This window comes from Zingiber officinale, chromosome 9A (genome assembly GCF_018446385.1).
Source record: "Zingiber officinale cultivar Zhangliang chromosome 9A, Zo_v1.1, whole genome shotgun sequence".
Classification (NCBI taxonomy): Eukaryota; Viridiplantae; Streptophyta; class Magnoliopsida; order Zingiberales; family Zingiberaceae; genus Zingiber; species Zingiber officinale.
Genome location: NC_056002.1, coordinates 28114385 through 28258563, shown reverse-complemented (window position 1 = coordinate 28258563; position 144179 = coordinate 28114385). Strand labels below are relative to the sequence as shown.

The window sequence follows — 144179 nt, the reverse complement described above, 5'->3', positions numbered from 1 at the left end:
TGTTCGCCCCGAACACATAACTTAATTTCATCAATAATAATTCATTCCACTAAAGAACTATTATTGAACTACCGCACCAATCCCAAATTACATTTTGGGCTCCTTCTTATTATGAGTGTGTTAGTCTCCCTGTATTTAAGATGTCGAATGTCCACTAATTAAATGAGTTACTGACAACTCAATTAATTAATATCTTAGTCCAAGAGTAGTACCACTCAACCTCATCGTCATGTCAGACTAAGTCCACCTGCAGGGTTTAACATGACAATCCTTATGAGCTCCTCTTAGGGTCATTCTCAACCTAGATTACTAGGACACAGTTTCCTTCTATAATCAACAACACACACTATAAGTAATATCATTTCCCAACTTATCGGGCTTATTGATTTATCGAGCTAAATCTCACCCATTGATAAGTCAAGAAATAAATACTAAATATATGTGTTTGTTATTATATTAAGATTAAGAGCACACACTTCCATAATAACTAAGGTCTAGTTCTTTTATCAAGTCAGTATAAAAAGAACTTATCTAAATTGGTCCTACTCAATACACTTAGAGTGTACTAGTGTAATTTATTAGTCAAGATAAACTAATACCTAATTACACTACGACTATTCTGATGGTTTGTTCCTTTCCATCTTAGTCGTGAGCAACTGTTTATAATTTATAAAGAACTGATAACATGATCTTCTGTGTGTCACACCACACACTATGTTATCTACAATATAAATTAATTGAACATCTACATTTGGTATATATAAATGTAGACACTTGACCAATGTGATTCTTATAAATGTTTATACAAAAGCTAGGCTTTTAGTATACACTCCAACAGATAGTCTGATCAGTTTCAATATCGACTGAGCGATGATGGCTTCATCACTTCTATCTGCCAGCTGGTCAAAGAGTCGGGTCGATCGAGAAATCAAACGTAAAAGCAATGCTCCTTACAGTTCTTATTGGAGATTGGCATCTTATCAAAGAAGACGGAGTTGACTCGGGCTTGAAACAAAAAGGTCCTTGGATCAGACAACTTGGGATAATAAAAATAATGGAATACCTGAGGTGTTAAGGGAATGTCGTGTAGAAGAAACAACACAACTACCCCGCATAGTAACCTAAAGGAGTTCGGCACCAGTTAGTGCAGGGAAATATGAAAGTATTTACACACAACTGAGAAAAAATGATGAACAGGGAATCGAAGGCCAGCACAAAATTAGTCCTTAAAAAAGGGTAGGAAGTCGGCGTTGGGGGGGGGGGGGGGGGGGGGCAGGGGGGAGGTCATAGGTGGAAGGGATGATGATTTGATAATCAGGGGGAAACGATAAGTAAGTTTCATTTGATCGATTTCGTTGCCATTAAATTTGGACCCAGTGGAAGTGTACCAGAGCCTGAGAATGGACGGAGGGGGTTGAGGGGAGATAGCCATAAGAATTTGAGAAAGAAATGAAGTGAAAAGAACGGAGAAGCTTACTTAGAAAGATCGTCGGTGATGATGAGGAGGAGAAGAAGTTTCATAGAGCGTGCTCAGAATTGAAAATGCGAGAAGGAATGAAGAAGATGGCGAGTGAGTAACGGATTATAAAGCCTAGTTGTTGGTACAGGTTGCACCAGAATCAAACCTAAGTTTTGATGTTGTCAAAGGTTCAAGTTAAGTCTTAATAAGTTGACTAAGTGTGCAGGTTGTTTTCTCAACCAGAAAAGACCTAACTGGAGGCTAGGCAGGAGAAGTCTTAGCAGATCGTGGAACCCGGGTGAAAGTCCAAGTGGGTTGAGAGGACCCGACGCTTAGCAGTGTGATCGAGAGGTCTGGAGGACCGAAGATCGGAAGAAAAGTCTTGGCGAGCCGATCAAGGCTAAGTGAAAAGTCCAAACAAGATCTGGAGGATCAATGTTTGGTAGGTAGGTTGAGGTAAATAACTAGAGGAGTGACAGTGAGGTCAGATTCCTGAAGAGAACAACCTAAGGTCGCTGATCCAATTGAAGAAACTGGGAAGGTTTCCAAGTTGAGATCAAGACAGTTGAACTGTCTATTATTACTACTCATGTATTTTATATAACTTTGCTAACATCTGTTTTGTAATCGACCAAACGCAGGAATCGGTCGACCGAACCAGGTTGACTCGGCACAGATCAATTCAATCAGCAACGATTAGAAGCAGAAGGAAACTACACTGATCGGTTGACCAAACTAGAGGATCGGTCGACCAAACTATCAAACATTAAAGACACAGTAAATGCAAATCTCGACAAATCTCGATGAACAGGGAAGGAGCCCGTTCGGTCGATCGAACAAAGGGATCGGTCGATCGAACCCTTAATGGTCATTAATTGTTGAAGATCGAATCAGCATCGGATCTCAGCCAGGAAGGAAGGGAGCTGGTTCGGTCGACCGAACCCAGGGATCGATTGACCGAACATCGATGATTCTTATAAAAGAGAGCTCGAGGTCCGAGGTTATGTAATGGATTCTGATTGATTTGAAGTTCATCTCTACACAAGCTACTCGTGCTACAAGTCTTCTGCACATCTTCAAGCAAGCAACTTCATCCAGCCACCGAGCTTCATCTTCTACTCTTGTCGGTATAATTATTCAAAGCTTGCATTGTATTTGATTTAAAAGAAGATAGTAGTCTGTTACTATCTTCTATTTGCATTTGTACGATCTGCTTCTTTCCGAGGATTTCGAAGAGAAAGGTTTTAGTGGATTGCCCATCGGTGCAGTCAAGGATCGCGGGTCTTGGAGTAGAAGTCGACCTAGGCTTCGAACCAAGTAACCGAACTGTTCTTTATTTTTCCACTGCACGACTTTATTTTTAACGAGTAAAAGAAAAGTTTTAAAAGCGCGATATTCACCCCCTCCCCCCCTCCCCCTCTATCGTACTCATTCGATCCAATAATTGATATCAGAGCCTCGTAGCTCTGAAATTACTTAACTATTTTTCAAAGCACTTTCAAAACTTTAACTTTTCACATATTTCTTTTCTTTTCTTTTAGAATATTCTTTATTTTTCTTATTTCTATTTTTTTAGCACTATTAATTCCAAGACGAAAGTCTTAGAAATTTGTATTTTATTTTCTTTTATTCAAGGATGTCAAACTCCTACCAAGAAGGATACAGCACCGTCCGACCTCCTCTTTTCAAAGGGGAGAACTTCAGCTATTGGAAGAACATAATGGAATGCTACCTTAAGTCCGACATCGAGCTTTGGTTCATAATGCTGAAAGACTACACACCTCCTACAAAAGATGGGACGCCACTAGAACTTGAAGAGTGGACTCCTCCAATGATCAAGAAGGCACAACTAAACTACAAGGCGATCAACACCATTCAATGTGGGCTCACAATGGAGGAGTTAAATCGAGTCAGCCCCTACGACAACTCTAAGGAACTATGGGACTGCCTAGTAAAACTACACGAAGGGACTGATGAGTCTAAGGTAAATAAAAGGAACTTACTTTTAAACAATTTATTCAATATTAAAATGCTCCTCGGAGAGACGGCTTCGCAACTACACGCTCGACTAAAGGATATTCTCAACGGCCTCCATATGATTGGACACAACCTGGAGAACCGCAACATAATAAGGTACACACTAAATACTTTTTCGTGGAATGCTTTGTGGGCATCAATTGTAAATGCTTATAAAGTTTCTAAGGATCTTTCAATTCTTAAGTTAGATGAGTTATTTTGTGAATTAGAATTACACGAACAATCTAACGTGAGCCATGTCGAGAAAGGAGTCGCTTTTTATGCAGGTCTAAGCAAGGAGACCAAATCAAGAACAAAGATCGAGTTAGAAAGTGAGTCAGACTCTTACTCAACAAATGAAGAAGAACTAGTCAACATGGTCCGGAGATTGCTGACGAAGAAGAAATTCAGAAGAAGTGCCAAGAAGACATCATTCAACCAGATGCAAAATAAATCAGAAATGATTTGTTATGGATGCAACAAGAAGGGCCATTTCAAAAATGAATACCAAAATCAGAAGGAAGAAAGGTCCAAGTCGACAAGAAGAAAGAAAGCCCTCCATGCGACATGGGACGAGTCATCCTCCGAGGAATCCGATGCGGAAGAACCGAAGCATTCCATCTATCTTGCCTTTATGGCAAGAAACGAATAATCCGATTCCGAGGAAGAGTACAAGTCCGGAAACTGCAGCGATTCCGAGGTCGACATCGAGTTCGAGAAAAGCCATGGATCTGCATCCGTTTTCGACAGTCCAAATATGGTAATGATTTATTCGAAATCAAATTTACTTAAAGTTGTTAAATGCTTATTTAAAAAATTATCAAAATTCGAAAAACAAAATAACTTGCTACTTAAGGAAATAGACCACCTTAAGAATAACTTGAGTGACTCGATTAACCAAGTTCAAGTCAAAACTTTAACTCAAGTTGCAAAACTTGAGGAATAAAATTCCAAATTGAAAGGTCAAATCGAGCGACTCAAGAAAACGTTGGAAAAGTTTGAACTGGGATCCAAGTGTCTAAATATGGTACTTGGATCGCAATGAGCCGTGTACAACAAATCAGGACTTGGCTATAAACCAAATCAAACAAACAAATCATATTTGTCATTAATTAGTCAAAATGTTAGAAGTCAAGTCCAAGCATGGGTCCAAATAAAATATTTAACCAAACCAATTAAACTAAATCTCTACTTGATAGACCATATCTAAGCTATGACTCAGGGGGAGCAAGTAGAAAAATGGTTCAACTAACTTGATCAATCTACCTTCCATGATTAGGAGTAGGTTTAGTTTACTTAGCTTAGAATGGTTAGTTAAAAAGGTTTACCAAACCCTATAACATAGCACCGGAATGGATTGGGATGATAGTACGTCAAGGAAGCTTTGTCGAAGACATGTCTAGGTTGAATCTTGTGTATTCTACCTAGTGTACTACACTTAATGAATCTGACCGAAGCTACCCCAGTCAAATATGTGCTAGTTAGACCAAAATTTAGTATTAAGTTTTTTGGACAGGACTATTTTGAAAAGTATTCAGCAAATGGTCCACCGTTGATACATAAGGTCATATGCCTCGACATTGAACTGAAAACTTATCCTTAGGAAGCCTACTTGATTAACCCAAAGCTAAGTTTGAATTTAACATGGGTTCAATAACTTTTTCTAAAATTTAACAAATATTAATTAAAAAAACTAAATTAAAAATTATTTTAAACTTAATTAAAAATTATTTTAAACCTAATTAAAAACTAAAAATTATTTTAAAATTAATTAAAAACAAAATTAAAAATTATTTTAAACTTAATTTAAAACTTACTTAAAAAATATTTTAAATGTGATTAAAAATTATTTTAAACCTAATTAAAAATTATTTTAAACTTAATTAAAACAAATTTTAAAATTATTTTAAACTTAATTAAAAATTAAAAATTATTTTAAACCTAATTAAAAATTAAAAATTATTTTAAACTTAATTAAAAACATAATTAAAAATTATTTTAAACTTAATTATAACTTATTTAAAACTTAATCATTTAAAAACTTAATTAAAAAAACTTAATCATTTTAAAACTTAATTAAAAACTTAATTAAAAATTATTTTGATTAAAAATTATTTTAAACTTAATTTCAAACTTAATAATTTCAAACTTAAATAAATTATTTTTCAAATTAAAGTTATTTTAAAACTTAATTAAAATTCTTTTAAAAACTTAATTAAAAATTCTTTTAAAACTTAACTAATTTAATTTTAAAAACTTAATTAAAATTATTTTAAAAATTTAATGTTTAATTCTAAAACTTAATATTATTTTAAACACTAAATAATATTCAAACTTAATTAAACTAATGCAACACAAGTAGTATATTAATACAACTAAATCAACAATATAACTAAAATTCTAAAAGTTTACCCGCTTAATTAAATTCATCCTTTAACCAAACTTTGATTTAAATCCTACGTTTTGTGTAGGAATCCAAAGCTCTGGATCAATGGATCTTGGACAGCGGCTGCTCCAGACATATGACTGGGGATCAACACAAATTTACCAATGTCAAGTTCAAAAACCTAGGATCAATTGCCTTTGGAAACAATGACAAACTAAAAGTAATTGGTACAGGTGAAATTCAATTACAATCTAATATATCAATTAAAAAGGTTTAACTTGTTGAACACTTTCATTATAATTTGCTTAGTATAAGTCAATTATATGATTCAGGATTTAAAGTCAAATTTCTTTCTTTTGAATGTCTAATAAGTTAAAATGATTCAACTAATATATTGCTAATAGGATTTAGAGATAAAAATATATACTCAATTAATCTACCTAAAACATTATCCAAGTGTTTGTTAACACATCATGAAGATACATGGTTGTAGCATAGGAGATTAGCTCACACCCATATTAGGAATTTACTAAAATTAAACAAAAATAGATTAGTTAAGGGTCTACCAAAATTAGGAAATCCTGAAAATAAGTTTTGTAATTCTTGTCAGCAAGAAAACAAATTAAATCAACTCATAAAATAACTAATCAAAATAGAACTAATAAAATACTTGAACTCTTACATTTAGATTTATTTTACTCTCATGGTATAAAATCACTAAATGGAAGCCTTTACTACTTAGTAATTATAGATGACTACTCGAAATACACTTGGGTTAAATTCTCATCTAATAAAATTGAAACTTTTGAGACATTTAGAAATTTCTGTAAACAAATAGAAAATGAAAAAGAAATTAAAATTAAGAAAACTAGAAGTGATAATGGAGGGGAATTCAAAAATCAATATTTTACTAATTTTACTTAAAAAATGGTTATCACCATGAATTTTCATGCCCAAAAACTCCACAACAAAATGGTCTAGTAGAACGCAAAAATTGAACTTTACAGGAAGTTGCAAGAACAATGTTAAATGAATATAATTTATTTAAATTTTTTTGGGCTGAAGCTATTAATACAGCTTGTTATGTCCAAAATAGAATTATAATTAACAAAAGTTAAAATAAAACATTTTATGAAATTTATTTTAATAAAATTCCTAACATAAAATATTTTAAAGTATTTGGATGTAATGTGCATATTTTAAACCTTAAAGATTACTTAGGGAAATTCACTTCAAGGACTCAAAAAGGAATTTTTCTTGGTTATTCATCTACAAGCAGAACCTATATGGTTTATAACAAGACCACTTTGAAAATTGAAGAAACCACCAATGTAACTTTTGATGAAAATAATATCATAACTATTACTCAACAAAGTTCAACTAATCAAGAGGAAGAGGAACAATTAACACAAATCAAACAGCTTGAAAATTCTAATCCATGTATATTAAAATCAAACCCTAATCATTCGATTGAGCAAATCATAGGTTCCTGAATTAAGGGTTCGAACAAGATCCACCTTTAGGAACTTAAGTCAAATAGCACTAATATCCAAAATTGAACCTAAAACCATTAATGATGCATTGTCAGCGCCCGATTGGATAATTGCGATGCAAGAAGAGTTAGGTCAATTTGAAAGAAATTAAGTTTGGGATCTAGTCCCTCCACCAAAAGGAAAGACAGTCATTGACATCAAATGGGTGTTTCAAAATAAATTAGATGATCAACGAGAAATCATAAGGAATAAAGTCCGACTAGTTGCCAAAGGATTTAGTTAAGTCGAAGGACTAGATTACGACGAGACTTATACTCCGGTAGCTAGACTTGAATCAATTAGAATGTTGCTAGCCTACGCAGCATATAAAGGATTCAAATTATACCAAATGAATGTTAAATCCGCTTTCTTAAATGGGCAAATTAAAGAAGTTTATGTAAGTCAACCGCCTGAATTTGAAGATCTCGAAAACCCAAACTATGTTTTTAAACTAAAAAAGGCATTATATGGTTCGAAACAAGCACCTTGGGCTTGGTATGAAAGATTGTCTAGCTTTCTAAATTCGAAAGGATTTAAAGAAGGTCAAATTGACCTTACACTTTTCATTAAAACCCTTAATTATGATATTTTCTTAACCCGGGTCTATGTAGATGATATAATATTTGGTTCAACAAACTCAAAATTCTTAAAAGAATTTATAACCTTAATGGAAAATGAATTTGAAATGAGTTTAATTGGAGATTTAAATTATTTTTTGGGCCTTCAAATCAAACAAACTAAAGATGGTAACTATGTACATCAAATTAAATACATAAAGGACCTACTTAGGAAATTTGGTATGGAAAACTCAAAAGAAATTAGAACACCTATGGCAAGTAACATTAATCTAGATAGTGATAAAAATGGTAAATCAGTTGACTTAAAATATTATCGAAGCATGATAGGTAGCCTACTCTACTTAACTGCAAGCAGACCTGACATTTTATTTGCAGTAAGTATGTGTGCTCGCTATCAAACTTGTGCAAAAGAGTCTCATTTATCTTTGGTTAAAAGAATTATTAAATATTTAAAAGGAACCATTAATGTAGGAATGTGGTATCCTAGAACGTCACAATTTGACTTAGTTGGCTATTCTGATTCGGATTATGCCGGGTGTAAGTTAGACCGAAAGAGTACTAGTGGAGGATGTCAATTGCTAGGATCATCTTTAGTTAGTTGGTTTAGTCGTAAGCAACATTGTGTTGCCTTATCTACCACTGAAGCCGAATACATGACAATGGGCGAATGCGTAGCTCAATTGCTATGGATGTCCCATACCTTAAAAGACTTTAATCCTGAATATAAGAATGTGAAAACTTACATTGATAATATAAGTTCTATAAATCTAACTAAAAATCAAGTACATCACTCTAGAACTAAATATATAGAAGTTAAACATCATTTCATAAGGGATCATGTCTCCATAGGGAATATTGTACTTAACTATATTGAATCAAAATCAAACTTAGCTGATATTTTTACTAAACCATTACAAGCTGAATTTAGTAACTTAAGAAGACAATTAAGGATGTGTTTTATAGAGTAGACTTCTTAACATGTTTTTGAAAATATTACTTAGTATTTTTTCAAAATTAATTTTGTAAACTTTCCCCTTTCAAAATTTTGTTTTCCAAAATTCTTTCAAATTATTTTATCTTTCTAGAGTAGCCTAGATCCTACCGTAGAACTACATGATCCTATAGTTTTAGGAGTCAACATCTCACAAGCACAGTAGGATCCCTTGCTTATACAACCTAGAATGGGTGGGGTGCTTAGGACTTAACCTAAGATTTCAGATGCTTAAGTCAGTGCATCGCTATAAATCTGGGCTTTTAAAGTATAAACATTGATCAGTTTGAGTTTATAAGCTAGTAACAACCTAATTAATTAATTCTAAATACTCAAATTGACCAACCTGAGTTAATAGCTACTATCATGTGGTAGTTAGCATTGTAGTAAGGTTGGACATTTCATCATAAGGAAATTTTTTTTTTTAGTTTTTCAACCATCCTTGGACTTTTAGGAATTATCAATTTTAGGAGGAGCTTATGAATTTAGAAAAGTTTTTATTCTTCTATTTATTCCAATTTATTTCCTTAGTAATTTTTCAAATTTTATCTTTACTAAAAATTTTATTCTAGCTAAAGATTTATTAAAATTTTACTTTACCAAATTTTCAAAATTTTAACTTTGTTAAAATTTTAAATTTAAACTTTGCACTCAAATGTTCAAATTATTTTCTTTACAATAACTATAACTTTGCTATATTTTAAGAAAATTTATACTCTTCAAAATCTTTCACACTTTTACTTTACGATTTTTTTTCAAAAATTTGGCTTCACTTTTCAAATTCAATGCCTTAAACTTTTTAAACCTTACAGAGTGTTCAAATTTCTCATTTTACTCTTAGATATTTTTTAACCTATAACTTCTCAAAATTTTATATTTCCCCCTATGTTTTTTTAAAGATAATTAGCTTATGCTTTCCTTTCTGAAGCTATTTGAAAGCTTTCCCTATTTTTGATGTGTGTCAAAGGAGGAGAGATAGTTATTTCAGGGGAAGTTGTTTAACTCAAGGGGAGAGTTAAAATTAAAAAATGCCTGTTTATTTAATTTGTGCATATTTTAACTTAACTTTGAACCTTAGTTTCCAAACATAAAAAAAATGGGGAGATTGTTGATGCAGGTTGCACCAGAATCAACCCTGAGTTTTGATGTTGTCAAAGGTTCAAGTTAAGTCTTGTTGTGATCTAACAAGTTGACTAAGTATGCAGGTTATTTTCTCAACCGGAAAAGACCTAGCTGGACGCTAGGCAGGAGAAGTCTTAGCAGATCGTGGAACCCGGGAAAAAGTCCAAGTGGGTCGAGAGGACCCGACGCTTGGCAATGTGATCGAGAGGTCTGGAGGACCAAAGATCGAAAGAAAAGTCCTGGTGAGTCGATCAAGGCTAAGTGAAAAGTCCAAACAAGAACTGGAGGATCAATGTTTGGTAGGTAGGTTGAGGTAAATAACTGGAGGAGCGACAGTGAGGTCGGGTTCCTGAAGGAAATAACCTAAGTTCACTGATCCAACTGAAGAAACCGGGAAGGTTTCCAAGTTGAGATCAAGACAGTAAAACTGTCTATTATTACTATTCATGTATTTTATATAACTGTGCTAACATTTATTTTGTAGGATTATATTATCTAACACTATTTTACAGGTTATGTCTTGATCGATCGACCGAATGCAGGGATCGGTCGACCGAACCAGGTTGACTCAGCACAGATCAATTCAATCAGCAACGATCAGAAGTAGAAGGAAACTATACTGATCGGTCGACCGAACCAAAAGATCTTGGTAAATCTCGACGAATGATCAAACATTAAAGACACAGTAAATGTGAATCTTGGTAAATCTCGACGAACAAGGAAGGAGCCCGTTCGGTCGACCGAACAAAGGGATCGGTTTATCGAACCCTTAATGGTCATTAATTGTCGAAGATCAAATCAACATCGGATCTCAGCCAGGAAGGGAGTTGGTTCTGTCAACCAAACCCAGGGATCGGTCGACCGAACATCGACGATTCTTGTAACGACCCACCTCCTACTGACTAGGCTGCGAGGCCGGACCGTTACGTTATGCTGTGCTAAACTACTATTGCGGAAATCTGGATCTATTAAAATTTTGCTAAGCTGATTACTGTACAATCTAAACTTAACATTCTAGGTGTACCTAGGAGTTGTACACATGCTAGGGAAGAGAACCTATGCCTTTCGGATGACCTGCTAGCTGTAATCAGGCATTTCAATCGATCCATGGATCGATTGGCCTGTCGGATCGATCCAGCTTGATACTGGCACGGAAACAACCCTCTGGATCGGTCGGCTGACCGATCCATAAGCTGTCGCTTCTGTACGTGGCTGCATCGATCTACCGACCGATCCATCCATAAACTCTCTGTTCGCGACTTGATCGGTCAGCTGACCGATCCAGTGGCACAACTCGACTCTGATCGAGCCGTAGATCGATCGGCGTTTCTGATTTCGCACTGAAACTCTGATTTCAGCACTCTGGCGTGCCAAAACCTCACACAACAATTCTAAAATCAATTGGAATATATTCTAGCAACTATTAACCAGCATTCTAACATAATTACTAACAAACTAAATAAATCTCCCATGGTCTAAACATTCTAAGGTCTAAAAACTGCATGAAAGAAGAAATACTAAGAATTCAACTATTTAAGCTTGCTAAAACCCCTGAGGATCTTTTATTCCAGTTCCTGCCACACACACCATCTTTGCATTGAACTCCAGCTTCCTCTGCTAGTCCATTTTCCCCTTTACCTTTATCTGCAGTATAAGGAAAATAGAATCTGTAAGCTTAAAGCTTAGTAAGAAACCAACTACCTCACTAAAACATGCAACGATGCAAACATGCTTTTAAAGAATGCTATTTGAAAACATGTACTGGCATGGCATACTATGGTTGCAAGCATAAACTGAAATAACTGAACATGTAAGCTGAAACATGGCATAGCAAGCTGATCACATAGAACAATAATAGAGAACTAAGCTAACTGAAGCTAACCTGAAGCTGAAATCAAACTCAACTATCATAACTGATTTTATGAGTTTTGAAAACTAATAGCATAGTAGATCAAAATAATAATCATGTGCTGTTGGGCCCGGCAACTGTACTTACTATGCGCGCATCCCTAACTAAACCCGGGTTTGCAAGTCCCAAATTTAGTAGGGTTTACTAGGTTATCTGAACCTAGGGACGACTGTGGGAGTCCAACCCAATGGATATCTAATCCGGTACAGTGCCAACTGGAAAGTAAAATACTGAATATAGCTAAACTGTGCTAAATTGCTGTTTCTAGGTTATCTGAACCTAGAGCTAGATTGTCTGAACCCAGAGGCGACTGTGGGAGCCCACCCATTGGACCGTAGTCCCATATAAGCTAGAATAAACTGATTTAGATGCTTCTAATGCATTCAACTGAGCTGTTAAAATGCCTAATTTGCATTTTCACTTAACTAGCTATTTTATCGAACACTTAGTATGCCCCAACTCTCCTCTCTATTAGGGAGACCACTTCTAGGCACCCGACAACGTCTAGAAACCCCTCACTGAAGAGGGATTACGTGTCCGGCCCATCTAGAAGTGCTCACTAAATCCCTAAACCTGCGAGGAGGGTCAATTTCACGCTATGCGTCGATAAAAATCTGCATATAGCTAAACTAATGCGTAGAAAACGCAAACGGAGCTACTTATACTGCAGGTGAGGGGTTTCTTACCTCGTACGCTAATTTCCTTACAATTCTATTCGCTAGAATTCTGGTGGAGACGACTTCTCGACGATCTTCTCGCGTTTAAGCGTTCCCCTCGCGAAGGAGAGCGTCCTCGTGCCGGAGTTATCACCGGAAGATGTCCTTGGGGCCCTAGGGAGAGAACCCTAGGGTGTTCTTGTGGTTGGCGCCGAGAGAAGGAGAGGGGCGACGTGTAAGGTGAGGTCTCGCTGGAGAAATCCCGAACCAAAGAAAAATAAACCAAACCCACTCAAGTTTTCTATTTATATTAAGTGGGTATTTCGGCCCAACTCTAATATAAATATTATTGATTTCCTTTCCTTTTAGCACGGCCCTGCTGGGTTCAACTGGTTACTAGCATTATCCCTAAGCCATAGGTCTCGGGTTCAATCCCCGCTTAGGCTATTTTGCTTTTCTAATTATTTTTGCTACTTCCGCTACTCTAAAAATTCCGAAAAAATATCTAAAAATTCCAGAACAATTATAGAATATTTCTAAAATAGTTTTGAGAATTTTCGGGCATTACAATTCTTATAAAAGAGAGCTCGAGGTCCGAGGCTGTGTAACGAATTCTGATTGATTTGAAGTTCATCTCTGCACAAGCTACTCGTGCTACAAGTCTTCTGCACATCTTCAAGCAAGCAACTTCATCCGGTTGACCGAGCTTCATCTTCTACTCTTGTCAGTATAATTATTTAAAGCTTGCATTGTATTTGATTTAAAAGAAGATAGTAGTCTATTATTATCTTCTATTTGCATTTGTATGATCTGCTTCTTTCCGAGGATTTCAGAAAGAAGAGTTTTAGTGGAGTGCCCATCGGTGCAGTCAAGGATCGCGGGCCTTGGAGTAGGAGTCGACCTAGGCTTCGAACCAAGTAACCAAACTGTTCTTTATTTTTCCGCTGCACGACTTTGTTTTTAACGAGTAAAAGAAAAGTTTTAAAGGTGCGATATTCACCCCCCCCCCTATATCGCATTCATTCAATCCAACACTAGCGAGCGATCGCTTCGAGCCGTCCGATCAAGGGTTACAAAAAACAAGGACGAGATCTGGCCGTGGAATTTCAAAAGGCGTCTGCCACATCATCAGTAGATATCCACCTGTCATGTTAAACGTGTGGTGGAAGAAGGTGGCACACGTGATAGTCGGCTAGCGGAAGACATTAATGGGACTTAATTAAAAGGCAAGGTCGCGTACTCGGCCATAATGATCAGAGATTTGCATAGTCTTCCAGAAAGTTAGATGACGTCATCCACTAGAAAGGGCACTTATTCGAGAAAGCACAGAGAAATAGAAATGGCACAGATATCTGACTATGTGAAAGCCGATCAGCGGATCCACCCCCAAAATTATGAAGTAGGATCCGAGCGGTAGCTACACATACAGGTTAGCAAAATGAAGCAGAATGAAAAGTATTTTGTCATCTGATCCGAAGCTTGAGAATAAAGAAGGTTCGAACGGACGTGAAAGTCACCAAAGATGCTACTCGTGTAGTCTATCAGACTTGGAGCCTCCTTCGACTAGACTTGAGGGGAATGCTTGTGATGTGGTGATAAAGGGTGACACACCAAGTGCAGGTCATAGGACGGAGATAACAGCTAACGTGGAGGTTAAAGTCAAGGAGGTCAAATTGAAATTAAACCCTAATCATTCGATTGACCAAATCATAGGTAATCCTGAATTAAGGGTTCGAACAAGATCCACCTTTAGGAACTTAAGTCAAATAGCACTAATATCCAAAATTGAACCTAAACTCATTAATGATACATTGCCAGTGCCCGATTGGGTAATTGCGATGCAAGAAGAGTTAGGTCAATTTGAAAGAAATTAAGTTTGGGATCTAGTCCCTCCACCAAAAGGAAAGACAGTCATTGACATCAAATGGGTGTTTCAAAATAAATTAGATGATCAACGAGAAATAATAAGGAATAAAGTCCGACTAGTTGCCAAAGGATTTAGTCAAGTCGAAGGACTAGATTACGATGAGACATATGTCCCGGTAGCTAGACTTGAATCAATTAGAATGTTGCTAACCTACGCAGCATATAAAGGATTCAAATTATACCAAATGAATGTTAAATCCGCTTTCTTAAATGGGCAAATTAAAGAAGTTTATGTAAGTCAACCGCCTGGTTTTGAAGATCTCGAAAACCCAAACTATGTTTTTAAACTAAAAAAGGCATTATATGATTTGTAATAAGCACCTAGGGCTTGGTATGAAAGATTGTCTAGCTTTCTAAATTCAAAAGGGTTTAAAGAAGGTCAAATTGACCTTATACTTTTCATTAAAACCCTTAATTATGATATTTTCATAGTCCAGGTCTATGTAGATGATATAGTATTTGGTTCAAAAAACTCAAAATTCTTAAAAGAATTTATAACCTTAATGGAAAATGAATTTGAAATGAGTTTAGTTGGAGAATTAAATTATTTTTTTGGCCTTCAAATCAAACAAACTAAAGATGGTAACTATGTACATCAAATTAAATACACAAAGGACCTACTTAGGAAATTTGGTATGGAAAACTCAAAAGGAAATAGAACACCTATGACAAGTAACATTAATCTAGATAATGATGAAAATGGTAAATCAATTGACTTAAAATATTATCGAAGCATGATAGGTAGCCTACTCTACTTAACTGCAAGCAGACCTGACATTTTATTTGCAGTAAGTATGTGTGCTCGCTATCAAACTTATGCAAAAGAGTCCCATTTATCTTTGGTTAAAAGAATTATTAAATATTTAAAAGGAACCATTAATGTAGGAATGTGGTATCCTAGAACGTCACAATTTGACTTAGTTGGCTATTCTGATTCGGATTATGCCGGGTGTAAGTTAGACCGAAAGAGTACTAATGGAGGATGTCAATTGCTAGGATCATCTTTAGTTAGTTGGTTTAGTCGTAAGCAACATTGTATTGCCTTATCTACCACTGAAGCCGAATACATGACAATGGGCGAATGCGTAGCTCAATTGCTATGGATGTCCCATACCTTAAAAGACTTTAATCCTGAATATAAGAATGTGAAAACTTACATTGATAATATAAGCTCTATAAATCTAACTAAAAATCAAGTACATCACTCTAGAACTAAATATATAGAAGTTAAACATCATTTCATAAGGGATCATGTCTCCATAGGGAATATTGTACTTAACTATATTGAATCAAAATCAAACTTAGCTGATATTTTTACTAAACCATTACAAGCTGAATTTAGTAACTTAAGAAGACAATTAAGGATGTGTTTTATAGAGTAGACTTCTTAACATGTTTTTGAAAATATTACTTAGTAGTTTTTCAAAATTAATTTTGTAAACTTTCCCCTTTCAAAATTTTGTTTTCCAAAATTCTTTCAAATTATTTTATCTTTCTAGAGTAGCCTAGATCCTACCGTAGAATTAAATGATCCTATAGTTTTAGGAGTCAACATCTCACAAGCACAGTAGGATCCCTTGCTTGTACAACCTAGAATGGGTGGGATGCTTAGGATTTAGCCTAAGATTTCAGATGCTTAAGTCAGTGCATCGCTATAAATCTGGGCTTTTAAACTATAAACATTGATCAGTTTGAGTTTACAAGCTAGTAACAACCTAATCAATTAATTCTAAATGCTCAAATTGACCAATCTGAGTTAATAGCTACTATCTTGTGGTAGTTAGTATTGTACTAAGGTTGGACATTTCATTATAAGGAAATTTTTTTTTTAGTTTTTCAACCATCCTTGGACTTTTAGGAATTATCAATTTTAGGAGGAGCTTATGAATTTAGAAAAGTTTTTATTCTTCTATTTATTCCAATTTATTTCCTTAGTAATTTTTCAAATTTTATCTTTACTAAAATTTTCTAAAAATTTTATTCTAGCTAAAGATTTATTAAAATTTTACTTTACCAAATTTTCAAAATTTTAACTTTGTTAAAATTTTAAATTTAAACTTTGCACTCAAATGTTCAAATTATTTTCTTTACAATAACTATAACTTTGCTATATTTTAAGAAAATTTATACTCTTCAAAATCTTTCACACTTTTACTTTACTATTTTTTTTTTCAAAAATTTGGCTTCACTTTTCAAATTCAATGCCTTAAACTTTTTAAACCTTACAGAGTGCTCAAAATTCTCATTTTACTCTTAGATATTTTTTAACCTATAACTTCTCAAAATTTTCTATTTCCCTCTATTTTTTTTTAAAGATAATTAGCTTATGCTTTCCTTTTTGAAGCTATTTGTAAGCTTTCCCTATTTTTGATGTGTATCAGAGGGGGAGAGATAGTTATTTCAAGGGAAGTTGTTTAACTCAAGGGGAGAGTTGAAATTAAAAATGCTTGTTTATTTAATTTGTGCATATTTTAACTTAACTTTGAACCTTAGTTGTCAAACATCAAAAATGAGGAGATTGTTGATGCAGGTTGCACCAGAATCAACCCTGAGTTTTGATATTGTCAGAGGTTCAAGTTAAGTTTTGTTGTGATGTAACAAGTTGACTAAGTGTGCAGGTTATTTTCTCAATCGGAAAAGACCTAGCTGGAGCCTAGGCAGGAGAAATTTTAGCAGATCGTGGAACCCGGGTAAAAGTCCAAGTGGGTCAAGAGGACCCGACGCTTGGCAATGTGATCGAGAGGTCTGGAGGACCGAAGATCAAAAGAAAAGTCCTGATGAGCTGATCAAGGCTAAGTGAAAAGTCCAAACAAGAATTGGAGGATCAATGTTTGGTAGGTAGGTTGAGGTAAATAACTGGAGGAGCGACAGTGAGGTCGGGTTCCTGAAGGGAACAACCTAAGTTCACTGATCCAACAGAAGAAACCGGGAAGATTTCCAAGTTGAGATCAAGACAGTAAACTGTCTATTATTACTATTCATGTATTTTATATAACTGTGCTAACATTTATTTTGCAGAATTATATTATCTAACACTATTTTGCAGGTTATGTCCTGATCGATTAACCGAATGCAGGGATCGGTCGACCGAACCAGGTTGACTCAGAACTGATCAATTCAATCAGCAACGATTAGAAGTAGAAGGAAACTATACTGATCGGTAGATCGAACCAGAGGATCTTGGTAAATCTCGACGAACGATCAAACATTAAAGACACAGTAAATGTGAATCTTGGTAAATCTCGACGAACAGGGAAGGAGCCCGTTCGGTCGACCGAACAAAGGGATCGGTCAATTGAACCCTTAATGGTCATTAATTGCTGAAGATCGAATCAACATCGGATCTTAGCCAGGAAGGAAGGGAGCTGGTTCTGTCGACCGAACCCAGGGATCGGTCGACCGAACATCAACGATTCTTATAAAAGAGAACTCGAGGTCCGAGGCTGTATAATGAATTCTGGTTGATTTGAAGTTCATCTCTGCACAAGCTACTCATGCTACAAGTCTTCTGCACATCTTCAAGCAAGCAACTTCATCCGGTCGACCGAGCTTCATCTTCTACTCTTGTTGGTATAATTATTTAAAGCTTGCATTATATTTGATTTAAAAGAAGATAGTAGTCTGTTACTATCTTCTATTTGCATTTGTACGATCTGCTTCTTTCCGAGGATTTCCGAAAGAAGGGTTTTAGTGGAGTGCCCATTGGTGCAGTCAAGGATCGCGGGCCTTGGAGTAGGAGTCGACCTAGGCATCGAACCAAGTAACCGAACTGTTCTTTATTTTTCCGCTGCACGACTTTGTTTTTAACGAGTAAAAGAAAAGTTTTAAAGGCGCGATATTCACCCCCCCCCCCTCTATCGCACTCATTCAATCCAACACTAGCGAGCGATCACTTCGAGCCGTCTGATCAAGGGTTACAAAAAACAAGGACGAGATCTCGCCATGGAATTTGAAAAGGCGTCTGCCACATCATCAGCAAATATCCACCTGTCATGTTAAACGTGTGGTGGAAGAAGGTGGCACACGTGATAGTCGGCTAGCGGAAGACATTAATGAGACTTAATTAAAAGGCAAGGTCGCGTGCTCGGCCATAATGATCAGAGATTTGCACAGTCTTCCAGAAAGTTAGATGACATCAGCCACTAGAAAGGGCACTCATCCGAGAAAGCACAGAGAAATAGAAATGGCACAGATATCTGATTATGTGAAAGTCGATCGGCTGATCCACCCCCAGAATTATGAAGTAGGATCCGAGCGGTAGCTACACATCCAGGTTAGCAAAATGAAGCAGAATGAAAAGTATTTTGTCATCTGATCCGAAGCTCGAGAATAAAGAAGGTTTGAACGGACGTGAAAGTCACCAAAGATGCTACTCGTGCAGTCTATCGAACTTGGAGCCCCTTTCGACTAGACTTGAGGGAAATGCTTGTGATGTGGTGATAAAGGGGGACACACCAAGTGCAGGTTAAAGGACGGAGATAACAGCTAACGTGGAGGTCAAAGTCATGGAGGTCAACGTTAGAGAACCAACGGGCTCACCAAAGGGGGCATGAGCAGAGCTCTACTATAGTGGCCTATCAGGCAGGCAGCGCCAGATCGACAAATGGCTGGTCAAAGAAGAATGCCCGTATATCCAAGATCATCGGGTGCTCATCACGGAGCAGAGGCATGTTGGGACCACCGGAGCGTTAGTCTGATCGGTTGTAAACAATCTACCGAACCAAGTCATTGCAGGGAAACAGTAGAGGTCGACCAGACAGTGACCCCAAATAGTGGGACCCCTTTCATATCCTTTAATAGCCCTTTGGGAGATAATGCCGCTGACAACGAGTCATGATCAATAAGCAGATTGTACAACGGAAACTTCTACTATCTTGTCATGGATTTGCATGCCCTGTTAAGGTATGGTGTCAGAGATATTTTCCATATAGGTCCTTTCATAGGACAAATTGGTGAACGTGCTCATGCCTAAAGGGGCATGCATGTCACCTGCGGGGGCGCTATATAAAAGGGGGTCCATGCACCGGTGAATGTATGTGTTATTCACTATTCACGCCTGTGCTTACTGTTGCTCCACTTCCTTCCATCTTTCCAGTGACTGACTTGAGCATCGGAATGCCAATGCTGGGGACCCCTTCCCTGGCTCGACACTGATGTTTCTTGTGTTACAGAGCGGAGCGAGGTCTACATCCAGTCAATAAAGAAGGCACATCTCCAACCAGCCATCTCCATGATTTTCGGATATATATATATATATATATATATATATATATATATATATATATATATATATATAATGACGAGGGGTTCCACCAAGGAGAGGTCAAAGTAGGAAGACCGACTAACATGAAAGACAAAGTCAAGCGGGGTATCCAAACCCGCTGATCAGATTGGGTATGACCAAGCGGAACGAGTACTGCCGAGCAAATAGTACTAGCTTAGGAGATAAGTAAGTCGGGCTCTCCCCGATCTGATAAAATTGTCCTTCAACAACAAAGAAAGCTAAGCAATAGTTGGTCCACTAACCGGGCTCTGCGTCCGATCAAAGAGGGATAATCGACGACGGTTAGGAAGCAAGGAAAGAGACGAGCCAGCGGGCCCTGAGAATACTGCCGACCGGGGGGTAGCCCAGCAGAGTGGACTCCCATCAGTTGCACATGCCCCCGCCAAATATCTTATAATATCCTTTTGGGAGTTTGTACCGCTGACAGCAGGACATGTCCAGCAAGTAAATCGTACTTTAGAAGCTTCCAGGTAGTTACATTAGAGGATTGCATGGTTGCTTAAGGAATGATGTCAAGAACACTTTTTCGACTTATCTTTTCCTATGACACCTAAGAAAACGTGTATACACTTGGAGATGTGTGCACGAACTCTATATTGATATTATAAAAGAGAGTTCCAACCTACGAGGGGAGATATGTGCAACTTCATTTTCTACATCTCTTAGCTATAGTTCTCCATTTCTTGAGATTGTTAGAGACTGACTTGAGCATCGAAAGATCAATGCCGGGAATCCTTTCCCAACTCGGCACTGACGCTTTTGTATTACAGGACTATGTGAGTCTTCGCCACGTCAACATATCCCCAGTTTGTCATCTTTACCATTTTGGACATATATATTAATCGAATATTCGGATCAGATATGAGTAGGATTGTACTAGTCTCACCTCCATACCTAATTATCCAAATTCACATACTTGATTATATGATTATTTAATCTTCCATCGGTTCGGAAGAGTCCCGTCTCCTATTCTCCTTCATTCTGATTGGATATCAAATCCTCTATTAGGTTTAGAAGAAATTGTCATTTCTAGTCATTATTCAATTCTTTGAATGCAATTAATAAATAAAATTTTTAAAAAAAAAACCCAATGTAAAGAGTAGGATATAAGAATAAAGATTCAATTCTTTGAATATAATTAATGAGCAAATTTTTTTAAAAAAAACTAATGAATATAAGTATATTAATAAAAATAAATGTTAATGTTAAAATGAATATGAATATATATCTAACATAATAGACATAGGTGTTCTATGTTTTTTTCGAAGGCGTAACGTAGAATTCAAAATAATGCAATGCCCTTAGTCCTTATAATTAATTGTGCATCAATAGGATTCGTATGAAAATGTTTGTTCGAATAAATTAGAAGAAATTAGTGGTCAGTGGTCTAATTTAACTTCAAATAACAATATAATGACAAAATGCTTAACAAAGACTTAGTGCTAATAAATTAGAACTAATTAAAGTTAAGCATCATTTCTGGCCATATTGCGGCCACCTCTTGCATTGCATATTGTTATACCTCAAAATCCTACATACAACGTCCTTAAACGTAAGCGAACTGTTGGTAGACCTATATAAGTGACCAAATGTAAAAATTTAGTTGATCAAATTTGCTTTGGGAGAAACGTTTTGACCAATATAGATATATATATTATTCAAATAATAATTCAACTTCGCCTATGTTATAGTATGATTTTATCGACCTACATTGCCATGGTAGTAAGGTTAAACATTCGGTTAAAATTAAATTAAATTAATTTATTTTTTTTTGGATAAATCGAACTAACCAAAGTTTGTCATTAAAATTAAATAATCAAATTATCCACCGTCAATCGACTGTTGAATTTACTTTGATCGATTTATGGGCAGTCAATCTACTGTGTCATTCGATTGCTTAATATTCAGCGTTTGATTTATCAGTGCAATAATAGATAGACTTATCTTAATATATTCATCTATGATCCTAATGAGTCACGACTTTGTAATTACATGGATTTGACATTTTTTAGAGAATTTTTTCTATTGCAAACCTGGACCAAAAGTCATCTTATTGATATGTTAAACCAAAATTTTAAAATCATGACCAAATCAATGAATTGAAATAATCAATTTAAAAATAAAATAAAATAAACCGAACCAAATTTTAAAATTAAATTGATTTAGTTTTTATTTTTCTTTAATTTTATTCACCCCTACAATATCCCAAACAAGCTATATTTAAATTTATTATAGCACTCTAATTTTCACCATTTTAGCAAACCCACTAATCTATCTAGTTGGGGTAGGTATCGATACTCTAACAAATTTGCATAGCAAGTTATCAACTACCATGTAAGAATGTGGCAATTCTAATGCACGAATCATAAAATTGAAATATATAAACTATAGAATGTACCGCGATCTCTTAAAGATGAAGAACAAATTTCATGCTTGCTCTGTCAGAAGAGTGATTATAGAATCGAAAAGCCCTTCATAAATTCACGAACTAAATTTCGTAGTTTTTTGAACGTTCTTTTTGTCTCTCTACCTTTTCTTTTTCTCCCTTTAATATTATGTTGACGCATGATCCTGTCCGAGCGCTGAATCGACGGACGCTGGGAACGTGGCACGCTCCGCTGTCTCCGACTAGTGGTGTAGCCCTCCGACGAACCTGCAAGGAAGCCGATCCGGGAGGGGTTTCTCGGCGACGGCCCTCCGACGCTCAAGTCAGGCAACGAGAGAGGCAGAGTAACGAGGCTACAGTAGAGATGTGTGCATACCTTCGTCGACGTCTGTGGTCTTTATATAGGACCCCGGGGAAGCGTGAGCACGTTTCCCGATGCGTGCACGCTTCCCCAAACATACCTTAACAAGCCTGTGCCAGAAAAGTACCTCTAGCGCCATTCCGCAATCGTCCGAGCATATCCCGGATGTGACGGTGGAAGCTTCCGCCGTATGATTCTATGTACGGCTTGGCTTCCAACTCTGCTGCTTGTCGGCGGCAGGTGTCTCGAGGATGATGTTATCCTGTCTCCTTTGTCCTCTTGTGTTCCCTGTCTGTTACTGGGCCGAGCGGATAAGCCGCTCGGCAGGCATATCACTTATGCATCGGTCATATGCTCGGACGAGAGTGCCCCTGTTTGTGTTGCCTTGTGCGCCGGCCGAACGGACAGCCCGCTCGACCCTGGAAGCCTTTTTACCTTAAGCATCGGAAACCCGACCTCTAGTCGGGTTGGTTTTCATTCGGTTCAGAAGATTCACGGCCGGTCGGCTTGTGAGGCCCTGTCGGTAGGCCTGCTCCGTCCGGTCGGCCGGTCTCCGGGTTGACTATCTTGGCCTTTGACTTCCACGTGTCGTTGACCCCCCCCTCCGACGAGGGTCCCCCGTCCTTATCACCGGATCAACGCATATTTATAATAGGAATCTCTTAGGAGGTATAATGATATTTTACCATATTATAAGTGGATAACATGCGCATCATGAGCATTTTCATATTTGCACATTTCCATTACCCATTATCAACAAAGAAAGCATTTAGAAAGGACTAAATACATTATTGAGTATGAGCAATCACACTAGACTAGCTAGCTAGGGTGACTCAAATCCATAAAACTATAAGGCAACACTCACAGGGTAACTATCAAAAACATCTATGCGTTCACCGTCTTAGAGTATTCATACATTGAAAGTAATACTCGCTTTAAAAATAAGTGCGCCCCTATGTTTGCAGATCGGATCCTCTGGACCAAACATCCCTGGACAACAAAAATCCATATAAAAGATTATCATGTGCAAGGCACGTGCACGTGAAAACACAACTCACACAGAAACACAAGAGGAGGCAGCGAGCCCTAGCCTCCATCGTCCCCGCGTCCGCGACAATGTGAGGTTTCCCAGCCCAAACGAAGAGGAGGAGGAGTCCTAACCTCACGCCGACGACCGAGAAGCCCCTCTCACCCCCAAATTTCCCAGCGACGAAAAACCCTCACGCCCACATATTTCCCAGCCCTAACCCCTCGCGTCCCTGACGACCTCCAACATCCCCAACGGCCTCCAGCAGCCCCGACTCATGTAGAAATCCAACTCCGGCGACCTATTACAGCGTGAGGTTTCCTTTAATTGCCTCGACTCACACAGAAATCCAACTCCGGCAACCTATTACAGCGTGAGCTTTCCTTTAATTGCTTCCTATTTAAAAGTTTGAGTTCCAGATTTGATGTTGAGTTTTGTTGATTAAACTCCTACATGATACAACAAGAAAAAATTACTCTTAAAAAAATAAAATGTAACCCTCATTGTTTGAAACATCGACAAACTGTAGTCTAACCTTTTGGTCAATGCAACATAACATCACCAAACATTTACATTAAATTCCTGGAAATTACTTTAGAAATTCATTGACTTAATATGACATTCTTTGCCATGGTGATAAGATCAGAATTCTTTTCCTTGATTATAAAGATTGAATCATAGACAGAAATCTCAGTCAAATGTCATGGATAGCTTAAAGATGATTTAGTCATGAGATGATTTCATTTCAAACCCATCCAGTTATTTTTCTTGGTAGAGGATGATTCAAATAAAAGTAATTTAGTTATGAGATAGCTTAAAGCAATAAGTTTATGTTTTACTTATTGCTTATTATCAAAATGAAATAAGTTATGTGGTACTTATTGCTGATTTATACAGTAACGCAAAATAGCTTATTTCCTTTTTTTTTAAATTTATTTAGCCTACAATCTATGAACATTAAAAAATATTTGAATTTAAGTAATTCTCGTTTGCTTAATAGGTTGGTATTTCATGGCATCAGCAAGTTACAACTTCATCGACAATACAAAATTTGAACATGTACCATGCATGGACTGCAGCCGAAGAATATTGGTATGTGTTTCTAGATCGACCAAAAATCCCGGAAGAAGGTATTATCGATGTGGGCAACATGGCTGGCAAAAGTGGGTGGTAGCCGATACTTTGTGTGATGAAGACAGCAGTGAAATATGTCGTGGAAGGTTAGGAAAAATAGAGTTAAGGTTAGGTAATGAACCCATTGCTTCTCGTGGACATAATCTAGGAAATTCAAATGTACCATCAGTGGTCTGGATATTAGTTATAGTGAATCTGACTCTTTTGGTCATTTACCTTATTATTTTATTAGTTCGGTCTTGTTAATTAGTGTTAAGTAATGTTGTTGTTGTAATATGACAGGCTAACTATTTGTAAGAACCAGCTGAAGGTTGTAATGTGGTTTATTAGTTCAGATGGTTAATTAGTGTTAACTAATGTTGGTATTGTAATGTCATAGGATAATTAGTTTTTTTTTTTATTAAGATGGATGTTGTGGAACATGTTATATAATGGTTTGAAAATGTTGTAATGATTTATTTTGTGTTGTTCTTCTTTTGGGACTTGTTGATGATACTCTCTTGTTGATGTCCAGGTTCCTTTATTCTCCCTATAGCCTCTCAGTTGCATGAAACGATTGATTTCTGTACATTTCTATTGACATACTTTATGGAGTCTTTACATCTACTCAATTATTACCCATAGCTAAACTTGTTACTGAAAGCCAAGATAACTAGTTGTTCTTAACAGCCACATAGAGACTTCTCATATTCCTAGAGCCTCCAATAGCGATCTGTTGAGCTCAAATGAGCAACTCTTTCTGTTATTATCTTGTTGTGATTGTGACTAAGAACTACAGTTCTGATAGAATTTGTGATTCATCATGCATCCTAACTGTTATTTATATGAATAGTTTTGTGTTGTTGTGATTTGCACTGTAATCTTCTGTGTTCGAATGTTGTATATCTGTTATTCATCTTGATTTAGTAAACAATGGGGATCAAGTCATGAGGCCATGTGTATCACAGAAGGTCTTCCAATATGAGATCCATATAGCCGATACCAAATAGTTGGGGCTTAGAAAGTTCGATGATGATGTTTCTTCTTATTAAGAGTTTAAGTTCATTTTTCTGCTTGTTGTACTGTTTTTTTAGTCCCTCGCAGGACTAAGAATATATCATGGTAAAATCTCAATTTTGACTATCACTACGAATGGTCATTTATTTTTTACCTCATTCATCTATTGTAAGCTATATTAATTACAAGGAGACTTATGATTGATTTTGATTCTGGGTTTTTAATGAATAATGCATCTAAATTGTTCATTTTGATAATGATTTGATCTATGAATTAAAATTCTGTACAAACTACAAAGGTCCTTTGAAGTTTCATATATCACAGTTTTATCATTAAATATTCAAGATAATGTTTTAGTTGAATTTCTATTACATACATATTTGTTGTAAACATGAGCAATAATCATGATCTTCAAGCTATGTTTGTCCCAACTATCTAAGTAGGTTACATGGATCTTATTCCAAATAAGCATAGTAGTATATAGTCAAGGTAGTAGTGGTATGGTATAAAGATTTTTTTTATTATATAAATGAATAAATAAATAACCAAGATGTAGTTGATAGCTAAAATCCATTAGATCTTATTTGATCAGATCTTTCAAGTTTTTTTTCTTCACTATGCTATATCATCATTTGTTCCAAATTCAACGGAGGAATATGAAGTTTGTGCAGCATATGGTTTTCGAACTTTCCTTCTTCCCTTTGTAACTCTCGCACTTTAGTTTGGTCAGATGGATAAGCATCTGTGTTCTATATGCTTGTATTTGTTTTCCTATTGTCAAATTATCTGTATTTAATGTAATATGTATTCCACTTAAGCGATTTTTCCTATGTGAAACCTGTACCATTATGAATTGAATACAATATTATCTTCTATTTTCTGTAAGAATTTTCAATATGTTCAAGTTATAATAATCTGCTTGGTGTGGGAAATTTAATTTAATTTCTCTAGAACTCATTATAACTATGTTATTGCCCATTGAATTTTCTTATGCCTAATGTCCCTGTGTTTCTACTTGTCTCATATTCTTAGTAAAGATTGACTATATTCACTACTGCTGTCACATATCGCATTAATAATTGCTTAGCAAAAGGGTGTTATATCACAATTGAATATGATGATAAAAATAAAAATGTCCATGAACTGGCAGAGCTTGAGCTTAGCAGAAGGGTGTTATATCACAATCTGGCACGCATAAACTTTTAAATAGGAAGGAATTAAAGGAAAGCTCAAACTTGAACATCTACCAATAGTTGAAATCAGCCCTAACGGCGGCAGAGTTTGGGCTGTCGCCGGTCGTGGGCAGGGCTGGGCCTCGGAGGAATCAAGAAACTGGGTCGTCGCCGCCGAATCGGGTTGGGTTTCTGCGTGAGTCGCGAACGCCGCGGGCCGTCGGGAAGGGGTTAGGGCTCTGAAATTTGTGGGTGAGGTGGTTTTGGAGCCCTACCGAGGGATCACGGTGGAGTTTTCGTCCAGGGGCTAGGGCTCGCTATCTCCTCTTGCGTTTCTGCGTGAGTTGTGTTTCCACGTGCACGTGCCTTACACGTGATAATCTTTTATATGGATTTTTGTGGTCTAGGGATGACCCAAGGATGTTTGATCCAGAGGATCCGAACTGCTATGTTTGTGCTTTGTGTCATTTGATACGAACCAAAACTAATTTATAACCTAAAATTTACATTCTTTATATATTTTTAAATTATTTTCTTCTCTCTTATATTATTATTATTATTATTATTTTTCTCTATCTCCTTATGTAATATTTACTTTTATTACTCAATCTATTCCTTTTATTTTTTTTCTCTCAAATTAAATAATATTTTAGTATTTAGAAAATAAAATTTATTCATTAAATTTAAAAAATTAAATATTATTCATAAAATTTAAATTTAAAAAATGTATAGAATAAGTGATGTAGAAATTTATTTTGCATAAAATATAAATTTAAGATAAATTCTGGATGAGTGACTTAATCCATCACTTAATCAATTAAATTAATTCCTGTGCTTGCAATCCCTCCACTCGGCTCAATCAACCTAATCCATCTGACTTATTTAGCACACCGAATCCAAGTCCAACTAGCCCGTTTGACATGTTCGACTTAAAAGGCTTATCGGCACGGCCGTACATGGGCGACTATTTTTAAAATGTCAACATTTGTGTGAGCGCAGTGATATATTTGACTTTGAAAATTCACAAATTATATATACAAATAATTCGTCGGCGACGGCACGTGACACGGACAAAGCGTTACGGACGACGAAACCACGATCACGCTGTCAAACGAAACCCCAAATCGGCATCATAACCGCTATCGTCGAATCCAAGGCGTGGATGGGTCCCAGTCGGAATCCGGGACGACGACTTACTGCCACGCGTTGGACTATCATTGGCCCTCGCCCATTCGTCGGGATCCGTGGCTGGTGGCCCGAAGAGACACACACACAATCACAAATAAGAAGCTTCAGCCCACTCTGACTCCGCACCTCTCCAAAATCTCCTCCAGTTCGCCGCTTTTCTTCACCGCAATGTCAGATTTCATGTGCCAATTCGCTGCCGGGATCTGACTCCGGCGCCTTTCTCCTCCCCTTTTCGCCGAGGATAGCGGGCGGCGATGCTTGGGGCATTGGACGGCGGGTGCCACCCCAGCTGCGGAGAGAGCGGCGAGGAAGAGTTGGCGATCCTACCGAGGCACACTAAGGTGGTGGTGACCGGCAATAATCGTACCAAGTCGGTTCTCGTCGGCCTGCATGGCGTTGTCAAGAAGGCCGTCGGCCTCGGCGGCTGGCATTGGCTGGTAAATTGTCTTCCTTTCTTAGACTAAAGTAAGTTTGTTCCCTTTTCTTTTTGGCTATCTCGAGCTGATTCTGCTTTTTAGGGTTTCGGTGGAAAGTCATTACTGTTTTGATGACTGACTTTCAAAATGGTTTGTTGGCATTTCTTTAGATTTGACTGTTTCTTTCTCTGTTTTTCAATTGAAAGCGTGATAAGTCAGGTTTTAATTTGCTTATAAGGTTTAATTTGGAGAATAAACCTTGCATCTTTCTTTTTACATGGAGATTTCTCTTGGTGAATTATTTATTGACTCATTTGCTTCTGGATTCTTTAGTCTTCGTAATAGATCTTCTCAAAATGCTAACAGCATTTTGCTCAAAGATCAAACCTCGGTGCAAAGATTATAATATTCCCAAAAGCTAGTTGATTAAGGTTCAGTGTTCTTGTGAGTTGATTGAAAGGCTGCATCCGTTAAATTCAAAGGGGAAAACATAACATGTAATTCAAAATCAAAGAGACATCATTTGCATCTGCATCATGGAATTCTTACTGGACCTGGCGCATGTACATTTGTGTGATATGGTACCAAAGGCCAATTGGGTAGATCCAACATCTAATTCCCTTGAAAGCCTCCAATAAGAAATTACAAACATGTGATGCGAGAGTAAGAGAATATGAAAAGCTATTGGTTATTTCCCTTCATTTGAAATGTTGGGTGTTCCCACCAAATTTTCTGACATCTATATCACTGCAATTCCCTTGATTTGATACTTTTGCAACGTCCAGTTTTCTGTGGGAAAAATTACTAAACAAATAACTTAGTTGAAGATGCACTTTCTTTTATCTAAGAATGCGCTCATCTGTATCTTTTGGTGAATCTGTTTTGATGCTTTTCAGAATTTGAACTTGTTAACTGATCTCTCTTTGCAGCTTGTGCATGTTACTTAAATAATATAAATCAAGAATTAGAAAATTCTAATCTCTTTCTGTTTGTGTATCTGGTCCTGTTGTGTAGGTTGGTTCTTGTTTAGTTGTACTGTAATCATTACTTTGGTTTTGTGATTTGCAGCAGTGTTTGAGCATTTCATAATTTGTAAACATTCTATCCTCTTTCAGTTCTGGTTAAACAATTTTTGCAGATTTATAAGCAATTTTTTCATATTACTTTTGTTTAACTAGATCATATTAGACAAATAATTTGTAAAATTTCAGGTTCTAACTAATGGTATAGAGGTGAAATTGCAAAGAAATGCCCTTTGTGTTATTGAACCCCCGACTGGTCATGAGGAAGATAGTGAGATTGAATGTGGCAACATGCAGTGGAATAGTTCAGGTATGGATAAGCTTGCCGTTGTTGTGTTCTTTATGTATTATTGATTCATTTTGTTTCCTACTAGTTTAAAATGGTATGGTGGATCAATCATTGCTTATGTTGAAACAAATAGCTGGTTTGTTTAATTTGTTTTATCCTTTAGCAGGAATTGGTTTCTACGATACAGATGACGCGGTGCCTTCCTTGGATATTTTTCTGATTAAACATAGTTTTGATAGATTCCTTTGTAATATATTCAGACTATGATTGTTTGACTGGCCATTATGACTTTATATACCGTTTTTCTTTGATTATATTGGCATAATGGTTAAGTTGGTTATCAATTCATCTTTTACTTCGTTTCTGAATTCTTTGATGATGGGAAAAATCTTTCAATTTAGATAAGTCATTTGTGTATTGCTGGTGAGTATGTTCCATTTCTTTTCTATAGGCACTAGTTTGTGTCATGCTGTTACCCATGGACCATATTTGTCGCCAAGTTTCCTTTCTTTAGGTTGGAGTGGAGTTATATTGGCCCTCCCCAAATGCTGCAATGTCAGGAGCCTCTCCATAATGCGCCTGTGCTGTTAAAAACATCATATTCTTCTTTAACTGGGGTGCTCGGTGTTGTTTCACGATAGTTTTTCTCCATTGGATGCATTATACAACTTTGAAACGTTCATTTCAGTGTCTGATGATGTACAAGCTCAAAAGCCACACATATCGAGGGTCAGGCATCGCAAAGGATCATCTTACAAATCACTAAGCAGGTCTCAGTCATGCGATTCACATTCCAAGGGATCCATTCTGTCATCCAGGTGTAAGATGGTAAGCTTAGGCCACCTCCATGAGATGTATTCTGAACAAGTTTCTCCAGGTTTTCTATAATGAACCTATCAATTTTATAAAACTGGTTAGAAAGTTGACTTGAGCAAGCTGGAAACAAGAGCATTGTGGCGATATTGGCGGCATTTTAATCTTGTATGCTCTAAATCCATGAATAGCTAATTTTTATATAACTTCATTCTTGTTAGCATTCTGCGCGATCATCTTATTCGCATGTTTTGGTCTTCACAAGGTGGATGCCAGTCCTAACCCCTCTAAAGAGCAGCTAATTGATGTAGTCCAAAAGCATTTCATGTCACAGGTAACCCTGACTCAGTCTGTGCCTTGTAACAAGCTTTGTCGAAAATCAAATCTTGGGAAGTTTGACGACTGTGTAAACCCAATTGCATCTCCTGAAGCAATTGGATGAGTTGCAGGTTATCATTGGATTTGTGCAGGCTGCAAAAAGACTGAAAACAATCTGCAATTGAAAAAGGGAAGTTTCTGCACACCTTGCTAACTGGTAGGACTTTCTGTAGCACATTATGTAACATACATTAACTGGATTTGGATGTTGGCACAGCTGGAACGACCTTTCTCAGCTAGGGTTCTTGCAAAATGCTAGAATTTCTTGGAGTTTTACCCTGGCTTTTGAAATGCTGCATAAGTTTTCATCTCTGTCAATGCTGTTTTCTTTTAGTTTTATAAATGTTAATTAATTATCTGATCAAGATATATAGAGTGTTTTGGTTAGATTTTTTGGTGTTCTAGGTTAAGTTTAAATTTTATTTTGTAATATATTTCATCAAAAAAAAAAAACGATCACACATCTTTAGCATGTTTTGAACTGTATTATATATGTTTTTCTGACACTGAGCATAAATACTATCTATCTCTAAATTATTATTACTAAAAAATTTCATCAATGTTAGCAGGTCTTTTAGAAGGCCTAATCTGAAAAAGTATGCTATTAATTTTATTTTAAATATAGATGTAAAATTGAATTAGAATATTATTTTATAATATAGTTCATAGAAAGCAATTACTTGTATTATAACTTCTAAAATAGAGGATAAGTTTGATAGATTTTATAAAAAAAATTCAAGAGTTTGATCACTTTAAAACACTAGCAATATGTCGTAACCTATTAATCTTCTAACATATAATCTAGTAGAAAAAGTAGTACATTATTAAAAAACAATTATCTTAGTTGATCAATTAGAATTAATCAAGATAAGTTAAAGGTTCATATATCTAAATCAAATAATTCTTTGAACTTCCTCCTACGAATCTACACTACAAGAAATCAATACAATCGATAAAATCAATTATCTATATCATTGCATCATCTAACGAACACATGAGAGCCCTTTGAACATCCAAAACCTTCCTGTCATAGTTTCTCTTCCTCTCCCAGCATATACATTTACAACTATAGAACATCCACCGACGGCATGAAGGCCAAGATGAAAAGCACGCCGAGGAGCCCCACCGGCAGCAACAACAACATGGATGGCGGCGGAGGCAACGGTGGAAGCACCAGCGGAAGTATCAACAATGACACCGCCAAAAGCAACAGCAACAAACAAGATTCTGCACCAAAGTAGGCCGGAGAAGAAGATGAAGGATTACTATTATTATCCACCGACTGCCGTCTGCTACCATGGCTGGCCATCGACAACCGATCCCTATCCCTATCCCTATCCCCCTTTGCATTACCACTGCCTTCCATGAAAAACAAATCACAAGCTAAGTTGGCAAATGGCATGGGTTCTTTATAAGAGAAGAATGCTCTGCATTCTTCCACAAACCGGAGGCCATGCAAAAAAATACCACTGAAACTAGGTAAAACGAACATTGCCACTGCTGTTTCAGGTTCTCCTCCCCTGGCCATGTCCTCAACTCCAGTCAAAGACCTCTTTGTCTCGTCTCTTTCTTTTTCTCTGAAGCCGTGCGGTAGAACGAAACCCTGACAAATTAGTTCTGAGATGGTGACAGAAACGATACGTGCGTGTCTGCGAAGCCTCCTCCCACACACAATTTGCATCGTCCTCGCTCGCAGATTTTGATTGCAGATGAGTTCGCAGTCCCAGAATGTCATCCGAGGATGAATTATCCAAAACGGCAAGTGTTTGCTTTTTTGAAGGCTCTTGACTGTGGCGAAGAGAAAGAAAGACGGCGCCAGAATCGTAGAAAATTGTTCAGGTGCACTCTGTAGAGAATTATTTTATATGAATAAAATAAATAAGAAATATATGAAAAAGGAAAGGAAAAAAACTAGTATTCTTTCACTTCAATCCATCTATGATTTATCATTCATGGATGTTAATAAAATTCTTTTATTTAGGAGCACCATAGGATGGCATAGCCTTAACGTTAATGGCAAGGTTCAAACCAAGAAAAGCTTACGGTGGATACCTAGGCACCTAGAGACGAGGAAGGGCATAGCAAGCGACAAAATACTTCGAGGAGTTGAAAATAAGCATAGATCCAGAGATTCCCGAATAGGTCAACCTTTCGAACTACTACTGAATCCGTGGGCAGGCAAAGACAACTTGGCGAACTGAAACATTTTAGTAGCTAGAGGAAAAAAAAAGTAAAAGCGATTCCCTAGTAGCGGCGAGTGAAATGGGAGCAGCCTACACCGTGAAAACGGGGTTATGGGAAAGCAATACAAGCATCGTGCTGTTAGGCGAAGCGATGGAATGAATGCTGCACCATAGATGGTGAAAGTCCAATAGCTGAAAGCATCACTATCTTAATTAGCTTACTGGGTAGTATCTGCTCAACTGAAACCAACTGACCTGATCAGGCTAATCAATTTGACTGGCTTGGCTGGACCGCCTACTTGTTCGGCTTGATTGGCTCGATTGACCTGGTTAGACGGATTGGACTGACCAACCTTGTTTTGTAAGGAATAATTATTTTCATGATACAATAAGGAAAAACTGTTAAGTGGCAAGAGATTGAGGTTCTTTCAGACGGCTAAATATAAAGAAACAATAATTTGAATTATTCTCTTTTTACCTATGGTTCTTTGCTGCTTCATTCCAAAATTGACGAAACCTTGCAGCCTGAAAATACACCACTGAACTCATAATACTGATAGCTGATTCGGAGGCCATCAAAAAGTGAAAAATAAAAGACAAGTACTTCGGGACAGTGAGAAAGAACAATCAATATCTTGATTTGCTCATCTGCTTGCTGGAAAGAAAACGTAATACGTCCAAAGAATTCACGTTGTAATTGCATACTGACAAAAGCAGTATCAAAATAGTGAGCAGTAGAATTCAATATCTAGATTTTAGTTCACTAGGAGTGTTTTAGAGAATATAATAATTGAATAGAATATAAATCGGAGTCAGTTCACAAAATTTTGGGCATTTCCTTGGCTAAATTTTATTTTTCCTTGTGCGTTACATTCTGAATAACAAAGATACAGTGATACTGAAAAATAACCACCATAATAACACGCAACTCTCTTCGACAGGGAGAACCAAGAAAACAATGGAGAAAGCCATTGTCATTCACAATACCAAGTCTGTACCATCTTAGGAAATTGGAAAAGATGAATTTTTTCCCTCTAAAGAAAAACGTATCGTACTGCCCTAAGTTAATAAGTTATAGATTATAACACATCTACAAAATAAGGAAAATAGTTTATCAAATCTCCTAATAACACACAACCAAAACGTATATATCAAGAGAATCAGGGAATAACAAGCCTATGTTCTCAAAGATATCCTCAGAAATTAATTAGCAGCTGTAACTATACAAGAAGGCAAGAATAATACTCTTCAATATACTACAACATGCATATCACATCTTTGCTATTGACATTATTACTCCTTCAGAGAGAATATAATAATATGTCATGCAACAGTACACATATTCTTGCTCCACTTGTTGAGCTAGACCTAAATATCGAATTGAGGACTGTAGGAAAATTACCTCTCAAACAGGGATGAGGAAGAGACAGAGGCTGAAATCTGGGGTTGACATAGCCATAAGCGCCTGCTGTAGGAGGGGGCAAAGATAATACACATTCCATGAAACAACAGGAAGTTTAATCAATTTTAATTTCAAAAACTTTAATTTCTTTCACTATACAAGACATAGCTTGATCAAAATTCTAACTATCTTTTTGAGATGAAACCAGTAAGCAAGTGAGCAAAAAGATTAACATAAATCGGAGAAATGGATGTGCAAAACAAGCTCAGAAAATAAAATAAAATAAAATAAAACACGCAGGATTTCAATTCACACTATTTCTCGATGAGGGTTCATTCAAGTCTTGCTATACCTCTCCTCCCAAAACCTTCCGATGTAGATGTTAGGAACCAGGACAAAGCTCCAAACAAGTCATGGTGGTAGAAGCATTCACAGGCTGACTTCTTCTGTTAAAACACATGGCGATCGCAGGCAATATTATGTAGCTCTCGGTGTCGAATTACCTGCTCGTTAACATAGTTTTCGAGTTCGGTAAGGGTATCGGGGTTGTAATGGTGATACGAGCTGCTCCACCGTGAAGGAGACCTGAGGCGGCGGCTCTCTTCCCGTCACGCGTTGCAGACCTAGCGGTGTGAGGAAGGAGAAGCGAGTCCAGGATCCTAGATCTATTTTTAGTCATAAATTATTTGATTTTCTGTTTTTCTTCATTTAAATCAGAATGTTCTGATTTAGGTGATAAAAAATGTGATTTATGTTTTTTTCTTTATCTAAAAAGATTAATTTAATTTTTGATAAATAGTGATAGTTGATTTGGTCTCATTGTAATTTTAATTTTCTAGATATTGTATTGAATTTTATTGTACCTGTGGTTTTTTATTTATTTACTTTTTTTAAGACTAGACGTATGATTCCTTTTATTATTGTCTCAGTTCATATTCTTATTTTCTTAATTCTATTCATTTTTATAAGGGTGGTTCTTTTCTTCTTTCATTTGATTAATTAAATATATTTCTATTTTTCTTATTTTTAAATAATTCTGGATATATTTATTTTTGACTAAGTAAATTGTATACTTATTGTCTCCTTAAGTTATATTATAATATCAAATAATAATACACCATTTAATACCATAAATCTTATATTTATCCAAATACTTATATTTCATAAAACAAGTAACATATTGCAATTTCTGTGTGTCCATAATTTATAGAGCATTTATACACTTGTTACCTTATAAAAGTTGATAATCTTTCCTTGAGTATAAGTTTGTAATCCATCAATTGAAAATAAATTATTATTGGTATTTAAAAAGTCAAAAAACTAAATTTTATATAAAAATTTATTTTAAAAAAATTAATATTTTTATTTATTTATTTATTTAAAAAATCCACCGTTGTCGATCTTAAGTCTAAATGAAATAATATCAAAGGCCTATAATTTTTTTCGCCTACGACCTCCAATAGGCTTGAACTGGCCTTGGGGATCACCATTCTTTTGCCTGTTTAAATCTATATATACGCACACCATAGTTTGTAGAATCGTGATTATACGTAGGTTTAAGGAGCTCTCAGTAGTATGTCCTTTTTTTTAGAGTGGCTCCTCCTCTCTAGTTCTCATCTTACTGGTGATGGAATAAGGCTCTTTTTCCCATGCTTCACACATTGTCGGAGGTTTGTCGATGATTTGAAATTCTTGTGTGATTTATGGTCGACACATTGCATAGAAGAAATGTCTTAGTTTAATTATTTAACATTATTGGGCATTAATTTCAAAGGATATTTGGCTTTAATTAGAGTGTTACTTAATTGGAAGTCTTTGATGGCATTTCTTATTTAGTTTCGGCAAGGACCACTTGTTTTGCTTGGATGGTACTTTAAAATTGATGGTTGCATGTTGCTCTTTCATTTGAATTGGGATTAACTTTTCCATCTTTGAGTTACACATGGACACTCACAATAATGGAAAAAAAAAAAAAAAAAAGAGTTGAAATACTCTCCTTTGAGTCGAACAAAAGATTCATTTGAAGAATGCAGATTTGCTAACATGGAAGATGCAGTGGCTAACTTGACAACAAATGTGTTTAACGAAGGATATAGCAAGGACAAGTGTGATGGAGGGGTTTCGATTGATGATGTGGACTTTTAAGTTGCTGCTACGTGTGAAGATGTGACAAGTGGTTTGGTGGCACATGACGTGGCTACGAAGACACTTGAACCTCCTTGCCAAGGTGTGGATGTTTATACTGTACCTTCATCACTAAGGTGGACGCCACCATGCAAAAGATAGTACAGCTGGGGGAGAAAGCTAATCCATTAGAAGGAAATGACACTGAAGTGTCACACTCACCACCGGTGTTGGTGGAGGAGACATTGCCAGCGGAACAACAACCTCTGGTGGGAACGGGCCAACCAGAGATAGGCAAAGGGGCTGCTGAGAATAGACAAGATAAGCAACCACAACAAAAGAAATCTTGGGTCAATCTTTTCAAGGATAATAGAAAGACAAAGCTCGCAATGTCGCTAGATCATTATGAAGCCAAGGGTGAAAGACTATCTTTGGAATATGATGACATCGATGCCATGGAAAACTCAATAGGATTTTGTCTAGTTGATTGCTTCATGAACCGACACTCAGGCAGGGATGGAGTTCAAGCTGTTGGATCGAAATGGAGGGTTCCCTACCATTTCTTCTTGCACAAAAGTGGATGGGTGGTCTATCAGTTTGACACGTCAAAAGATCATGACAAAGTGTTGCAAGGAGGGTCATATTTTACTTTCAGTATTTCGATTATCTTGAAAATTATGCCAAGGTATTTTCTGTTTAATAAAGACAGTTGATTCATTCCTAATTGGATCCAAATTCATGGATTGCTACCAGATTATTGGACTCAAAAAGTAAGCATAATTGGGTCAGAGGTAGGGAAGTCATTGTACATTGATAACTTGACATGTACAAAGGATCGTTTGGAGTATTCTAGACTCTTAGTGGAGATTCCGGTCATCGGAGAAAGAGTTCATGAAGTGTCTATCACATTGCTCACTGATGTTCAAGTTGGCCTATGAATTATTTATAAAATGGTGCTAGATTTTTGTGAAGTTTGTAAGACAGAATGATGTTGGGACCGATGTACCCGCTAGAGGGGGGGTGAATAGCGTCTCGTCGTGCGCTTGTCGGTTGCGTCTTGATGATGATATGCAGCGGAAATAAAATACAAAACTCACACAACGCTAACAAGTATATTTACTTGGTATCCACCTCAAGAAGAAGTGACTAATCCAAGGATTCACACACGACATGCTCCTCCACTATAAAAACCCTTCTTCTCGGTCGCAGCCGAAGGCGGAGAAGCCTTGTACAAATTCTCACACACACAAAACAACTCACACAAGAAGAAGAAATACAAATATAAGTAAAAACACTCTCTTCTTGCTTACTTGTTGCTTGTTATTGCCTCTTGAAACTTGAGAAAACACTCTCAAGGGCCTTCAAGAACTAGCGGTGAAAGTCGGAGAAGCTCATTGAAGATCGCAGAAAAATCGCAGGAAGAAATCGCAAAGATCTGGCGAAGAAAACGCTCCGCCCAAGCTATATACAGTGCCTCCAATCAATTGAAATCAACCCCAATCGATCGTCACGTCGGCACCGCTCCATCATAGCAGTCCATCACTTGCATCTTGCACAACGGTCAAATCCCAATTGATCGGCCAATCGATTGGGACAATCTGAATCGATCCACCGATCGATTCAAATGCTTTCTGTGTTCTCGCGATCGTGGGAGGACTCCCAGCTCCAATCGATCGACTGATCGATTGGAGATTCCAAATCGATTGCCCAATCGATTGGGAATGCCTCTGTGCTCGCGACTTATGCTCCTAATCGATCGACCAATCGATTGGGTCATTTCTTCCTTCGCAGCACACCCCAATCGATCGGCTGATCGATTGGACCCTGGTTCAATCAATTGCCCAATCGATTGACCATCCTAGACTTGACTCAATCTCAAGTCTAAAGTCTCCAACCCAACTCCCGGTCAACCGTGACCTGTTGGGTCTCCATGCCTAGCATTTAGCCACACCCAACCAACCTCGAACTAACCTTCTAGCCTCCTCCATCAATCTCTCGTTCCTCATATATCTCCCCATCCTTCACGTCTTGCCTTCAGAAGCTTCCTTCGGCCTCATCCTAGTTATCGGGTTCTCCTTGCCAAGATCACACTTGGACTTTCCAATTGTCTGGCTCCTCACCAGAACTTTCTCCTTTGCCAAGATCACACTTGGACTTTCCAACAGTCTGACTCCTCACTAGGACTTTCCAATTGCCTGGCTTCTCACCAGGGCTTTCTCTTGCCTAGCTCCTCACTAGGGCTTTCCCGTTTCCTGGCTTCTCTCCAGGACTTTCTCCTGCCTAGCTCTTGACTAGGACTTTCTCGTTGCCTGGCTCCTCACCAGGACTTTCTCTTGCCTATCTCCTTACTAGGACTTTCCAAATGTCTAACATCCAGTTAGGACTTCCCCAGTCAAGTCTCCTGTCAACCTTGACCTACTTGACTTGTATTCTCATCAACTTGGTCAACCCTTTGACCATCTCCATAACCGGACGATTGCTCCAGCAATCTCCTTATATTGCCAAACATCAAAAATCAAATCCTGACTCAAACTTGACTCAACTAAAGTTTAGTCAAACTGGTCAACCTTGAGCTAGGAAAATTGCCCCAACAATCTCCCCCTTTTTGATATTTGACAATACCTCTAAGTTAGGCTAAATCTCATAATCTTAACCTCTTCTTTATACCAAGGCTAATTCTCATAGTCTTAACTCCATGATAAAGCATGAATGAAGGTTTCATTCATTCTCTCCCTTTCCTAGAGGACAAACTCCCCCTTCTTGGGATGAAGGTCTAACTTAACCTTCCATTCTCCTCCTTTGTCACACATCAAAATCAGGAAACAAACTCTTCTCCATAAGAGTTAACTCTACATTGTTTACAACCTCATGTGTTGGTAACAACCCCACAATGAAGATCTCATATTCTTCATTACCGCCAAAGCTCCCCCTTGAGCTCTACTTCACTTCACAATGCTTATCCTAGAGCATGCATCAACTTCCCAATGAAACTCCCATTCATTGTATTCAATGCTCCCCCCTTGAGCAGTAATCTTCTTCTCAATGCTCATCCAAGAGCATTTTTCACTTTACCAATAAAGGTCTGATCCCCTTCATTAATCCAATGCTCCCCCTTGAGCAGTAACCTACTCCACAATGCTCATCCGAGAGCATTTATCATCCTAGCAATGAGGATAACCAATCTTCCATTGTTCCCCAATACTCGACCCTGAGAATTGTCCATCACGAAGGTTTAACCCCCTTCCAAGGTCCTTGAAAATGAATTTTCATGCATTCAAGAAGTAACTCCTCCTAAAAATATGATCAAACTTCTGTCATTGCACCAACAAATGAGACATGGCTCAGACACTTGTCATGGAGGTGCTACCCTGACTGGACAACAGCCAAACTGACCAGAAAATAATGCTCAAATTAATACCAGTGAGTAAGGACATGGGAGACTGAGGTCTCAACCATCCATGGGCCGAGGAAGGATAAGAATAAGATATAGATATCAATCAAGGCAACAATGACGACCAGCACAACAAAGGTCGAATGTAGAAGTGTCGGAGATGCAGAATGACTTGGCAATTATCTTGGTGAATAGCCCAACTCCGATGATTGTTGTGCACCCTAATGCACATGATGGGGATGGCCATGAAGCTGGTGAGACTTCCCCTCAACTGGTACCACAAGAAGAAGAGGAGCCAATTCCAAATGAACCTACACGGCATGAAGAAATGCATCCATGGTAAGAAAAAAATCTGTCAGCACAGTCTAGTTCGAGGAGTTCTTCTTTTTCAGAGTTACAAAGTGATGAGGCAGCAAGTGTAACAATTGGCTCTACATCTGAAAAATCAACTTCATCATCAATACCTTTGTTGCCTACAACCACAATATCGAATGCAAGTGTAGCAACGAAAGAAGACACGTCGGCACATAGAAGTGGACAACAACTATGGGTGCAAATAGCCCGCACAAGTGGTCAATGAAGATAGCCACTTGGAACATTAGAGGCTTCCACAAGTTCCTAAAGCATGAAAGAGTGCAGCACCTTCTCCAACAAAAAGATATTCAAATTATAACATTAATGGAGACAAAGCTCAATGAGATCTCCTTAAATCTAATATTACAAAGAAGGTTCTCAAGTATAGGTCATGCACATAATTTTGACTTCTCTAATTATGACCACATGTTACTTCTTTGGGACTTGCAGAAAATTGATATGGATATTATTATTACCATCGAGTAGTATATACATTATCATGCTTGATGCCGCATTTTTAGCAGGGGCTTCTTGGTGACTTTTGTATATGGGTTACATTCCATTGTTATAAGGAGGTCATTATGGGAGGCACTCACAGATCTAAGAGACACCATTTCTGATGCATAGATGATTATAGGAGATTTCAATTCTTATTTATCTATCCATGAAAAATAAGGGGGATCTCTAGTTACAAATCATGAAATGAGGGACTTTCAGATTTTTGTACAAGCTTATGGATTAGTTGATCTTCGTTCCATTAGATGTCGCTTCACATGGTATAATGGTAATATTTCTAGTAAGTTAGATAGAGCTTTAGTAAACTTCTTTTGGTTGATGGCAAATTTTTATACTTATGCGGAGTTTACACTGCCTAGATGTTTTTCGGATCATTCATGTATCATTGTGCCCACTTTAACCAAGGACCGGTCACCAGATAGGACGTCTAAATTCCTTAATATGTGGTCATTGCATGAAGATTTCAAGAAGGTTGTAGAAGATTCTTGGACAACCCCAACAATGGGAAATGCTCAATTTATTCTTAAACTAAAGTTGTTCCGATTGAAAGGACATTTGAGGGAGCTAAACAAGAAGGACTTTGGGAACATTTTGGAGAAAGTAAGAAGAGCAAAGGAAAAGCTAGAAGAGGTGCAATGAGGCATTCTAGATGGTGGTTCAACCCTTATGGAGTATAGTCACATACAAAAGAAAGTCAATTTATTAACAAAAGCTTAATGACAATTTTATCAACAAAGAGCAAAAAATGTTTACTTGAGAAGTGCCAATAAATATACTAAATTCTTCCATGACATGGTGAAAAGGAACAACAAAAAAAAATACAATCATTACACTCAAGAAAAGGAATAGAGAGCAAACCACAAGCATAGGTGAAGTAACAGAAGAGTTTGTTGATTATTTTCATGGTTTGCTTGGCTAAAAGGAGATGTGCAACATCTTGGGCAACAATGAGCTCACAGGAAGGAACCTAACCATGGGGCAATCTGAGAATCCATGTAAGTCAATTGAGTTAGAAGACATAAAGGCTGCTTTACATGACATTGGATGTGGAAAAGCTCCGAGGATGGATGGTTATGGTTCAAAATTCTTTACCTGCTCTTGGGATATTGTTGGTAATGACTTTATTGCAGCTGTGCAGAAATTTTTTTCAAAATGGAAAGCTAATCAAGCAATGGAATCACTCTTTAATCTCACTTGTGCAGAAAGGAGATCATGCTGTGGATGTTTCGGACTATACGCCAATTTCTTGTTGCAATGGGTTCTATAAACTTATTGCAAAGATACTTGCTGGTCAATTATTTGAAGTTTTTGGATTTCTTATTGGATTCAACTCAAGTAGCATTCATCAAGGGGTGTTCCATAGCAGACAATATATATTTAATTCAATAATTACTTCGAAAGTATGCACGCAAAAGGATCTCCCCTAAATGTATGATCAAAATGGACATGAAGAAAACTTTTGATGATTGATTAAGACTTTTTTATGTCGACTCTCGTTGGTTTTGATTTTTCCCAACAATATTGTACTTAAATCAAGGAATGTGTCACTAAGGTATCTTATTCAATTTCTTTAAATGGTGGCATATATGGTTTCTTTAGTAGCAAAAGAGGACTTAGGCAAGGGGATCCCCTCTCTCCCCTATTGTTTGACATATGCATTGAAGTGTTATCAAGGAAGCTCAAGATCATCATCTCATTGTCATCTTTCCATTATCACCCAATGTGCAAGGAAGTAGGTATTACACATCTTGTTTATGCGAATGATTTAATGTTATTTTTTCGAGTGGATATATCATTTACACAACACATAGTGGACTGTTTTGACCACTTTGAAGGGATCTCGGGGTTGTGGGAAAATCCTAAAAAGATAGAAGTTTACATGGTTGGTGTGGATGCAAGTTTAAAGAGTCAAATTCTCGATCCCACGGAGTTTCAAGAAGGTTCTTTTCCTTTCCGGTACTTGGGCATCCCATTGGCGGCGGAAAAGCTAAGGATTGCAAGCTATAAGCCTCTCCTAGATGCTATCACAAGGAAGATAAATGCTTGACCCAAACATACCTTATCATATGTCGACCGTTTGAAATTGGTGGGTACGATTCTCTAAGGTATGGAGTATTTTTGGCTCTCAATGCTTCCAATTCCTAGTGGGATCATTGACATGATTAAAGTCATTTGTCGCATGCTTGTTTGATCTTCAAAGCATCCACCTATATTTTGGTCAAAGATTTATTTGTCAAAGCAAGATGGGGGATATGGACTTAGGGACCTTTTTTCATGGAATGAGGCTTTTGTTAAGCAAAATATTATGGGATATTAATGGCAAAACAGATTCCTTATGGGTCAAGTGGGTGCATCAACACTATATGAAAGGGGTTGATTTTTAGGTATGGAAAATCAAAGTTTCAGACTCACCCTTGATCAAGAGACTTATAGAAATTCAAAACAAGATCTTAAGAGCATCTAATGAAGTTGGTAGAGCAAACATGACAATAATGGATTGGTTCGTTGGTGAAGCAAAAGGAGTTTCCAAAGCTTATCAATTCTTCATGCCAAGGGGTTCGGAGGTGCCTTGGAATTATATAGTGTGGAGGTCGAAAATCATGCCAAAGCATTGGTGCATCTTATGGATGTTTGCAAATGGAAATCTAAGAACCAAGGATAGAATGAAATATGAACCAAACAAAGAATGTATATTGTACCAGCACCAAGAAGAATCAAATCACCACATGTTTTTTGAATGCTCTATGGCTTGGAGATTGTGGAACAAAATGAAGCAATGGTTGGACATTAATTTAGTTTTCAACTCTTTTGATGAATCACAATAGGTCCTTAGGCGGAATTACAAAGATGGTAGCCAGAAAACAAAGGCTCAATACCTAGGCATCTCAAGCATGATATATTTCATATGAAAAGCTCCCAATAAAAGACGGTATCAAGGGATTGCTCCATATGTTGATTAGAAGTTCCACAAAATTCAAATCCATGTCCACAGGTTTGTGGATCTCAATCCAACATAGTTCTCTTATTTGGCTTTGCATGGTTTTGGATGTTGATAGCTACATCATGAGGTGTAAAGGTTGATTTGGGTTTGTGATTGTTGTCCGTGTTTTTGTAAGCACTGTTGTTCGTGTTTCGTAATGCTCTTGTTTGGCTTTGCATGGTTTGTAACCGTATAATATCAAATGTGGATGGGTAGTATTTGTGTCTCTTGCTTGCATGCAAGATTGATGGTTGTGGGCATATCAATGGGTGACATGTGCCCATGTGATACATGATTGTAGGTAGGGATTGAGTGTTGATTGTGAAGTCTTTTATCTCATGTGTAGAGGGTTAAGCTCTTGGACATTTTGTATGCTTTGATATGGTGCTTTGGAAGTTTTTATCTCCCAAAACATATTTATATAACATTTACCTACTTCTGTGATTATACGTAGGATTGATTTGGAGTCAGGATCGGATTATAAAATTGTATGATCCTATCAAAAATCTTTAAAAGTTTATGATACATAATTAATAATTAGAAAAAATCTTAAAAAGCTAATTTACATGTAATAAGAATAATAATTTTACATATACATATAATCATCAATACTCAACATCATAGATGATATTATTACATTGTCAAATTTAAATTAAATACTCAATAGTATTCATATTTTCATATCACAAAATGAAAGAGTATAAAATTTTTATTTACACAATAACAATAATCACATTCAACTTCAAAGATATTTCCTTGGTTCATAATATGGCTTAGTTTAAAAGTCAATAAAGTAGTTGACATAGTGAAAGTTATTGAAACTTTTAATTTGAACACAAATACTTGAAATAATCTTTTAAAAACATGTTGATTCGGTAGAATATTAGGCAATTGACATTCAAAAACTTATTATTTTTTGGAAAAGAAATGATAAAATATTATTGATAAAAATTTAAGTCAAAAAATAGTCTTAAAATTCTAACCCTAATTTTGTAAAAGACGAAAATAATCTAAATCATAAAATAGTCTGAAAGACGATATAAAAACAATTAAAAATCTTTAGAGTTTTGAAAAAGACCTTAAATGATATTTTTTGAATTTGACATTGGATGATTATGAGATTCACTTAATAATTAATTGAAAATTTTTTAATATGTTTTAATTTTATATATTATAGGTTATATGGTTCAACTCGAGTCAAAAGTTATAATCTCTTAAAAACTTCTACCAATCTTATCTATTCTGCTACGATCCTACCAATCCTATTCCGATTCCACTATAAAAAAATATTCTAGCACGATCTAAGATTGATTCAATATTTCAAATTGTAGGATCGTGTGATCATAAGATCAAAAACATCACGATTTTACAAACATGATGTAGACCATAGTTAACCTTTTGCCTACTCATAATTAATTATTATTATTATTTAAAATATATTTAATCAGGAAAAAATTTAATCATCGATAAAATAAAAAAAAAATTATTTAAAAATAAAAAATAACATGGTAGAGAATTATCCTAATAGCAAACAAAAGCATACAATAAAAAAATAGCATTTTAAGTATATAATGGTGAGTTTTTATTGGTGAATTAAGTTCAAAATATTGAAGTGGAAATTAGCAAATTCAGTTGAAGCATACCAGAGGCTCGTTGAAACTCAAGTTAGAGATCAACAAAGCACAAGTTCAATTAGGTAATAAGGTTGACTTTGTGGATGTTCCAAAATCATTTGTTTTTAATAACAAAAAAAAACGTGGGTGAAACGAAAATAAACACCACACTACTCGTATGATTTGAATGTCTATGATCCAAGAACAATTAGAAAGGAAACAAAAAAGGATGTGACACCAAAACACTCAATTATACCCCGTCCTATATGCAAAGTAAATTGTAAAACATAAATAACTATGTTGGCATCAACAATTGTAACATGGATGGGGAGTTCGTCCTTTCGGTCTCTCGGTCATCGATCGATCCAATCTTTGAACAATAGCATCATATAAACAGGGCCACTCACTGCAGCAACAACCACAAGAAGCCGCAGTCGAAACAGCCGCTGAATGATTATCCTTAGTTTGGATTTGCCGAGACGTGATTTGGAAGCATCTTCCAAATTCAATTCTGCGCTCATGTCCACTGAGACAGATGCCTCAGCCTCCATTGACTGCTTCTTTGCTGACGGCCTGGAGATAACTGTACCACTGTCATATAAAAAGAATATGGTTAGATCATATAGTTTAATCAGAACGAGAACAGAGAAATCCATCCTAGCCAATCTACTTCAGTTATCTGGACAAGATTGCAGAAGAACCTTATTGACCAATTGAACTGGCCGATCGGGAATTCATGAGAATTATAACCTGAGATTTGAACATTACTATTTTAATTTGGTACGCATCTTAAATTGAAATTGTAAGACGGGTGACTTGGAAGGGCTGATCAGTGATTAGTTTTCACATTTAAGGTTTGTCATGTTTACTTTTATCAAATGCATATTACCCAAGAAGACGACACATTGATTGGATCAATAATCCAGCAAATCAAACCTTCGCCTAAGCTGTTGTCTAGTCAGGGAGTCTAATAAAACATTCTAATGGAGAAAAAGTGTGTATACAAGAAACTGGCTGGAATGATGTATCACTACTTTGCATGACAAATTTTTGTACACTGACCTGCCTGTAAACCTCGAGTCAGACCTCTGAATTGGAACCTTTGCAGCAGCCTTCTTGACTAGATGCATCGACCCTTCTGCATCCCAGATCATTTCGTATTCAGAGTTCTCTTCATCTTTTTCTTTAGTTGTGGTACTGAGATTAGTTTTTATTTCTCTGATATAGCTCATGAATTTATCAGAAAGGCCAAAGCCATTTGCTGGCCAAGTAATGATCAGAATAAGAGTTGCAATAAACTGCATCAGATACCTGCCAGCAGCTACAAATTAGATAACTCATAAACAATGAGACTAGATAATAATGAATTATAAGAAACGAAAATGCAATACCAAAAATAGATATGGGCTTGCTTAGGAAGAAAACATAATTGCGTAGAAACTGCATCCTCTGAGTTGATTGAATTTGATGATGAAGATACTACAGACAACAGCATGAATGATGGATATAGGTTTCCTTGAAGCCAACTAACAGTTCCAACAGTGTGCTGAAGGATGCATAGTGTCACATGATATCTTGAACAATAACCAAGTAGAATAAGCAGGCCATACCTCCTTAACAGTGCCCACAGGTGTAGAATGGATCATGGTACATTGATCATGATCATGACCAGATAGCACAAGTATCTGTTTCAAGTAAAAGACTATGAATGACAGATTGTGATTTATGGAACACGTAAGAATTTGATGAATAATATCTTACAGGTCGGATGAGGTCAAGTAAACGGGATGAAGTTTCCTCACTTAAATAATTCTGATACCTAGAATTGTTGTATATTAGTTTGTAAATAAAAAACATGCTACATTATATATTATAATACTGACAAACTCATTCCTCGCAAGAATTAAATGGCTTAACAATGATAAACAAAGTTGGAGGTAGGTGTGAAGTTAGTCAAGTTAGCTTCTCAGTTAGTTTCAGAGGAGTGATTCACTTGTACTAAAGAAATATTAGTGAGTAAGAGTATCTTATTTGAGTCACTGGATAAACCAGAACTCTGCATCTTCGTTAACAACAAGTTCATCCAGTGGTCCAGGAGACATACGGAAATTAAAGCTACTGAAAATGACCATTTTTCAGATAAGAGTTGATGGAATTTGCTCAGATTCTCCAGATCTACAAACAAATTCAAGTATTTGCTTTAGGTCTCTTAAACTTATATAAGGTCACTGCAAGAAATTCTGATATAAAATAAAAGTGAATTAAAGAACCAATTGGACCTATATCATAGAGGTAGTTATAAAATAGGGTAGAAATAAAATTATCAAGTGAGAACGAGGACAAATTTATGGCTATTCCCCTGAAAAGAAAATACTAAAGAATAGTATCAATTTTTTTTAACCTGGATTCCTGCCTGTCTTTACTAGTCCTGTGGAACAAAAAAATGTCTGGCTATGATTTGGATCCATGCAGAGTTTGTCATACTGTAGTTTTTGTTGGTTTTGGATAATGAGAAAGAAAGATGGGATTCTTCATCCTCGAGCCTCTTTGCTCCATGTTGCATTGTTATGGTTAAGGAACAAAAGCCCAAGCCCACTTCAAAATTGAGGATGAGTCCCACAATGTCCTGAGCTACTCATATGGAAGTATAGAAGTACATGTCAACTCTCAAGCACTCCCTAGTTCCAAAGAGTGTGCGAATATCTGGCTCTAATAACATGTCAAGAAGCAAATGATTTGAGAGATAAATTCAAGAGTTGTTGATGATGATGATATCAAGAAGAAGAATGGATCAAGCCTAATTAAACATGAGCACTCATTTAGGAGAGCAGTCCCCTTCTCTCAGCAAGCATAGGATTTCATGAACTATCCAAATAGGATAGCAGACGCTATAACTGCATAGAGCCTACTGTTTATCTACTATCAAGAACAGTTACTTTAATTGGCACAGCCAATATGAGGTGTTCCTCAAATGTTCAGTTGAAGTTAGCTACATAGGTGGATGGAACATAATATGGATGATCCTGACAACAGGTTTAAGGCAGTAGTGCAATTACCTTTCTGCAAACAAAGGATATTCCTCAAACTCAAGCCTGATCACCAAGATTAAGGATGAAAACTTAATATGGACAATAGTGTTCATCATTACAACATTGAAGACTACATATTTCATAGTTTAAAACCAAAGTTACTAATGTGTTACATAACCGAAAACCAATAATAATTGGTGCCTAACACTACCACTACCACAAAAAAGGCATTTTATTCAACTACTAAACGTAATCTAACCACATTTCTCTATTGAATTGTCAATCACCCACAACATGCATATAAATATAACAGACAATACAACTGTCATTACATATACTGCATTCAGTGATACGAATATAGTAATTCACCGTAAAATAAAAGGACTGCTCCAGCGAGCCAATGAGAGGATAACAATAAGATGAAGAAACATAGGTTATAAAATGACCCCTTAAGCTTTAGATTTAGAAAGCTGAAAACTTAAAAATTAATGTTTTCTGGATCTTTACCAATAAATACTCCCCCATAGAACGATGTGATGTGAAACCACCACATCATATAAGGTAAAGGAACAAACCTTCGATAATACTGATAAGAGATTTCACTAAGTGAATCAACAGTATAGAAGTGTAGACTTACGATTTGCCAAAATCTGTTCCAGTGACTGAAATTTTCTGAAAGATCAAAAAATAGAATAATTAGGTATCGATACTAGCAAATTACCTTAAGGCTACATAAGAGTTTAATACATGCTCATCTGGAATGTAATCTTTACTTATTTCTGGATTCATGTATAAAAATAATATGCTGCTATCATGAACATTAAAGAGAAGGTTCTAACCAAAGAGAATAGCAAAGATACCTGGTTGATAACAGGGGAAGACCGGTGTGGACCACACAAAGTCTCATTAGGATGATGAAGAGGAATGTGAGTCAATAAAACTTTTGGATTTACTGTGGCATCTAAGAAATTTGCATAAATTAATGAATGGTGGTCTAGTTAAGCAAACTGAATGTAAAGTTTTCGGTTAGGAAACTCACAAACCATTAGATATATTACGCACAAAATCCCATGAGAAGGATGTTTCTTTTCCTAGTTCTGCATTGTCAAATTTTCCAATAAGAAATCCATAGTTTTGAATCCATTAAAAGAGAAAAGTTAATAAGGAACATTCAATTAGCTTCTATCCATTCAGAATTATCAATCAACTCATCAGAAGAGTCATCTAGAAAAATCTGTTTGAATACATGGAATGAAACAAAATGATGAACATCATTCAACTGGCTTCTATTGTTACATAAGCATGCATAAAAAGGGTCAGAAATAATAAAGGTATTTTGTAAAATATATCCACATTTCAATTTGCCTAAGTATTTTACACAATCTTTCAAAAAAATTATATCATGGTCTATATCACTCTTAATTTAATGAACTGTGACATGAGAAGTTGGCAAAGTTCATATTACCTGATATTGGTAGGATTATTACCATAAACCATACACAAATTAGTCCCTACTTCAAATGGGCACATGAATATGTTTTGCTCCCATTGCCTACATGAAATATCATGTGGATCATTTAGTTGTTGCTCTGTTAATTTAAGTTGACAACACATGACCAGTTAATTGGATGCTTGGTCAGCATTTCTAAGCCAAATATTTTTCTATCCATTTTTTTCTTCCTTCTTATATCTCTTTCCTTTCTCCCCTATGCTTTCTATCTCCGTACTCTCTCCCTTGTTTCCTTCTTTCTGTATCAGATATTTGCACGCATGGTTTTCAAAGTTGTTTCTAGGCAGCCGGCTATCAATTCACTTCATATCGTGTAATATGCAGGGCGTATGTGAGATTATCAGTTGTTGTCATTGAAAGTGGTTTATATATATATATATATATATATATATATATATATATATATATATATAAACAACAGCCTTTTGACCTTGGCTTTTATTTTTTCAAATCAATCACAATATTCCCTAATCGTGATAAAATCTAGTACCTATTTTTTTATTTATTTGCTATTACGCACCTACAAGGCATTAACTCATTAAAGTGTATATTTGAATACTTATGTGATCCAAATATGGAATAAATTTTAATTTGTAATTTGTAATTGATTTGGGTAATTGTTGCCAAAGTTTTTTCCTATATTTTCTAAAGTTTGATTAAATGGCAGCCCGGTGCACGAAACTCCAGCCAATACGGGGTCTCGGGGAATGGTGTATTATACACGGTCTTGCCCTGCTTCGCAAGAGGTTGTTTCTGAGACTCGAAGGCGAGACCTCTAGTTTACACAGCAGCAACTTTACGATTGCGCCAAGCAAGGTTTAAAATCTCGACCCGTGCCGAGGTTTCGGTCCCGGACCGGAACGATACGGTTTCGGTATCGTATCGTGCCGTGCCGATACTGTTTCGGTATTTTTTTTATTTATATATAGTAATTATTAGATAAATATGTTTATTGTGTATACTTTAAAAATAAGTTGTATATTAATTTTATATAAATTCTTAATTATTGAACAACTTAATATGGTTAGAAAAAATAATTAAATATAGTTTTCTTTAAAAAAAAGTTGATCTAGGAATAACTTGAATTAAAATTGATACATCATAATATGTTACCTTATTAATACCAAAAGGAGTGGCGTGAATCAGATGGAAGCATTGGCTCTTGCGACATTCTGCTTAGGTCAACTCCATAGTTCTCCAATGACCAGATTAAATAAGCATCCCATGACATGCAATATTGATATTGATTTCTCCACATGTTCATCAGCGTGTCTCGATTCATCACTGGATGTTGGATTTGAACTGGCACCACTGAAATCGGAACGGGTACAGGCACAGGATAAGGATAAGGATAAGCATACGTCCCCGAGCTCTGGTATGATGGATCACCATATAATGCATCAGAGTTATAATAAGAAGGTTGCGAGTGTGATGAACTTCGACCAGAATCAATCTCAGCTAAACTCTCCCGCATATCTTGATAATTATGAGCTTTCTTTTGTTTCTCACCCTTATATCGACGTTGATATTGAATAGCACTACTTCTAGCTCCATGATCAGAATCTTGAGTTGCATGTGTGTAATCTATCTCACATGTCCATGGCTCCGGTGCTAGAGTAGGGGGAACATAATTTTTACCACTAGATGCATCACCACTGTCATCACTTCCATGAGTACTTGCACTCCTATCAACATCACTATCCTTATTTCGAACTTCTCGTCGGACTACAGCGTCAGAAGGTGATGATGTTCCATCACTGTCATCATGTTCTTGCTCATCAATTGCATCGAGTGGATTTTCTCTAATTCTCAATTGACCCCTTCCCGTAAAAGCAGGAGGTTTGCCTTTTTCTTTCTTTTTAGTAAAAATTGCAAGAGCTTTGCCTTTGCCTTATCTATGGACTTTGGTTGGGTCTGGGATGTTTGAGAACGCCTAGACCAAGCAGAAAATCGAAATTCTTGATCAAAAGCTTCATCATCTTCTTCCTCGCAAATATCTCCTATAGCTTGTATTTTTTCAATTTGTTGAGTAAGAAATTGAGATGGTCGTGGTGGGTCTCCTGCTTCATCAAGTAATGGATTCTCAGCCTCAATAGCGCTCCACCAATCCATCATTAGATCATTCTCAGTTTGAACAAATCCAATATCAAATGGGTCTACATCACCAGACTCTTGTTCTTCATTCTCTTTTGTTATTGCTCTTAGTTGAAGACGCATATTATAATGAACGTAGACCATCTTCTCCAAGCAACGATAAGAAAGACGATTTCTTACTTTTGTATGAATGAGGGAGAAAGTTGACCAATTTCTTTCACAATCGCTTGAAGACGTTGTTTGTGAGAGAATTCGTACTGCAATCTTTTTCAAATTTGGAGTTGATCCTCCATATTGTAACCACCACTCAGCTGTAAGATAAATAAGAACAAAATTAAAATAATTATTTATATTTGTTGACAATAATTAGTAATAATTTTTACTATATTTACCTGCATCCATTTTATATCTGCATGAAACTGCAATAGGATCACTAAAAGAACCATATGCCTCTCGAAATAATCGACTTTCATTAATAGTCTCAGCAATTGATTCTGTGTTTGTATGCAGTCTTGATATTACATGTCTGAGGGCCACTAATAAATCATCATTTGTGCCAAGATTATAATGATATTGATATGCCGGATTGAGATAATAGCCTATAATAATTAAACATATATAATTATTAATAACAATATTAAAAATTCGTTATCATTAAAAAATACGTACCGGCCAAATGAATAGGTTTTCCCATTTGATCATCCCATCTTTTAGTGATTATATCAATGTAATGTTGATACTTGGTCGGTAATTGTAGACGCCTCTTAATTTCCTCTTTTGCTTCATGAATTAGGCAGTAAACGTTGCCCATTTGTGGCTTCTTGTCCATATCAACTTTACGTAGAACAACGTACAATGGTTCTACTGCTATAAGAATATCTGCAATATAGTCCCAAAATCTGACAGACATAATAATTTTTTGCACCTCCTTACCTTCAGTCGTGTTAGAATATCGAGAGGCTTCCCAATCCTCAGAAGAGAACATGGCCTTTAATCCGACTTTTTTCTGATTCAACGATTTTAACAGTAGAAAGTGAGTGGCAAATCTAGTCGCTCCTGGTCGCAGAATCTCCCCATTAATAAATTTCCTCATTAATCCATGAACCCAATGATGATTATAGATGAATTTTGTTAAAGATTGACCTTTTTTCACTACCTTCTTCACTATATCGAGCTTACCGATATCTGCCATCATCAAATCGATACAGTGTGCTGCGCATGGTGTCCAAAATAATGTTTGATACCTTTGCTCCAATATCTCTCCAGCCCTTTTAAAGTTGGCACCATTATCTGTAATCACCTGTACTATATGTTCGGCACCTATCTCGTGAACTACACTATCCATCAAACGAAATATGTAGGGTGCATCATGATAGTCTGTAGTTGCATCAATAGATTTATGAAATATCACCTTTCTATTGCAGTATAGTAGAAAGTTGATGATGCTCATCCGTGTAGGTCCTGTCCAGCCATCACACATCAACGTAACCCCATATAAGCTCCATTGTTTCTTGCATGATAGGATCCAAGTCTTAATCTCCTCCACTTGTTCATCTAAATATGGACCGGCAATTTCATATGCAGTCGGAGGTTGAATACCAGGACCAGATTTTTGGATGTTGGACACCATGCTACGGTAGTATGTGTTGTTTGCTGCATTAGGGGGAATATGATTAAAATGGAAAAATTTAGCAATACTTTTACCGATTGATTTCTTCTTCTCTTTTGAATATGCATCATCAATCCTAGTCTGTTTGCTAGCTTGGTCTGGAAATGCTAGTGGATCAATATCAGCAATATCAACTGCACGTCTTCGTCCCATAGAAGTAAAAAAACGACCAATACCACCTTGTGTTGAAGTAATACGAGTACTTGCACTCCTTCCTAATGTTGATGCAGTAGTTGAGCCACTTCCACTAGCACCAGAGCAACTTCTATGTTGCATATTTTGCTCATAGTCATATTGAGTTCGAGAGGCATTGAGAGCTGCTAAAAAGTCTTCATCATTTGGAACTTCACCACGACCTTCCATTTCATCATAGATTGGTTCTTTAGAGCTTCGACTATCAACAAGTTCCCGTTCTCGTTGTTGTTTATACTTTAATACTTTTTTGCCATTAAGTTCCTCTTTCATTACACGATGAACTTCTTGAGAAACTTTTGGACAATTAGAAACATTCGGATATCCACCAGCAAGATGTTTTAGGCGTGTGACCCCACTGCCTCGTCCAATCATATCACAATGCAAACATTGCCAATGGAATCGATTTTCTAATCGACGTGTGTGTCTCCAAGTTGGATCGTGAGATTGTTGTTTGAGTGTCACTGCATATGTATTATAAAAAAAATTAAGAATAATACACATTTCCAGGTAATGGTCATCATTTTATAATGTCAAAAATGTATTTATCATTGTAAATTTACAAATTAAGTATATAAACTCTAAACAACAACTTATGAAATTTGAAACAATCTCTTAAAAATATTAATTTATCTTTCTCAATTTAGATTGATCAGAATTGCACAAGATTATAAGTGTTTTATTATGAATCATAAACATGTCCAAATTTTTAAAATAAAAGACTTGTAATATTTTTAAACATATTACAAAAGTAAAAAATTAATATTCATGGATCCAAATTTTAAATTAATTCCAATATTAAATATTATCTATAATAAATATATAAATTATTTTTAAGATGTTACTTTATATATAATAATTATACAAATTAATTAATTAATTAATTATTATTTGTAAAAATATAACATAATAAAAATATCAAAATATAAATTTAATTTATTAGTTTTTTTATAATTTTTATTTTTTTAGAGTATTAGAATATAAATCTGAATTATTATTATTATTAAAAAATTTTAAATTAAATTTTAAATAATAAAAAATATTATAATATATATCAGATTTCTTATAATTTTTTAAAAAGAATTTAAACAGATTTTTTATAATTTTTAAAAAAATTTTAAATACAATTTAAAACATTGAAAATTAAAATTTCAGAATATTAATTAAAATTTTAATTTTTAAATATATTTTAATTTTTTTGAGAAAATTTAAAGGAATTGTTATAAATTTAAATTGATTTAATTTCCTTCTGTTAGGGCACGCGGGCACGCGGCGTGCACGGCGCCGGCGGATCACGCCGCTCGGCAGCGGTGGATCGCAGGGGTCCGGCGGCGCCGAAGGTGTCGCCGGACGCCTCCGGCGGCGCCGGAGGCGTCCGGCGACTCCTTCGGCGCCGCCTTCGATGCATAACGAAATCGTACCTCGCTGCTCGTCGCGCGTCGCCGCTGCTCGCCGCGCCTAGCTTCGCCTCGCCTCGCTTCGCCTTGCCTCGCCTCGCCACGCCACGCCTCGCCGCGCCTTGCCTCGCCGCCTCGCCTCGCCTCTCCGCTGCTCGCTGCTGCTAATCGATCGCTGGTACGTTTTTATAGGTTTTTTGCGAGCGACAGAAGGAATCGAATCGATTCCTTCTGTCGCGCGATTTTTTCGATCGCGACACTCTCGCGCGTGCTGGCGCCCATCAACGAGCGCCGAAAGCACAGCGCCACGCCTGCGCGTATCACGCGCCGAAACTTCTGCGTGTCGAGTGCCGGTTTCGGCCGGGCGACGGAACGGTAAAAACCGTCCGTGCCGCCCGGCACGAAACGGTATTCCAAACCTTGGCGCCAAGGCTCCCCTTCTTTCTAAAATCTGATTAATTAAATTATTTTTATCTGTTTGAAATTTTTAGTTCTCTTTCCATGTGAAATAGTTATAGTTCGTCAAATGGTTCGATTTGGTGTTACATCAATTGGTATTTGGTTATTGTTCTGAATCATTAACACGGATGCTATTTAAAGGATCAACTCTATTATCTATTTTTTGTCTCCTTTTACACACTTGTGACTCATCCCCATCTCCTACTAGAGCTTTATCAAAGATCAAACAATTTTCTTTTTGGCTTTTTGTGGGATTTTTTTCATATGCCCAAAATCTAGGACTGGATTGCTTTGGTTATCTCTGTTCTCAATCCAAGTCAGCCAATCTGGATCAGAATGAGTCAAATCGGAAAACTATGATTTTCATCTGCTATTTTAACTCTAAAATTTCCATGACAAAGGGTGTAGGAGTAAAAAACAGAGATGGTTTACCTGTCATATGATTGGAAGCCATAGAATCAAATATCAAAAGAACTCTCTTAGCCATGAAGTACAGTTACTTTGTAAGCAAAAAAGCAGGCTGCTATGTTTGAATTATTTCCTGCTGGCATGCTTAAAAGTTTGTACAGTTTGTCTAATTGGGCGTCACTCAGAAATACCTCCAGAGACTCAACAAGAGCCCTGGTTTCCTCAATTTTCTCCTCCACTGATGCCTCATAAACTTGTGGTTTGTGATCTATAATGATAATCCTATAGTGAAACCATTATAAAGGGGAAACATTTGAACATGATAGAAGACACATCCTTAGATGATTACAGAATTGCCTTCCCAAGTCATCGCCATGCTACTTCAAGTGAAGGGAAAAAGTGGATAGGATAACATGGAGCAAGGCTGTTATAACATAAAACTAGTTTATGAAGAATGGTTTTCTTTTCATAATCATTACAAGGGAATTATAACATATATAGCCATCAAAGGTATCATCTATTTTAAAACAATTGAAATATCTTGTAGTTTCTAAAATGATAGAAACTATCTACTACAAACCAATATCTCCTAAATAGAATGTTTTGGAATATCTTCCTCCAATAGAATCATTTGAAATATGTTAACAAATCAAACCAAAAAAGTGAGGATTACTACAGTTTTCAAACTTTGGGGGTCACTTGATTCCAGAAAGTTACTCCTGCTTACATTCAGCTTAGTACAAGTCACGGTCTGAAACTCTCTCCCATTATTTTTACTCATATTCCATCTTCTACTTTATTTTTTTAAAGTATTATTAAGCCAAAAATCAAGTAAACAAATATCAATTCCATGAACTTCATTCGTTAAGATTCATATAAATGACAGTAAAGTTCATACTAACAGAGGTACAAATTCCTCGAACCATAATCAACTAAGATTTTGAAAAGCATAAATAAGAAATATAAGATATCAAGCTAAAATAGAAAGCAACACAAAATTAAACATCTTGAAACATGGTAGGGATTTTTAAGGAATAACATACTACCATCAAGAATTTGTGCATCAACAACAATAAAGTCAACATTGCCAACAGAAAACTGATAGTTCCTTTCACCGAACTGATCCTCATAACGCCTGATTACCTATAAAGAAGAGAAAAAAGAGTAAATTCAAGTATGTAAAAGAAAAAAGTGAAAGAAAGCATACATGATCCAACAATTGATCAAGATCATTTATGTAACTAGAAATTTAGTAAACCAGATAAACTTTTACCTAATAGAGGTTTAGAATTCAGGATCATGCATTCAGACATCTACCAACTAGAGAATTAACATTGTTCTAAAACTGACGCCTACTCAATTTGGCCAGGGGAATTGCTTCTCTTACCCATTCTGCAATCCCCTTTAGTCCCTTTCAAGAAAGTGACCCGAGTTGTCCGATTAGGAGGGCTAGGAATCCAAGTGGGGTAACTAGGTGGTCTAGGCAGAGCAACTTGGTAGTCTAGGCAGGTTTAAATGAAAAACATGTTCATTTGTTAAACCAGTTCACTTTGAATAATAAAACAAGTAATGAAGGGTGATGATGAGGAATTTAATGAGTTTTTTTATAGTTTTTCTCCTCCTAGAAAAGACTAGACTACTATTGTGATTAATTGATTGATTATAATCTAAACTATATTTTTGAATTTTGATATTATAGCATGAATGAACTTAATTGTATATTGTTATTGTTTTCTTGCAACATGTCATTACGGATTCATGATTTCTATGTGGTAATTTATAACTTGTTTAATTGGATATATATTGTTACACACTTGCATGTTTTGTTGTGTTATATGTTTTTTGGGAAGCTGCAGTGTAAAATTAAAATATAATAATTTATTGTTGCGTTTACTTACAAATCACCCCTTATATACTTGCAAAAATAAATTACGCAGACAATATCAAAGAGAATTTTCATTAATTGAACAACAATCAAATACATTAATAAATCACCAATTTTATAAATTCAATGCTAAATAAGATAGAAATTAAATGCCACTTATTAAAAAAATAAAAATAATCCTGATATACTCTTACCAAAGTAAAAAAGTACTTATTAAACTACTACTAAATATAAAAGATACTCTAATCATATTTAAACATACCAAACTACATGATACCTAAAATAAAATAATTACCAACCAAATGAAAATTTAGAATTCAAATCAATGTGTTTTTTCTTATTTTACATCATTCTTCCTTACTGAAAACTCGACTCAAAGCAAGTTATAGGCATCATTTCTTAGATCATCATTTCCAGGCATATGGAACAGTTACTTCAGTAACTTTATTTAACAACGTTTCTTCATTATCTTTTACCTTTGAACATACTTACAATGAGTAAGAAATGAGTGCACTTTATCTCTCCTACATTTTCACTCTTTCCTTTTGGTCACCTTTTCCAATGAATAAGAAATTATCTCATTTACCATATGACATGGATACTGCTCATGTCTACATGGCATTCACGAGGCACGAATATGGAAATGTTGAGGATGAATGAGTAGAAGTATAATCTGTTATAAAATCAGCATACAAAGGTAAAGGTTTGAATTTCTCAAAAAAAAATATTAAATTAATGGTTAAATTGTAAGTTAAATAACCAAGCAGAATAGCCCATTTTCTTTACAATATGGCTAAATAAATCGTATATAAAAGACATGAATGCTCCAAATATAAATGACATGAGATCATCTTAATTTATAAGTGCAAGATAAAACCTTATCACACTACTAGGTAATTTATAATATCATTAGTCGGCGAATTTAATTCCACTGTAAAATTTTCAATTTGGCGGATAAAAGTAAACAAGGAAACTATGTAGGTTAATGCACTTTTAAATCATGAATAACTTTGAATGACCATATTACCAATCAAGGTTTTACTTGATTTAATAATTATTTCAATATGCTAACAAGTTTACTTTTGGAAAACCATGCTCCTTTAACAAAGATTATGTTATATTACTCAAAATATTTTTCAATATTATTTATGTAATCTAGAAATGTATTGCCCATCAAAACTAAAGGTGTCACCCTTAGACCTTTACAAATTGAAGGTTGTACACCAAAACAATAAAGGTATCAACCTTAATATGCCTAGTACCAATACTAATTTTAGAAAAATATAATTTGATTATTCTCTATCCACATAATAATGTGATTATGAATGAGTGTGTGTTATTCCTTAACTTAGAAGTGTATGATGAATAATATCCATTAAAATAATTAGAGTGGTTCATTTTAGATCCCATTAATTGAATCTTGTTGTTTACATGAGTAGAGTTAGGCAAGGTTTGAAGTGTCGAGCCGTGCTGTCCGAAACAGTCGAAATTTACCGTTCCGGTGACGAACCGAAACCGGCACAGTAGGAGAACAAATTTCGCTGCCACCGGAAGCGTCGCAGGACTCTTCCGATGGCGGTGGAGGCGTCGCGCGACGCTTCCCGCGACGGCGGAAGCGTCGCGTGACGCCTCCGCCGGCACCGGAAGCATCGCGCGGTGCCTCCGCCGGAGCCAGAAGCGTCGCGCGATGCCTCCACTGCCGACGGAGGCGTCGCGCTCCGTAGCACGCGATCGCGAGATCGAGATCGTGGGATCGGGCGCACTGTTACAAACAAAACTTTTTTAATTAATTAAACAATTCCTAAGTGTGATATTTTGAATAGGCTTTTATAAACCCTAATTAAATTATCCCTATAAAATATATTTAAAATTTTTTTAAAAAATTAATTGATATTAAAAAAAATCATTTTACTGTTTTAAATTTATTTAATTTTCTTTAAAAAAATAAAAAATTCTAATAAATCATATTTATATTCTAATAATTTATTATTATTATTTTTTGCTGTTTAATTTATATTTTAATTTTTTTCACCATTTTAAATATATAAGATTTAAACTAATAATTAATTAAATGAATAAACAATTAATTTATATAATTATGATGTATCAATTTTAATTCGAGTAATTAATACATCTTTAAAGAAAATTATATTTAATTATTTTTTTAAACCATATTAAGTTGTTCAAGCAACTTATATAAAATCAATATACAATTTATTTTAAAATTATATATAATAAACATATCTATCTAATAATTACTATATATTAATAAAAAAATATCGAAACTGTATCGACACGGCACGATATGATACCGAAACCGTATCGTTCCGGTCTGAGACCGAAACCTCGACACGGGTCAAAATTTTAAACCTTGGAGTTAGGTTTATGTCTCTCATGTATCTTAAGGTAATTATGGTGTTTTATTTCATCATGTGGATCTTAAGATATTGTCAAGTAACAAGCATTATAAAGAAAAGCAATACCATAGCTAATGACAAATGCATGGTGAATGAAAGGATAAAAACTAACATGCAAATGAAGTTATGTCTATGATGATATTTTTTATAAATCACATTCAAATTAAATAAAAAACTAATGGAATGATTATATTTTTGTGCTTTTATTGAATATATATTATGATAAATAGAAATTTACAAGAAAAGCTAATTAAATGACAAAAAAATAGCAACTAGATAAATCAAAGCAATCTTGAAAAAGAAGATGTGTGATGAGATGATGCAAAAGCCTAATCAGATATTTAATTACCACAGCTAATGTCTTGGTCAATTGGGAAAGCAATGAAATTTATCCTCTTGCAATATATGCCTTGCACTAGCTAGGACAAAAACACCTTGTATCAGGTCCAATTTTTTCTTGTAAGCTTCTTTGTTGTAAATGTGGATTAGATCCAAGGTATTGTAAAAGATCTGAATAAAGTGTGGAGCCCACTGTTTAATGATTCTACTTCTCTTTCCAATGAATAAGGGAAATTTAAGGTTGGGTTCACCTATTAATAACTCCTATTCGCTTCCACCTGCTTATAGTTTTCTCCAAGCGGGAGCCACTAGAGATTGACCAAAACAGAATTGGGTTCCTCTTTCTTATGAACAGAACCAAAGAGTCTTCTTCTCTGTTCTGCTGCCTGAAAGAGGGAGGAGGCCATGGACTCACTGGATCTTGTTAGAAAATAAGGCACAGTCTGCAGTCTTTGGACAGCCACACATTCTGTAAGAGTCAAAGAATGGTGTAACAATAACACAGATTCATAGAACAATGACTAGCAGATCTGGAAGAGGAAACATCTGCTTCCATAGAAGACAAAGCGGATAGCGGTGGAGCTTCACTTTTCACTAGCCAGTCATTGGACTGATAGGAAATTAGATGAGTTTGTGATGAAAATGGAGAAGACACCGCTCCTGACTATAGCAGATAACGATGGTGGGACAGTAACAAGAGGAGGTTACAATAGAGTACACATAAGGTGCAAAACAGGAGGTCACCATCCCGGTGTCAGAGCAAATGGTGGAGGTTTCACTGAAGAGGTAATGTAGCAGGGATGTCACAGGCAGTGGAGAGATGGGCGTACAGGCACAAGGAGCAGTAAAGAACGGAGGCAACCCACTGGAAAATGTTGATGCTAATTGATTGGGATGGGTTGATTTGGAAAACAATAATGGGATGCAGGGGTGGCTGAAAAGGCATTGCCAAGTAAAGGGGATTTATGGGATGGTGGATATCAAAGGAAAAAATAGTGATTCAGTGATGAGTAATGGATGAAGGTGAAAGCATAAAGATGATGGATAGGTGGATGCATAAGGGATGGAAAATATTGAGCAGAAATAAGAATTCAGTTTTAATACCAAGTAAATGTAATACAAGAAAGCCTATACTAAAGATGTAGCACGACGAATGCTCTGATACTAAATCAATGCAACACCAAAATTGAACGCTCAAATCCCACAAAAATTTAGATGAAATCGATGAAGCATGGGATCTCACATACAAAATAAAAGAGGATTTTGTTAGCGGAACCATAACCAAATACATTGACAAGACACCACTTCTAGAGAATTGACCATAAACAAAAAGGCAAGTCTGATGCAACAAAGCTCCTGCCAATGCGGGGTCTTGGGAAAGGATCTATTGTACGCAATCTTAATCTGCATTGCAAGAGATTGTTTCCATGACTCGAACCCATGACCTCTAGGTCATACGACAACACTTTATTGTTGCGCCAAGGCACCCGTTCAATTGACCATAAACAAACTAAGAAATAAATATCACTAATTGGAAAAGACAATAATTCCAATATATCCTTAATTAAAAGACCCCATAACAAACTAAAAGTTACCCATTCACAAACCTACTAAACTAAAAGATACATTGACAGTATTTAAACGCACAATTGCCAACCAAATTAAAATTCAAATCAATGTGTGTTTTGGCATCAATATGTTAGTCATTTTCAGAGCTAATTTCAACCTGTTTTATTTTAATATTATTATGACAGCTAGTGCCTAGCCTCCATCTACTGCCAATGTAAAACTATGCAGTGGATCAATTGTCTACCACCTGAACCCAAATATTAAAATCTTGAGAATTAGATAAAGCAGTGAATTCTTAGATTATGTTGATTCATTGAAATAAATTATGCAGTGGAACACTTCAAACAGAATTGGCATATCTAAGGAGCACATGATATGAGACCAACAACAAACAGTAGACAAGGACAACACTCAAACATAAAGAAGATAACATGGAACACATTTATTTGTCACTCCACCAAATCAAACAAGTGTAACAAGGTCATTACCTTTGGGTACTGTGAATGGAAACTTGCAAACCCAATATCACGATTTCCAGGGACGTAATAAATTGGGATTTGGAAACCATCTTTTTCACTCAAAGTGAATATATGTTCAAAACGGTTCAATGATTCTTTCCATCTGTTTTAACAAAGACTATCAACAAAACAAATAAATAACAAACCAACTATCAAAATGATTAGAACAGATAGAAACAACTAGATCATACATCTTTTTGAATTAGACAGTAATTTTTTTTTTTTTTGAAAATCATGTTTGAAAATGTAGTCTTTAATCTTAATAGAGTTTTATTTAGTTTTAAATTCTAATGCTTGATTAATTTATTAAATGCTTGACTTTTCAAATTGCAAAAATATTAGATGTTTACGCTAAATCTCTATAAAAATGTATTTCTATGAAATAATTCACTATGGTGCTTCCTCATTTTGTTGAATTTCTATATTCCAAAATTAGTTTTAAGCATGGTATAAAGTGTCGTGCCAAGCCGAGCGAAACTTCTCGTTCCACCCGGCGACCGACACTGGGACAACCCGGCACTAGGCCCTACAACAGCTGAGAGGCGTAGTGAGACCCCGCAACAACAATGGAGGTGTCGCATAACCCCTCCGGCCTCTGCGGCCGCCGCTAAGGCGTCGCGCGACCCCGTGGCCGCCGCGAAGGCATCAAGCGACCCCGTGGCCATTGCGGAGGCGTCGAGCAACCCCGTGGCCACCACGGAAGGGTCAGCGAACACGCAACCATCGCGAAGGGTTCGTGTGACCACCGAGGTCGCGACGAAGGAGTCACACAACCCCCGCAACCGCTGCTGAGGGGTCGCGCAACCCTATGACAGTACTAAAGTCGCGCGATGGTCAGGAGTGATGTCAAATTATAGATTTTTTTTTAATTAAAACTTAAGGTTAATTATTTTAATCAACTCCTAGCTATGATGGAGATAATCCAAAGAGACTTTATTAAACTCTAATAAAATTATCTAATTAATTTTATATGTCATTGATTTTAATTTAAAAATTATAATAAAATTTTTATTTATTTATCTATTTTCATATCTGAAGGGGAGCCTTGGCGCAATGGTAAAGTTGTTGCCATATGACAAAAGGTCACGGGTTCGAATCCTGAAAACAGCCTCTTGTAAAAAAGCAGGGTAAGACTGCGTACAATGGATCCTTCCCCAGGACCCCGCATGGCGGGAGCTTCGTGCACCGGGCCGCCCTTTTTTTATCTATTTTCATATCTTTTCCTTTTTTTAAAGATTATTTTTATATTGTTTATTTTTTAAATATTTATGTTAAATATTTTATTTTTTAATTAATATATTTTATATTTAAAAAATACCGAAACTATATCGGCATTGCACGATACGGTACTGAAACTGTATCGTTCCAGCCCCAGATTGAATTTTAAACCTTTGTTTTAAGATAATGTTTAGGGATAATTGCCAAATCTAGCATGAGTTGTTGAGGTTTTGAAAGATCTAACACAAATTTTAAGTTTTAATAAAGTTATACATGTTCTCAATTTTATAGCAGATTTTAGCTCATATAAATTTTTATTATCCCTAATGATTGAAAATGTCAAAAACAAATGTTTTGATCCACTTGTCAAAAAAGTACAAAATAATGATCTAAGTCGAGATTGGCCTAAATTTATTGCAAATTGAAAATACATTGATAAATGTATTGAAATAATAAAAACACAGTTACTTCCATTGAACATCAAAACTTCGTGTTAGACTAAGTAACCATTGTTATTATTTTTCCCCCCACTGACTAAGGGTCTTTAATAAACCAGATTCATAGAATCAATGCATGAATATTTATCGAACGAAGCAGGAACAGTAGAGCATGCAATTTTGACAATGTATGTAGGTTAAATGAATATATTGTTCTTTCGAACATTTACGATGCCAACTTTTATTAATTATTTATTATTTATTATGCCACTAAATGGGGTTGGTTATATGGATCCTCCTACGACATTTGACTCGATCCCCTACTATATCATCATCTATATTTAATTGAATTTTATCTTGTTTTATTATTAACAATAAGTCTTCTTTGGCCTCCCTCTTTCTCGATTAATGTGTATATTTGTTACAGTTTTACATTGCCTAACTGGGACATTTATTTGGTTCAATATTGATTCAGAATAAAACTGTTTAGGAAGAATATAACTTAATTGGATCCGCTTTAGTCACAAAAGCAAATGCTGGAATTTGAAAATGCAGAACATGTTTTTAATGAAAGAGACAACATGAGATGATAGAGTAATAAGGACCTACAGATAGAATATAAAAGGTTAAGAGTATATTTTAAATATCAGGATATAGATGATTTTTATCATGGAATTCAATGAATAGCCTATCTAGCAAAGAAATAGGGGTTACCCAGGAATTTTTATTTTTATTTCCTCATCATTCAATATGGTATCAAAGGAAGGGAAGCCTTGACACAATGGTAAAGTTGATGCGGTGTGATCTAGAGGTCACGGGTTCAAGTCGCAAAAATAACTTCTTGCAATATAGGAAAAGGTTGCGTACAATAAACCCAATATAGTCCAACTCTTCCCCGGAACCCCGCATTGGTAGGAGCTTCGTGCACTTGGATGCCCCATTCAATATGGTATCAAAGTTCTCGTGGTTGCCACTATCTGCATCATAACTTTGATAATTTGCATCTTTTTCTATTCAATCCACAACGTAGCATCATTGTCAATCCTCATCTGCAAGAAGCTCAAAGTTGGCATGTTTTGTGCCTCCCTATCACTTGCTAGATCAACATTGTATAAGCTCTCATTCCATGGCCTCATCTTCACTTCCGCTAAATTCCTTGTCGTTGATTGGTTCTTGTTGTGGATCTTCTTCGACCCAACCCACCTGAGAGGCATTGTGAGATGTACCTAGATTTTTTTTATACTCTTGCAGTGATCTGATCTTAGTTTAGATCTTCTTCAATCCCTCTCTTGCTTCATAGACTCCTTCAGCTAAGACGCATCCCAACTCCTCAATTTTCTCTAGATTTACTCATCTTGTCTCAGATGCATCTCTAGATGTAGATCTGGACCGACCTTAGTTGATCATAGTAAGCCTTAAGATTGCCTTCAAATCCAAAGAATTGTTCAATCTAAGCATAGTTTTCAGGATGAGAAGAAATCCTTCTAGTACTAGACCTACTATCAGTGTACCAATTAAGGAGTATCTATGCTTGCTTCAGTTCCATGCTTCTCCAAGTGCACTGTTCTAATCCATGACATCCTTAGTTTGTGGAGTCACTAAACTATCTTTGTGGGTCAAGTGCTTGGATTTGGCACGCCTCTACATCAAATTGTTTAGATTCTAGATTCAAAGGCTTCTAAACATAGTCAGACATTTTCTTTTTATATTTTACACTAAATCTTATCCTAAAATGTCCCTCTAGGCAATGCTCACTCTCCTCGACAAAGGGTATTAGTTTGGTTACTCTCCCTCTTTATCTTTTCCACCCTTTGTTATCCATATATCCTTGAGTTTCCTTCGAGTTTATCATATGTGAACAAACTTACTAAGTGATTGAATTAGTTTGAAATGTTCATTACGACTATATTTCTATATAAAATTCATAGATTGAAGAGGTCATTGTTACAAGGCATGAATCTCAACCACTCATGTTGTATTGAAAGTCATCCCATTATTTTATAATGAAAACTAAGATGATGTTTTGGTTCGGGGATTGCATTTTGTAAAATCAAAAGTGTTCCACGAAGAGATATTGGAATCAATTTAGTATGCTACTAAACAGCTAAAAGAATATAGACTCCTATTTCTATAATATTCTTATTAGAAGCTTAATTTAATACTTGTCTAACATAATTCTTATTCTTTCTTCTAAAGGTATCAAAGCAATGCATTTAGGACTTAGAAGCAGATAATATTTCAGTGTTACAATGAAAAGCAGACAATTGTCTTAAATGAAAGGGATGAAAGCGAATTTTGAAGTGTTCTTGTCTTACTCTTCATCTGACAAGGAAGACCCACCATCGAACAGATCGCCAAGAAATATAACAAAATCTGGTCTGAATGGCAAAATGGACAAATGGAAAGATCTTCTCATGTACAAGTCGGTGTAAAATTGAGCAGCTTCTAATGCAAGAGATTTTGGAGGAAGGCCATAAGAAGTCCAGTCCACAAGCTGTTATGCAGAGAAACTTAGAATAAAAACATTTGTTGAACCATAATGATTTTGAAAGATGGGAAGACTTAGTTGAAAGGATGTTATGTAGAACATAGTAAAAAAAATGATGTAATAACCTAGATCATGGAAACCATGTCTAGTAGTCTTAAAATGGAATGGTATCAGATGACCAAATGAACCAATATAACTCCAAAACAAGTCTGATACAGGTTTTCCAAGATTATATTTGATGCTTAGTCTTATCACTCAAAACTGAGCAGTATGGCTCAGTATATCGTTTAGTATACTAGTGGATTATCAGTTTGCAAATAGGGAGATAGGAGGTGGTATCGAAACCTTGGCCTAGATAGGCCATTTAACAGACTAAGGTAAAGTGAATGTGTGCAGTCAAAGAAAAGGCATAGGCAAATGGCAAAATAGATTAACCATCAAATACAAGAGAAAATCGGAATATACTTTAGAAAATAAGCTATTTCTTCTAAAAGTCTGATGACAAATGCTGATAATTGAAATTTTGGTCTTCAATATCTTTCAAAAATCTCCATCTTTAGTTAGATAATACATAATAAATATACTGATATAGGAACTTCTGGTGATAAAGAGTTCTTTGCCCCTTTGTTTGTGAAATAAATGATTTCCTTGTAACTTTGTAAATGCAAAAATTTTATTAGCTATGGAATCAATCTTTCTAGTTTCTTAACTTCAGGAAAATTCCATAATTCTAGTGGTCACAAAATGGACATATTGGTGCAATAAGTCTCCTATCTTGAATATACTGACAATTAGAAGCTTCTGATCAAATAATGACAAATAGTAGGCATCTAGTCTCCCAAGTTTCTAAAATAGTAAAAAAAAAAAAAAGGCATAAAAAATATCAGTAATCACTTTGTATTGACCTAACTTAAGTAATCAACATCACAATTTAGGCTATCCTATTCAAACGAGATCACTCGCAAAGTTTAATAATGCTAATGCAATAAGAGAGAAGAGTTCAAATGAGATATCAAGTTACCTGTGGGTCTGCTAGGACAGCAACTTTAACAAAATTATGACCATTCTGCAAAGATAACAAAAACGTGTATCATCCATAATCAATTGTCAAGAAGACACGGAATATTAGATGGATCAATTCTTAATACAAGGCATATAAAGAACAAGGAAAGAGCAATGGCCAAAGAGAACCATTCAACTGTTAAGTTATGATTGTGTTCAGTTATTAACTTATGACTGTGTAGTGACCCCAAATATTTACATATCAGTGATGACTTCAGTATCTTTCTTCTTTCTTTTTACCTTCAATAACCTATAATTACAATACTACAAGAAGTAGCATCCTTCATGATGACATTATCATAAAACATAATAACCGATGCAAGGTTGACACACGTTTGATTAAAGGAAGAATAGAGTAGCAAGCTTTTATGCCCATAATGAATGAAGCAACAACAATTCCACTCTCTGAGGCTTCTAGAAAGGACATGAAGGCCACAATCAAAGGGACTTTTCTAGATCCTACCCACTTACGCTTTTCTCTGATTCTAATTGTATTCTTAAGGGAATAACATGGCAAGATTCAATTGAGGTGGATGGAACCATTGAAGGATAGAATGGAATAGCTTGGAACAAACTACAAGTACCCCATCTTGAAGAGGCGCACTGTATATAATAAAACCGCCTGAGCTTAGAGGGGGGCACCTAAAACAAACCAGAAGCACTTCATTCAAACTACTCCAAACACTAGCAAACAACCTCAGGTACTTCAGATGGAGAACCTTTCCCTCTTCTTTCCTTCGGCATGAATCCACATAGAGTCTTGCCTCCGATTTTTTTTTTTTTTTTAGAAAGTTCACTATCTAATTGAAATATGACCATATCGCTACTTGTTAATTCCAGTGGTTTCCTAGCCTAACAGTCATGCCAGTTGTCTCCTTTGTTTGTTTTACATTACCTAAGAGAATATTCGATATGATTATAGCATGCCAGCAGATATCACAAATCAGCATAGGCTGGGATTAGTACTGAAGTGAAAATTCCGCATTTCGTCGTCGTTGCTAAAGCCTACACCACTTGAACGAGTTCCAATACTGCAAACTGAAGCCAGATCGAGAAATCGAAGAACTACCCAAGAAATATTCAAAATCAAAAGCAGATCCAAGAATTCATCAAATAACCCACGCGATCGCGCGCTCATTTTCTCGCCCAACAAGCATATTCTACTAACGAACGATCAATGATGAAATCAGTAGCAACAAAGAGAGATCTACCGAGAATCATACCGAAGAGGGGGAAGAGGGGCGGAGATGAGGCCAGGAGCAGGTCCAGTTGGGGATCCAATAGGCGACCATCTCGCCGTAGAGGAGAGTGACGATCCACAAGCAACAGAGGAATATAGTCAAGCGCGTAAGGCTCTGCATCGCGTCACCCCCGGCGATGACGAGAGGTAAATCGAGGCGCAGCTTCGGCCGGCCGAGGGCCAAGCTCGCCCAACGGATCGAATGGAGGGAGCCGGTTGGTGACGGTGAGCTGAGGACTTCAGAAATCAGAGTCGCTGAAACGGGTGTGGATTCGATGCCCCCTCAGGGGGGCTGATTTGAATCTGGCCGAGCTATAGTCAAACCTAAACATGCATTTATTTATTTATTTTAAAATCAAGTTTTCGTCCGATTAATCATAAAAATAATAAAAATACATGGCCTTTTTGAACAAATTTAAAATATAAGAAGTTTGATCTAATATGTGTCATAAATGAACACCATCTAAAAATATCATATTCAGATTGAAAGTTTTCGAATTTAGATTGGATTTAGATTGTGATATATTAGGTAGTGTTAGGTTGGATCAAATTTAGGTTGATTTAGATTGTAATTTAGTAGGTTTTTTAGATTAAAATAAATTTTATTTTAAAAATTAAGATGATTTATATATATCTTAGTAGAATAATAATGAAATGTTGATATAAAAATAAAAAATTATAAGAAAAAAAATTATTTTTAGTTAGATTATCCGGGATCAATTATATATATATATATATATATAAATGAGAAATCATTGTACCTCTTGGTTTATGAAAAATATGGATTTTTATAAAATGTGGAACCGTCATATCCTTTAAAGTGAATATTACATATATAAAAGAAAATCATTGTGCCTCTTACAGTTAGATCAATTATTTATTTGATCCATAACTTAAGTACAACAAAACAACCATATACACGAATAATTTTAATTGTAAATGAATCAAACAAAATTTATTTATATTCGATTAACAGTAAAAAAGATATATATTAAAAAAACAAATTTATTTTATTTAATTATATAAAATTTAATTATTTTATTAAATTTTAAAAAATATTAATTTATAAATAGTCTTAAATCATTCATAAAATAATAAAATTAAAGAAAAATAATATAAAATTCATATTAAATAAATATTTAATTTAATTCAAAACGATAACAATATTATTACTTGAGTTGAGTTCAATTTTACCTTAACAAAAACTTTAATAAATAAATTTGATCAAACTTAATAAATAATAAATAAATTTAAACACAATTAAATTAGATTTGACTCAACTAATTTACACCTCTCTGTGAATAACTTATCAAGATCAGCTCCAAAATTAGAGGTGAGCTAGGCTTTGAACGTAAAAAGCAAAAATGAATGAATTTTAATAGACTAAATAAAAAATTATGTAAATGATTATATTTGGATAATTTAATAACTAATTTTAGTACATTTTAAAATTAAATTATATTAGTAATTCTATCGGCTTGTTTTATATAAAAAATATGTACTACAATTGTTCTCTTTAGTCCATCATTTTAGGATTGGTAATATCACGAGGGACGAAGTTAGAAAATATATTTTTCTTTACTTTTTTTTTGCTAAGATTAAGTGTGATATTAAATTAATTTTTTTATAAAGGAGAGTTCATTACAGTAGCTTGCTCCTGGGTGGGGTGTAATTGAGCCGAACTGAGTCGAACTCTTGAATGTTTAAGTTTAGCTCGTTTATAATTGAGTCAAACTCGAGCTTTATTTAACGAATATATTCATGGTTTATATGCTTATTCAAGTTTTATCGAGCCTAAACGAACTTAATAAATATAAATTATAAATTTAAATATTATTAAAAATTAAATTATAGATTTAGAGAAAATTATAATATTCTTATTAAAATTATAATTTTATTCTAATAAATAAATTTAATATATTTATCTATATGAAAATATTTTTCATAAGTAGAGTTTAAAATCCATAAATTCAATATCAAAATTATTATTTTTTTCATTTAAAAATTGATTCATTTGCTTATTAATGAACATGTTCACGAGCTAACGAGCCGAGTATTGTGAAAGTTGAGTTTGATTTGTTTATCTTAACGTACCTCATTAAACGAGCTCAAACGAGCTTTTATCGAATCGAGTTTCGAATAGCTCAGAAACGGCTTGGTTCATTACACTTACTGTTGGGGTTTTCGAATATCACCCTTGTGTTACACTATTGTATAAACCTAACACGCTTTTACCAAATTTAATTTATGAGCTTAGGTCTTGGTATATCCTTATCAAGTTTAATTTATGGGCCTGAGACATGATGTATCGTTATCAAGTCCCATGTATAAGTTGGGATACTCATTTACGTACATTTATACATATATTATATATGTAACACGTGCGCTATGTCTAATTATACTACTAAAGAAATATAATTGAGTATGTTAATTAAGACTGGACGAGTAGGGTACAAGACAACCTTCCCAAACCCTACTTATTAATAAAGATTTTATTTTTATAAATTATTGTCCAAGGGATAGATGGCCAAGTACTGTCCAACGGACCATCTCCAACGCAGCTTTGTGGTCCTAAACGCCATAACTTGCACTGCAAAGACTTGAAGCCCAGGCCCAATGACGTTGCGTCGAGGCATTAATACACGAAGCCAACATCAACGTTGTCACAACCAGCAAGCCATAACTCCGTCGTCGTCTTCTTCCTCCACTCGCTGATCTGAACGTGTTTGTTTAATGCGTTTGCTTTTGGTAGGTGCTCTAGATCTGTCTGCGTGCTCGAGCACAACGATATATCAAGCCCCTTTAATTTGCATTCTGCCGACACTGTTTGCGCTTCAGTTTTGAGTGCTTAATTCGGCGTGACACAGCTCAACTTCATTCCATTCCTTACAGGTTTCCTATAATTAACATGATTTCTTCAGTCAATTATGATTTAGATGCTTTTAATAAAATACAAGGGTCTACTTTTACATTTTGATAAGATATTAATTCTATAATGTTCCGATGTTTAAAAAGTATACGGAAGTGATAAAAAATTGACAATAATAAGATGCGATAATGCTTATGGATATTATTCTACTTGTTTAATTAATAAAATAAATAAATACAAGATCATTCTCCACTCAACTGATAGTTCATATATATTTGTTAATATGTTAGAAAATTTATTAATCAACCCTTTGAAGAACGATAGCGTCTGAGGTTGTACTTTGACGTTGGAATTATTATAAAATGGTAGGTGTCCGAAAGCAAGCAAGTTGCAGGAGAACCGACGTACATTTGGCAAATGCGCTAAAAGTCAACGCTGGCGGCTCACCAACAGGAGAATTGGATGTTAGACTTCCTAAACTCAATCAAGATATGAATAAGAATTTATTATTTTTTTATAAAATATCTTTCACAATATCCGAAGAGAGAGTTTTTTTAATAGTATGAAAGATCTGTAATTCATATATGCAGTGGCGGATCTAGAAATTTAAATATGGAGAGACAGATCATGATAAATAAGGGGTGGTATCCTCCATCTCCACCGATGGAATCCCATAATACTAAGGGTTCCATCGCCGATGCTGCCCCCCCACACTGGATCCGCCCCTGCATATATGGATTGAAATGATAGAATGAGTCAAAAAAAAAAAAAAAAAATTCTTTAGTTTGATTTTTCATAATTATTAGGATTTATAAATTTTAATATTTATTATGAAGATTTAGAGTTCGAATATTGAAGAAGATAAAAATTCATTGACCAAGGATGAAAAGACCTAATGAGTAACGACACAGTCGAGAGTCATCGATCGACGACATAAGGGGCCGTCAGTTGAACCGTCCAAGAGACCGCCAAAGGATCATCAGTTGGACCATCCAAGGGGTCGAGGGCCGGATTGTTATATATATATATATATATATATAATCAGTTAAGTGAAAAAAAATTCACTAGATCTTGATTTAAGGAGATATGGCACTACAAACTAATTGAGCCTTAGTAAGTAAACTCGATGAAGCTCTTCTAACTAATGAAATTGATTAAGTTTTGTCGATAGTTAGAATCTGTCTATCAAAATTATAGAAAAGATGTTTTTATATGTCTAATCAATATGTATACACACTGACATATTAAATCAAATAATTAAAAATGACTTGAATCTATTATATTATATGAATAATTATAATATAAAAATTTTAGAAGAAATCGAAAGAAGTGTTGGATATTCAATTCAATTATTAAATTATTCATTACAAAGTTTAATAGATCTTTTAAAAAATTGATTAATCTAATGAGAATAAAGGAAGAGTCCTCTACATATCAATACCAACAATAAAGAAATTGATAATGAAAGAAAAATCTGTCCACTTTAGAAATCGTGAGTCTCTGTATCCCTAAGAAAAAGATAATTTTACTTCCTAAATATTTATCCTCCTTATGTTCTTCATGCACGATTCAATTCAAACAAAATTGATTGATCGTCAACTTTATTAATTTTTTTATATTCTTTATCAATTTAACTAAAATTATTCAAATTTAAGTAAACTCATTTTAACTTAATTAAAAACACTAAACACCTTATAATAATCATAAATCATAACTACTATGATAATATTTTAATTATATTATAATATTTTTAATTAATGATAAAAAATAGTTTAATATAATTTTTATTAAGTTAAAAGTAATTTTTTTTCTTTATTAAGAAGAGGCGATTTTCATTACGAGAATAAAAAGGATCGTTGGTAATTCGACTAATTCTAAAAATATATAACTTTTCTTTTAAAAGCATAATTTATATATATTATAAAATTTTAAAATATTTATCCTATTTAAAATTCGAATATGTTTCTCTTATTATTCCTCTCGCGACGATTCCACGACGTACACAGTTGCGTGCAATCTCTCTCTTCTCTGCTCTGCTTTCTCCGCCGTTTGTGCTGTCGTTGGCTGCGTCGCCATGGTCGTTTTGGGTTGTCGTGGAGTGGGTTAAAGGCGAAGGGGGAAGGGGGCGGCAATAAATAGCGGTGGGGGAGGTTCAACAACCTTTTCCAGTTTCCACCTCCGCGACGATTCCTCCGATGGAAGTGGAGCCACGCTTCCTGGCTTCCCTTCGCCCCCAATTCCTTACTCACTCTCTTCTTTGTTAATCGCCGCCGAGTGCATGCCTCCGTGAGGAGGCTCTCCGCCGTGTTGATCTCTGGGAAGCTACCATGTCAGATTTGGTTCTTCCATTGAGGTGTGCAAGGTATGAAGCTGAAAAAGCGATGATCCACCTTTTCCTTGTTATCTGGATCTTGACCACTCCATGGGGGAGTGAAAGAACAGACTTTCTTGCGATTTCACCTAGAAAAAGAAGAGGGAAAAAAGCACATATTTGTTACTGCATCAAGCTATTTTGTCTCATATAGTTCGGTCACATGCCTCTGATTTCTGGGAGTTGATGCAATTATTTGCTCTTGATCCTTTACCCGACATGGTCATTCATTAGAAACAATTCTTTTTTCAGAATTTTTTTTTTGTCAGTTTTTGCACCTCTTGTTTTGCACTGAAAGGCCTGCCCAATCTCTCATCCTGTTCTGTTTGTTTTTCAGATCCTTATTCCTTGTTTCCTCAACAGTCTCTGGGATCTGAAAGAAACAGGAGTTAGACTATGGGCAAAAGACCTCATACACGACAGCTAAAGGGCAATGTTGGATGTGTTTCGGGTTTGATCAGCTTGTTGGATTTCCGTCGAGGCCATCCAATTCAGAAGTTACTTTCAGATACAAAGCATGAAAGTACTAGCCATATTGGTAAGAATTTGAGTTTTAGTGTGAACTATAGCTATTGATTATGGGGTTACTAACAACTCTCTCTCTCTCATATACACTTCATTGAAGTAACAACAATAGGCTTGGCAATTAAAATATGTATAATTGCAAAGTTTTTAGTCGGTATTAAGGCCTTCATTTAGATTTAGATTTAGATTTAGCTATTTGTATGCCTTGCTAACTAGAAGCTCATAACTATTTCTTTATGTTATTCAGGTTCTGGCTACTCGAGAATTGAGCTCGATGCACTAAGAAATCCAGAAAACAAGCATGAAGGTGCCACTGTAAGTCTACACAATTTTTTCATCAGTAGTTAAAGATATCAGTTGTCTATAGACAGCCATACTTTTTGAGAATGTCTTAGTTGTGTAATTCTCGCTGTTTTAGTATATCCTGAGTATTCTAGTGGCATAGTTTTGCATAGACCCAAATAGCCAACCTCCAATACTTGGGACGAACACCGCTTGCTGATGTGCGAAGAAACAAACTTGCGATATTGATGAAACATAGACATTTATCTTGTAGGTGGAAATAGTACATATTAGATTGATATTAGCATCAATCCCTCAAACCTTTCTTTTTGATTCATATGTTGCTAATCCAATTTGCAGACGCAGAGAAGATTCATCATCCATGTTTGAAGTAAATATGAATAAAATTTAGGCTCCCATTTAATTCTTTTTGTTTATGACCAAGTGAGTCATTTTCGTTGGTTAGTGAGCAACTCTACAGTATGTGTAGTAGTCGAAGAGGAACTAAATGATATAGTTTACTATATTCAAGCTAGTTATTTTATTTGTATTCCTATTGCCTAGTTTTGTGTTAGCCCGCCCCTAACATCTCTGCTGCTAGTAAACAATCCCTTATTTTTCTCAGCTTCTTGATGAAATTAGAGACGATAAGGTTAGTGTGGGTTCAACAAGTATAAAAGCACTGATGGAAGGAGAGATGTCTCAAACTGAAAGATCTCTTAACTTTGACATGGCAGCATTTTTGGTAGAATTCTACAGTTATACTCGCCAACAAGCTAGCCGAGATGCTGACAATAAGTTTGATTTGCTTCATTCCTTGGAAAGTATTAGTTTGGGGAGTCACTACCATCTTCATGAACTTGATGATCATCTTGATCAAAATATCTCTTTTTTAAAAAAGACACTTTCTGATTTTGCTGAGCTGATAAGTCAGAAATCCATTGTCAAGGAACAAAATGATGGAGGATTAATTTTCCGGTCGGAAAAGTTAAGGGATGCAATAGCTGCTATAGATTCAGATAGGAAGTTATTTATCAAGCTCCTCCAAGATCCAGATTCAGTTCTGTTTAAACATATTCAAAGTCTTCATGGTGATCAGGTAAGGAAAACATCCAAACTGGGATCAGATAGATATACAGAAAATGTCCCGCTGTTGGTGGAGAAGAATGATAATTCAGGGAAATGCAACGAGTCTGACCGCAACCAATTACCTCAGAAACAAAACAGATATAACTTTTTCTGGAGAAAGGACAAGTCCAAGGGGACGAAGCCTACAGTAGAAAATCCAACTTCCAAATCTTTGAATAGAATTGTCATTTTGAAGCCAAACCCAACGAGAACTACTGGAAGTTCTGTGCCGCAATTCCGTCATGTCCCTAAACAAAGCGACAGTGATGAAAGGATTGTATCCCATTTTTCCCTAAGAGAAATTAGGAGGAGACTCCGGCATATAATTGGTGAGAGCAGAGAAGCACGACATGCTATTTCCATGGATGGTCTTCTACACAGAATTCCAGTTAGGCCTAGTGAGTCTCGTGACTCATCTGAAAATTTATCTTGTGACAATAAGCAACCCAAATCAGTATACCTTGATAATAGGAAAAGTAAGAACATTAGTTCCGAAGAATTTGAAGTTAACAGCAACAGTCATATTTCTCCGTCGACATCAAGATCTGAGTCTTCAATATATGAGGAAGCCAAGAAGCATCTCACTGAGATGCTAAACACAAGAGTCGATAGTTTGCCAAGAGTTGAAGTTTCAAAATCATTGGGAACAATGCTTTCTATCTTAAGATACACCGAGTTATCTCCTACATCCAGTCCTCAAAGAGATGAGGAGCTTGCTGTGCCGCCTAAAGAGATAGAAGATCCATCACTACAACAGTTAAAGCATGAAGGTGGGATCAATAACCTTAGAAACAAAATATTTAGAAGTTCCATTTTGCTTGTCCATTCAAGTGATGAAAGTAAAATGTTGGTCATGGCTGCAGAACTGGTTGGAACCGCTATATCAGAGCTATTACTTGTCCGTAGCAAAGACTTGAACAGCCAAGGTAGCCTTTATAAATTTAAATAACATTTTTGTTGTTTCTTTTGTTACTTCATTATGAAGCCTATCAAAGCTTTTATCATAAAATGCAGAGATCGTCGAAGAAGTTGGTGCTAAAAGAACTATAGAATCTAACCAATTGGATGAACCTACATTATGTGGCTTGGTAACCTTTTTTCCAATTAGTTGTCTCGATGTAACAATAATTTCCTGTCTTACAACTACACTGTTCTGCTAGGACATATTTGAAGAGAAGTCAACAGCAGTGGCGCAGCCGAAGCCCCGACCAAGCAGCTTAGTCAAGCAAAACTTAATGGCTCCTGAAAGCATCAATGAAAAACTAGAGCAACCAAGTCCAGTATCTGTTCTAGAAAAGTTCATATCAGATGATATTAGCAGCCCTGACTCTACTGGGATAGAGAATTGTATGATCTGGCAATTGAAAAGAATCAATTCTTTAGTCGAAACAGATTCGTTTGCTTTTTGGCATACCCCTAAATTCGATCCCTTTTTGCAGATAATATTCAAGTACAAGATCAACAAGCTGTTCAAGAAGGCAACAATTCTGGAAGACTTATAGCATCACCTGTTGTAAATGACGATTGTCAAGCTAGGTTTGATTACATCGAAGCAGTCTTGGAAGCTTCAGGACTTGTGGATGAATTCCCAATGAAATGGGATATAGAAGACCAGTTACTTGAACCATCTTTGTACGAGGAAATAGGAATCTTTTTTTGCTTCCCACAAGATGATCCTAAGCTTCTATTCGACTGCATCAATGAAGTCCTTTTAGATATACACGAGAGCTTCTTGAAAAGCATCTCGTGCCTATCCTACGTCAAGCGAAATATCCAACCTGGCCCTCAAGGTGAAGGCTTAATCCAAGAGGTAAGCAAGAGCCTCGAATGGCATCTTCAAGTACCATCGCCCAACACATTAGATACGGTTGTCAAAAAGGACTTGAATGGTCGACCTTGGATGGACCTTCGACTTGAAGTTCTCAATATTACCAGTGAGACAACATCTGATATCATCTTGGGTATAATCGAAGAGATTGTTTTCGACTGTTGGTGCTGAAATTAGAGTGATTTCAAATTTGTCTCTTCCAACTTGGCAAGATCATGCAGGACTAGAATCTCATGATCAATTAGCAAACAAGACTGGAATTGCCTTTTTATTCACAATGAGGCGCACATATACTTATATTTTCTGCTAATCGGTGGATTTCCCTTGCTGTAAATCGTTAATAAGATGAGGGAAGTTGAAGTGAATGCAAATAATCTTGTATCGTCGGAAGTACATTATGTAAATGAGGATACTATTCGATATGAGGGATGACAATGAACATTTGTTCTTGAAACCGATAATAGAAAGGGAGCCCCAAAGCATAATAAGATACGCATGTTACTTTGAATGCATTACAGTAGTGACAAAAGCTACATCGAAGCCAGTTTCAGATTCCCTAGGATGCATTGCTGATGTAGTTTCTGTCAATACAACTCAAGGAGAAGACTGACTTTGACTTACCAAGAAGATTCAAGATACAACCTGTGTCAAAACTTTAAGAAAAACCTGTGTCAAAATTTGAGGAAGAGAATTCCACCTTGAACAATCAAATTGAGTTGAAATCAATGTTGAGCAAGTTCATGTTAGGAGACTACCTCAAGAATACATTCAAACTTTATAAATACTAAAATTCTATAACCATCTTCTAGTATTGACCCAATTACCACTTTAAATTAATCATATTAGCTATCATGCATTGTCGGTTAAAATATCAAGACCGAGATTTTAGGTGGCTCTGGCTATCCGAAACAACACCCTTGAACAAGTTTAAGTAAGCATATGACTATTCCTACTGCCAGTGTGTATATATTTATGTATGAGCACTGATGAGCTTACATTGCACTAGACGTGTGCAATTTTGAGATACAAGATCATGCACTGTAGCCATGGATAAAGGGACTCCACTTAGCTGAGTTGTAGCTTCCACAAACATTACCACAAGCTTCTTCCATCGCATCCTTCGAGACACCCTCGTTACATATGTTTGCGAAAGCTCGCATATACTTCATGCCATATTGAGTGAGCGATCCACAATGCGACTCGAATGCTTGGACCTAAGGTTTTTTGTTACCACATGGTCATGTTTAATAAAATAGATTGTGAAGATGAATACGCTAGAGCACAATATTTACCATTGTTTTCAAGCAAACCCAATCATCAACCAGAGCCTGGCCAGATGGCCTCACGGTTTTGAGGACTGAAGGTGCAACATCAGATCCAAAAATTAGATTGCCGATGAGTTCGATGCTACTGTCAAGGTGTGCTCTGTGCATCATCATCTCAGTGATCTCCGAGAGAATTTCCTTCTTTTTGTTTGACCCTTCCTCTAATCTTTCATACTGAAAGCAAACACTAGGTTGTTAAGATATAAGAACAATGCAAGGCGTTTAAAAGGTGCTCCAAAACAGAATCTGCAGTGTTGAAAGATGGAAACTGCATGAAAAGATCGACAAATGGGTCTAAATCAGTTGAAAGACAATACTGATAGTTAAAACCAATTGAAACTGCCATGTTTCCTACTTACATATGAAATCCGTGTATATAGTTTTTCTCTCCACTGCTCCAAGTTCACGGGTTAAATATAACATTATCGATCAATATGCTAGAAATCAAGGTCACTCACGCATCCCTTGGTACTAGGCCCTTAGAATGGTACCAAAGATACAATGTTCTTATTAAATCATTCAGTCTCCAAGTTAAATCATTGCCACGAATGGAAATAGCATAAAAATAATAAGGGAAAACGAAGTGTTCTTCACTCACCATGTGCCATAAGAATAGGAGGTCAGCATCTCTCTGATTGATGACTCCCATCTGCTTGCTGAGGCGAAGTGCATTCTCAGTTAAATTGGCATTGGCAGGGTCAAAGCCCTGGTAAAGGTACAACTTCTCAGGTTTTACATTCTTATCACCATACTCCATCACATGAGACCCTGCACTGTATGTGTTCTGGTTTGATGTCCTCATCTTCACCTGAACACATTATCAGAGAAACCCTTCAAAAAAACAAGAAGAGGACTATAATAGAGATTAACAGGAACTTACTGACTCATACTGTTTCCCAACCGTTTCCTCCTTTAGATTGTGATTCTCACTGCCATAAATATAATTAGAAGATTAGCAATGCCATCATATTGAAAAGGCTCCTATGTTTGGAGGATTTCTACCCTTAAAAGCAGGAATACCATTACAAATGGAAGTTCTGGCTCCTTTTTATCTTTTAGATGAGTTAGCACACCAGGCTGTGTGTCAAAATTAAGAACCAAGATATGACTTTTGCAGCAGTAAAAGTTACAATCTGTTATTGTGACAACAGTCACCACACGCTAATTTCTTGACAAAGTTTTTCAAGAAAGACCAAGTTATGGCTTTGAGAAGAGTAAAAGGTAAAAAGCATTTAATGTCCGAAGCAAAATTTTCTTGGGGAAATTTTAAACAAACAAAGCTATGTCATTAGCAAGACTTAAAGGTGTAGCTATTCTGTAATGCACTAACATCTTGTAATTAAAACTAAGTTGCTAATCAGAAAATTCAACAATTGAACTTGGATTCGATGCTCTAATCCAATTTGTTGTACTTCAGTGGCTCTTTGTTGTTTCATCTCCGAAGAAACAAAATCACTGAAGAAGGAAATACATTTAAAAAAAAAATTCCTCAGTGGAACCAAATAATCTAATGTCAGCCCATTAACATGAAAAAAAAAACAAATCAAATGCAATAAAATGTTTAGACCTTTTGAACTTGACAACAGGTATGACTTGTTTAGGTATAAAACTCAAACCTGTCTTCCATCCATGCAACGCTGTACAAGTCACCAAGGCAAGTCATATATTCCGGTGGTGGTGGAGGATCCATCCCAGGACAGTAGGTTCCCCAGCTGCTTTCAACAGCATTGGATGCTGTTGTCACATATACATTAAGGTCTTCTGGCATTAAACCTTCAAAGATACTGCCACTCTCACATGCTTCCACATAAATAATCTGTTCAAACGAACACCAACAAAGATCAGCAATTCTATTTATAGTATAGCATAACCATAGGGCTAAATTGCTATGCAGTACAATTGTCTGACCATTTCTTTGTAACTCTTGGATGCATGCTTCTTCTTCAATACTTCAATGAACTCAGCAGCATAAAGATATGGCAAATTGGGCATTCCTGTATTTGAATAAATGTCAGCATAATTAACCAGCATAAAAGTTGGCAATCAGAATGACACAGAAAGTTGGAACCTACCAAGGACCCCAGGTCCTCCATGATCGGAGAAGTAGATAAAGATCCTATCATTGGATTTACTTTCTATGACCTTTCCACTTCCACCTTCTACAGCGCTCTTATCACCCAAAATCACTGCATACAGGTTCCTGGTATTGACTTGCTCCTTGGTGTAGTCCTAAGATAAGCAGTGTTAAACACTAGAATCGAGCCTTTAATGTCAAAAGATGGTTGACAATGTTAGCACATACACAATAAACATAGTGGGTTCTGTCAAGAAAAGAAAACAAGAACATGGTAGACAAAATCAAGAGAAGATCAAGTAAGCAATTAGATAGGAACAGATAAGATAGAATTATTATTATAAAATTATATATCAAAACAGCTCTTGTATACAAGTTTCAAATAATGAAAATAAATTCAAGAGCGAAGAACCAATTAGAAGGAAAGGCGGCAAAAAGGCTGGCAAACCTTGGGAATTGTCATCACCACTCTTTAGGATTGCCAAAATGTGCCTCTTACCTCAAAACCAGAGAGGAAGTTTCAGAAGGGCGATGGCCCAAATGCATTTTGTTGTGTCCTTGCATCTTTCAATAATCACAATTCACCAGCCTCAAAAATCATCTCAGTCAAATAGCTTTGGTACAATGTGAGACACTTATGTGAGACACCTCTACCAAACAGACACCTCTACAACAGCACAATGCCAAAATTGGAACATGAGCAAGACAAAATAAACACTAGAGATGACCTTTATTAGGCCTGGTTTCTCTCTCAGTGATTCATCTTCCCACTGCAAAAGTCATATGGCTTCAAATGATAAAACCACCACATCTAGGTACTACACAAACACGATAACATAGCACGAGAACCTAAGTGTCATATAGTATAAAAGATGTGCCTTCACTAATACAATGTTAGCAATCTTGACCGACTAAACCACAAAATGTGGGAGGAGCAACACATTACAAAATAACAACACTAACTTAGGATATAAGATAAGAGGGTGACACGTGTCCAACTAGTAGAGGTTGTGATGACATCCTGTACGCCTATGCTCCCTATCAACCTGGGGATACTCCTCTAAATGGATGTGTTCAGGCGGTCCAAAATAAAATGTTATAGCTCTCCTTGCTCAGAAGCACCTCGAAGCCATTTTCTGACAAACTCTGTTAACTACCTATTCTCCCTTCTGTAATGATTCAACCTACTGTGGCTTAGATACCAATTGCAAACCCATCTCTAATCCGTTTGAGAAAGCTACATTTTAGTCGGTGTACCATGCGCATAACAATATCCAAATCCTTTGTATCACTCCCTTAGAGCATAAGAAACTAAATCAGCTTTCACATTCTTTCACAAGCCAAACCTACTCTTATTGATCCTCTTTGGTTGCAGCTATTCACCAATGAAGCTACTAATTTCAAAGATTTTTTTTTTGTACATTGCATCTAATCTGAGGTTGGAGGCTCTGGATCTTTAGGCATTTCTCCAAATCTTATCCAAGGTTTTTTTTTTATTTGCTTTCATCAAAAGACTTCCCCTGTGTAGGTGAATTACTTACCCTTTTAATCAATTTCTTTCACTAGTTTTGCTACTCGACATTGTAAGGAGAATACAACAGATGTATATTAGGGTAAGATTATTTGGTGATCCAGCAAAAGGGTAAGTAATTCACCTAAAGACAATGTTCTCTTGTTTTACTTTTTTGTCAAGTTGTTTTTAATTAGATTGCTTCATCAAGACTATCACTAGCTAGAACAACTAACGCCTAAATGATGCAGTATGGACACTTTGTTACTCTTCAGGTTACTAACAAAAGAGATTGAATTCCTAGCAGGACCTATCATCTTAGTTCAATTCTTCATTCCATGGCATGGCAAAGAAAACCAGGCCACTCACTTCATCTCTAAACAGAAGAGGATTGTATGCAGGTTCACCAACGACTAAATGAGCACACAAGACATATCAGAGCAAATACGAAGCAAGGACCCCTTCTACCTTGGGGACGCCAGCATAAACATCTTGGCCCTGGGGGTGATTGATGATGACTCCCTTCCTGGGGTTGAGCGGGTTGTCAGCGATGTCGTCGTGCATCATCACCACTATGTTCTCCTCCTTCAGCCCACCTTTCCGCAGCAGCTGGTACGCGTGGCACACGTCCGCCTGCATTTCCACAAACCGAACCGACGTCTTCAGTCTGCCCTCTATCGCAGGCCATGTGTTCGTCGAAAAAACGCAGTCACGGGCGGCGCGTACCTGGTGCCGATAGTTTCCGTAGCCCGAAGAGCCAGCCACGAGAAGAGCCCAAGTGGTTCCCGTCTCGTCCTCCACCGAGGTATCAGGGATGGGCCGATCAGACGGCAACAAAATGGTCGGATCGACATCAGGGACGAGGGCTGGCGAAATCGCCAGCAGCATTGAAGCGAAGCAGAGGAGGGCGAGGCAGGCGGCGGCGCGGGAGGAGGTCGTCCCCATGCTGCGGGATGCGATTGAGGGCTGCGTGAGGAGTATTGGGGCGAGGAGGGGTTAAAAAGAAGGGTAGGGGAGGGGATGGAGGAGGAGGTGGCGCCGCCTGACGCGAGTCCTCTCTCCTCTCTGCCCTTGCGCAGCCGCATGCAGCGCGAGGGGGAGACACGTGGGAGGCGCATTGTTGACAACTACGGGCAGCGAGGCGCGAAACGAACGCGATCGGTTCCCTTGTCGCCACCTGCAGGCCGCTTCCGTCATGCTCTGCTCGTGCCGCTCGCCCTCTCCCTCTCCCTCTCCCTCCGTCCGTTTTCGCCGCAGCAGGCGTTTCCTGCATCGGGCGGAGCGGAGGAACGGGGAAGCAGGGGCGGTGGCAAGAATCGCCTTATGGTCATTATCCGAAAGAAACCCCTATCTTTGAGATTTCTCAAAAACACCCCTGTTAACTACTTGCCAAATTGTCATGATATGGAAAAAAATTCTCCTTCTAACGGTCTAGTGGCTAGCACCCACCGTGAAATCTGGGTTCGAATCTCAGTAAAATCGAAGGTAAATGCTCACTGTTCCAAAGGGCTTCTCCTGGGAATCATTCGCCAAAACCCTAGTCCATCTGTCGATCTGGTCGTCCCTTCCCCGAGAGCTTCTAATTCGTCTCCGAATACCCCGGTCAGCTACCTCCTCTGCCCTCCCTTCCGTTTCCCTATTCCTTTCCCAGCTCCGACAACAGTAGTTCATTCGGTTTCTAATCCAGGTTTTCCTGTGTTGTTGATTGCGCAAGTCCGGAAGTTTCTTGACAGAAAAAATCTTCATTCTAAATTAGTTTCTGAACTAAATATGTGTTGACTTTGAATGCAGTAGGAATCTTAATATTTTATTGTAATCCTTCCTATGTCAAAGTCCAGTCTTCGTACTCTTTGTTGGAATTAAACATCTGAACTCCATTTCATTTTTTTTTTCTTTTGGGATCTGATGCGGAATTCATGTCCATCTTCTTGCATGTTGAAAAGAACAACTTTTTACAAATGAGGTGCATGGACTTGGTTATGCTATTCGATATCTAATGTTACTGATGGCGTACAAGATGTCTAGACCTGTGCTAAGAACCTCAACAATGCATTTTAATCAAGTTTCTATTCATGGAATTGCTGCCTTGACACCTGCAAAGGACATAAAGCTGTTGGTATCATGAAAGCCGGGCAGACATTTACAATATAACCAATGATCAATGCAGGTAATTGTTTTGAGTTGATCAGCATTTCTGTGTTTATTTTCATCATTTTGTTTATATTGTTGGAGTGTTATTATCTTCATGAGTCTGGCGTGATCTGTTATGGCAGATGGATGGACTGCAGTTACTGCAGATGGTAAACGAAGTGCTCAATTTGAGCACACTCTTTTGTTGAGTAGTGAGCCTTTATACTGTTGACTGTTTTATATGGTGGTCAGTTTCAGTTGGAGTTTACTCTTCCAGAAAGTTTGATTGCCTTCTGACGTATAACTAAACATAGTCTTTGACTGTTAGTTGGAATCACTTTTCTCCAAATTTCACAGCTTAGATGCATGGTTACATCTTAAGCAGATCCACTAACAGAATAGTTTTGTGGTCAGGAATGGAAGAGGTGCTCTTAGAGAAATCAGGGTATGTGTAGTTTCACATGCCAACTATTTGCTCAACTGCCCTGTTATTGTATGATTTCCCTACTTGAATATCAAGCCTTGAGTGAGCAATTCTGCTATGCTCAGAGTGATTATTGATCCAAATTTAAGTCAGCAAGAGGTTGTTGAGCTGATCTTAATTTATAATTGTAAAAAAAAACGAACAAGATAAAAGAATAAGCTACTGCTCTTGAAAGCATGAATTAAATTACTTCCTAAAGGTCTAAACTTTTCAAATTGATCTTTTAGTTTGGTTATGGTTGCATATCGGTCATTCTTTAACTTTAAAAAGATTTTTGGTGGGAGTTGGTATTTGATAATAAGCCTCTGCAAGCAAACTGCTTGCTCAGTGGCTAATAATCTTAACCTGTTGTTTGAGTGCACATACCAATGTTTTTTTTGGGTGTGTAACTGTCTTTTTCAAAACTTTAGCAGGTAAGGGACTAACTATATATTTACACCATTGATACTTCCCCTTCATGTGTGAGTGGATCTACTTCATTTGAGGGACATAAACCCAACACTTGAATTGCCGAGATTATATATATATTTGACACGGACAAGATTACCTTGACTCTTCTACTCATACTATGTCTGGGACTATGTTAAAGTTGATGGGCTCCACCACTTATCTCAAATGGTAGTCTATTACTATGTTAAAGTTGATGGACTAACCACTTATTTCAAAAGCTATTATGATGATCAGTGACCAATTATATACTATACCCTTAATATTATATAACAACAAAACTCATGTTGGAGAATAGTTTTTAGTTCAAAAATCAAATTTTCAACTACTACTAGATCGTCCAGGGCACCAACATGACTAGAGTCTTGAGCTTCAGGTTTATTAGAGCATTCAGGTTACTTTATCTAAGAAGTTAATGCAATTTCAAGACATCACAAATTTCACAGCCTCAGTCTTCATCTTCATTCACAGCAGCACAATTTTCCAGATCTGAAACCATTAAAAATTGGGTTTTACTTGGATTTAGACCGGTTTTATTAACGCCGTTGATAAAACCAGATTGGCAGATTGTTTCCCCCCTTCATAGGGTAATATTAGCTTCCATGTGTCTCTTCAGCCATGTATAGTTTAACTTTTCAGGGATCTGATCTCTTCAATGTCTGCTAACTGAGGCTAGTTACTTCTGGCAATAGCAATTATGGAATTAGGCTCCATTCATGATGTTTTCATTAGAGGATACTGCACATCATCTCAAGTCTCTACTAAATTTGTTTTTTTTTAAAGCTTGTGTCATTGCAATGGCGCCTAATTAGCTGTTTATAAATAAAGTTAACTGAATAAGTGCATTGCAGCTAATTGAAATTACCTGGAACTACTTTATTTCACTCCAGTTGTTGCATCCATAATCATCGTAGCATGCTGTTCGCTTGCTCGGTTTTTGTTTGTATAATATAGTTCTTTCTAGAACTCACAATGCTGATTAATGGGCAAACACTTTTAACTTGCAAGGGTTCTATTTGTTATAAATGATTTTTTGTCTGGCAAAGTAAAAATGCCTCTTGAAACTAGAAATTTCTGAGACAGCAAGTCTGCAACAAATTCACCACTTACCGTAAGTGTCATTTTGTCGCATGTGGGCAACAAAACTTTTACATAAATCATCGTGAAGAGCCCTCTCCCTTTTCCAGTTGACATAGTAACGCAAGGCGAAAAATTGCTATACTACCGCAGTATTCTCTCCTATGCCAACTTGTGCCAGTCAGGTTGATGATAAACCGGAGGTTCATAGGCACATTCCTTCCTGAAATGATGATTGCATCTTGGCTAATTTTTCTCCATCCTGTCTTTGAAACAACACTCATACAGGCACTAGCATCCCCTGTAATGTGATTTGTGTTTCTTTGACTTGATCTTTCAATTTGTTTTATGCTGTCTGGGAATCATCTTGTGTTAACTATCGTGCGCAGGCAATGACGTTGAGGTTCGAACTGCAAGGTCGTCATCGTAGCCAGTGTCTTTACGTGGTTAAACTCCTAACCTTGTTTTTCAATTTGCAACCATCTTTTTGAGCAAGCTTTGTCATTCATTCAATTTGGCGATTCGTGCTCAGTTATTGGAGTAAAATGTGATGTCCCTTACCTCAAACAATTAAGTATCATTGGTTTCACGACTAAATATAAATAGATAAATTATGAGAGATATTTTATCGTATCACAGTACTGTGATATGCCCATTTATACATCTGCAGACAATGGCCATCACATATTGTTATGTAAAAAAAGTGTAAACCAAATTAATTTAATTTAAAATTAAATCCCATGAACAATTAAATTATAATAGTGCAACTAACACAATCCAATAAACGCCCCTCGTAAATATTTACGATAAGTGAGGAATATTATCCAAATAGTTTTTGATAGGACTCTCCATCTTCCAAGCATTTGCTCGAGTGGAAAGAAAAACAAAAAGGAAAGGAATCAAGAAAAATCTTTATTTGCTTGTAAGAATAGATAAGGGGAAGGGAAAGGAGGAAGCACGTGTTTAATCCTTAGGATTGCTTCGGTTTAAAGTTTAAAGTTGGGCGAAAGTAACTGGACTGTGCCTTTTTTTCTTAAATGACCTAATTACCCCGGACTTTATCAATTATTACAATGCATGCCTGCATCTTTATTATTATTTTTAAAAAAACGTAATATGAGAAAACCTATCCGTCTACTTTTTCATGGTAGTAAAAGGTAGTTTGTTCGATCTCTATATCGCTGACAGTTTTTTCTAAATAATACGGAAAGGATAAATTATGAATGATATTTTTTTTTCAAAAATAGAGAAGATAGACAAATTTAGGATATGATTAGAAGTTTAATGAGAAGAAGATTTCATTTGGTCTTACAATACAAAAGTGGCAGTGTTGGGTCGGAAAAGAGTTTTTGACATTGATTTTCCGATGCTTAAATTAGTTTTTGACGATATGAAAAATAGTAAAAATATTATAGCAAGGAACGTATAAAATAACAAAGTTATATATATCTCCGTCTGTAGATGGGAATTCCTTTTTATAGTATCATGTAGTGTTTGTGCACGTATCTCAAAGTTTGCACATGTTTTTTTAAAAATCCTACGAAAAGATAAGTTAAAAAGTGTCTATGATACCTTTCTTTAAACAAACATGCATATATCTAATGCGATATACTGGAAACTTCTAAAGTATAATTTATCTGTGGAACATGCTCTGTTGTAAGTGACACAAACCTCCAAAAAAATTTGAGATACGCAGGTGGATCCCGTTATAGGTCAATCGATGTCTACTCAGTCGAAATACCCCCGCTCAGTCGTGCTTAACAACACCATCTTCCTTTACTTATCTTTTCTATAGTCGGAGGGATACGTCTCTCCTGAACGGACACATCACCCCCTTAGATGGGACGGGGGTGAGAGTTGTACTGTCCGTTTATCTCTTAACTTTATGATGTCTGCTCGGCCATAACTGATCCGTTCAGACATATCGTCCGTCCCACCATAACTGACTCATTCAGTCATTCTACAACCAATGTCTCTTTGTCACCTTTGACTTTAACATCCACGTCAATTGTTTTTTCTTGCTTTGACCTGTACAAGCCCCTCTTCTATCATCAGAACAGATGACTTTTAATTTTGGATAATTAAATAATATATGGAAAGGGATAAACATTTTGGCTATTAAGTTAGAGTTTACTCCTAAACTGTGATAAAATCACCTGCGCTAGCAAACTGTATGAAATGTCGGTTTACTTTCTCAGAAAAATAAGAGATCGTCATCTTCTATTTTTCGTTTTTTAATTTATTTTATCAATCCAAATAATTCATTTTCTCTCCCTTCACCTTTCCTTCCAAGTAAACACGTCCTGCACCTTTTCGCAGGTTCGTACGGACAGTTCGAATTCCAAATGCGGTGGGGCCGTACAACATAATCCATAAATTAATTCTGCGGCTCTCTTTTCTTTTAATTCCGCTCTAAATGACGCAATTAATGGATTCGTGAGACGTGAGAGACTTGTCCTTACGTGCAATTTGCACCTCGTCGCATACTCTTTCTTTATATGGGCGGTCGCATACCGCCTCATTTGGGTGGAAAATAATTGGATCGCCGATAGGGATGTACAGGGGCGGGTTCCGCGTCGGCCGCCGCCTCGTGCGGATTTGGCGCCGCCTCTTCCCCCGCCGCAACGGGCACGACAGCCTCAGTTCCGGCCGCCGGCGCTCGCGGGTCAGCCAAGCCTCGGCGGCCGCGGCGAGGAGGATGTGCGAGTGGGCCCGCGGCATCTCGCGCCGCCTGCGCGGCCACCCAACAGTCGGGGAGCGCGCGCCGCTCCTCGAGGAGGAGTGGAGGGCGCCGCCGAAGGGGCACCTGGCCGTGTACGTGGCGGAGAAGGAGGGGGAGCGGGCGAGGCGGTATGTCGTGCCGGCCGTCTATTTCAACCACCCCCTGTTCAGGGAGCTGCTGCGGGAGGCGGAGGAGGAGTTCGGCTTCCACCACTCCGGCGCCATCACCTTCCCCTGCCAGGCCGCCAAGTTCGAGAGCGTCAGCAGCAGGATCGCCGCCGGCGACCGCCGGAAAACTAGCATAATTAATTAAATAGTGAATTTTATTTTCTCTGTACAACTTTTAATAAAAAAAAAAGGCCAGAGAGTGAACTGTTACAAACCAAATCCTTAACATCATTAATTTTCTAACTTTAAATTGACCTTATACCGCAATATATATTTTTTTGATCTTTTAAATTATTAAAATGAATTTATCGAAATGGTCATTATGCCAATAACACAAATACAATTAATTGAATAGTTAAATTCAGATGGTTGTGATAATAGCATACATGCATATAATTTAATTGACATTAATTGCTAGATACTTGTGCCTTCTTTAGGACACCAATAATTTTAATTAATTAATTTATTTATTTCAAAACAGGGAATTATTTATATTATAAAGTTAATAAAACTCTAAAAATTATTATTAGATATGTTTTAGAAATGTTTTTTTTTTGCCTAAAATGATCTAAATATCTTCAAAAAATATGGTATGGAAATCAATATTCTTTGCTCATGATATGAAAAATTAGATTTGTTTAAGATATAGTTGGTTTTAGAGTTAATAATTTTAAATTTAGTGTGACTTGTTATATTTAACTTATGAAAATTTATTTTGGTGCCAAATATGATTTATATTATTTCATACATATCAAAGGAATTTAATTATATAAATCGAAATATGATTGCTTACTAATATAATAATTACTAAATATAGTAAATTCGTGAATTTTCCATGTAACTACAGTACGACTCAAATGCTTGCTAAAGATAGTAAATACATGAAAAATTCATGTAACTACGGGCTAAAGATAGTAAATACATGAACTTATACATGATGACAAAAGTTGAATACTGATTAATATATAGGGAAAGTATTTATCTTAATTTTGTCGAGATTCGAATCCCAGATCTCATGATGACAACACTTCATACGCTAGTCACTAGACTCATCCGAGAGGACAATACATAAACTTTACATGTAACTAGTGTAGGAAGCCATCATCAATCCTGTTCTAACTATATAAAAATTACAGAATTCTAGCCAAATAAGTTCTGTGCAAAGAAAGATGTACTGCTTGGATTCCTGGACAATAGTTGGAACATTGGTTCTATGTAAGATCCTTTACAGGTGAGGTTCATTAGAAGAAAATCGATTAAGAATTAAGACAGAAAAATAGGATAACATATTTCTTGACATAGTATCTCTTTTTTAACGACCTCAAACCAACCTCTTGAGCATCTCAACTCATCCACAAGTCTCAAAACAACCAAAACAGACAATGATTTTAGTAAAACCATGGAAATACACCCTTAAATCATAAAAACTTCAACATGAGCCTAAAAATTGTTGTAGACCACAATAAATGATACTTGTCTCTAGTCCTATTTTCCATAGTCAACAAATTTATACTACTGATCATTTTCAACAGAAGTATTATTTTATCTATACTCATCATCACCATTTTCACAATAATTATCCCCAATTAAATACAATCACCGACCTATTGGTCAATTCAGGAAACATTCTTGAACTACAACAACATCTAAATCAACTCCTAACCAAATAGTCTTAACTTAGGAACATCAAAATCAACTCCTAGCTACCCAAAGACAAAATCTTGATTTTCTAAAATCTTTACAAGACACCTTAAACAATAAAATTACTCGACCTCCTTCTCATTACAGTGAAACCTTATCTAGTCACTTATAAGAAATATTACTCACTTATAAGAACCAAATTAACTAGGAATTCACACTTATACATAAAACCTTAGAAGAAATAAAACTTAAATGAATAGGTTGCAGTATAAAAATACTCATTATGAAGAAGCACTTGAATTCTCCAAACAATTTACTAAAACAAAAGAAAATGAATATTGTAACCTTAAGTTCATTGGTCTTGGAGACCAAGTATTAGTTCAATAAAATAATACTATATTAGTTTTGCATACTTCATTACACTATCATCTTACTATACTAAAAAAACTAATTAATAACAATAGAAAGTCACTTCCATAAGAATGCACAAGCAACTAATATCAAAGAAGCCTTAGGGAACCTAAATAAAGATCTTAGCAAACTTTACCATAGAAAAATAATTCCCAGACAACTACCTAGTACGTACAAGTTTCTTACTTATATTGAAGGAAATTCCAGTGAATCTAATAAGTCACACAAGAACTCAAACTAAGTCTTTTGTAGGGCCTTCCTAAACTTTACGAGGATAGACAAACATTATACCCAGAAGAAGAAATAGTACTTTAACATACCAGTTGGAAGAATCAATAGATATAGAACAAAATTTAGTTACTTTTTCAAATGAACAATTGAATTCCATAAAGCTATGATATTTACATAATCAAGGACTTTTATCCTTTTCAACGACACTATATAGGCATCACAGAACACAACCTCATCATCTACTTGATGGAGGAGAAAAAAGATTTACCCTCATGACTGAAGAATCAACAATAACACTCTTACAATGCAAATATAATTATATCCATTTAGGACTAATTGTGTTTGGCCTTCATGGACTCACAAGGAAAAGTATAGGAACTAAAGTCTTTTTAGTTATGTATGATTGTCAGTTTTCATATAATGACAAAGCAGTTATTAGTTTAATTAAAGTAGATATGAATAGTAATCTAGGGATTACTTATTTCTGCCCAAACTTCAACATGACTGTTATGGATTTTATTGAACATATTAAAATCTCTGTCCAAGCAACAAGCTATGGAGACTTTCAAAAACATAATATACAAGTTGATATAATTTTCCTAGGGAAAACAATGACCAATATCTATAATAGTTTTAAAGTACAATTAAATAGTATTTATTGATACTCTTACTACATGAGGTCTTTATTTCCTCAAACAAAAAGACTTTTCTTCTGACATACTAGCAAGATTAGATTTGACTCTGATTCTATATCTTAGTATTAAATCACAGACTTTGCAACCAATGGAATATATTATTTATAAAGATAGACATGAGAGTTCACAATTATAAACCCTCCACATCACAAGAAGATCATGATGAACCTGATAATCATAACTTGAATTTAATGAATCTTGAATATATCCTTATCTTAAATACTGAAACCTCACAAAACGCACATAATAATTTATTTGATGACTTAGATGAATTTGTATACATGCCAGCTGAAATTGCCCAATACTTTACTCTCGAGGAGCTATTGGAATTAGAAGTTTTTGTCAAAATACACCAAAAGTTAGAACCAAATTGGACATTATACTTTAATGATGACTCCAATATTATTGCACACAAAATAATTACAGAAGTTAATCTTATAAATCCTACTGCATCTAGCGGTACTAGTACTTGACTATAACCATTACAAGTAGGTTATTCAAAAAGTTCCATGAGAACTATGGATTATAGCGAACATCATCCCCCATGAACAAGAATTACTTCATATACAAATAATAATCATTTACTTCGAACTATAGGCAAACGAAGACCTCCTGAAATTACTTATTTTGGAAAAAAATTCAGTCTTATTAAACATTGGCGAATGTAATGACCCTTAAATGTATGATACCTACTTAGAGCAATTGATCATCTCTGTTAAGCGAGACTATCAAGCCAAACATGAACTAGACATAGAATTTGGCAACGCCATGATACGAGTCAGAGAAAATTACTTAGACGATGTAGCCCAAGTAGCATGGGAAGCCTATAAAACCAATTATCCTAACGAAATATCACGAATAGCCTCACAAGGAAATAACAACCTTAATTTTTATTAAACTATTCATAGGTTATTTACAACCCAAGATACAAATAAAGGATTAGATATAAGACAACGTGAAGCCATGAGAGACTTAGAACAATTTCAACTATTTAATTGGAACTAAATAATTAAAGTCTTTTTGTAATGACTTCCTAACATTAATTGTGGTCTCACAAAATTATTGTAATCCTAAATTAGGAGAAACATTATTTAGTAAATTTCTTAGAGATTTGGGAAAAGAAATACATAAAGGTTGGACCAACATGAAAGTAGCATCATAATATGACAATATAGGAGTCTGTATTCAACACATTATTTCAGTACTTAAAGAAAAATATACATATATACATATATAGAAGCAACTTAAAACCTAACAATATGGGTTATGTAGCTAAATTTATACTCCCCAACAATATGACCTTCCTTAGACTAATCAACGCAATAATTATCTACCTCCTTCTATTCGATCTCGACAACTTGTACCAAAACCAAAAATATATTAAGCCAAGGAAAACATATTATGTAAGAAAAAGCAAAGAAAAGAAACCATATTTAAATAAGGATAGCCATGTACAAAATTTCAAACGTAAGATAACTTATGGGAATACTATTACATGTTTTTCCTCCAATGAACCTAGTCACTTATCTTCGACGTGTCCCAATAAAAAAAATCTATATCCTAGGGAAGCCAAATTAGTTATTTGTACCAATCTTGACTTAGTTGAAATCTAATCCGTTGTTTCAAATACTTCCTCTATTTATTCAATTATCTCAGTTGACAATATTAAAAAACTACCACCTACTTCTAATTATAGGTTAATAAATTATTTCCTAAATACTCCTAATCCTTATCAGTATCCTGACATTCCTAATTATAAGGAATATATACTACAAGATCTAGATGAACTCACTTTTCAATGGGAGGAGTTTCCCGATATGAATCTTATGTTGACCCAACTTAATTCGACATTTAAGTCACTTGTAGATGGACATTTTAATATGGGTGATTGTCAGCATGACTGGCTTTTAAAAATAGGGACTCATAAAATCCCTTCTTTTCTCTCTAATTATTATATAGCTATAGATACACGTGGCACTTGCAAGCTCTGTCAAAAACAGGCTTGCATTCTTTGCCTTCAACAATTCTTCTTCATCACTATCCCAACAAGCCCTCCAGCTAGAGGAAATACTCGTAATCTTCTACTAGAAACTCGGGTATTTGTGCTAGAAATCCATATTAATCTAATGGAAAATGAACTACACGATATCATTGCTTCACCTCCATAAACTATAGACAAAGGTAAAGGAATTCAACTCCCAAACACTCCCCCTGATACGGACTTGGTTTTTATTAAAGCCTCTAGTATTTGTAATACTGAAAAAACTTTAGATATTAGAGTTAATGTATTTTCAGTATCCATGGTCATGAATTTATATTACATGTCTTTTTGTTAACAGAGCTACTAACTCCACTATTGATGAAGTTACTCTTCTTTCTGTTATACCAAAAAAGGAAAACCTGATACACGAAGCTCTCGCCATATGGGGAAGGATTCATTGTATGCAGCATTATCCTATTTTTTTTTTTGCAAGAGACTATTTTCAGGATTCAAATCTGTGACCTTTTGACCACATAGCAACAACTTTACCATTACGCCAAGGCTCCCCTTCTTGTTATACCAAAAACTCTTATAAAAACTACATCACAATCATTAGTCAGTACTCAGTTTGATGGCCAACAATTATCCTGCACATAATTTATTACCAATATCCATCTTCAGTTTTACAATAATTGTGGAACATATAGCACTCCCCTATCATTTTCTAAACTTTAGGTTAAACCATTACTTCATACTAATATTCACTTAATCTTAAGACTTAATTTTCTTCTAGCCCCAAATAGGGCTTTTCTTCTTACAAAAGATTATGTCATTTTCTTTTCCACACCTATAGTATCTAATTATTCATCTATTGTCCATTCTTCAAATACAAATAAGACTTCTATCGATGATACTATAACCCTAGACTACTGTCAATGTTCTACTAAACATGCTTGCTAAATAGCCTATGACCCGACAAGTAACCCAGTCAATCAGACTTGTGACCTAGCTTTACAAGAATACTAGAAAAACTAGAATTACTTGGCTATTTAAACTCTTCTACAAACCATCTCCATCCAACTTGGACTGTACCACAGGTCTTATTATTTCCTCAACAATTACTTTAGGCAATAAATACCAATCAATCAGATTTAGACTTTTTAATATCTAAACTTGAAACACTTGAAATTATTAGTCATAATCCTACAAAATATTGGGATAGGGATAAAATCTACTGCAATCTAGGAATCATTAACCCATATCTCACTATTAAAGCCCAAGACTTACAATATACAAATTGGAAAACAGAAGAATGTACAATGTATATTAAATAATTATTAAGTTTAGGCATTATACAACGATCTACGTCTAGACATAGAAGTACAACCTTTATAGTTAATAAAGGAGCTAAAGAGAAACATGGTCAATCATGGATGGTTTTTAATTATAAACATTTAAATGATAACTGCCAAGAAGATGGCTATAAAATCCTTGATAAAGATCAACCCCTGAATAAAATTCTAAATTCTAAATGAAACTCCAAATTTAATATGAAATCTGGATTCTAGCAAGTAAATATGCACCCAAAATCCATAAAATGGATTGTCTTTTCTTGCCTCATAGAACATTTTGAATGGCTTGTAATGTCTTTTGGTTTAAAAGGCCCCCCCCCCCCCCCCAAATCTTCCAAAGAAAAATGGATAACATTTTTAGAAATATCTCTATAGTTACGTGTGTTTATATTAATGACTAAGTCTGAACATTTTGCTCATCTACATATTATCTTCAACCTAGTTGAACAACATGAGTTAGTTATTTCTCAAAACAAAATATAATTAGCTACTATACATATTAATTTTCTAGGAGCAGAAATTGGACAAGGCAAAATAGTCCTCCAACCACATATATCTTCTAAAATTCTTATTTTTCTGATAAAATGGAAGGTACTAAAACTTTGCAAGTCTTCCTAGATTTTCTTAATTATGCTTGTCCTTACTTAAAAGATATTGGGAAAATTAATGACTCCTTATATAATAAAATTTCTTTAAGAGGACAAAAAAAAAAAAATACTTCAACCAACAAGATATAACTCTCGTCATACAAATTAAAGATTTAGTCATCACTATTCCAATGTTAACCTTACAATTAAATTCTTATTATTTAGCTATCAAAACGGATGGTTGCGAAATTAGTTGGGGAGGTATTTTATTTCACAAAACTTCTAAATATAACCCTAAAGATTATGAATCCTTATATAGATATGTCTCTGATAAATATAAAGAAAAAGGTCATTTAACTTTACTTATTATGAAATTCTAGCCATTATTTATTGTTTAGAAGCTTTTCGACTATTCATACGCAACAAACAAGAAATTACTATCTGTATAGATTGTGAAGCAATAGTAAAGTATATTCAACAAATAAAGGGCTTAGGAAAAGGATTAAACACTAAATGATGACTCAAATTTATAAATAGTATTATTAATAAAGGGTTACGAATTCAGTGGGAACATGTTAAAAGAATTAATAATTCATTAGCAAATACTTTATCCCGCTTATTATACTAATGTCTTTGATCTAACAGGAATTTAGACAGACCTAAGAAAGTATGTACTTTTGCCACTAAAACTATAAAGTTTTGTAATCAAGATTTACAACAATTTACACAGTATGAAGATCAATTTCACTGCTTAGCCAAAGACAAATTAGATCATATATAAAATTGCATAATTGATAATATTTGGAATATCTCTACCATTCCATGTAGTTCTGTTTATAAAATTGTTGTAATCAATATATTATCCAATTACTTTCTCACAACACTACAAAAATCAGTAGGTAAAAGATTCTCCTTCTATGTTATTTTTTATGGAACATAAGCCGGGGTTTACTCTATTTGGGAAGAAACAAACTTACCCATTTAAGATTGTGAACACCCTTATTTCAAAGGTTTTATTCTCTTGACGAAGCCCTTGATGCTACCAGGACCCAACTTGGTTCAAAAATTTACATAAGTAATTTACTCAAGTTTGGTCCACCAGCCACTGTTTCACACAACAAGTCATATGTTCAAATACTTTCTAATGAACTTGCTCCAAAGTCACCTTCATCCTCTTCAAGCCAGCCCCATAGGCCCAACTATTTATCTTTGGCCAAGCTCAAAGGATGAGCTACTTCTATAGCTAAACAAAGAGCTTCTGAAGCCCACTTATTGGGCTTCCCAAATACAATACTAGCTGACATTACTTCATATGCTCACAGTTTAACAGAATACTCTATGTTTCAAACTTTTCTAAAGTTATGTGAAGGACTCAAAGCCTTCCACAAAAGTCCTACCCCAGGGATGACTATTGTTTATGAAGATGAATTCAATCCAAAATTTAAATGCCAAAAGTTAAGCTCAGCTGGTCTTGATTCTGCCAAATATAGATGTCAATGTCAGCTACTTTATTCATTTCGGAAAGCCAACATTGACTTTGAAGCTTATACTGTCACCTCCTACATAGGAAATATAGCACCTTTACTTTGATGGACTATGGTTTCCTTTACAAACTCTGGGTGCATGACCCATACTCAGTAAAGACTTTTTGAAAGAAATTGGATACTATTATCTCTCTTGCCTTAGAAGAAGAAAAAATGTTCATTATCTGCACGTTTGATAGTTCTCCAGCAAAATGGATTAACTTAAAATTGAACCTGCTAGACACTTGATCAAGATGGACACTAATGAAGTCGGAGGATGTCAAGCAGAACTATATAAGGAATAGCAGAATTCTGTCCAATTAAGTCCTGTGTAGGCTAAGGAAGGTATACTACCTGGATTCCTGAACAAAGTCGGGGCATTGGTTCTCTATGTGATCCTTTACAAGTGAGGCTCATTGGAAGAAAACCAATTAAGAATTAGGATAGAAAAATAAGATAACCTATCTCTTGACCTAGTATCTCTTTTTCAACAACTAGAAACAAATCTTAATTACCTTAAATTAAACTCCTGAGCACCTCAACTCATCCACAAGCAACAAAATAACCAAAACATACACTATTTTAGTAAAACCACAAAAATACAACCTTACATCATAAAAATTCTAACAGAAGCATACCCCTAAAAATTTGGTATTATAGCCTAAAGAATGATGTAGACTACAATGAATGACAACCAGATCTACTCATCCTAAACTTGAGTACTTGTCTCTAGCCCTACCTTTCCATAGCTAACAAATTTATACTACTGATCTTTATCAACATAAGTATTATTTTAGCTCCACTCATCAAGATGATTTTCACAATAATCATCCCCAATTAAATACAATCACCGACTTACTTATCAGTTTAGAAAATGTTCTTGAACTACAACAACAACATTCTGTTAGTACAATCGACCTCCAAGATTTTAATGTTCGACAAATATGTTTAATAGAGCTTGATCATAGGAAGTCCTAGTCATGGCTAGACAAGGGTGGAAAGTCAATCAAATGACTAGTCCTAACTGCTGTTAGGCAAAAGAAGCCTTAGTTGTAGACTAGGCAAGGAAAATATCGGTATATCGTGGAAGCCAGGTGGATTCAATAGGTCTGGAGGACCTGATCCCTAGGTAACTAAATATTGAGGCAAGGAAAATCTCGTTAGATCATGAAAGCCAGGTGGATAGGTCTGGAGGACTTGATCCCTGGGCAGTCGAATACTGAGTCTTGGTGAGTGAAGCAGGTGGAGAATATCCTAGGGGGTGGTAACCTTAGGTTTTAGTAAGTGAAGCTAGATGGTGAAAATTCTAAGGGGAGATAACCTTAGGTAGCGAGAAGTCTTGGATGAGTGAACTCGCTCGGTCGACCGGACGAGCGGATCTTGATGATTCTAAGTTTAGTTTTACCATAGCATTCTGTATTATTATTATTACTGCTGGCTAATGTAATATTGCAGGAAAAGCCTTAGTGGATCAGGTGATCAGACACTGAGCAGAAAAGTCCAAACAAATCTGGAGGATCAATGTTTGGGGGGTAAGTTGAGGTAAACAACTAGAGGAGTGATAGTGAGGTCGGGGTCCGGAAGAGAACAACCTAAGGTCGCTGATCCAACTGAAAAATCGAGAAGGTTTCTAAGTTGAGATCAAGACAATTAAACTGTCTATTTTTACTCATGCATTAGATGTATTATTTCTGTGCTAACATCTGTTTTGCAGGATTATTATCTAACACTGTTTTGCAGGTTCGGCCTGATCGGTCGACCAAACTGGAGGATCGATCGACCGAATAAGGCTAACTCAGAGCAGATACAAGTTCAGACTAAAACGGAGTTCGGTCAAAGATTGATCGGTTAATCAAACCATATGATTAGTCGACCGAGCCCTGATGACTCAGCATAGTTCAGATCGATTAGAAGCAGAGAAAGAAACAACGCTGATCGATCGACCGAATGGGTAGATTGGTCGACCAAACAAATCATCTCATCAATGCGACATTAGTGCACATCTCAGCAAATCTCGATGAACAGGGAAGGATATTGTTCGGTCGACCGAACCCTTAATGATCAATTAATGCCGAAGATCGAATCAGCATCAGATCTCAGTGAAGTTGGAAGGGAGCTGGTTCGGTCGACCGAACCCAGGGATCGGTCGACCGAACGTCGACGGGTCTTATAAAAGAGAGCTCAAGGTCCAAGGCTGAGTAATGTTGTTTGGTTCGAAATTCATATCTGTCCGAGCTTCTGCTGATCGTGCTACTGCTCTACAACTCGCAAGCTGTTCCATTCAGAAGTGTCGACCAAACTTCGTCTTTTATTATTGTCGGTACATTTATTTAAACTTGCATTGTATTTAAACTCTTACAAGATAGTAGGGTGTTATTATCTTACATATTGTACGCAAAGCTTCTTTCCGAGATTTTCGGAAAGAAGGGTTTTAGTGGATTGCCCATTGGTGCGGTCAAGGATCGCGGGCCTTGGAGTAGGAGTCGACCTAGACTTCAAACCAAGTAATCGAACTGAGTATTTTACTTTCTGCTGCATATTCTGATTGTTTTTAAAATACGATAAGAAAAGTTTTAAGCGCGATATTCACCCTCTCCCCCTCTATCGCACTATTCCGATCCAACACATCTAAATCAACTCCTAGACCAAATAGTCTTAACTCAGGAACATCAAAATCAACTCCTAACTACCCTAAGACACTTGAAACAATAAAATTACTTAACCTCCTCATTCTAGTAAAACCTTATCTAGTCATATTACTCACTTATAAGAACCAAATTAACAAGGAATTCACACTTATACATAAAACCCTAGAAGAAATAAAATTTAAATCAACAATTTACAATATAAAAATACTCATTACGAAGAAGCTCTTGAATTCTCCAAATAATTTGTTAAAATAAAAAAATGGATATTGTAACTTTGAGTTCACCGGGCTTGGAGTCCAAGTATTAGTTCAACAAAATAATATTATATTAGCTTTGCTTACTTCATTACATTATCGTCTTACCATACTAGAAAACCAATTAGTAACAATAGAAAGTCACCTCCATAAGAATACACAAGGAACTGATATCAAAAAAGTCTTAAGGAACCTAAATAAAGATATTAGCAAATTTTTCCTTGGAAAAATAATTTCCAAACAACTACTTAGTACGTACGAGTTTCTTACTTATACTGAAGGAAAATCCAATGAATTAATGTCACACAAGAACTCAAACTAAGTCTTTTATAGGACCTTCCCAAACTTTACGAGGACATACAGACATTATACCCAGAAGAAGAAATAGTACTTCAATATATCAATTAGAAGAACTAATAGATATAGAACAAAATTTAGTTAAATTTTCAAATAAATGATTGAATTCCCTCATGGGTTTAGTGGCAAAAGTACATACTTTCTTAGGTATGTCCATATTTATGTTATATCAAAGAAATTAGTGTAGTAAGCAGGATAAGGTGTCTGTTAATAAATTATTAATTCCTTTGACATGTTCCCACTCAATTCGTAACCCTTTATTAAGAATAGTGTCAGTAAATTTGAGTCATCGTTTAATACTTAATCTTTTTCTTAAGCCCTTTGCTTGTTGACTATACTTTACGATTGCTTTACAATCTATACGGATAATAATTTCTTATTTGTTGCATATAAATAGTCAAAAATCTTACAAACAGTAAATAATGGCTAGAGTTTCATAATTAGTTAAGTTAAATGGCCCTTTTCTTTATATTTGCCAGAGGCATATCTACATAAGGATTCATAATCTTTGAGGTCATATTTGGAAGTTTAGCAAAATAAAATACTCCCCAACCAGTTTTACAACCATCCATTTTGATAACTAAATAATCAGAATTTAATATATAGTAAGGTTAAAATTGGAATAGTGGTGGCAAATCTTTAATTTGTTTGACAAGAGCTATATTTTGTTAGTTGAAGTGTTTTTGTCCAGTTAAAGAAATTTTATTATATAAGGGGTCACTAATTTTTCCAATGGCTTTTAGTATGGACGAGCATAATTAAGAAGACCTAGGAAGACTCATAAAGTTTTAGTATCTTTCATTTTATCAAAATTAAAGTAAGTATTTTAGAAAATATATGTGGTTGGAGAGCTATTTTACCTTGTCCAATTTTTACTCCTAGAATATTAATATGTGTAGTAGCTAATTGCATTTTGTTTTGAGAAATAATTAACCCATGTTGTTCAAATAGGTTGAAGATAATATGTAGATGAGCAAAATATTCAAACTTAGTTTTGGAGAAAACTAAGATGTCATCAATATAAGCACAAGTAGACATAGAGACATTTCTATAAATGTCATCCATTTTTCTTTGGAAGATTTAGGGGGTAATTTTTAAACCAAAAGGTATTACAAGCCAATCAAAATGTCTTTTGAGGTAAAAAAAGACGGTCCATTCTATGGATTTCGAGTGCATTTTTATTTGCCAGAATCCGGATTTCATATTAAACTTGGAGTACCATTTAGAATTTTGGATTTTATTCAGGGGTTGGTCTTTATCAAGGATTTTATAGATGTCTTCTTGACAGTTATCATTTAAATGTTTATAATTAAAAATCATCCGTGATTGACCACATTTCTCTTCAACTCCTTTATTAACTATAAAGACTGAACCTCTATGTCTAGACGTAGATCGTTGTATAACGCATAAACTTAATAATTATTTGATATACAGTGCACATTCTTCTGTTTCCCAATTTATATATCTTAAGTCTTAGGTTTTAATAGTGAGGTTTGGGTTAATGATTCCTAGTTTACATTATATTTTATCCCTATCCCAATATTTTGTAGGATTATGACTAATAATTTTAAGTTTTTCAAGTCTAGATATTAAAAAGTCTAAATCTAATTGGTGGGTATTTATTACCTAAAGTAATTGTTGAGGAAATAATAAGTCATGTGGTATAGTCCAAGTTGGATGGAGAGGGTTTGTAGAAGAGCTTGCAAAGCCAAGTAACTCTAATTTTCGTGGTATTCTTGTAAAGCTAGGTCACAAGTCTGACCAACTGGGTTACTTGTTGGGTCATAGGCTATTTAGCAGGTATGTTTAGTAGAACATTGATAGTAGTCTGGGGTTATAATATCATCGATAGAAGTTTTATTTGTATTTGAAGGATGGACAATAGATGAATAATTAGATACTATTGGAGATACTATAGGTGTGTAAAAGAAAATAACATAATCTTTTGTAAGAAGAAAAGCCCTGTCTAAGGTTAGAAGAAAATTAAGCTCTAACATTAAGTGAATATTAGGATGAAGTAATGATTTTACTCAGAGTTTAGAAAGTGGTAGGAGAGTGCTATATGTTCTACAATTATTGTAAAACCTAAAATGAATATTAATAACAAATTGTGTACAACATAATTGTTGGTCGTCAAACTGGGTACCGACTAAGGGTTATGATGTAGTTTTTATAAGAGTTTTTAGTATAACAGAAAGAAGAGTAGTTTCATCAATAGTGCATTTAGTAGCTTCGTTGTCTAAAAAGATATGTAATGTAAATTCATGATCACAAGACATTTAACTCTAATATCTAAAGATTTTTTAGTATTACAAATACTAGATGCTTTAATAAATAAAAAGGTATGTATCAAAGGGAAAATTTGGGAGTTGAATTCTTGTACCATTGTCTATAATCTGAGGAGGAGAAGCAATGAGATTGTGTAGTTCATTTTCCATTAGATTAAAATGAGTTTCTAATATAGATACTTGAGTTTCTAGTAGAAGATTACAAGTGCTTCCTCTGGCTGGAGAGCTTGTTGGGATAGTGATAGAGAAGAATTGTTGAAGATAAAGATTATAAGTATATTTTTGATAGAGCTGGCTAGTGTAACATTTATCTATAACTGATAATAACTATAGAGAAAACAAGGGATTTTATGAGTCCCACCCGTCGTACTTGCAAGACATATCAGTATGAAATTTTTTATTAATTATGGTTAATTATATTCACTCCATATTTATTTATATATGATAACTTTAAAAGGATGTCACTTATTAGAAAAATGTTTCAATTTGTGTCGAGTGTACTCTTCGTATTAGAAATTTTCCGATTCAGAGAGGGTGTTTTTGTGTAGGTTTAGTTTTAAGTCTGATTCAGATCAGGTTGATCCGAATAGATCTAAATTTAAGATTTAAGGGATTTTTAAGTTAAATTAAATTTTATTATTGATCCCGTTGGACTTGAATTTAAAAATTAAGGGATTTTTAGGTTAAATTAAATTTTATTTTAAAAATTAAAATGCTATATATATATATATATATAAATAATATAATGTATTATAATAATGATGAAATATTATGATAAAAATAAAAAATTATAGAAAAATAATTTGATTTAGGACTTTTTTTACACGAGATAAATAGGCATACACCCGACGTTTGTGGATTCTTCGCAAAACTCATTTACCAACCGCGCGCCATGGTGATGTCACTTATTATAAAGCTTCTTAGGGAGTGAGATTTTATCGTAATAGAAAAACAATGAATAATAGTTTGCACACAAGATTTTAAATTCCTGACGACGAAAAGGATGTATAGTTAATTATTTGAATCAATTTATTTTTAAAAAGTCAAAAGATATTTTATCATATTTTATATAAATATTGTTATTTTGATACTATTAGAGCATCCACAACCCATTGCAATTATAGTATCCACCACCACATAAAAAAAAACATAAGATCTAATGTCATATATTCATTATAACAACATCTCTCTTTCACCCATATTACTTTAACATTAACATAAATTATTTATAAATCCTACTGTTCACTCAATCATTTTAAAATTATATCATATTAAATAAATAAAATATATTTTAAAATATTTAAATTATTATTATTATTTTAATAATAATTTTACTTTTTAAAAGTAATTAATTTTTTTTAAAAAAAATATACCAATTAAAAAATGAAAAAAAAAGGATGAATGACATTCATCCCTCTCCCTCTCTTGTAATTGAACATTATAATACTCACTCACAATAAAAAAAAATGTTAAATAAGCATTATAATATCATATAATAGTCATAAAATTACTGCTACAACATAGCAGTTAAACAACGACCCTTGCCTACAAATCAGTGAATTTCGTTGCACTGCCCAAAATAACCATTTTCCAAAGACAATTAAATAATGCATTTGCATAGAAGTCTTGTTTGAAGTCGCAAGTCACAGCAATTTCACTAAAATGATAGTAAAAGATAAAATCCACCATTCCAACAGTCCCACACGGTCGGCCTCATAATCATCTGTGAAAAGGTAAATCAAAAATTATAATTGAGATCAATGCAGAGGAGGGCTTTTTTCAACAATTTCACTAAAATACTCCTAGTTTAATATACCATTTCATCACCCTCTTTTTCCCTCAAGAAAGCTGCAGGAACAAACTCGCAAGCAACAACCATGAAAACAGCTCAAAAATCCAAGTGCTAACTGATAAATCGAAGTGACGAATAAATGATACGAGCACCCGGAGACCACTGAGTTTCAGTGATGAAATAACTAGGTCGAGCCCGATCGAGAAACTAACCACTATAAATTACAAAAGTGAATCACTAGAACCCACTGAAGCCAACTAACGAGGAGTATGACTCATTCTCATCTGTTACTTTAGTGTTCTTTTCGCCGGCCTTGCTCAATTCCTTGTGTGTAGCCTCCTGACTAGGGCCAGATTTGAAACCAGTTATTTCATATAGTTGGAACCTCCCGTTTCGTGCTTCCTCCATGGCACCTTCCCAGCATGTTTCAGTGATGATTTCAAGTGCTTTCTCTATCTTATCCTCCGGCATAAGATTTTCATTCTGCAGGAGGACAAGATAGACCTGATCCGCAGCAGCCTTGCGTATCTGAAATTTGACAAAATCATACACAACAAATGCATGATCAATAGCGCTGAGTACTAAAAAAATGAATACATCTATGAAACACAATGTTATATACTTCACTACCTTTGGATAGCGGTGTGCAAGATAAAACAAAAGTTGATATAATGCTCGAGAATTGTTTGGTTCCACAACAGAAGCAATGTAGCCGAGTATGGATATGCCTGCCAATAGCTTAGCAAAGTCTTTTGATGCTCTCAACTCAACAGCAAGAGATTGCAGAATGCCACTAAAGAATTCCTGGGTATGGCCCTGTTCAATATTTGATATTTTAGTCTGTGGATAGGTTGGACAAACCTTCAAGAAATCTTTGTTTGAAATTAAAAAAAAATGAAAATTGGTCCATTCAAAGTTCTCTCATTTATCACCCTTTTTCAAGCCTATTGTTACTTATCTAGATTTAGTAATTTTTTTTCCCAAGGAATTTTTTGAAGAGGGAATAAGTGTTTGGGGAGATATTGGACTGCAGAACCATTTATTCATGTTAAGTCATAAAAAGAGCAAATAAAAATACATCTCCCATTGTTGTTAACTGATTGAATCCAACAGTGAGGAAAGGATGACAAACATGAGATGCATAACTTTACCAAATTTCAACTCCATATGGAATTCAAGCAAATTAGACTATTTCCTGTGATTAGTTATGTTAAACTATTTGAAGCATGAGTAGATGCCTTTAGTAGCCTTAGATACTCAAAACCACACTTCTCAAATAGGCTAATAGTGATGTAGATTGCAGAATTAGATTGGTATTGACAAAGGTTAATTCGATCATTCTTGAGGTATTGGTCGTCTCACAAACATTGAAACTAAGACCCATAATTCTCAAATCGGCTGACAGTGGTACAAATTACCCAAATTGGATTGTATCAACAAAAGTTGATTTGAAGAGATAGGCGCCATCTCACAAACATTGATACCTATAGCACAGTTCGCAAATCAGCTGGCAGTGATATAGATTGCCCAAATTGGATTGGTCTTGACGAAGGTTTAGGATTAGTCTCGAGAAAGGTTGATTTGTTGAGAAATCAGTCATCAGTGAAGTTTAAAAATTAGAGATTTTTAAGAAATTTCCCAAAGATGTGTTATTGTCCACTAGAAAATAGATGAAATCAATTAAATTGATTGAGGAAGAAAAATGATGAAATTGGTTGTGATTTGGTGAAATTAGGTTGATTTAAGAAAATTTGACGAATCTAGCTTACTTTCTAATGATCTCATCTTAAATTTTAGTTAACGTCATGAAAGGGGATGTGAATTTTTGTTGCTATCTTAAATTCTAGCTAGAAATTGTTAGCTTTGTCACGATTCAAGATTTATCATGAGATGAATGTTCAACCTAGTTGCTCACATCTACCATCTAGAAGACCCAACATCTCATCAATATCATTCTCTTGGTCAATGACAATCGAGAGAACAATATCTCTATGATTCAACATTAGCCAAAAAATGTCGACCTATATACAAGCTTGATTAGATGTGATTGAGACCCCCACTTAAACCATATATACAGGAATTCTAATATATTTTTATTGTTTTAAAATTTTATGACAATAAAAGTGATTCATTGATTATTCAAAAATAATATATTAAATTACCTAATAATATTTTTAAAATATGACGTTATCAAAGAACGTTACTAATTTGATACTACTAACTAAATAATAACAATAATAAAGAAAAATATTATTATTAATAAATGTGATATTACAAATATTTTGATAATATATATGTTTTATTACTATAATTTTATTGATACTATTTAATATTTATTTTATATTTTAGATAATCCAATAATTAATGAAATATACTATACATTTTATTGTGAGAGATCATTGAAAGTGCCCTCTACCAAGTTAGTAAAGCTGTTGAAAGTTGTTGCTCTAGTAAAAAACTTTGAATCTGCATACCTGCAAAAGCTCGCTCCCATATATACAAATTTAATGTATTATGTAATAGGGGGTCTTAGCATTCAATCTTTCCATTTCCTCAAAAATAAAAATATCATTTGTTATCTTATATCTGCATGTGTGAAACTATAAGATTTCGAATCCCACCATTCCTATGTGGGCCATATAGATTTCCATTTGTCATTTAATCCCGATCAATTAATTTTGACAAATATGCTCAAAACTTCAAAAATCATGAACTTGGCATAGTAGCTGTGAGATACTATCACAAAATTGCATAACTAAATATTCAACATCATAATGTGAGAATTATCTGTAGTAGGACCTACCTCCATATTCAAAAGAACTTTTTTGCTAAAGAGAATCTCAATGGTCTGCAGCAAAATAAATGAAGAAATAGAAGAGGGAAAAGGAAATCTGTTAGAACCACAACAATAAAAACAAACTGTCACAAGTCTATGGGACTAGGTAGACAAATATTATCTCATAATTGAATTGTATGTTAACTTATATCATTAGTAACACCCATATTGCCTCACACCCATGCACAAGTTTGACTTTGTGTTAGAAATGCAAAATTAATTAGACCTTTCACAGTAAATGAAAGAAATGTGCAAATTGGTATTCAACATTAATATTACTGGGTTTAAGAGACAGAATATTGTTCTCCAATTTACATTAATAGGAAACTGTGGGCAAACAATTAATTTTCATTCGGAAGCAGGTTTCCTTACAATGTAATTAGCATTTATGCAAACCCCACAAATCCTATCTTCAGTACTAAAGCACAAAAAACATAAAGATACAAACCAAAAAATAAAATAATTAAAAATAATAAGTTCAGAGAAAAATAGTTGACTAGAATTCCAGTAGGAGTCCCTCCATAAACTAACACAGAAAATGGCCTACTTTCTTATTTATAAGTTCTGCTAGAAAGGAAGAGATATTGCAGCAGATCAAGTACATACTATTTAGAAAATAATTGTTCATCAGAAAAAATGAATGGTCAAGACAGCTAACAATCAAAATATGAAAAGTATAATGATGGGAGAGTCAATATTGATGAGAAATATGTCGTAAGCTCACCAGCCTAAGAAAAAATAATGTAGAGAAAAAATTCATAATGCAAAAGTTTCATGTACCACACGAGCCATTAGTAGTTAGAGAGTCCAAACCTTGTTGTGCAGCACAAAAAAAAAACGACACTAAAAAAGCAGTATTCCATCAATGATTGTAAAGAAGGCAGAAGATCTAATCTAACAACAGTATGTATAGGAAGAAAACAAGATAATCAAACAAAACAAGAATGTGGCAAGCTATGCACATGACAACAAAAATGTATATTGATGGTAAGACAGATTTAAAAGTTCTATGCATTGTTTTAAAATGTGTTTCATGTGGCCGCATGCAGTGCTTTATCAGACTGCATACGACCGCATATTCAAATGCAGTCACAGATTACCTCGATCAATTAAATCACCTGGAAAAAACTATTTTTAATGCATAGAGAGATAGCACCAGACTGTATACGACAGCATATTCACATGCAGTCATAGATTACCTCAATCAATTAAGTCACCTGGAAAAAACTATTTTTAATGCATAGAGAGATAGATTAGTTGAGAGGAAATGACCTATCTAGTTTAGGTCTAATTTTGTCAAAAATTAAATCAAGAATATGAGAAGGGAAGACATAGTTGACTGAGAATAGAAGTGTGAATATAAGTCTAAAAGAACAGTTATTTAATAATTTAGATTTAAAAGGAGTTTGCATAAGCACTATATATTCGTATACTGGTAATTATTAGAAATGTACATACCATTTGCATGTGACCACATTTGCATAGAGAGTTAATCTTTCCATGTGACCACATTTGCATTATTCAAAGGCCAACTTCAGACTGCTTATTTTAAAGGCCATAGTTCTATGCAAATAATTGGCATCTTATGCTATATATTTCCATACCTTTAAAGTTGGTGTAATAACCCTGTCACATTTCTGATATTGTTGCAAAATCCAAAGAAAACCAGTACTCAACAAATACTCTCTGAGATTTCGCTCTTCATTTTTATCAGATTCTGACACCAGGAGATAATCCAGCAAAGCTGTCACGGAGGTTTTACTCAAAGACTCCTGCAATCCACCAACAGAGATTACCAAACCAGAAAGCACAGATCTGCTATAGCTGTTGATTTGTAGAAGTTGCACCAAGCGTGGAAAAGAAACAGATGGGACCTGATAGAATAAAAAATATATGTAAGAATTATTGGCTCTTATAGAATAGAAGAAATCAACAGTAATTCATAAAAGAAGATAATTTAAAACTACCAAAGTGCCCATCTAAATACCCAAGGTATACAAGAATATTATAGAGCCAAATCATGAAATACAATCACAAAGAGCTTTGGTTGCTGATAGTTTTACTAATGATGTGGCCCTGTAGCGCACAATGGCCGGAAAGATTCATTCAGCAAACCCAGATAAACTAAAACTTATGTTTCTGTTGCTTACATTGTGATTGCAAGAATATGAAAGGATAAATTTTGTAAAAGTTCAGACAAGATTGACTTTTTCTAACTTTGAAGAAAAATAAATGAAAAATGACAGGAATTATTTCATATGAAAAAAATGACAGAAAACAAATGATTAGGTAGCTGCTTTCCAGCCATTAGTTACCAGTACAATACACAAGAAAACTGTTTGTCCTAACAGTTTGGTGTTGTCTTTGTGAATTTAATAGTACGTTAGTAACCATTGAGCAGCATGCATTCAAGATATTGCTTACTGTGATTGATAAGAAAATTATAATTCAGGATTCATCCATCAAGTAATGAAAAATAGCAGAACTAAAATAATTCATTATACTAACAAAGCTTAGATGATCAAATAATCGATTGGAAACACCAAGGAATTTTGATGATGTCCAAGCATGGAAATTATCAACAAAACACTTACACTCCACTTCAGTTCTGGATCATTAGGAATAAATTGTTCTAGTGTTTCCCTATCTGATACAAATGGAACAAAATACTTTTGGTTGTGGAGAATCCTCTGCAAAGTCTTGGCAGCTATATCTCTTATTTTATCTATTTTCTCAACAGCTTGTTTTGCTATGCCACCAACTAAGTTTGTAGTAATTTCTGGGCCAACAAGCCTGGAGCTAAGATTAGTTGTTTGGCCATCAGAATGGTATGCCTCACCGTGATGCTCAAGAGATTTTCTAGATTCAATACTATCGCTCTTACATAGGATGTACATGCACCTCTCAAGAGCATCCATAGCAGCTTCGCGCACCCAGGAGCCCACATCACCTCTATTATCAACAGCATAGTCATCAAGGGCTTGAAACAGAGTTTGCATCACATCGCTTCTAATAAATAAATACAAAGAGGACAATTCTTGTCCAAAGTCATCAGTGGAAGAATTTGTCAGCATTTCACAGACTGCAATTAATCCATGGACAGCATTTACACGTGCTTCAGCATCTGGATCATCTGGTTTATGCTGCATACAAAGGCATCTAATGAATGACTGATACTGCTGAAAAGTTTCCTCCAAATAGTTGACATAATACCTGAATGGTACAGGAGCTGCAAAGCTTTGTTCCAACAGATCTCCATTTATGTACTAAGAATTCATAAGGTAAGATGCCAAGGGCCAGTGCTGCACCTCTTCTTGCAGCCACATTTGGATCGTCTAGGAGTTCCAGGTACTTTAAAGTTACCTCATTAGCAGTTTTATCGCCCAACATAACAAGATAAGCAGGGATGAAATGCTTTAATGCATTAACAGCAGATAACTGGACGGGCAATTTTATCCATTAGAGTTCATATGACTGCAACAACTAATTGGCATGCAATAAACATATCCATACATAACAAGTTATATTGCAGTATTATTAGAGAATTCAGGAATGGACAGAGAGGTTCTGATTTAAAGAAATTTTACCTGTATCTGAGCATTGGGGTGCTTTAGATTCTCATTTAGAGTATCAAGTAAACTTCTTTTTGTCTTAACATTCAAGGATACTTCGGAGAGAGAGAGACACTGGATGAATCTTGAAACAGCAGCTCTCATGATCTCTCCTCCCTTTCCTCGATAAAGGCGAGCTTTCTCAATTGCCGGCACAACACTGGATAAAGACTTTTGTTTGTCTATAAGGAAAAGCAAAACCACAAAATATATAAAAGAGAATTATCCAGGATATGGGATTGGGAAAAGTTAAAGGATTATGAGCAAATACGGCATCACTTTCTCTAGGAAAAAAACATATCTAATTCTGATCTTAACAAGAACTCTCATGATTTTATTGATCAAACAATAAATCACAAAATATTCATGCAAGCATCAATTATTTGTTTTAGAATACAGTATAAAATGCAGCATCAGAATGCCGGCATGTCCTTCTCAATTATTATAGATAGTAAATGTCATCCAATATAATATTCAAGCTAATCAAAGCATTCATATAGTTCATTGTTGGATAAGAAATAAAAGGCATTTGAATACAGTATAAAATGCAGCATCAGAATGCCGGCATGTCCTTCTCAATTATTATAGATAGTAAATGTCATCCAGTATAAAATTCAAGCTAATCAAAGCATTCATATAGTTCATTGTTGGATAAGAAATAAAAGGCATTTGAAGTCTGTTAGAATACTGTAAATATAGCTCGGGGTAATTCTATAATTATGATGCATCCTCTTCCCTATAAAAACAAGTAACCCCATAGTATCCGTGGTGGGATAGATTTTTATCCAATATCTCTCGTCTCTCTTCTTAGATGGTATCAGAGTCAACCCTAATTTTTCTGCTGCCGCCACCAATTCCCGCTGCCATCAATCGCGCCTGGACAGGAGAAAATCTCTCCTGATCTCTCTTCTCCCTCCTGCATCGCCCACGAGCACAAGTCGCTGCTTCTCCCTCTCGTGTCGCCCGCGAGCACAAGCTGCCGCCTTCATTCCTTCTGCGCGAGCAGAGGCATCTCTTTCCCGATCGCGAGCACAAGCCGCCGCTGCCCTCCCTTCTCGCGTCACCCACGAGCACAGGCCGCTGCCTTCATTCCTTGCGTGCGAGCAGAGGCATCTCTTTCCCGATCGCGAGCACAAACCGTCGCTGCCCTCCCTTCTGCGTGGAATTTCCTTATGCCGCACCATCCTTGCGCCGCAGCATCGCGCACGTTCCTTGTGCCGTAGCAAACCCTAAATTTTCTAGTGGCCCTCCTTACTGTGTTTTCTTCGACAACGCTACGCAAATCACTGCCACTCTCTATGCATGCAAAGAGAACCGACGCCGGCGTCTCTTGTCTGCGTCGTGCGCACACCGTCGTCTTCTCCTATAGTCCGGCGACGGAGAGAAACTCCGTGCCTGTCCCCGAGGTGTTGCGACATTGCCGAAGAGTCGGGCACCGAGCTGATCAATGGCTACCTCCAACACTCCAAAGCCGGATATTTCGATCTTTACCAATTACATCACTGCACCACTCTCTTCTGAGCAGTTGGATGGTAAGAACTACTCCTCTTGGACCTCTCACATTGAGCTTAGTCTTGTTGGACAGGGTTATGAGACACATCTCTCTCAAACCAAAGATGTCCAAGTCGTTGATCGTCCTCTGTGGAAAAAGGTTGATGCCAAATTGTGTTGCATTATTCGAGCCACCATCCATCCATCTCTTAGGGATGTCTTCCGCACTCACAAAACCTGTAAAATTGTTTAAGACACAGGCTCAACAACTCTTTACAAACACCTCTCGGCAACTCTATCAAGTTTGTGAAGATCTCATGACCATCCTCAGTACCCATCAGATTAAGGATTCAATGTCAACTTATCTGGGTTCAGTCTCTAGCCTTCTTTGTGAATTCAATGAACTACTTCCACCTGCGGCCACTCCTGTTGCAGAGTTTGAAAATCGGAAGAAGTTTTTTATGTCTCTGGCTTTATATGGTCTGCCCACATATTATTCTCATGTTCGTGATCAGATTCTGGGCAACCCCACAGAAGCTACCATAGATAGTACTTAGGTGACTCTCCTCCGTGTCCCTGTCGAAGTCTTGACATTGCCTCCTTCCGTTCCTAGTGACTCTCAGCTTTGGTCTCTCAAAACAACAACAGATCTCCACCTCATAAGGGTGCAAAGGACATCCTTGGTGTGATTACTGCTGTTGACCAGGGCACACGATTGATAAGTGTTGGAGCCTACATGGTCGACCTCCTCGCGCTAGTCAGGTCATTTAGAGCTCTGTCGCTTCTTCGGCTTCCGCTACGCAGTTGCCACCGGATTTGACCCCACCGCCTTCCTATGATGACTTTCTGAAGTGGTACCAGGATCGTTAGGCTTCAGATTCCACTGCCGCCGCCACACACGCTGGTAATTCCTTTGCTGGCATATCTTGCTCTTCGGGTCCTTAGGTTTTGACTCATGAGCCACGGATCATATCACTGGTAATAAATTCCTTTTTTCTTCTCTCTCTACTTCCGATTATTTACCCTTTGTCACCATGACCAATGGTTCCCAAACTTAGTCCCAAAGTGTTGGTATTGTTCATCCTTCTCCGTCTCTTTCTATCCAAAATGTTCTTTATGTTCCCTGCTCCCTTTAATTTATTGTCAATAAGTTAACTTACTCGGTCTTTTGATTGTGTCATCTCTTTTACTAAAACTTTTGTTTCCTTACAGGACCGGAGTACGGGGAGGATGATTGGCTTCGGATATGAGTCTCATGGCCTATATCGGCTTCACCAACCCTCTCTTGTTGGTTCAGCAGCGACATCTCCGTTTCTTATTCATGCTCAGTTGGGACATCCAGGTCTGGATAAGTTGAGATAATTACATCTTAGTCTTTCTCATTTAGAGTCTTTGTCTTGTGAATTGTGTCAGTTAGGAAAGCATATTCGTAGTTCTTTTTCTTCTCGCACTGTGAGTCGGGCTACGCCCCCTTTTGCTTTGGTTCATTCTAATGTTTAGGGTCCGAGTTGTATTTCTTCTATATTGGGGTCACGATATTTTGTTACTTTTATAGATGATTTTTCCCGTTGTACTTGATTGTATCTGATGAAGGACCGTTCAGAGTTGTTTTCTATTTTCCAATCTTTTTTTCCATGAAATCAAATTTAGTTTGGTATTTCTCTTCGAACTTTGCAAAGTGCTAATGCACGCGAGTATTTATCTACTCAGTTTCGTACCTTCTTGGCATCTCACGATGTGCTCCATCGTACGTCTTGCCCTCATACCCCTCAATAGAATAGGGTTACGAACGTAAGAATCGTCATCTCGATACCACCCGGACTCTTCTTCTCCACTCTCACGTTCCTCATCAGTTTTGGGGCAATGTCGTACTTACTGCGTGTTATCTCATCAATCGCATGCCTTCCTCAACTCTCCAGGTAAAATACCTCATCAAGTACTTTATCCTCATCAGACTCTTCATCCTTTACCACCTAGGGTCTTTGGTTCTACATGTTTTGCTCATGCTCTTGATCCTAGCATTGACAAACTTTCTCCCCGATCTCATAAGTGTGTATTCCTTGGGTACCCTCGGTCTCAAAAAGGGTATAAGTGTTATTCCTCTACTCTCCGTCGATATTTTATCTATGCTGATGTCACATTCTTTGATTCAATTCCCTTGTTTGGGCCTCACGCATCTCCATCCGAGTGTTCTCCTTCTTCACCTACACCAGCAACTATCTTTTATCCTCTGGGGGAGTCTCTATCGCCTCCAGCACCATCTCCTCCTTTACAGGTTTGTCAGCGTCAGCATCGTCCTCGTCCTGTTTTGTCGCCGCCTATCACTGACACTGCCATGGACACATCTTTGGAGCCGCATCCTTCGCCTCTCCCTCTGGTCTCGTCTCCTGAGTATGATATTCCCATTGCACTTCGGAAAGGTATGCATTCCACTCATAATCCTCCTCCTCATTACATTTCTTTGAGTTATCATCGTCTTTCTCCTTCCTACTATTCTTGTCTTTCTTCATTGTCATCTGTTTCTCTTCTGAAGAATGTAAGTGATGTCTTTGCCCATCCGGGATGGAAACAGGCTATGCTCGATGAAATGTGTGTCTTGCAGCGCAGTGAGACTTGGGATCTCGTTCCTCTACCACTTGGGAAGTCAGTTATTGGTTATCGATGAGTATATACGGTGAAAGTTAGTCCAGATGGCACGGTTGATCGGCTTAAGGCTCGCCTTGTCGCTAAATGCTATACTCAGATCTTCGGATTAGATTATGGGAACACTTTTTCTCCTGTTGCCATCTGTCTTCTGTGCGCCTATTCCTTTGCATTGCTGCGATTCGACATTAGTCTCTTTATCAGTTGTCTACATAAAGTAACCTCCGTGTTTTGTTGCTCAGGGGGAGTCTTCTGGTCTTGTATGCCACTTACGGAAATCTTTATATGGCCTCAAACAGTCACCCAGAGCATGGTTCGGTAGATTTAGTGCTGTAATTCTACAGTTTGGCATGACTCAGAGCAAAGCTGACCATTCTATCTTTTACGGCACTCATCTACTGGTTGCATTTACTTAGTGGTTTATGTAGATGATATTATCATCACAAGTAGTGATCATCTCAAGATTTCATAGGTGAAGCAACATCTTTTCAAACATTTCCAAACAAAGGATCTCGGCAAACTCAAATATTTCTTGGGAATAGAAGTAGCACAGTCTAAAGATGGGATCATTATATCCCAAAGGAAGTATGCAATGGATATTCTGAAAGAAACAGGAATGTTAAACTCAAAGACAATCAACAACCCCATGGATCCTCAGGGAAAGCCTCTTCTAGATCCTGAACGGTATAAACGATTGGTAGAGAAACTAAGCTACCTTACTGTTACTCGTCCGGATATTTCATTTGCAGTAAGTGTAGTAAGTCAGTTTCTAAACTCTCCGTGCAAGGAACATTGGAATGCTGCGACTCGCATTATTCGGTATATAAGAGGCGCACCAGGAAAGAGTCTTTTGTATGAAGACAGAGGACATACTCGAGTTGTAAGATATTCTGATGTAGATTGGGCAGGATCTCCCACTGACAGAAGATCCACTTCTAGGTTTTGTGTATTTATCGGAGGTAACCTTGTCTCTTGGAAAAGCAAAAAGTAGAATGTTGTGGCAAGATCCAATGCAGAAGCATAGTATCAAGCTATGCCCATAGCCAGTCAAGAACTTATATGGTTAAAACAGTTGCGTCAGGAACTAAGGTTTGGAGAGGTTACATAAATATCACTTATATGTGACAACCAAGCCACCATGCATATCGCCTCGAACCCAGTTTTTCATGAGAGGACAAAACATATTGAAGTTGTCTGTCACTTTGTCAGAGAAAAAGTCTTATCTGGAGAAACATCTACTAGCTTTGTCAATTCGCATGATAAACTAGCAGATATATTCACTAAGTCAAGAGGTCCCCGAATTGACTATATATGTAACAAGCTTGGTGCATATGATCTATATTCTCCAGTTTGAGGGGGAGTGTTAGAATACTGTAAATATAGCTAGAGGTAATTCTATAATTATGATGTATCCTCTTCCCTATAAAAACAAGTAACCCCATAGTATCCGGTGGTGGGATAGACTTTTATCCAATATCTCTCGTTTCTCTTCTTACAAAGTCAACAAAGTTACAAAACGCAGCTGAAAAAAGGTCAGCTAATTTATCAAGGTTCTACAAACTTGAACATGTGAACAAAACAGAGGAAAATATCCAAGTTGCATCAATAGAGAAGCATATTAATGAGGTCTATGCGTGCAAGCATCTACCTGCAGAAAACACAAAGCCGTGGCTATGCAAAGCAAGAATAAGTTCTCCAATAGCCAATGTCGCACCATGGCGTGTGCATAAGTCAGATGATAAAGTACTAGGAATTAATTTTCCAAGAACATGATCTGCAAAATATTCAGGATCATACTTTGCAAGGGCAGAAAGTGCCTCTGCCGCCAGTTCTCTCAGGCTCTTGTCCTAAAGAAGAAAAGGAAGGAAGTGAAACGCAATGGAGTGCAATAAAAAAATAAACTTGAATGAATATCTAATTTATGGCTATGCTTATTGTACAGAAAAGGCATTGTTACTTTGTTATATGAAACAAAATTTTATGTAATTAGTTATGAGATAATAAAATTTTGATTAAGACTCAGAAAAAAAAGTTTATTTTACTTAGAGGTAATTCAGAATAACTTGATAAGTACCAACGTCAGCATAAACTTAAGAGGTGGCAGTCTAACTTTACCAGAGTTTAGATGAAAACACTAGGTAATGTATTGCATACATAATTAATGGTTATTGTATATGAAACTTAGAGAAATCAGGTAAAAGAACAAGTAGCATATTCAAGAAAATTTTTTAATGAGCTATGCATAGACTACTCAATGTCAAGTTCAATAATCGATGAGGAATTTGATTAATTAAACCAAGAAATAAAGTAATGTTGATGCCAGTCCTAAGCCCAGATGAAATAGTCGATGGTTGCATTAGGTCGGAGTAACCAACATCAAAATTTGTTTAAACCTATGAATATAAATCTTAACCCTAATCCTCATGTGGCTAAGTCATCACTTGTAAGTGACACGAGGGACCTTTACTACATTTACTATTTGCAGTAAGTTTAGTCCTTTGTTTCAATCTTGTTAGAGTTACTAGAATTATCGGCAAAATTTAATATAGATATTATGAGTTTAATGGCATATTTAATACTTAGGTATTGATTATTACATGAGAACCCTGTACATATTGTATGATACATCCCTTGAACAACATCAGTATAATACTATATTCCTCTCAACATAATATCAAAGCGAGCTCTCCTGCATGATGGTGGAACCACTATCAGCCTCAAAAGTTATTAAGCATGATTCTAGGCTGAGTTTAAGTTTGAGACTTGACAAGAATGTCCAGATTTAAAGTGAGGGAGATTGTGACAATCTAACTAGTTCCAATATCAGGACTCAACTTTGAGCAAAACAAGGTCGATATGGCCAATGAAGCAAACCACTTTAAGGGTTTAAAATGTATTTATGTTATTTTACTTGGCTCAATCCATTGTTCATTGATTCAAGCAATAATATAAGCTCCTATCCTAATATTATGCCATCTCTCCTGCAAGGTTACCAATTGAGGCATGCCAACTTCCATGAGACAGATTAAGGAAAGCCAATTATTCCATGCTTCATCAATCAGACAACCAGAGATGTTCTCTAAGAGCTAACAAATATAGTTGGTATGACAAGGCCATCTCTCCTGCAAGGTTACCAATTGAGGCATGCCAACTTCCATGAGACAGATTAAGGAAAGCCAATTATTCCATGCTTCATCAATCAGACAACCAGAGATGTTCTCTAAGAGCTAACAAATATAGTTGGTATGACAAGGCTTGTTTTTTTACTATTTTCTAGAACTGGTGTGATTTTCCTAACTCCGAACAAATCCTGTTTTTTCTTTAATCAGTTAGGTCATTGTAAAACCATAACAATTTAGGTACAATTTTGAATTATAAGTAATTTATCACAAATCTCATAGGATCAAAGAATATATCAATCATAAATTTCAGAACTAGAGGCTAAATCAAGTATAAAAAAAAGAGAGAGATACCCAGTGATTAATTTTGCTGCACAACAATTCCTCCACAAAACAGTAGAGATACTCTGTATACTGAGCTATAGAGACAGCAACATCAAGATAAGAGTTTGTTCTTGACGCAAGAGAGAAATAATCTGTTTTATTGACTATCTCAATGCCATGTGGAAAGTTTCCCTGTCTTCCAACATTCTCCTGAAAGGCAGCTGAGGCTGCTCTTCTACAATTTACCTACCAACATCAGATAGAGTGGCTAATTGTACTAAATAGAAAATATCATAAAATATATGCCAAGACTTCATTAACAAATTTAGTCAATTCTCATAATGCAGAAGAGTATAGAGTATAATACTAACCTCTCGATCATAACAAGCAACTGTTAGAAGGTGTGGAGCAAGTTGTTCCAAAGTATCTTTCATATCTCTGCTGGAATATGCACGACCAAATGCCCAGCAAACATAAGCAGCAGCATCACGTACATGAGATCCAATACTATGGGGACCTCTACGCACATCATAATGTAAAGCCTGAAAATAGATGCTCTTTCAGCAAGGCTAACTTCCTCATTCTCAACAAAGATGAGTGGGGTCTTATTTCTGTCATATTTCACTAAAGGTATTATAATTGAGGTTGAATATAGAAAGGCAGAAATTGGATGATAAGGTTGAAGAATATTAGTCTATACCGAGCAAAAACTTTATGAGGGGCATGCCATTATTACACTAATATTGAACCTCGGTGGAAGACAAAATATGGAAAAAAAATCTCACCTGAAATCATTCATAAAGAAACACAATTTGATGTCCCTATCGTAAGAGCTTATAGTGATCCATAGATATATTAAATTAAGTATACTTATGTAATCAATAAGGCAACAAAACATCAGTAAATCACGACATATTATGGTTATTAGTTATTACCTTCACTATCAGAGGAACTACTTTAGCAAAGCTACTAGGCAGGAGCAAGCCTCTCCGTGCCAGCTCTGCCAAGGCTAAGCATCCTCCATGCCATGAACCATCTCCCTGAAAAACCAGAATCAATTGCACAACCTGTTCAGTCTAAAATCAAAATCAGAAACAAGTGTAAGATAAGAGCATAATACAAAGCCGTTTAACATCCTAGAGGAAAAACGGACACTTTGAACACTGATATCAATGACATTCAAAAAAGTATATATAACTTTAACAAGAGATACACAGGCAATTTAATTACCAACCTCTCCAGATGAAAATAACTCCATTACTGAGGACAGCACATCTTCAGCTAGATAAGATGTCAAGCGTGCAGTTATTCGCCCAATACCTTTTGCTGCTGACCAACGCACAACTGTATCCTGCATTATGATCATGATTATGCTGGCAGAAACTAAAGGTATAAAGACAACCATGACTAAAGTGAAATTTCACAGAATTGTATCATTCAAATTTTATTTTATGAGGTTTTATTTTAACTCTCATAAAATAAAGATTAAATTATACAGTCTTGTGAATGATCCTGCATCCTGACTAATGAGTAGTATTTCTGTTGCCATCAAGGTTTAAAATTTGTTTGGTGCCAATGTTTTGATCTCCAACAGTTTGTCTCAATATCGTGCTGTACTGCACTTGACACACATCAACATTCTTCCAAACATGCTAAGATAAATTCAAATAAATTTAGTACTCTAATCAACATCCACTTGACTTTTTTTTCCTTTCATGTATAATACCAATTAATAATCATTTGAATTAAAATTCTAAACAATAGTTACAAACATTACAAGCATTTCAACTACTAATTACACTTTACTAATACCAAGGTTCAAAATCTCAATCCGTGTTGAAGTTTCGGTCTTTGACTGGACGATACTATTTTGGTATCATGTCAATGTTTCGATGCATGGTGCCAGTAATGGATTGAAGTTGAAAACGGAGATGAAATATAAAAAGTAGACATCGTTAGCATAATATTAAATCTTGCACCATATTAGGCAAAACAATCAAAACATATCATTCCGATAAATTATCAAAACTCGATAACACTCAACACAAGCAATGTCTTCTTTCTGTGTTTCATTTTCCTTCCTCCTCCAACCTCCAATCTGTCACAGACACATATATTGGAGCATCGGCACAATACTGGAATAGTATTTTTCAAGTCAAAGACCAAAACTACGATATGACTGGAGATTTAGAACCTTGATGTCAAATGTTATAGAGTTTCGGTGATTTAGTGGAATGACATGTTTCAACCGGCATGGTATGAGATTTCAAACCATGACTAGTACTATAACAAATGTCGTATATCGAATGGAAGCAAAGATTAGTATCATTCTATGTTGGAATTTTGTTGTCAGTTCGAAAAGAGTAAGATTTCAACGACGTGTTACATTGACTTTCGGTATGCTTTGGCACAAGTGTGCTAAGACGAATTTAGATGAGACTACCCCTTTAATATTATTTCACTTAGTTTATTTATTTCTAAAATAGAGTTATAATGATTAGATAGTCATTGAAGTAAAATTATATTGTACTATACTCAACATGGTGGCAAAAAAAAAGGCGAATACGCTCGCCCCCAGCGCCCCCGCCAACCCGTCCCAGGGCCAACTGTACTATACTCAACATGTAGCATGGCGGAATGAATTCATTGGGTATTAGTTATTTCTCTTTCACTTAGATTTTATAAGTTTTTATAAAGATTTTATCAATAAGATAGTTGGATTTTAAAAAAAAAATCATTTTACTTCGATGTGTGCATGTCGAGATAAATTTAAATTAATTTTACTCTTATAATCTTCTTCCACTTCTTCTTGTTTCCTATTAAAATTAGATTATAGCAATTAGATAACCGATTAAACTAGAATTTAAAGAAACAAACTAAAAGAAAATGATAAACATTACTTGAACTAATATGACAATTGTTAAAGCATGTCAAAAGCCAACACTGTATGATACTCATTAGCATTAGTGTTGTTGGCTCATGAGAGATTACATATGCTGAATAACATCAAATTTTAGTAATTTACCAAAACAATATGTTTCAACAATGGCATCATCATGGCATAAGATTTCAAACCATGGTTATTATTACCAATCAATCAAACACTCGGAAGAGATCGTAGCAATAAACAATATTTTCTTACCATAAGATGTGAGTTGAAGTTATACAAACACGGGATCACTAAATGTTTGTATTAGGTCAACTGAATATATTTAATTTGAAAAAATTAAACCAGTGGATAAGTTCACATCAGCATATTATGAATTAACATACCGAGTCACGCAAGCTAGATAACAACAATTCAAGTATCTCTTCGACAATTTCTGGAACATCCATGTCTTCTCCTACTAACTCTGCATATTCTCCATTATTGGAAAAATCAGCATGCTGGCCAATATTACTGCTGTAACCTTCTCCAGAATTTTTTAAAATAGTTTCACCTAATAATTTGTTCTGTCCCTGGATGATGTAAACTACAGATTTAGTACTATTAAATGTAAAGAAATAAAATAAGAAAACAAAAAAACAACAAAAGGACTGGTCTAATCCTAAAAAAAACAGAAAAAGAATATTTGTAGGAATTTATGGGATCTGACTGCAGAAAAGGCAAGTTAAGAAGAAATTGTATGCTCACACTCCTCCCAAGATGAGCTGGAGTTGACCAGGACAGGAAAGAGTACTCGTTCCGGTCATAAGGATATACATACAGAAAAAAATTACATCCACAATGACAGTGTTGGGTGAAAACAGGAAACTCAATAGTAAAGTACACTTGCTGTTGCATCTAATATAGATCACAGAAGAGCCAGAGACCTGAGATTACCTGAATTACAATTACCAGTATGCCCATTTCTCTTTTTATATAATAATATGCATGCTTGATGTTCAAAGGTCCAGTAAATCTAGGAAGCACATAATGATTTTAATTTATATCCAAACATAATAGTAAAGGAGAAGAAAAAGAAAATGCACTACTCTTCATTGTGAAAAATAATGGAAAATAAGAACCTAAAATGGTAACAGTTTGTAGTACCTACAATATGGGAGGAGAGAGCATAGTAGCAAAGCACTTTTACGGTTTTACCCTTTGCCTTTTGTTTCACTTCTGCTTCTCTTTTTCTTCCACTAGGTACCTATGTTGTTGCTGTTGGGTTCTTCGGGCCGCGAAAACCGCTTTTTCGCGTCGCGGAAACCCCGAAGGACCCAAAGCCGTAGATCCGTGCAAAGATTCGTATACAAAATTCGAAAAACTATTTCTTGTACGAGTTCAAAAACCGATCTACTACTTAGATCTACGAGAAAAAGTGTTTACCCTTGAAGCGTGCCCTTCGTTTAGTCCCGCTCGTCCAAGGAAGCGTTGGTTCTCGAGAGTGTCAATGTAGACACTCCTCTCTCGGTATCCACACGAACAAGGAGGGTTCTCTAACTCTCAAGGATGGAAGAGAGAGCACCACAAGTGTGCTAGCACTCTCTAGATGCTCTCGGATGGGATTGGAAAGAAGAGAAAACAAGAGAAAACAAGAAGAATCTCACCACTCCTCTAGTAGCCTTCTCCTTTGTGACCTTCACACTCTCTTATTGTCTTGGACTTAACTCACACCTCTCCTCCCAATGAAGTGCACGGCAACCATCAGCCATGGAGAGAGGAAGCAAGAAGGAAGATGATACAATAAAACCACATCAATACACACAAATGAAAAAACTCCACACCATTAAGTGTGGCCGGCCACATAACTCCTCTCATTAATGTGGCCGGCCACATTAAAGAAAGGAGAGTGTAACCTCCAATGAGGTGGCACACCTCATGAAGTGGAGGTGATGTGGCAACTATGTGTCATGCCATGTAGGATGAGTCAACCTACATGATGTGGCAATGCATCAAGTCAAACTTGATGTTTCAACTTCCAATTTGGTCAAGTCAAACTTGACCCAATCTCTTCCTTGTTGAGTTAAATTCAAGCTTTGATTCAAGTCAATTTTAATTTAATGAATCTCAATTCATTAATATAAATTGACTCAATGAATCAAATGTAAATTAGACTCATTCAACAATTGAATCTAATTGAGTCTAACTCAATAAGTCTAATTCGAATCCAATCTTTGGTTCATCATATGAACCTAATCCTATTGGTTCATCATATGAACCTAATCTCCATCCACATGTTCTTTGTGTGTGACCCAATAGGTTTTTGTAACGTTGGCAATGTTTCTAAACTCTTTTAGAAACATAAGCAATGAGCGTCATCTAGCAATACATCATTGCTACCCAAGTTACAAAAAAATATTGAGATCCAACATCACCTTGTGACTACTAATTGTGACTCCTCACAATATGTGACATTGTCCTTCTATCCTAGACATCTAGATTGATCAATGTGAAGCATAGACCGTGTCATCCTCTAATCAATCTAAATCTTGAACTCCAAGTAGACGCACTCGATCAAATGAGCTCAACATCTAATGTTGACTCATTTGGGCATGGCCATGCACTTAGTGGTCTCACTCTATCAAGAATAGCGATGTCGCTCCCGTCATATGGGAGGAATAGATCCCATCTACATCACTCACATCCCTCTGCATAATTCGTTATATACCCAGTAATCGCCTTTATACTCCACCCAGTTACGGGTGACGTTTGACGAAACCAAAGTACATAACTCCTTATGTAGGGATCCATGGTGACTTCAGGTCTAAGGACTAATAGTCATACTAATAGCCACATGAGAAAGTATATGACACTCATATAACGATCCATGATACTTTCTCATGGCGGGTCATTCAGTATACATTCTCTAATGCATACCCATGTGTCAGCTTGATATCTCTATATCCATGACTTGTGAGATCAAGTCATCGAGTTGACCTACATGCTAGTCTTATTGCATTAACATCGTCCCTGAATGTTAATACTCGACTAGGAATGATTAAGAGTAGTGTTCCCTATATCATCTCACTATCGATTCAACCAATCGATTGATATAGGTAAGAACGCTCTACTCAAGGACGTTACTATAATTAATTTATTTGGCACTAAAACAAATAAGCATAATAACCAAACTATTGCCTTTATTAATATAAGAATATGATATACATGAGTCCATACAATCATCAAATGATTGGCTCTAGGGCTCTAACTAACAATCTCCCACTAGCACTAGTGCCAATCAGTATAGCCTCTAAGGCCTAATGACCGCGTCCTCTGTGCCAAAGCCTTGGTCAAGGGATCTGCAATGTTAGCCTCTGTAAGTACTCTGCAAATCTTCACATCTCCTCTATCGAGAATCTCTCGAATGAGATGGAAACGTTGTAGAACTGCTGTGAACTCTGCCAGCTCATAGCACTACCATTCAAGCAAAACACGAACCTCGACTGCGATTTAATCATCCTGGTCGGTCTGGAAGTTAGTATCACTGTACTACCTCATCATCGCCTCCATATATCAAGAAATATTCTTTAGTCCTTCTCAAGTACTTAAGAATATTCTTGACCGCTATCGATGACTTTCACGGATCCGATCGTATCTCGCTCGCTCATAAGATACGAGACATCGGTCGAGTACATAACATGGCATACATGATAGATCCTATGGTCTGGAACTACAAAACCCTCGGGTTGTGTCATATACACATCCTCGAGGCTTCCATTCAGAAACGTGGTTTTTGATATCCATCCGCCATATCTTGGAATCTGGTCTCATCACAGCTTCCTGATAGGTGTTAGGCTCATCCTCTATGAGCACAACGTCATCATGGTCAGACATGAGAAATGAATATCTCTCAGGCTGACGATGTACCCTATCAGACCTGCGAAGAAGTATGTCAACTTGAACTGGTTGTTGTTCCTCAACTCCTTGTGGAACAACATCATCCACAACACTTTGTGGTTCTAGTTCAACTTCCATCGAGGCTCTAGTGCTATCGTTCGCATCTTGAACTTCTTCAAGATCAAAGGTACTCCCACTAGTCTTTCTAGAAACAAAGTCCCTTTCTAGAAAGACCCCAGTCTTTGCCACAACTACCTTGTGCTGACTGGGAATGTAGAAGTAATATCCCTTAGTTTCCTTGGGATATCCAATGAAATAGCACTTGTCGGATTTGAGTCCTAACTTGTCTGAGACTTGACGTCGTACGTAAGCCTCACAACCCCAAATCCTCATGAAAGACACCTGGGCATCTCTCCCAGTCCATATCCTATATGGTGTCTTTATCACGGCCTTGGATGGAACTCGGTTGAGAATGAAAGCTGCCGTGTCTAGAGCATATCCCTATAGATATGTTGGAAGATCTGTGTGACTCACCATAGATCGTACCATATCTAATAGGGTGCGATTCCTCCTTTCGGATACACCATTCCACTGTGGTGTATCAGGAGGAGTGAGTTGGGATAGGATCCCACACTCAACTAGATAGTCACGAAACTCATGGCTTAAGTATTCACCACCTCGATCCGATCAAGTATTTTAATACTCTTGCCAGTTGGTTATCATTCTTGAATTCTTTGAACTTTCAAAGGATTGGATTTATGTGTCATCAGCACACATAACCATATGTCATCAGTAAATGTGATGAAGTATCTATAACCACCAGTGACGTTGAAAGGGCCACATACATCACTATGTATGAGTCTAACAAATCGGTTGCTCTCTCTCTAGCCCACTAAAGGGGTCTTGGTCATCTTGCCTCGTGGGCATGACTCGCATATCTCATATGATTCTAAATCAAATGAGTCCAAATACCATCCTTATGGAGTGGGATAGCGCTTGTCATTTATATGACCTAGCGGCAGTGCCAGAGGTATGTTTGGTTCATGTCGTTTGACTTGAACCAATTGGTACTAATGTTATAGATAGGGCTCTCAAGGTCTAGAATATAGAGTCCGTTTATCGGAGGTGCACTACAATAGAACATATCGTTCAAATAAACGTAACAACATTTGTCTTTTATTATAAAGAGTATCCTTTCTTGTCTAAACAAGAAACAGAAACTATGTTCTTTAGTAAAGCAGGCACATAACAACAATCGACTAACTCTAGTACAAGCCCGGAGGGCGAAGATAGAAAGTAAATCCCTACAGCCAGCAACCCGTGCTCCATTGCCTTCTCGTAGGTCTACCTCGCCCTTCGTCCTCAGCGCCCGCACATCAATACAAATGTGAGAAGCACATCCGATCTAATACCCAAGATGTAGAAATAGATAGATTGACTTATAACATATATACGAAGTGGAAGTCGCCTCTTCTTAAGATCCTCCAAGTATACCTTGCGGTTCCTCTTCCAGTGCCCTGCCTGAAGCAGGTAGCATCCTGGCGACCCCTCCTGCCATGCCTTGCCTTTGCCCTTGGTTTGGGACTTTCCCTTACCTTTGGGCTTGCCCTTGCCTTGTGCTTCGAACCATCGAATGGGCTTAACCTTCTTAAGGTTAATCTCAGCAGTTCGTAACATACTAAGTAGCTCGGGCAGTAGCTTGTCAATCTCGTTCATGTTATAGTTTAGAACGAATTGACTATAGCTATCTGGCAAGGACCGCAAGATCAAGTCGTGGCCCTCTTGGCAGTGGGAACCCCAATCTTTGTAGATTCTCCATGTACCCAATCATCTTGAGTACATAAGGACCTGCAGGAGTTCTCGCATCTTGCAGGGCCTTGAGATCTCAAATCTCTCATGCCTCGCTTGTCCTGATATAGTTGGCGAAGATGCTCAACCATATCAAGCGCCCATCAACTCGTGTTGCTTCTAAAGCTCGAGTTCATGAGCAAGCATTAACAGACACATCTAATGCGTCGTCTTGATGCTTCTTATAAGCATCTTTGCCAGCTCGCGGGGCGTTGGCGGGAGGAGCCTCGGGAATAGGCTGCTCAGGACAGCTTACGCTCCCGGTGAGAACTATTCTCAAGTTCTTGTATCCAGGAAATTCGCTCAGTTGAGCTTGTCCTTCTCGAGACGGATCGCGAGGAGAAAGTGTTCGTATTTGACGTCATGGTTATCTACAACAGAAAAATTTGCAGAAATAAATATCATATTCTTTTAAAATCATTTAATTAGGTCTTTAATTAAATGATGCTCCCACTGAAATCTATAATTCTTGTGGGACAAAATCCACATCATACTAACCCTTGAGTTAGCTTTGGCTAATACGCCCAAGGCTTAGTATGATCGGTAGGTAACGATTACCAATTACATCTCTATGCAACTCTTGTTTATAGAATCAATATCCGCATTTATATTAAAACTCGAGTTAGCTTTGGCTAATACGCCCGAGAGTTAATATAGATGTGATTTTGACCTATCTTTCCAACTATTGGAAGAATGCCTATAGTTGACTCGATCCAACCGAGTAAATAGGAATACTCAATCTAATTGAGTTTGTTATTCACCCATGCGTTGATAGGCGGGACCAAGATTGTCCCTCCGTACCCTACCAAGATAATATGTATTGCTCTGCTTTGGCAGATTCAACAATACATGTGATCGAGGTAGTGATAGGTATCACGGCACGGTTAGGCATTTTAGAGTTGGTTCGATCTAGATCTAATCTAATCGAGAAGAATGCATCTTGTGCACGACTTAGATCTAATCTAATCGCAAGGGTGCATCATGTGCACGACTTAGATCTAATCTAATCGTAAGGCACTAATTAATTAATCACTTATTAAACATGCATCATATACATAAGCAATTAACTAATTAATTTATTTGTGATTTAGTCATGGCCCTACTACGATCTTCTCAAGTCAATGAGAAGGTCGAATGGTCAACCTAGGGTCAACAGCTTCTCCAAGCTCCTCCCTTTGACCACCTTGTGTTGCTCGTGCCCGCCTCGGAACTCCGTCTCGTGTGGACCCTCCACCGCTCCAATTTGTACATTACAATTTGAAAACTCGAGTTACATTCGAGTCTAAATCTAATTTACAACCAGAATATAAGAGAGAGGCACGACACGCAGGTCGCGAAAATAAAATAAAATTACAAGCACGCACATCACATAACGGCACGCAGACCGTATTATGAATTACAACACATTGTTCAATCAAATTGGGTCTTTGGGCCATGACTATCACAAATTTAATATATAATTCAAAATTATATATTTTTCATAATTTTCTATAATTTTAAAATTAATTTTTAAAATTTTTACGAGTAAAATTTCCGGCGGTCCCGTTTAGCGGTTTCGGGCGCAATCGCAGAACGGATCCCCTTGCGGGGCCCAGGGGCAGCGCCCCTACCCGCGATCTAACCATCGCGAGGGTTCCTTTGCGATCCAACAGCACCTAAAACCTGCTGTCCCAAAACGATTGCCGTTTCGGAAAAATCTTCCCGGCGGATTCGTTTTAGCGATTTCGGGTGCAATCGCGGAGCAAATCCCCTTGCGGGGTTAGGGGCAATACCCTACCCACGATCTAACCATCGTGAGTTGCTCCTTTGCGATCTAATGGCACCCGACCCGCTGTCCCAAACGGATTTGGGGCAAACGAAGCCGTTTAAAAGCAGAAGCCTACAAGTGCCGAGACACTTGTGCTTCGCTTCTACGGAAAAATTACTCATAAAACTCTAAAAACTCAATTTTACAGAAAATTACAGAAACTTTAGTTTTCATAAAACCAAAACAAATTCGTACAAGCCTTGCACGTGGCTCGATACCACTTATTGCTTTTTCGCGTCGCGGAAACCCCGAAGGACCCAAAGCCGTAGATCCGTGCAAAGATTCGTATACAAAATTCGAAAAACTATTTCTTGTACGAGTTTAAAAACCGATCTACTACTTAGATCTACGAGAAAAGTGTTTACCCTTGAAGCGTGCCCTTCGTTTAGTCCCGCTCGTCCAAGGAAGCGTTGGATCTCGAGAGTGTCAATGTAGACACTCCTCTCTCGGTATCCACACGAACAAGGAGGGTTCTCTAACTCTCAAGGATGGAAGAGAGAGCACCACAAGTGTGCTAGCACTCTCTAGATGCTCTCGGATGGGATTGGAAAGAAGAGAAAACAAGAGAAAACAAGAAGAATCTCACCACTCCTCTAGTAGTCTTCTCCTTTGTGACCTTCACACTCTCTTATTGTCTTGGACTTAACTCACACCTCTCCTCCCAATGAAGTGCACGGCAACCATCAGCCATGGAGAGAGGAAGCAAGAAGGAAGATGATACAATAAAACCACATCAATACACACAAATGAAAAAACTCCACACCATTAAGTGTGGCCGGCCACATAACTCCTCTCATTAATGTGGCCGGCCACATTAAAGAAAGGAGAGTGTAACCTCCAATGAGGTGGCACACCTCATGAAGTGGAGGTGATGTGGCAACTATGTGTCATGCCATGTAGGATGAGTCAACCTACATGATGTGGCAATGCATCAAGTCAAACTTGATGTTTCAACTTCCAATTTGGTCAAGTCAAACTTGACCCAATCTCTTCCTTGTTGAGTTAAATTCAAGCTTTGATTCAAGTCAATTTTAATTTAATGAATCTCAATTCATTAATATAAATTGACTCAATGAATCAAATGTAAATTAGACTCATTCAACAATTGAATCTAATTGAGTCTAACTCAATAAGTCTAATTGAATCCAATCTTTGGTTCATCATATGAACCTAATCCTATGGTTCATCATATGAACCTAATCTCCATCCACATGTTCTTTGTGTGTGACCCAATAGGTTTTTGTAACGTTGGCAATGTTTCTAAACTCTTTTAGAAACATAAGCAATGAGCGGCATCTAGCAATACATCATTGCTACCCAAGTTACAAAAAAATGTTGAGATCCAACATCACCTTGTGACTACTAATTGTGACTCCTCACAATATGTGACATTGTCCTTCTATCCTAGACATCTAGATTGATCAATGTGAGGCATAGACCGTGCCATCCTCTAATCAATCTAAATCTTGAACTCCAAGTAGACGCACTCGATCAAATGAGTTCAACATCTAATGTTGACTCATTTGGGCATGACCATGCACTTAGTGGTCTCACTCTATCAAGAATAGCGATGTTGCTCCCGTCATATGGGAGGAATAGATCCCATCTACATCACTCACATCCCTCTGCATAATTCGTTATATACCCGAATCGCCTTTATACTCCACCCATTACGGTGACGTTTGATGAAACCAAAGTACATAACTCCTTATGTAGGGATCCATGGTGACTTCTCCTAGGACTAATAGTCATACTAATAGCCACATGAGAAAGTATATGACACTCATATAACGATCCATGATACTTTCTCATGGCGGGTCATTCAGTATACATTCTCCAATATATACCCATGTGTCAACTTGATATCTCCATATCCATGACTTGTGAGATCAAGTCATCGAGTTGACCTACATGCTAGTCTTATTGCATTAACATCGTCCCTGAATGTTAATACTCGACTAGGAATGATTAAGAGTAGTGTTCCCTATATCATCTCACTATCGATTCAACCAATCGATTGATATAGGTAAGAACGCTCTACTCAAGGACGTTACTATACTTAGTTTATTTGGCACTAAAACAAATAAGCATAATAACCAAACTATTGCCTTTATTAATATAAGAATATGATATACATGAGTCCATACAATCATCAAATGATTGGCTCTAGGGCTCTAACTAACAGTTGCATGATAGGAGGAGTCAGAAGAATCTTTTTCCAAACTCTTCTCATTCTTGCCATTTCTTTTTCCCTCTGTTTCTTTTTGCTTTCAATGTAAAGTAGAGCACTACAATCAATGTGAAAAAATGTTGTTTGGTTTTATTTGTTTTACTGTCAGTAAAGGATAACTTTGTTTTGTTGCTTGTTGGCCCATAATATTGTGTTACCACTCTTCACAAATACTTTTAGTTTTCCTCAATATTTATATTTTAATATACTAAAAGAAATGGACCATAATTGTGTATCGATCATCATTGTGAAAACCACATTAGTTCGTAAAACTGATGTCTTATCCTCCATAAAATGAAAGGAAATGTGAAACATGTTGCAATACAATGTTTAGTTCTACTTGGCATCAACATACAGAAATTTCAATGTCTCTACAAAGCAATTCAGAACAGAACATATCATATCTACACAAGATTCACCAAAGAATCTCAAACATGATATGCTAATAAACAAGACATGTATCATTGCTAAACAAAGATATGAAATGACAAACCTGATATCGCCATGATTGCAAACGACGAGGCAAACATGTAAGCCCAATACGTTGTGATAGTTTAACCAAAAACTTCCGGAGCAAAGGGCTGCGAGCTGAAGTGTTAGACTTCATTAGCAGAGATATATCACTCCATGTGGTAGACACGACACTAAGCAAAACTTTACGGGTACCAACCTGTATTGTAAAACTCAAATAAAAGTCAAACTCAAAAATAATGCCTTGAGTCTCCCAAGAAGAGAGATAAAAAAGAAGCAAAAGTAAAATAAGATGCATCTTTCAAAACTAGTCTTTTATCAGATGAAACGAGCAAAAAACCTAAAAAGAAAAAGTTGAAAGTGAAAAAGGGAATGGACAAATTTCAAAAGTTATAAACTTTAACCACTTGGTTTCTAGGTGATCTAAAATGCCCACAATAGTGCCAAAACATACTAATTTAACAACAAGCTATACATACAAAACTATATGGGACATCATTGTTTTAAATCTTCTATTGTCTCCTCACAATCTATGAGATGGTGGCAAGCCAAAGAACCTTCAATGGAGGCTTCCAAAAACCATCTTCGTAATAGAATTGATGGTGATGATTCTGACACATTAATTAGGTTTTCTTCTTCCTCCCTCTCCTCCACGTCCTCCTTCAATGAATCAAACCTAGCTCATGGTGGAAGGCAATTTCAAATCCTAACTCACAATGAAAAGCAGAAATGCATCATCTGGAGTTCAAGATCACCTTAACTCAGCCGAGATCTCAGCTAGGGTTCAAAATTACCTCACCTCAACCATGATTTCTTCCCCTATTTGTGTGGGCAAGAACCCTCTCAAGATGTCATCAACAGCACCAACACATCTCATTCAAGCCGGGAGATATAAATGCCAATGCAAGAGAAGATTTGAGCCTGATTATTATCCTGCAATTATAGTAAGATAAATAGTGTCTGTAGCCATTAAACCCATGAGAGGTGAAAGCCAAAGGAAGCAATGCCATGATAAAGAATCAAGAGATGACCGAGAAGAGAAGTGTCGCCAAGTGGAGAAAAAGTCAAGAATAAAGTGCAGAATATAGCGGAGATAGAGATGTGATGGTCTATGCAATCAGGTAAGAAAGAAGACCATGAGATGGCGGGAAACATAGTCGGCAAAATCGGCCAATATCAATATAAATCATCCGAGTTGGACAGTATTAGCAATGGTTGATCCTATATTTTCTAAGAAATAGATATATTGTAAAAATTGAAGAGAATTTTTTTTTAAAAAAAATGAGATTTAAAAAAATAGCTAAAAATTAGTTAAATTATATTAGAAAATGATGGAATCCATTAAAAATTTAATCAAAATGAGAGTCAAAATAGATCGAATTGAGTTCAAATATGGTTAGATTGAGATGACTTTGAAAGACTTAGCAAATTTAGTCTTTCCTTTTGTCCCTACTTGATGCTTAGAAAACTTGTACGAGAAGAAGAAAGTTTTCATCCCCTCTTAAATTGCTTAGCCTTGTTGCATCTCGCAGTTCATTGCAAAATTAAGGATGATCAAGTGGGAATATTGTGAATTGAGAGAGCTTACTATAGAGTGAGAGAGGTTATTACGGAATGAGAGAGAACACAATAATCTCTTTTAATTAAAAACAATTCTAAACCTCCTCTTCTTTCAACCAAAACCCAATTTGAGTGTAGTTAAAGCCGTGATTAGACCCTATAGGACAATACAACAACCAACAATCAAGCCTATCCCACTAGATGGAGTCGGTTATGATTAGACCCTATAACATTGAATATTAAGCAATGATATATATATATATATATATATATATATATTAGTAATCTAGTTTTATTGGATACTTGAAATTAAAAAGATAATGTTATTATTGGTTATAATCTATTTTTAGCTATTAATATTATATTAATAAATTAAATTATTTGTATATTGTATTATTAATAATCAAATATGTATAAATAGATACTCTCTTTAAGATTTTAGAATATTAATTGTAATATAAATAATTTATTATATCTTTACTCATTTTTTATTTTTTCACCAATTTCAATTTCACAACCTTTCGTTCCAATCATCCAATTCAACTAATACTTGAATTTTTTTTATCTATTCAAAATCATTTCTAATAACAATTTTGACAACTATGGTGGGGAAAGCATGGTTTGAACAAGAGAGAGTACATCATGATATTTTTCCCCCCATTTCTCCGGTGAGTTTCATAAGTAAGCTTATCACATTAATTTCTCTCATGTTATCATCATTCAAGGTAAACCAAATTATTTTATCTCTCTCCCATTTTATCATCCTAACATTCTCACCTCCACCTGTCATTTATGGGTAGCGAACAAGTCTTACAAAAATAGAATTAAGATTCATATTCATTTAGACAATTTTAACACCAACATTTTTCCACTTAAGCTTGGGATTCTCATTGGTGGTTTTCCTGATAATTATTTAGATAACACTTAGTGTTTTTAAGATTATAACCAGGAAAATGAATAACATACCTACTATGGAAGAACCAAAAATATAACATGAGCAGATTAAAAGTACCATTTCTCAAGTGAATGGAGAGAAAATTAGAAGAATTCAATTCATAGAAATAGTTTCAAAAACTACACCCTTGTCTAGATGGGTGGATATAAGGGTGTAAACAAGCCAAGTTGAATTTAGCTGTGTTCAAGCTTGTTTATTTACTTATCAAGCAACTTATTTATTGAAAATCTTATCGAGCTCAAGCGTTTTATGGAGCTCAATTATCAACATCATTACATTATAAATTAGGCCAAAAGTTTATTACATTAAACTTATATCCTTTTCTTATAATTTAAGATTATAAAAATTTATAAATTACTATATTTTTTAAAATTTAAATAAAAAATAAGAATTAAATTTCACACAAGTTAATAAATAAGTTTTATTCATAAATTGTTCATGAACAGAGACAAACTAAATGTTTCAAGTTTATTTATTTTATATATTCTTTTACTATTGAACAAACATTAACAAGTTTTATCGAACATCAAGGTTGTTCACAAACGTCCAGTTCATTTACAACCCTAGGTGGATAAAAATACCTTGGTATTTTAAAATCCAACTCAACTTTAAAAACTAAAAATTTAATGCTGAAGAATTTCACAAGAAGAAATTTAAGAGAAAACCTTGAAAATGGAGGAAAGGACTTCAGCAAATCCAAGTAGCTTAAAGTGGTCCAAAACATCTTCTACGACAGATAACAAGACTTCATGAGCCCACTCAGTAAATCTGATAGATGATCAATAGAGATGTAAGGATACATTATTAGAGAACAAACCTAGATTAAAAAAATAGTTCACATTTCAAATATTATAAGAAATTGCAGTAGCTTAATTTGTAGAGAGAGAGAGAGAGAGATGGTTCCATCAGTTGATAAAATTGAAAATGCTTATGTTCAGAAGATCTTATGTCGATAGAAAAAGCTTAATGTTTAGCATAACCATATAAGAACCTTTTTGAGCTTCTCATGCTTGTTCACAAAATTCAGTGGGTCCAAATCACTACTATTCTTCTTTACAATTGTAAACGTGGATTTGGCAACATGTTGATATGAGGATATGGTGCATACTCATCCATTTATTAGCAAATAAATTGGTTGATGTTATTTATATTGTTGTAAGGATGAACTTAAAGGAAGGGCAACTATATCTGAAATAAATGTTTAACTTCAAACTATGTTTTCTGGGCACTAGAGTCAAATTCATTGATTGAATGCCTTGTTTGATCTCTTATGTGATCCTTATTCGCTACCTAGTTCACTATCCCTCCAGCGTCAAGGTGGCGGTGTTCAAATTCCCAAACTACTTTAATTGTTTGTATGCAATCGGATATCAAATTATGCAAGAGGGCAAAGCTACAAAGCAACTCTTTAAACTAGTATCTCCTTAGCTTCCACGATAGACACAAGCAAAAAAAAATCAATCATCATCAGATCTTTCATTTAATGTCCATCACATTCAATGAGAATTATAACTGAAAATACGAATGATATCTCCATGCCCAAATTCAAATCATTTTGTACCTGAAGAGCATAGGAACTATCAGAAAGTACCACTCCCACACCTGTTCTCAAGTTAAATGGTAGTACTAATTGAATTCCCAAGGTTATTGAATACACCATGTAAATCCAGTTCTCTGTAAGAGATAGTGGACAAATTCATGGAAAATATATTTCAAAAACATTCATATCTAACCCATCAGCACTTCAATTTGTTCATTTAAATAATTTAATATGGTGCTTGCATGAGGAAAGAGCAATCTAGTGTACGTGGCTCCAACTAAAGGGAACTAAGGGCAGGGTGTCATAAGAATAATTTAACACCTCAAAAAGAAAAGAAAATTATGTTGCATAAGGTTCATGGAATGGAATCAATAGAAAATGAAATAGTGATCCTAGGGAGTGGGACAAACAAGAAATAAAATAGGAATATGTATTCTTTAGTTTGGTGTATGAACCGGAATAGATGGTTCATTCTCATTCCTATTTTTGATGTATAGAACTGGCAAGAAATAGACAAGGGATAACCTCCACAATATTAAAATCTCTTTATTATTCTTTTAGTCATCAACGTAGCTCACTCAGCTCATTCAACTCCCCTAGGTAGCTCAGTCCACTTGATGCTCTTCCACCCCCTCCCCTCCCCTATTCAATCTCCTCGCTCTATCTTGCCAGCCCTAGCTCTTCTACTAGGACCATTCGGCTCACCAAGATTGATTTAACATATTAGGAGAATAAGACAATTTAGTGAACTATATTTAGAAGAATTTTGGTTAAAGAAACAGGTTAGTGGTTCTAATAAATGATAATGAGAGAAAATGGGTTAAGATGGTATGGACATGTTCAAAGATGACTAGTAGTCCTATAGTTGAATAAGTTGAATTGATTAAGTGTGAGGAATAAAGGAAAATCAAACAATTTCTAATTAACATAATCAGAACTTAAGAGTTATATAATGATAATAACTTTGTATTGAGTTCAAAAAAGGGATAAGATATAGATAAGGTATATGTAGCTGATCACAAATAGCTGGGCCTAACTTAAAGATATTATGATCAGGATGCTGAAGAAAATGCTGGTAAGTGTGCAGACATAATAGTCCAACAACCATAGGCACTAAGGGATTCCTATTGACATTTGAAGCTAATGAAAACATGGGATACAAAAAGTCACTGAAAAGAGCATAGCCATAAGAACAAAAACAATGAAACATATTTTGGAAATGGTTTAATGTAAAACTCTTTGCTAATGAAATATAATTTGAAATTCGGCTTAATGCAAAACTCTTTGCCAATAAACATCAACATATCAGGATCTTGCACCATTCATACGAACCTAGTAAAAGCTATTGCCATATCAGGACGAGTTAAAAGCCTCGCAAGCAACAAACCAGCCATTTTACGCATAGGACCAGCGCTTGAAAGGTAATCCTTGGAAATCTCCAATATTTTTTTGACTAGTGGTGAGGGTTCAGGTTCGTCCAAGTAACTCTTATTCACTGCTTGTGTATCAACTGACAGGATATCAAAAGGAATCAACACGAGTATGTAAAGCCACAGGAGAACGACGCACTTGGTCTCCATCTCGCCCGTACTTTCATGCCGCAGTGATGTCACAGAAGTAGCTTGGTGGCATGTCTCCAGAAGATCGACTGCAAGTTCAAGGTCCGAAACCTGGTGCGGGAAGAACTTAACAACGTTCTTGTAGCCGCATACTGTAACGAGCGAGTATATTATAATGCACAGGGGCTTAATAATCTCCATAGCTCCCTCCGGCGAGACCCTAAGTTGCGTCGCCTGGGAGCGAACTATCGACATAATAGGCGAAATTATTATTTCCAAGAAGGGTTCTAGGAGCTGTCCCTGTTCTTGGTATTTGTCCATCTGTGCAGTCGATTAAGAAGGCAAAAAAGAGAGAGATAGAGAGATTTTGCTCAATAGTAAATCAAAGATTTGCGGAATAAAATCAAAATTGAGATGCGATGGGAGAGCGAAGGAAGCCTACAATGGATCGGATCTTGTGGACATCGGCCGGAGACGAGATGCCCCCATTGTCGACTATGCGGTCGAGGATGGACTTCACCAGCCCCCATTCTTGGAGAAAGTAACGGAGGATCACCACCTCTTTGGAGTCGTGCTCGTCGTCCTCCTTCTGGGATGGATCCACCTCGTCACTGACTCGAGCGGTGGCAGCGGCTGTGTCGGCGGAATCGGCCATGGTGCGGTCGTCTGGAGCAGTGGAGTAGTCGACGAGACAATATTTTGAAAGTCCGGATCGAACCGTTCTACCTTCTTGCGTATAGGCATGAATAGTCGGAGCGTATTTACCTCTCCCTGTGGGGCCAGGCCTAGGGGGCGGCTGGGCGACGGGACCCGCCTTTTGCACAATGAATAGTCGGAGCATAAATTTTCGGGGTGGCTGGGCGACGGGACCCGCCTTTTGCACAATGAATAGTCGGAGCATAAATTTTCGGTCTCTGTGTAACTCATCCCACCTACCATATGCTCGTTCAGGATATTGTAATTTACCTCCCTTGTAATGATCTTGGGTCGGGTGCGGCGGAGGCACTAGAAGCAAACGATTTCGCCTTTTTTGTCACACGAATAGACCGGCACTTCGTGCCTATATCAAAATGGGCACTTGGGAACATATTTATATATATCTATATAGATTCTATTTTGTTTGTCCCCTCGGATGAGTATAGTAGTTAGTACATGAGGTATTGCCACAATGAGGTCTGGGGTTCAAATTTCGACAAAACTGAGGTAAATACCTCTCTTATGTGCTAGTCACTATTCCAAAGGCTAATAGCCGTCAGGCGCTGGGGGCGAGCGTATTCGCCTTACCTCCTCCGACGTAATGAACAAGGATCGATTATCAGAAATTGATGACAGGAGATATATCCTACCATGCGGCTGACACCTATGTGTTGGATCGATGAGTTTCGTTAAAAGGGGGGTGAATAACGATATAAAAATATCGGCGTATAGAGTAAGCAGCGAAAAAACGAAAACACAATGCTAACAATGTTGTTTTACTTGGTTTGGAACTTTTGTCGACTCCTACTCTAAGGCCCACACTCGTTAAGTGCTTTCGTTGGATAATCATTAATAATTCAAAAGGTTTTTACAAATACAGTACAGGAATTATTTGTCCCCTCGGATGGGTCTAGTGGTTAGTACATGAGGTGTTGCCATAATAAAGTCTGGAGTTCGAATCTTGGTAAAGCCGAGGTAAATACTTCTCTTATGTGCTAGTCACTATTCCAAAGGCTAGTAGCCGCCCGACGCTGGGGGAGAGCGTATTCGCCTTTTGCCACAACGAAGAGGCAGGCACTTCTCGGTAAAACCGAGGTAAATGTCTCTCTTATGTACTAGTCACTATTTTAAAGACAAGTAGTCGTCCGTAATTTACCTCCTCTGTGTTGGCTTTGGGACGAGTTGACGGTGGCGCTGGGGGCGAGCGTATTCATTTTTTGCCACCATAAATAGGCAGACACTGATTGCCACCATGAATAGGCATTGATTTTCCCCTAGGTATTTCTGTCGTAATGAACAGGGATCGATTATCAGAAATTGATGATAGGAGATATATCCTACCATGCGCTTGACACCTATGTGTTGGATCGATGAGTTTCTCTAGAGGGGAGTGAATAACGATTTAAAAATATTGACGTATAGAGTAGGCAGCGAAAAACGAAAACACAATGCTAACAATGTTGTTTTACTTGGTTCGGAGCCTTTGTCAACTCCTACTCTAAGGTCCGCACTCGTTGAGTGCTTTCGTTGGACAATCATTAATAATTTGAAAGGTTTTTACAAATACAGTATAGGAATTATTTAGTAAAAGAAAAGAAACCGACAATAAGAGAATAAGACACAAACAAAACTTGTCGGAGAGCCTTCGCAGCGTCATAGGAGCACAGAAGCGTAGATCGTGAGTTGTTTCTTTGTTTCAGCCTTCACCCTCCTTATATAGGAGGTTCGGGGCACCCGGATCCCTTCAGGGCGCCCTGAATGTGACGTAGCTGAGCCAGTCAGCAAGCTCTACATGGCGAGGCGACGATAGGGATAAAATTTGCTTCCGGGCGCCCGGACCCATGTTTTCCAGCAATCTCCTTTCTGCAAGAAAACGTTAGTCCGAGGCAAGTATAAGTTATATCCTGCAAGACAGAATGTTAGCACAATTTATAGATAAACAGAATAGTAATTAGATTCTGTCTCCTCGAGACCGAAATCTAGTCATGATCTCGACTTAGATATCCGAAATGGATCTAAGTCGGATCGACGCCTAATGTTTATTTCCCAGGAACGTGTCCTTGTTGGAGTGTATACTGAAAGCCTAAGCTTTGTAAACATTCATTATGAATAAAGAATCACATTTGGTCAAATTGTCTACATTTAGTTGTAGTTGTTCAATTAATTTATACTATAGATAACATAGTATGTGGTGTCACATGCAGAAGATGATGTTATCAGTACCTTATAAATTATAAACAGTAGCTCACGACCAAAATGGAAAGGAACAGACCATTAGAAGGTCGTAGTGTAATTAGGTATCAGTTTATCTTGACTGTATAATTACACTAGTACACTTAGAGTGTATTGAGTAGGACCATTTGAGGTCGTTTCTTTTATACTGACTTTATAAAGAAACAAAGACCTCGATTATTATGGAAGTATGTGCTCTTAATCCTGATATAATAACAAGCACATATATTTGATATTTATTTCTTTAATTTATCAATGGGTGAGATTTAGTTCAATGAATCAATAAGCCCGATAAGTTGGGAAATTGTATCACTTATAGTGTGTGTTGTTGATTATAGAAGGAAACTGTGTCCTAGAGATACTAGGTTGATAATGTCCCCAAGAGGAGCTCATAAGGATTGTCATGTTAAACCCTGCAGGTGGACTTAGTCCGACATGACGATAATGTTGAGTGGTACTACTCTTGGACTAAGATTAATTAAATGAGTTGTCAGTAACTCACTTAATTAGTGGACATTCGATATCTTAAACACAGGGAGACTAACACACTCATAATAAGAAGGAGCCCAAAAATGTAATTTGGGATTGGTGCGGTAGTTCAATAATAGTTCTCTAGTGGAATGAATTATTATTGATAAAATTAAGTTGTGTGTTTGGGGCGAACACGGGATGCTTAATTTTATCGGGAGACCAAAACCAATTCCTCCTCTCGGTCCCTATCGTAGCCTCTTATTTATAGAATACTATACCCACCTATACCCACCTTCTATACCCACCAATAGGGGGCCGACCAAGCTAGGGTCGGCCTAGGTATAAAATTGGCTGGTCGGCCCTAGCTTGAACCCAAGCTAGTGGGGGCCGGCTAAATTAATTTAAAAAGGGATTTTAATTTTAATTTTTATTATGTGGGAGATATAATTTATTAAAGAGAATCAAAATTAAAATATCTCTCTTGTAAAAGATCTACAAAAGATTAAAGAAAGAGACTATATCTCTTTCCTTATTTGTAGATTGGTGAGATATTTTATTTTCTCTTTAAAAATTATTCACATGTTGAAAAATTAAAATTATAGAAATTTCTTTTTATCAACCATGAAGAGATTTTGAAGAGAAATTTTATTTTTTAAAATTTCCAGAAACAAATTAGGAAGTTTTAATTGTTGATTGAAACTTGTCCAATTTGATTTCATTGATGTGGCCGGCCATAAGATTTCAATTGGGGAAATTTTATTTTATTTTTCTTAATTAAATCATGTCAAGGAAATTGAGGAAATTTTATTGTAATTAAATTTCCTAATTTGCCTAGGCCAAGGGTGCCTTCATGAATAACCTCTATTATTTTCTCTCCCTCTTTTCCTTGGTGTTGTGGCCGGCCATCATCTCTTCTCCTCTTCCTCTTTGTGGTGGCCGAAACTCTCTATTGCTTGGAGCTCTTGTGGAGGCCGGATACTACTTGCAGAAGAAGAAGAAGAAGAATGAGAGAAAGCTAGCATCTCTTAGAGCTTGGTTAGTGTTTTGATTTTCTTCCTTGGTGAAGCTTCTTCTTTTGTGGCCGAACCTAGCTAGGAGGAGAAGAAGGTGGTTGGTGGTTTCTCATCTCGGAAGATCGTTGCCCACACAGCGTCCGAGGTTAGAAGAGGAATACGGTAAAAGATCAAGAGGTTATTTTTCTACAAGGTATAACTAGTAATTTTTCTTTCCGCATCATACTAGTTATTTATGGAAATAATACCAAATACAAGAGGCTTACGTTCTAGTATTTCGAATATGTTTTTCGAAGTTGTGTTCTTTTGTTTTATATTTCCTTGTGATTTGATTGTTCTTTTCGGTTAACCTAAAGTTATTTTAGGAAATTAAATATTAGATTTCTATAAAAGGTTTTGTCTAGTCGGTGGTGGTTGCTTCCATATCCAAGAAGGCCATGTGCCTCGCCACGTCAGTACTGGGAACCAATTATGGAAATTAATATTTAATGGAATTAATAACTTAAGGTGATTTGGGTTGAACGTGTTAAGTTCCGCAGGAGACCCAAGTCAAAACCTAAAAGAACAAATAGATTAAGTTTTGGATCAAACGTGTTAAGTTCTGCAGGCGATCCAAAATTTAATTTAAAAGAACACATGGTAGCTAGGAAAAGGTTCAGACCTTTGTACAAAATTTTTGTACAGTGGAACCTCTAGGTTTTCCGAGTAGCAACCAACAGTCCTCACAGTCACTCCCCTCCAATGACTTACCTTAACTTACCTGTCAAACGTTCGGT

At 36.2% G+C, this 144179-nt stretch overlaps 7 protein-coding genes and 1 long non-coding RNA gene across 47 annotated transcripts; 4 read left to right on the top strand and 4 right to left on the bottom strand.

Annotated features, from left to right (window-relative positions):
* The first annotated feature begins 28223 nt into the window (after nucleotides 1-28223).
* Nucleotides 28224-31359, top strand: LOC122018723. The gene is made up of 6 exons (XM_042576120.1): nucleotides 28224-28560; nucleotides 29751-29871; nucleotides 30539-30678; nucleotides 30769-30831; nucleotides 30929-30997; nucleotides 31095-31359. Exons 1-6 carry the CDS (start codon nucleotides 28378-28380, stop codon nucleotides 31164-31166), a joined length of 648 nt encoding a protein of 215 aa, XP_042432054.1. The 5' UTR covers nucleotides 28224-28377; the 3' UTR covers nucleotides 31167-31359.
* Nucleotides 31360-31981: 622 nt separating this feature from the next.
* On the bottom strand, nucleotides 31982-35326 carry LOC122020132. Of its 31 annotated transcripts, none has more exons than XR_006122106.1 (6): nucleotides 34979-35326; nucleotides 34627-34692; nucleotides 33829-33928; nucleotides 33703-33749; nucleotides 33480-33577; nucleotides 31982-32887 (listed from the first exon to the last, which is right to left on the bottom strand). XR_006122106.1 is itself a non-coding variant. In XM_042577915.1 (6 exons), exons 1-5 carry the CDS (start codon nucleotides 35303-35305, stop codon nucleotides 33520-33522), a joined length of 447 nt encoding a protein of 148 aa, XP_042433849.1. In that variant the 5' UTR covers nucleotides 35306-35326; the 3' UTR covers nucleotides 31982-32887; nucleotides 33480-33519. The 31 variants fall into 31 exon arrangements, 16 of the variants coding, with proteins under 16 accessions (XP_042433849.1, XP_042433850.1, XP_042433851.1 ...); XR_006122108.1 differs by having other exon boundaries at nucleotides 33829-33879; XR_006122110.1 differs by having other exon boundaries at nucleotides 34627-34689.
* Nucleotides 35327-45752: 10426 nt separating this feature from the next.
* LOC122018767 (uncharacterized protein C630.12-like) lies at nucleotides 45753-69841 on the bottom strand. 2 transcript variants are annotated; one of them, XM_042576182.1, is made up of 13 exons: nucleotides 69519-69841; nucleotides 68255-68299; nucleotides 67061-67239; nucleotides 63061-63193; nucleotides 57409-57505; nucleotides 49677-49730; nucleotides 49494-49585; nucleotides 49271-49305; nucleotides 47366-47423; nucleotides 47215-47289; nucleotides 46996-47150; nucleotides 46667-46915; nucleotides 45753-46195 (listed from the first exon to the last, which is right to left on the bottom strand). In XM_042576182.1, exons 1-13 carry the CDS (start codon nucleotides 69654-69656, stop codon nucleotides 45958-45960), a joined length of 1548 nt encoding a protein of 515 aa, XP_042432116.1. In that variant the 5' UTR covers nucleotides 69657-69841; the 3' UTR covers nucleotides 45753-45957. The 2 variants fall into 2 exon arrangements, with proteins under 2 accessions (XP_042432116.1, XP_042432115.1); XM_042576181.1 differs by having other exon boundaries at nucleotides 49494-49594; nucleotides 69519-69840.
* A 4560-nt stretch (nucleotides 69842-74401) lies between these two features.
* On the top strand, nucleotides 74402-79030 carry LOC122018622. Of its 4 annotated transcripts, none has more exons than XM_042575993.1 (8): nucleotides 74403-74766; nucleotides 75113-75313; nucleotides 75548-75615; nucleotides 76208-77480; nucleotides 77574-77636; nucleotides 77725-77798; nucleotides 77889-78057; nucleotides 78150-79030. In XM_042575993.1, the coding sequence occupies exons 2-8, from the start codon at nucleotides 75172-75174 to the stop codon at nucleotides 78707-78709; spliced, it is 2349 nt and encodes a 782-aa protein (XP_042431927.1). In that variant the 5' UTR covers nucleotides 74403-74766; nucleotides 75113-75171; the 3' UTR covers nucleotides 78710-79030. The 4 variants fall into 4 exon arrangements, with proteins under 4 accessions (XP_042431925.1, XP_042431924.1, XP_042431927.1 ...); XM_042575992.1 differs by having other exon boundaries at nucleotides 77871-78057; XM_042575991.1 differs by having other exon boundaries at nucleotides 74402-74766; nucleotides 76208-77636.
* Nucleotides 79031-79349: 319 nt separating this feature from the next.
* LOC122018623 (vacuolar-processing enzyme-like) lies at nucleotides 79350-84703 on the bottom strand. The gene is made up of 9 exons (XM_042575994.1): nucleotides 84174-84703; nucleotides 83916-84080; nucleotides 81936-82092; nucleotides 81772-81857; nucleotides 81480-81679; nucleotides 80744-80792; nucleotides 80462-80671; nucleotides 79831-80037; nucleotides 79350-79752 (listed from the first exon to the last, which is right to left on the bottom strand). The coding sequence occupies exons 1-9, from the start codon at nucleotides 84390-84392 to the stop codon at nucleotides 79570-79572; spliced, it is 1476 nt and encodes a 491-aa protein (XP_042431928.1). The 5' UTR covers nucleotides 84393-84703; the 3' UTR covers nucleotides 79350-79569.
* A 136-nt stretch (nucleotides 84704-84839) lies between these two features.
* On the top strand, nucleotides 84840-88197 carry LOC122018624. Its single transcript, XR_006121842.1, has 3 exons — nucleotides 84840-85614; nucleotides 87677-87888; nucleotides 87975-88197. It is a non-coding gene; the product is annotated as an uncharacterized LOC122018624 (long non-coding RNA).
* Nucleotides 88198-90114: 1917 nt separating this feature from the next.
* On the top strand, nucleotides 90115-90720 carry LOC122021200 (auxin-responsive protein SAUR36-like). The gene has a single exon (XM_042579287.1). It carries the CDS (start codon nucleotides 90140-90142, stop codon nucleotides 90617-90619), a length of 480 nt encoding a protein of 159 aa, XP_042435221.1. The 5' UTR covers nucleotides 90115-90139; the 3' UTR covers nucleotides 90620-90720.
* Nucleotides 90721-106068: 15348 nt separating this feature from the next.
* LOC122021833 (tubulin-folding cofactor D-like) lies at nucleotides 106069-139719 on the bottom strand. 6 transcript variants are annotated; one of them, XR_006122652.1, is made up of 18 exons: nucleotides 139434-139719; nucleotides 138765-139312; nucleotides 136558-136660; nucleotides 133400-133576; nucleotides 123532-123717; nucleotides 121493-121609; nucleotides 121194-121298; nucleotides 120630-120800; nucleotides 120289-120504; nucleotides 118464-118662; nucleotides 112658-112863; nucleotides 112284-112508; nucleotides 111665-112213; nucleotides 110675-110944; nucleotides 109038-109082; nucleotides 106865-107050; nucleotides 106259-106762; nucleotides 106069-106165 (listed from the first exon to the last, which is right to left on the bottom strand). XR_006122652.1 is itself a non-coding variant. In XM_042579997.1 (17 exons), the coding sequence occupies exons 1-17, from the start codon at nucleotides 139644-139646 to the stop codon at nucleotides 106472-106474; spliced, it is 3807 nt and encodes a 1268-aa protein (XP_042435931.1). In that variant the 5' UTR covers nucleotides 139647-139719; the 3' UTR covers nucleotides 106069-106471. The 6 variants fall into 6 exon arrangements, 5 of the variants coding, with proteins under 5 accessions (XP_042435931.1, XP_042435933.1, XP_042435934.1 ...); XM_042579997.1 differs by having other exon boundaries at nucleotides 106069-106762; XM_042579999.1 differs by lacking the exon at nucleotides 138765-139312 and having other exon boundaries at nucleotides 106069-106762; nucleotides 139434-139611.
* Nucleotides 139720-144179: the final 4460 nt, after the last annotated feature.

Excerpts from the sequence above, each read along its gene's own strand:
- LOC122018723 (XM_042576120.1), top strand. The coding sequence starts at position 28,378 with ATGCTTGGGGCATTGGACGGCGGGTGCCACCCCAGCTGCGGAGAGAGC. Across the intron at positions 29,872-30,538 it reads CATGCAGTGGAATAGTTCAG|TGTCTGATGATGTACAAGCT; the intron begins GTATGGATAAGC and ends CGTTCATTTCAG. Across the intron at positions 30,998-31,094 it reads AAAAGCATTTCATGTCACAG|CAATTGGATGAGTTGCAGGT; the intron begins GTAACCCTGACT and ends CATCTCCTGAAG.
- LOC122020132 (XM_042577902.1), bottom strand. The coding sequence starts at position 32,776 with ATGACATTCTGGGACTGCGAACTCATCTGCAATCAAAATCTGCGAGCG.
- LOC122018767 (XM_042576181.1), bottom strand. The coding sequence starts at position 69,656 with ATGCAGAGCCTTACGCGCTTGACTATATTCCTCTGTTGCTTGTGGATC. Across the intron at positions 63,194-67,060 it reads TCTTCCTTGTCAGATGAAGA|ATGGAAAGAATCATTGAACC; the intron begins GTAAGACAAGAA and ends TTGTTAAAACAG. Across the intron at positions 49,306-49,493 it reads CTTCCCCTGTTATCAACCAG|AAAATTTCAGTCACTGGAAC; the intron begins GTATCTTTGCTA and ends TTGATCTTTCAG.
- LOC122018622 (XM_042575990.1), top strand. The coding sequence starts at position 75,172 with ATGGGCAAAAGACCTCATACACGACAGCTAAAGGGCAATGTTGGATGT. Across the intron at positions 77,637-77,724 it reads CAAAGACTTGAACAGCCAAG|AGATCGTCGAAGAAGTTGGT; the intron begins GTAGCCTTTATA and ends CATAAAATGCAG. Across the intron at positions 78,058-78,149 it reads CTCTACTGGGATAGAGAATT|ATAATATTCAAGTACAAGAT; the intron begins GTATGATCTGGC and ends CCCTTTTTGCAG.
- LOC122018623 (XM_042575994.1), bottom strand. The coding sequence starts at position 84,392 with ATGGGGACGACCTCCTCCCGCGCCGCCGCCTGCCTCGCCCTCCTCTGC. Across the intron at positions 84,081-84,173 it reads ACGGAAACTATCGGCACCAG|GCGGACGTGTGCCACGCGTA; the intron begins GTACGCGCCGCC and ends GTGGAAATGCAG. Across the intron at positions 80,672-80,743 it reads TTGGGAAACAGTATGAGTCA|GTGAAGATGAGGACATCAAA; the intron begins GTAAGTTCCTGT and ends TAATGTGTTCAG.
- LOC122021200 (XM_042579287.1), top strand. The coding sequence starts at position 90,140 with ATGTACAGGGGCGGGTTCCGCGTCGGCCGCCGCCTCGTGCGGATTTGG.
- LOC122021833 (XM_042579997.1), bottom strand. The coding sequence starts at position 139,646 with ATGGCCGATTCCGCCGACACAGCCGCTGCCACCGCTCGAGTCAGTGAC. Across the intron at positions 139,313-139,433 it reads TCCACAAGATCCGATCCATT|ATGGACAAATACCAAGAACA; the intron begins GTAGGCTTCCTT and ends TCGACTGCACAG. Across the intron at positions 109,083-110,674 it reads TTATTACACCAACTTTAAAG|ACCATTGAGATTCTCTTTAG; the intron begins GTATGGAAATAT and ends ATTTTGCTGCAG.